Source organism: Cyprinus carpio, chromosome A3 (assembly GCF_018340385.1).
Source record: "Cyprinus carpio isolate SPL01 chromosome A3, ASM1834038v1, whole genome shotgun sequence".
Taxonomy (NCBI): domain Eukaryota; kingdom Metazoa; phylum Chordata; class Actinopteri; order Cypriniformes; family Cyprinidae; genus Cyprinus; species Cyprinus carpio.
The window spans coordinates 25,572,237-25,710,529 of record NC_056574.1 but is presented as its reverse complement, the minus strand read 5'-3'; the positions used below and the strand labels follow the sequence as shown (position 1 = coordinate 25,710,529).

Here is a 138,293-nt window from a genome sequence, read left to right as displayed (position 1 = left end):
CACCAAAATTACAGTTACATCATTATTTATTCAACTTTATAGCGTTCCCATGTGAGTTTCAAACAAAAAGATTTTGTTATTCACTGTAAGTCTCGACATCTGTGATTGTTCTCCTTGACATGTTCATAAGGTAAGTAGCAATGTCCAATTCAATCTTAAATTAATAATTTTGTCCAATTTACAAAACCCATCCGAATGATTTATTCACAAATCTGACAGGTTTGTTATTAAGTTCTGCTCACTGATTCAATCTGTTTGCAGTGGTGTAATCTTAAATATTTAGTCATTATTCATATTATACGTGAATAATGACTTACATTTTAGACTGTTGATCACACAAAGCTACTGTATGATTCCAAAAGACTCTTTTATGATACTTTTACAGTGATTTTATGTAATTTTTGAAGCTGTAAATGGAACATTACATAATTCATAATTTCTCCATATAGAGTTCCCCAGAAGAAAAGAAAGTCATATGGGTTTATAAATCAGGAACTTTCATTGTCGGGTGAACTAATCCTGTAAAGGTCAGACATAAATCAGTCAATCACTGTTTTCTCTTTATCACATTTAGAATAGCAGTACCAGCCTCTCTCAGAGTGTGATAAAAGAGCAAGCTTCCTGTACAGACCAAGCAGAGGACAGAAGGCTGGCCCTCCTGCCTGTCAGAGAACCATATTGTCGGCATTAGCTGAAATGGCCAGTTTGGCCGGGCCAAACACAGAGCTGATGAGTCAATTAACGCAATGGCAGTCGAAGGGCAGCCAGCCCTCCTGTTCATCTAAGAGAGGTTGAAACCAAACCAGGAGCTAATCATCATCATTTATGAATGAAGCCATGTGAGGTGACATTTTGTATGATACTGGAGGTGAGAATGAATGAGCGCGAGCTGAGCTGAGCTGTGAGGAGAACTGTTTACAGAGGCAGAGGGCCCGTCTGGACCCAAGGTGATGTTCAGGATGTGGGCAGACTGCGAGGCTGAACAGAGTGGCTGTGTGGACTTCAGTAAATGCTTGTAAGGAGTTGTTTTTCTGGGAGAGGTGTGTGAGTAAACAGCCTCTCGCCATCGAAGACTCAAAGACTTTGATAGTTTGTTTCAAATGGATTTTTGCCTTGAAGAAGGCATTTGTGGTCCATAGTTGTGAAAAACGTCTTAATGCAACAGGCTTCAAGGGACAGAGAACAAGAGGATGCTGTTTTATGAGCAGATCCCAACATTACAAATGCCTTCATCTCTTTTAGACACTGATTATAGTTTCCCTAAATCCTCCACTACAGATAACATGGCTGAATTGTTCTTTTAAATGGATAGTTCGCCGCGAAATGAAAATTCGGTCATCATTTACTTACTCTCATGCCATTCCAAATCTGAATGATGTTAAATGTGAAATGATGATTTTTGAGTGAACTGTCTCTTTAAGAACCCTCCACAATAAAACTTGGCACTGGTACTATAGTGCAATGAAATGGACCCTATTCACATTTTCGGGGTTCTCATAAGCAGAAGTCATTATAGCTGGGTAAACTTTTGTAGTGGACTATGACAAATCCAATTTTTGCATTCCCACTTGCTGCAATAGCAGAAAAAAAATCATTATAGTGTTTCTGTGGCTTTCAAAAAGAAGAAAAATATTGAAAAATTGATTATGGTGGTCAGAATAGAGAAAGATATCAAACTGATGTCAAGCCTCCCAAAACCTTTGTGTTAGAAACACTCACAGAGCAATGTTAATTTAAATGTGTTATAAATGTACATTACATTTTTTAACAATGAAAATGTTAAAAACCTAGAATGACGATGTTATTTATCTGTGGAATGTGTCATCACAGTCTGTGAAGAGGGTCCATATTAGCAATTTCTTGCAATAAAATCCTTTTTTTGAATGTCCGTTAATGAAAAAACTGTGTGTTGTTACTACCAGCAGGAGATAACTGGAAAATACTAACTAGCTATCCATGATTTAAAAGTGCCACACACTTTTCATGATGTCTTGACGTCCAAAGGATGCAGTTCTACAGCGTCTAGCCTGGGGGCAGTAGCGGCTTTCCTAATATCAACAGCAGTGTAACGCAAGGCCAGCTCATGCATCACTGCTCTCTAGCCGTGTTTGAAAGGCTTAAAACCCCAATTAAGATTGGTCCAGCTGATAACGGAATTAGCTTTGTAATATCGAAATGGGCCAGAGTGATTCTTGGAAGTGTTGCTCAAATGCTTTTATTATCAAACCATCTGCTGGTCTTAGATTCGGGTGATTAAATACATGTTGATTAATAAAATGTGAATCAGTTGACCCCAGGTATTTGTATTAAACGCTAGGATGTCGCTAGGAAACTGCATCATGCACTGTTTTTGCATAATTTATGGCTGAGGGTGAAATGGATCTAATAGCTGTGCAAGTGTGTAACTATAAACTTTCTGAACAATTATGTGGCTGAAAGGTAGAGCTGAGAAATAATTGTGAGGAAATGCATATGTAAGGAATAGCGTACAGTAAGCTGGTCATTATTGCAGAATTACACCAAGAAGAGGTCTTGTATCAGCCTGTAGGAGTTTATTTTGGGAAAATTACTGGTTGACATGATCCCTTTTATTATTGTAATAGTGGTGAAGAAACAGCTCTATAAAAAATAGAACTAAATTATATGGATTTTGGTGCATTTTTCTGCTCTCAGTATTTCCAAGTTAACTATACACTGGAATGGCATTGAACGAAACACAGCAACAGTGAAGTCTGATTCCTGCACAAATCACTCTTGTGATCTGGTTCTTTTTTAGGTGAATCCAAAGATCCAGTTTGTTATCAATTTATGAAGTACAGACACAGACAGACACAACACGTGAGCTTTGACTTCTGTGTGAGCAGTGCATCATACATATCTACACCATTGACAACAGACAACAAATCATTTGTGCCCAAATTTTTTTACTAATGTGACCACACTTTAAGACATACAGCACAAACAATGTAGTCCAATCCAGGAACAAATGACTACAAGCCTATTTTTAATTAATCTGAAACATACTGCATGAACAGTGTAGTCCGGTGAAAAAAATGAATAGTGTGAGCCAGTCCCTTTATAATACGTTTGATCTGATTCCCAAACTTATGACACTTATGAACTTCTATACTGTTTAGCCAGTAAAATAAACAAATAAATAATAAGCAGGCTTATTTCTCACAGAAAACCATTAATGAAATTATTTAAGAGCCAGAATCTTTAAGAGGAATTAGAATATCAGCAAGAACAGGAATCTTGCTATTCATGGCCAAAATATTTTATTATGTGAGAAGAAACAGACATGAATCTACCACAACTATCCGATTGTTAAGTCTAATGGTAATCATCACAATTGCTGTGTCCCCAAAATCCCAAAAGCAAACAACAAAAAATGCTACTATACAATCACAGTGTGCTATAGCATACTAAAAAATCACGATCATAACCTTTATCTTCATACTGATATCTCAGTTGGCCAGACAGTGATTCATCTTTTCTGAATCAATAAAATATTGGTGTCTGGGACACCGTGAGCCTGGAGACTACAGAGTACAGTTTAAGTTTATTTAAAATCTTTGCTTGAATATGTGCTATAAATGAATAATTGAGATTTATAGTATAATGTAATCTATCTATCTATCTATCTATCTATCTATCTATCTATCTATCTATCTATCTATCTATCTATCTATCTATCTATCTATCTATCTATATTGTATTCTCACTTAAAACAACGTCTTGGATCTGTAAAAAGTATACAATACGTCACAACAAAATGGATAAGGAAATCAATTACCTTAACTGTACAGTTTAGAGGTAATTATACAAAAATATTTGACAACCGAATGCGACTGACCAATCAGAAGGCATGTCATTTTTTTGTTTTTAATTTCAAATCTGTCTCATTTGAAGGTCCCCTCCAAAAATAGTCATATTCACTGTACATAATTTTCCACTCCTGCTTGCATGAGTGAAAGCTGAACGATTGAAGGGAAGAATGTGTTCACAAAGTGTCAGATGTATCTCCTGGGGGCTATTTGTGTTTTTGTGTTTATTCTCTCAGGCAGCTGCTCTGACTTCACTTCTTCTATTTCTATTTCTGCATTCAGACAGTAGAGGGACTCTAAACTATTTTAGCATCCTATGGTTTTCTATTTACATGCTAACAGTTCTGAACAGCCGATACACTGGAGATCACGTTTCACTAATGCCGTCTAAGATCCAAGTAATTAACGTAATCTAAACCCACGCTGCCAAAGGAGAGGAGTCAGTAAATATTATCTCTGAGAAAGAAGGACGCAGGGACTAAGGCAGGTTTGTGTGTGTAGGCCCAGCTCGCCTCTCATTGGTGAGTACCGTATTGACTTGATTAGTTACTAATTAAAAAGCTGACTGGCTGGCTGGGCCGAGGGAGATGACTTCATTAGCAGGGTCTCGGAGAGTGTAATTTTTCCCTGTTCATTCACACATCTCCTTGGCAGCAGGCAAACAGGAGAGAGATGGATCTCTCCAGCTGGATCAACCAAGGTCACAGAGAAAGATCAGCCTAAATGATCAGTCAGGGATGATTGATATGCTTTACCAATTTATAAGCTACTAGAATTGTATTCTTTTTTTCTGTCTCAGGAATATGTTGGTTCTTCCCCATGACCCTACCTAGGACATGAAGTTTGGAAAGTGGATGGATGGATGTTAGATTTTACTCCTTCAACAGTTACCACCACAAAACAAACGTGTTCTGAGCCGGTTTTAGCTGTCGATATGCAAACTATAAGATGGTTGAATGATTTGAATGGTTGCTAGGTGTTTACTTACTAGCCCAAGTCTAAAGAGCCCACTTCCAAATCTAGATATGGTGATTTTTTTTTTTTTTCATATTCATTTTCATTTTCTGTTATATACCAGGTGAATAGTGTAATCAGATCATTAAAAATATTATTAGCATGCCTCTTCGGTGGCCCATAGATTCACAAAATAACTAAATGTACCAATGTACCAAGCCAAAATAAATATGCACAAAAAATTAACACTAAAATTAAATGAACTAACACAATGAATATCCCCCTGACCACTAGGGACAGTTGCTCTGCTTATTAGTTCTGAGCACATAGATGCCCAAGCGAACTCCTATTTACCACTGGGAAACATGACTTGTGTAGTTTTGATGTTGGAATGGATGTGCCGGTTTAAATATGGTACAAACACTGATCTATATTGATTATATAATACATAACAGAAACATAAAGTTGTAAAACCATAAATAAATCAGTAATAGAAATGTAAATTTTCATTTTGAATACAGATCAAGTGGGTTTACTGTTTGAAATCTAATTCTTTTGCTTCGTGTATGAACTTGAATTCATGTTGTAATAAAGAATGCCGACATGAAAGTATGAAAAAGTAAAAGTAATATAATTAATTTCACTATCAATAGTGCCGCTTTCAGTTTACTGTCAATACAAATACTGAATCCACTAACTCTATTACAGACTTTCACTTTAAATGTTTACTCAACAAACCCCATAATTTGAATATCAATCATGTCTTTAGCATAAATTTGGGAGATAAGTTGTGCTGTTAAGTTTAATAATTTGGGTTATATTTTGTTGTGGCCAAATTTTGTGTATTGTGTATTCCAGTGTATTGTGAACTTCTGTTTGAGTGACCAAGAAATGTTACTCAACAAAGCCCATAATTTGAGTTTGGTTCATGTCTGTAGCACAGATTTGTGGGTTATGCTGTGAAGTTTAATACTTTGGGATTAAGGTTTTTACTCAGCAAAAGTAATAGTGATGTTTAGGAATAGTTCATTCTAATAAATATGCACAATAATATTCAATAATGTATCTGTAGAGCAATTGCGGGTAGCTTTTTAAAATTTCCGGTACTTTTAGCGCTCTTACCAAAGATACATTGCTTTTCCAAGGTCCCAGTGCCTTCACCGCATGCTGTATTCACTGGGTACCGTTCTGTGAGCATCTTTCTGCAGCACACTGAGTCCATAAGCCTGCTTGACTGCGCAGATCTGGCCTTTCTGAGAGAGAGATGAGCCCAAAGAAGGATCTGTGTTTCAGCAGCTGGTTCTGTTATCTCTGTGCTGCTGTCTCTCTCAGTGCTGCCCATGGCATCTCCACATCTCTGCAGATGACACTGCTGGGAATTGCTATCAAACCTCCCAGATGCCAGTGTGTTTATCATTAGCTTGAGTTGGGAAAGCGAGACTATTGTTGTGGAACTGTTTCACATGAGGAGGTATAAGAGCAGCTGCTGAAGGCATAGGCAGACGTGCAGCGCCCAGGCACACTCCCTTCCAGCCCATTTGTATCTATTCTAAAGCCTGAGTTTGCAGCTGGAGCCAATGATTTTAAAGTGTGTGTGTGTGTGTGTGTGTGTTTGAGGCAAATATAGGCCTTCCTCAACAAACATGTAGAAGTGCTTTTATGCTTGGATGAGCATCCTCACATATTTGACTTCCATATTGAATTTCATTTAACCTGATGAAAAAACAATCCATAAGCAAACAATGGGGTGCACTATTCAAACAGCTGGGTGGGTACACTAAGGCCTCGGAGGGGATCCTATATCATCACATTGTAGCAGGAGGGCAACCATTACGTTATTTTAGGATTGTTGGATAATTAAATTAAATTCAATTTCCATGCTAAATTTCAAAAGCTTAGAAAATGATATCAAGGTGTACAGATGGAGTAAAGAAGTTTATTTTATTCTTTATTTTTATTTTATGTTTTGATGATGAATGATTTTAGATATACAGATAAAATGATATTGTAGCAAAATCGTTAGTGTATAAACCTAACTAATATATGAAAAAAAAAAATATATATATACACTACTGTTCCAAAGTTTAGAGTCAATATTGTGAACTATCCTTCCAGTTTAAAATAGCTGTTTGTTTGAATGTATTAATGTACATGTAAAATGTAAAATTTTCATCATCATTGCAGCAGTCACATGGTCCTTCAGAAATCATTCTAATATGCTGATTTACTCCTCAAGAAACATTTCATAATATTTTAAAAACAGTTGCTTAATATTATTGTTGAAAACCATGATACATTTATTATTTTCAGGATACTATGATGAATATAACTTTAAAAAAAACAGAATTTATTTGAAATAGAAATCCTTTCTAACATTATAAATGTTTTTTTTTTTTTTCATCCTGGCTGAATTAAAAAAAATCTTACAGACCTGAAACTTGGCAATTATAGTATATATTTATATATCTATCATTTTTCAACACTGGCCCTGGCTTTAACTTTTTTCAAGCTGTCATTTTGCAATAAGAATCTGAAACCATTTCTTATCCTTATTGTCTCATCAATCAAAAGAAATATTACCCAAATATGTTATTTCATTATTTGAAGTAAAGAGCTATGACAGCCATGCTACTAATCACTTTTTGTGCAGGTCATGCCATTATGCTGTGCCCTCCTGGTCAATATTTGAGTGGTTTGCTTTAATCAAAGAAAGAAATAGCATGCTGTCTTTTAAGTAGACTTCCTTTGACCCCAGCAGTGAGATCCCATTCAGCAGGGAAGCTTTTCCTGTTGTGTTATGCTGATGTGGTGGCTTCCCTGGACTGCTGTTCACGCATTTAATGCAGGTCTGAGACTGAGTCAGTCAGAGTGACAGAGGAGTCGGTTATCTCAGCCACCTGTCTCATAACGACACTGAGGGGAGCCTCATATGAGGCCCTGGCACAGCAGCAAGTAATTATGCTGCCATTACAGGTGACTTGTAGCAGATTGCAGCAGTGATGTGCATGCATGTGCAAATCTGTACACTCTGTGGGGCAGGTGTTACAGTGGATCCTGGCTATGCTAAGCAAGTATTTTCCTTAGACACAAGTCAGAAATAACGGGACAAAGGCACCATTTTGTAACATAGCTCTCCCTGTATAATTATTTTAACATAATACCAATATAATATGGTTGGTCACAGTTAGATAACCTGTCAGATTAATACACCCTTTCAGAGAATTTAGTTTACATTTTTTCCCTCAACTTTTGATAAACATGAGATGTTTTTAGTGGTCAAGAGAAGGTGATTTTATTCTACCAAAGATTAACTGTTAGATGAATAGTCATTAAAAAATTATAAATAAGCATTAAACAACAAAAAATTAAATAAAATGCATAATTACTGAAATAAAATATATACAAATAAAAATAATAATTGCCAAAATTAATAATTACATTATAAGCAATGTAATTTAATAACTATTAAAATAAAGAATTAAGTAAGCATTACATTAAAACATACAAATATAAATTATTAAAATTAATAATTAAATACTAGTTATATAAATAAGTATTAAATGAAATGATGGAATAAATATTAACATAATTATTGAAATAAAAAAAGAAAAACAAGTATTAAAACAAATTAAATCAATTTAATTAAATATAAAAACGAAAACAATTATTCAAACAAATAAAATAAAACTTAAAACAAATAAAATTGTATAAAATAAAATAATAATAATAAAAAAAATTACAAGAAATAAATAAGCATTAAACACATAATTACTAATCACAATACATAATTACTGAAAGATATTAAAAGCAATGATTATTAAAATATTAGATGTTAAAAATAATTATTAAAATGAACAATTACGTATTTAAATATAATTAAAATAAATAATGAAATAAACATTAAATTAAAGCATAAAAATTAAAATATGGATTAAAAAAATAAATAGTAAGATCATTACTAAATGAAATAATGAAATAAACATTAAATAAAACAATTATGACAATAAAATATGAATAAAAACAAAGTATTGAAATAAAAATAAACAATTATTCAATAAAATAATTGTTTTTAAATAAAATTATTATTTTAAAAAATATTAAAAGTAATACTACAGAAATAGTTTTCTGTATAAACTGAAGTTCTGTTTAAGTTTGCTTTTTCATTGCAGTACTGCTTTGCTTATGCGCGTGTTGTAAAACAGACCTAAGAGCCAGTGGAACATAAATATGAAATCCCTTTAAGCATAATCAGTATGATTCACTTTATGAGGATTGCTATTCCTGGATCAGTTTTGCCTTCTGAAAGGCAATGTCTACAAGCAGACAGATGGAAGCTGGTCCTAAATGTCTCAGGACTCCTGCTGTCTGGCACTATGGAACTATAGGCAAGCAAAGGCCGTGATAGATTCCAGGCATGGGCTCAGCTGCTGCAGTCTGTGTTGTGTATTGACCATGGCTTTTAATGCTTCTCCATCTGCCAGGTGATGATGGAGGTCCAGAGTCAAGGAAGCCGCAGTACGAAGCTATTTCTGCTGGATCTGGGCCCACTGACGTCCCTCTCTAACCACACCAGCCATGTCCCAACATGCTCCCTTCCAAACTCACTGTGTGTGCTTTGCAAGATAGACTGCCCTTGTTCTTATTAAGGGAGTCAATGTGTTTTTGTGTGTGTGTTAGACTGCTGAGTCAATGGGATCTGTGGTTAGCCTGCGCTGCTTGATCCTGCTGTCTGGTTTGGAGAAGTGGAGAGTCACATAACCGTGTGCTGGTCATGTGGTTGGAAAACTGACTATACTGAGGATCTATTGCACAGCAATTGAAAAGCACTGTATATTCAGCTGCCTGAACTCTAACATTATTAACATCAAGGACGAGTTTAAGAATGGGGGAAGGTGTCCTGAGCTATCTTTTTCTCATTATTGTTTACATTTGAATAATAGCAACTGTCAAGGTGACTGCCTTTTCTCTGAGGAGCCTATTAAATTTTCTGATGGGCCGCCAAGATTGCAGACTGTTCAATATGCATATTCCTGCTTATAGACTAAAGGGGAACTCATGGATTTAAAAGAAAAGGCCTGGAATCGCTCCCTGGGGCCCTGCTGTGAATTGACACCTTGTCCCTTCTTTTAATGATTAATACTTGGTTAATTTAAAAGACTGTCACACCTGCCCTTCGGTGTGGTGCCACAACATATCCACCCTCCTCTGCTACCAGCAGTCAAGATTAATCAGGGGCTAGACTTGGCTGTGGAGCTAAACCCTGGATGTTTTATCTGCTTTTTATGTGTACTGCACCAGTTTTAATTGTGGTAACAATTGATTTAATATGCAATGGCTGTATTTTAACACCTCATTATGTTGCTGTTTTTATGGTTAATATTCCTAATGTATCATACATGTAATGTAAAGGCCTTTGGTGAGTAACTTAAAAACATAATTTGTTTTACCAGAATATTAGCTATTGAAATTGCATAAATCTGATTCTATACTTATACTTAGTTTCGGTAAAGAATAAGTATAAGAATAAGCACTTTGATATCAATTTGACGTCAAATATTAGTCGACCTGATAATTTCAGTTTGGACGGCAATTTCTTGCAGTGGTTATTGGGTGAAAATAGGAAGTTAATCCCAAACTGAAATTGGTTTGACGTTGTTTTTTGGCGTCAATTTTGATGTCAGTTTTATGACTTTTCAACATCAATTGCCCACTAGGTTAATTTATACTTTTATTCAGCAAGGATGCAGTAATGTGATTATGGTGAAGTCTTGTATAATGTTACAAAAGATTTTTATTTCAAATAAAGGCTGTTCTTTTGAATTTTCTGTTCATTGAAAAATCCCAAATATAGTTTTCAACATTGATAATAATAATAATAATGACTGAGGACTGATGAAAATTCAGCTTTGCCTTCACACGAATTAATTGCATTTTAAAATATTTTAAATTTAAATGAGTTGATTAAAATACCCTAGAGCAGGGGTGCCCAACCCTGCTCCTGGCGATCGACTGTCCTGCATTGTTTAGCTTCAACCCTAATCAAACACACCTGCCTTTAATTTTTAAGTGAGCCTGAAGACCTTAATTAGTTGCTTCAGGTGTGTTTGATTAGGGTTGGAGCTGAACTTTGTAGGACAGTCGATCGCCAGGAGCAGGGTTGGTCACCCCTGCCCTAGAGTAATGATGTCATGTTAAATGTATTATTACAATTTTGTGTTTTAAAACTACCAAATCTATCTATCTACAGTTCTAAGAATCAACCTGCACCTTTGTACAATGTCCAAGCCTACTTTTTACACTTCACTTAACGCTAATTTAATCAGATCACCACGTCTACCCACATTTACCAACACCACGTTTTCTTGGATTTAGCTATACTTTTCCAGTTGAGTCCATTTAAAAAAACAAAACAAGATACTAAATAGTCTTGTGCCCATGTGCTTCCTGTCTAGGTGGTCATGATACAGGCTCCACAGGCTATCAATGAGACTTCTATCAATACTGATTTAGTGCCTCAGTAATTGTGGCTGTGGATGTCCTTGGCTGCATCTCCTTGCTGTTAGGAGTTGCTCAGGAGCAGGCAGATGTCTGTACGTGGTCACGATGTCCCCTCAGTCTCAGAGGCTGATGATGGAGTGGATCCAGGTTCTGTACGAGCCCTGGGGACACCAGACTAATTCTGTGGGTCCCTCTGAATAATGACTGCGGGCACACAGGGTTGACTGAGAGGAATTGGAACATTTGCCAGTACTAGTTACATTGTACTGGGGCTGCACACCACTACAAGGAGGGTTAATTACAAGTACATAGATAAAAGCTAATAAATCCAGCAACATAATGAAAGGAGCAAGGGACCCATCCCACCCCTCATTCATCTCTTGCCATTTAAAAGAGACTCGACTCAATGCAGTGAGTGTGAGAGACCATGTAGTGGCTTTATGAGTTCAAAGGCGGGTTTGAAATAATTGTGACAGCGTGCCCAAATTCAAGGGCATATTCTGTCAATCAGCTGCAGCTTGCAATAAAATAAACTGTGGACTATGATGTTGTTTAAGCAGCAGATCAAAACTTGCATCAGGATGAATCAATAAATCCGCTGTTGTCCAGTAAATCCTTCAGCAGCTGAATTAAGGGCTGTAACATATGAATGCTTCATTCATTTAAAAAACTGTATGACACAAAGTTTTAAATATAAAGGCAGCTATATTTTAAAATGATATTTAATAAAAAAAAAACATTAGCATTCAAAAGTTTTAAAAAACAAGTGTCTTACAATGCATTAATTTTATTATTATTATTATTATTATTAAGCTTATTATTATTACACTTTAAAATAAATATATTTATTCCTGTGATGCAAAGCTGATTTTTCCGCATCATGACTCCAGTCTTCAGTGTCACATGATCCTTTAAAAATAATTCTAATATGCTGAAAATAATAAGAATTGTTTCTTGAGCACCACATCAAAGTTAAAAAGTTGTGCTGCTTAATATATATATATATATATAGTGGAAACTGTGACATTTTTTTCAGGATACTTTGAAGCATAGAAAGCATTTATATAAAATCTTTACTTTCACATTTGATCAATTTAATTGATCATTGTATAAAAGTATGACACTCCAAACACAAATTGTTAAAATGGTATCAGGATAATATTTATTTAAAAACTGTATATAGTTTTATTCCTCATTACTTTTAAAAAAATGCTGCCACCTTGACAGTCCCAGAATTACATTAGGTAAAATCGTATTTTCTTTTACATTTTCTTACAGACGCCCTAGTTTTGCAGCCCCTCCTGGGTTAGAAGATATAAGTGCCCCCCTTCCATCACAGGCCCTGATGATACAAGACACATTTACATCTCATGTCATAAACTGGAGCACTTTTCATTTTACAAGGATTTAAATTAGAAATGTATGTGGAAAATGCATTATCCAGCCATTATGCCACACAGAGACATGCCTGCAAGCTTTGCGACTCCATGGGGAGGTGAGAAACAGCAGAGATTTTCCTGTTTTTCTACTATAATGAGCATTTCTGCACTTTCACTTTTAAAGTAGCAGTTTGGCTTAAACAATCAGGCACCTAAAAATACCACTACGTCATTTTCAAACTAGTGCCACTGTGTGACAGAATGTCAGAACAAGCTGCTTTTTTAGAATATATGGGCATAGTTTGCTGCATTAACTCTTGTCTTTAGGTGCCATGTGATAAATGGAGCCATTCTGGATGTTGCTTCTCAGTGCTGGCGGAGCGAGGCATTGTGCTTAATACTTTGTTTAATATGCCAGCGTGCCAGTGTGTGCCCTGATATCACTCTAATTGATGCTGCCGTGTGATGCCACATTTGCTCTGTTGATAAATTGTTAAATAAGCAGGGCTCTCCGCTGCCCCCACCCCCCTCATCTTGGGCTTTGTTTGTGTGCCAAGTGAGCGCTCGGCTCTGACAGGCATTCTGTTGGGGGATTTGAGTTTGTGCATGGCTGGTCAACCTTATTTGTATTGTTTGTCACGAAGACACTGTTGTTCTAAGGCTCTGCAGGGAGTTTGTTCGGCCTCTATCTGCTCTCTGTGTTTTATCTCTCTATTCGCACACTTCCACAGAGCACACCGCCAGAGCTGAGATCCACTGTCTGCTGGCTCTGTGATGATATTGTTAGGGATTGTGGAATCGCGTCCTAGAGCTGTGACTTTCATCCAAACCCTAAAAAAGCAGCGTGGTGGAAACACTGAACATGAAGTACGGAGTGGATGCGGTCGCATTGCACTTGGATTTTTGGTTGAGGTGGAAAGTGTCTCATTGTGCTTTGCTTAATTGTTGGCTCGGTGAAGGGGATTATGGGGTTTCCTGACTTCCTGTTTGCCACTGAATGAAGTGAGATGATTTCTTTTCCAGCTCTCTCAGTGTCTGTGCACTTTGTTGGAATGGTACTGTAGGTTAGTCACATGATTAAGGATAGAACGAGTGACAAGAATAAAGTGCCTCAGTTTTGTGACTTTCTCTTTTGGATTTATCCTAAAGGGGCTTATATTTGGTCACATATCAGAGATTTTCAAACATTTTCATGCAAAAGACTCCTTAGTCCTTCCTAAAATATAAAGGTTGCTAAATATTTTTATGCATAAAGACTTGCTTATCCTCTGTGAGAAATAGTGTGATCCTATCAATTAATTGGCTTTTATATTCATAGTTTACTAAAGGCAAAGCAAAGAATTGAAATATTATCTGGAAAATACTGAATTTGTGTATACATTTGTGTTTATATTTTCAAACCACAATTGGAGCAATTTTAGATGCATAAACCTGAAGAGAATTTAATTTAAAAGTATTTGAATACACTTTTCATAATAAATATTGTTCCTAAGTAGTTTTAGAGTTAAGTTTTACAGCCTGAAAAACACATTTTCTAAATTAATAAATAAAATAAATAAATAAATATATAAACATGTCCCAGCCTGAAAACCATTTGTTTACATAAATATGACCATCTGAATCAGGTTTCTCCACCACTATAACTACATAGAAATTAATTAATATTGTTTATATACTAATTCATATATAATCTAATTAGTATGATTATTATGGCAAGTATGATAATATAAATACAACAAAATAATTTTTCCCTAAAACTAAATAATTGGATTTTAGATTTTAATTGTCCAGAAGGAATAAAAATAAAATTAAAATTAAATGACTGTGGAAAATATTGAATTTGTATAAAGCATTTCAATTAATTTCATTTTATTTGTAGTGTGCTTTTCACTGTAAAAATGGGTCCAATATCGCTTTGACAGTATTTTTTCTCTCAAATTTTCCATGGTCCCCAGTGTGAAAATCTGTATTCACCACACACCACATTATTTATATCCTAATTTAATTATATACAATTATATTAAGTGTGATATTATAAAAAAAAAAATCCCCTTAAATTCTTTTATATTCAGATTATTATTATTAAAGTACTTTATATTTATATTTATATTCTTGCTGTACAAATTAAGTTATTATCTGGAAAATACTCAATTTGTATTTTTATTATTTGTATTGTGCTTTTCACAGTAAAAATGGCTACAAAGCAGTTTTTGTTTTATGATTTTAAAACTACATTTGGTAAAAACAAAAATTCTCAAATTTTTCATGGGCCCCAGTGTAAAACCCCCTGGTTTAAGTGAATATGACCGTCTTTTTTAATCTGACTTACCAGCCACTACAACTACAACTACAACACTGAACTAGAGTTGAAGCCATCACTGGCTTCATGCGACCTGTATCCGGATGTTGTCCACATACACATTGAAAAGACAAGTGTAAAGGCGCTTCTCATCAGAATGTTATCTGATCATTGTGTCCTGGTCCAGAGGTAGTCGAGGACGCATTGTGATCGGATCTCATGTAAACACAATCCAGCCATCATGTATGCATTCGCAGGTCGACGTCATGCAAAACCCCGCCCCCTCTCTCCTAAACTGTCAGAAGACTTATTTAAATATTGCAGGGGAAGGAGAGAGATCCGATGTGTTATCCAGATAGAGAAGTCACTTGATGTTGCCAAGTGTAAACGCGCAGTGTTCTGATTGACTGATGATCCCATCTTCTTGATCGGATCACGGTTATCGCATGTTAATGCCAAGTGTAAACACAGCCACTGTTAGCCAGAGCCCAACTACACTTTGTGGTTGAAATGCCACAAGAAAGAAATGAGCAATATCAGCCGGCACGGGTGAGTGACCTCCCTCTGGGTATGTGTACACCTTGTTAGGACTCCCACATGATTTAAATTACGTAGGGACATATTTTAGGCTGCAAGCAGAAACCCTTACTAAACTACTTGCCCTAGACAGCAATGTTAAAAAAAAATGTATTTCACTAACTGGGGCTCCAGAGCTGCAACAACTTTTAGACCTCCATTGGATACAGACACAAACACGCTCAGGCTTGTTCTAAAAGAGATTAAAACTAAAGCTTGTTCCCCTTTACAGTCTTTCATTTAGAAGCAGCCCTGCACCTTGATTGTGGATTTTGCTGTTGTGAAACTTCACTTCAAAGTCAACAGACTGCTAGGTGATCAGAGATGTCAGGACTTCAAAGCTCCAGAATTTCTATGTAATAACGTTGTCTTTATTAAAACATCTTCTCCCAAATTTGAAACAGAGCATAACAGAGATGCTACTATTACTACAGGAGATTATTGAGACCCTTCCTTGCTTTATAAACAGAGCTGCTCCAGATGCACATTGCACTTTAGGTCAAGTAAATTTAGCAAGTGGCCCTTGCACACAGTGACGTGTGCAGTGTAAAGTGGTGTCTGCTTCCTTGTTTGAGGTTTTTGCACAGCAGGCTGAAAGCAATGGGCTCTCTGCTGAAGCAGATCCCTGAGAGCCTGTGCATTAGTGTGCTGTATTGGTGCTGCACTCAGATGACCAAGACCTAATGGAGGTCTGGGACCACGGCGGCACACGCTACAACAGGGTGTCTAGAGACAGGTCCAGCTTAGCACACACACATCAGCGCAGCTAGAGAGAAGAGCTTAGAAAGAGGGCTTGTGAGGGACACACTGGCAATCTGTTGTGCTAAGTGCCCGTGTCCTCTGTTTCCACTGTGTACAAGAGAGAATAACATCATCTCTGATTCTAGGAAGTAGTACAGATTCTCGAGTGCTTTCTGGGAAAAGTCAATTCAGTGAGCTCACTTTAGCCTTGAACTTTTGAACATATAATAAATGTGGAGAGGTATTTATCAAGCAGATGGATTAAGTATTACTACATATCTGTATAAAATGACTTTTCTCCTGGTAAGTTATGGCATTGGGCAAATTTTTAATCTAATGACTGCTAGACGGTATATTTTACCAATACCAGTGTTACTTTCATGTCTCCAGGAACCTGTAAGAGGCACAATGAGTGGAAGTTGAAGATAATCTGTTTTAATATATAATAAAAACTAATTTTTTCCTGTGATGTCAGAGCTGAATTTTCAGCATCATTACGCCGGACTTTAGAAATCATTTTAATAAGTTGATATGGTACTCAAGAAACATTTCTTATCAATGTTGAAAAAGGTTGTGCTGCTTAATATTTTTGTGGGAACCATGATTTTTTTTCAGGAATCTTTGATGAAAGAAAAAAAAAAAGTTCAAAATACCATTTATATAAAATATAAATCTTTTGTAACATTATAAATGTCTTTACTGTCACCTTTGTCAATTTAATGCGTCCTTGCTAATTATATATTATTGATTGCTTTAAAAAAAAAAAAATCGTACTGACCCCGAGCATTTGAATGGTAGTGTATATTATAACATATTAAAACTGTATCATTGATATTAATATAAACGTGTTTTAAATAATAATGCTACTAGTATTAATTGCTATTTTTATATTATTTTCATAAATAATATTATTGCAAAATAAACCCCTTCAGGATGATACCTTCCTACATCATGCCAAGGTCCTGATACCCCTGTCGGGGGTTATTTTGGGATGATTTCAACCGGTTGTACATCATCCCTCACATGCCGCATGGTCTACTTTCTTTTAGTGTTGCATTTGCGAGTGATGTAGTCCTACGTCATTGGATTATCTCAGTCTAGATTAAAAATCACACAGATTGGTTAAGAAAGTGTATGTATATTTGGCAGATGCAGGGTGAGGGTGGCAACAATTAACTACTCATATCAGTATCTATTTAGCCCTGCAGGATTACATCAGTACACACTGTCAAAGTGGTGACAGACACACTAAAAAGGGGACAGCTGTGTTTCCTTGCTTCAGGTGAGACAGGTGTGTGCCGTGTAGCTGCTAATTAGACCGCCTTTTCCAATTCAGCAAGTCAGTGGAAGCAGCACAAGATCGATGGGCTAAAAGTGGCTCTTTGATCCTGGATACAGGGATTCGGGGATACCTGAAATTAGCCTCAGGGGACCACACACAGCTTTAGGGTCCCCGTCAGCACCCGATTCTCATCTCCACCCTCGTGTCTTGTAACAGCGTTAAAGAGCAGCGCTCCACATGTCAGCTGCTTTATCTACTGCAAAGGTGACAGTCTTTAGAAGCAGAAACCTTGCAGAAGTGGTTCTCCTGCCTTGTTACTGGTGTGATATTGAAGAATTGTGTCTGATGAGGAGAAATGAGATGACAAAGGTGTTTTTTTTTTAATTCAAAAATTCAGTATGAAGAAAAGAACAGCAAAACCAAAAGAACATTGATACAGAAGGCATTTACAACAGCAGTTTTTTGGTTTCGTGGAGAAATGAAAGATACAGAGACGATATGTTTGATGCTTACAGACACAAAGGTTGGGAACAACAGCTAAGGCACAGAGGTCCCCTCCGACTTAAGAGTTTAAATAAATTGTGCAACAGTTGCTCAACAAAACATTCCAGCACAGAGAACGGCAATCTGGCATATGATTCTCTGAAAGGCAAAAATGTTCATTAAGAGCCCAAACCACAAACTCAGACTTGTACAGCCCTTCACACACCCTTCACATGAGAAATTTTGACAGTCTACATTGCCACTCAACACACTAAAACCCGACCCACTTCTTTTTAAAAACAAGGTTATTTACAACCCTTTTTGAACGTCAGTCCAATACAAAATACTTTACATTGTCATTCCTACCAAAATAGCTATAGTACAGAAGAGATGTCTGAGTGATGTGGTAATAAATATCATTTTAATGTGGTAGATTAGATATTTCTGTGAAGGTAATGTGAAAGAAAGAGGTATGTTGCTGTATTTGTAAGGTTAGATTCGCCCACTGCAGATATCTTAAAAATATTAAACTTCTGTCATCATTTATGAAGAAATTTGATCTTTATTTGCCCATACAGTGAAAGTCAGTGGGGCCAGGGTTGTTTTGAAGCCTACTGACTTTAATTGCATTGACAAAAGCAATTAACATTTTACACAGAAATCTTCTTTTGTGTCCCACAGGAGTTAGAACGACATGAAGGTGAGTAAATCATGACAGAATTTTCAGTTTTGACTGAATTATCCATTTAAAGGTGAAGTGTGTAATTTATGTAGCAACAAACAAAACTGCAAATATTATTAGATGTGTTTGACTTCATGCACAGAATGATTGGCTTCTTTCTTGAAGCAGTTAGAAAATATGTACTTTGACATATGCCAATGAAGTACTATGAGAACAATTCGAGAGCGGTCTGGCTACTCGAGCTCTGTTGATGACACAGCTGTTTCATAATGGGCTGATTCACCAATGCGAACAACGGCGTGTTTTGTGTTTATTCTGACACTTTCAGTTGTGCTAATGCTCATCAATCTGTTTTTGTAATAGTACAAACTTTCATGTTATCTTAATGTCATATTGTGCCATGTTTATTAAAATAAAACTGATAAAAAATATAGAACCCATTTCACTGGTTTAATAGTATAGGCTTATGTTGAACTTTTTTTTGTGCACAGGCTCTGTATTAAGCAGTACATAAAGTATTGAATGAAAAGCATTTCTGTTTCTGCATGAAAATGTCTAATGTCTGTATTTGAAAAGATTGCATCTAATCCACGTTATCTGTAATAAAGTACACAAACAGAGCAAGCAACACTACAGGAAGCAGAAAGTGACTGACTTGACGTCTTTGTTTTAACTCATTCCGTGACTATAAGCGGTAAATCTGTTAAATCCAGGTGAAGTCGAACATGTACTGTCTTAGACCACGCCCCATCTCTCGGCATTCATAAACAAGTAGCTCCGCCCCTAAACTCACGCCACTGGTTGAGCCGGACTGCTCAAAAAAATAAAAAGTGTTTGCACATTTATTGGGAGGAATCTGCTCACAAATCTGAGATAGGAGATTATTTGAACATGACACACTTCACCTTGAAATGGTTCTTAACATTAATATTTAACTATCCAGTGGTAAATCCTCACTTACAGCCAAGACTGTAACTCAGAAGTCAATGAGATGTATGTGAATAGATAATTTCATATATTTTCTCTTTTAAGAATATCAAATAATTTGCACTTTCACACGTACAGTACGGATGTAACACCACTTAGACAAGCATTAAACGCTCTATTAAAAAATTTGAATAACTATGCATTCCCATTTCGCACCCAGCTGGGAACATATGAATGACAAGAGGGCTTTATTGAAAATTTAAGGTCACATCCTCCATTGCATCACATGACAGCAATGACATTTCATTGTTTGCGCACCCCGGGCAGGACGCCACATCTCTGAGGACCAGATAACAATCAGATTGCATACAAAGTGATGTCTAGGCCAGGGTTACAGAGTCCCAGAGGAGAGGTGCTCCTCAAATGAGAGAGTGCAACAAGCCACACTAGCCCAGTTTAAATATGGAGTCGTACATTTGCAATGTAGAAACATAAAAGGTTTGTAAAAATGGAGAAAATGTTGGTCCAAATGCAAACTGTAGAGTCCAGCAAGCTTGCAATCTTCCTCACTAAAAATACATCTCAGTCAGATCTGAGAGGCCACCCTATCATTATTATGGATGAGTAATCCGGACGGCCCAATCTGGAAAATGTGACGTCCAAACGTGCAGAAAAAATGGCTGAGGAGACTGAGCCCAGGAACTTTAGGAACCATGTTAAAATTGCATGGATGCTACCAACCAGTCCAGCCGATGTCTGTTTTTCTTCGTTTGAGCAATATATGGCGAAAGTACCAAACACTGGCTCGTATAAAAACAGTAGAATAAAGAAAATGACAAGCAGCATGACTGGAATCTCAGTTCTTGAGGTCATTTAAGATCATTCATCCAGCTAGTTTTCCGATGAGCTCAATGTCTATGAAATGAACAGATGGACCTCAGGTGGAGGGGCAGAAAGGTCTTTACTAATGCCCGGACTAGTACCGCATCTTGTGTTTATAGTTGTAATATGTTTGGGATGATAGCCTTTGTAAATAAAGGCAGCTTGTTTACAAAAGGTATTGAATGAGCTGCAAAAACAGCATATAGACTTTAGTCATTGACTAAAAAATATCTATTTCATTTATATAAACATGAATAAATAGCCAACTTAAAACCCAACTTAGCTACTCAGTACCTCTGTTCAGGGGAAAGGAAAAAAGATAAAACAATAAAAAGGCAAAGAAATGACATTTTTTTTGTGCTGTGCCAGCACAGCTGGCACCTTCCATTTCAAGTTTCGACAGCCTGAAGGGGAACAGCATTCAGACAGAACGACACTTCAGTCAGTCTCTGACTCCAGAGCACGAAATACTCTAGACTCTCTCGCTTAAAGAATTGTGGCTCGATATCGTGCAAGTTTTGACCTCTCCACAGAATCCTAACCCTCTTGGACCCTAAAGCTAACTAACTGACTAAAATAACTTTATTGAGTACTCTATTTGATGCCTGATTACAAATGTCTTTTACACTACTGTTCAAAAAAAAAAAAAAAATGCCACAAAAATATTCAGCAGCACAAGTGTTTTCAACACCGATGATAATCAGAAATGTTTCTTGATCATCATATTAGAGTGATTTCTTAAGGATCATGTGACACTGAAGACTGGAGAATGATGCTTAAAATTCAGCTTTGACATCACGGGAATAAATTACATTTTAAAATATATTACAAAAGGTTTTTTTTTTTATTTGTTTTTACTGTATTTTTGATCAAATAAATGTAGCTTTGGTAAGAATAAGAGACTTCTTTAAAAAATAATACTGACCTCAAACTTTTGAATGGTAGTATTTATCACATTATATAACGAAAGCTAAAAATGTTCAAATTAAACATTCCCTGTTCTGTTTCCTGTTAGCTTGTAAGCTATCCGGCCCGCTAGCTTTGCATATCTCTAGCCTATAAGCCTGTTAGCATTTAGCATACCACTAAATATTTATCCTGCCAGCTTAGCATACTGATAGTTGATCAGCCTGCTAGCTTGACACACATCTAACCATCAACTATTTGTATTTTTTATTAATCGTAGCTACCAAGCTAATAGGATTCTGTGGAGGTTGGCATCTTGCATGACACTGGATCTCTTTTACTTGTCAAAAGCTCAGTTTTTATTAAAAACAGATGTTTTTCAACCAATAACTGATTAAAACTTAATATGAGACTTTATTAGGGGAGTTTGAGGGATTTAAATGCCTGTTTGAATGCATTTGATCCAGTGAAAGCCTTATTAAAATGGAAGCATTTAAAAGAAACAATGTTGTGCAATGGACAGTTATATACGATTTGAAACACTAGTTTTAATAAGGTAAAGGTCGAAAAACACTCCTATCATTTATGTTAGGTGCAAGTGTGTTTGCTTTTAAATATAGAGGTTTAGTATTCAAACATCCCTTTTGGTCTTACAACCAGTGTTAAGATCCATTCTGTGCTTAAGATCCCAATCCCAGCATTCAGCTGTAACACCCACATTAAGGCATCACCTGCTGCTTCCAGTTGACGAAGATTCAATCACAGTAATCAAAATAAATAAAATATAGAGAAGCCTGACAGCACTCACGTCAATAGAGCACTCAAGAGTTTGAGAGGGTACACATAAAAAAATAAAAAATAAAATAAAAATTCATCAAAAACTTCCCAGCGTACAGTTTTGAGGCCCTGTGTCTTGCGTTTGAAAGAGGGCCGTTTTGCTCATATTCACATGAGCGATGCTGGAAAATAAATAACAAAAAACAAAACGGCCTAAGGAATGAAAAAAGGCGGGTTCTTCAGGGCAGTGAATGCTGCTACCTGATTCGTCCGTTGGTTTTGGGTGAGCCCAGCTGGGACTTTGGGTCCGGGCTGAGAGAGCTCCATATCGTTTCCCTGCAAGTCTGCATGACCGGACAGCCACTGGGGCCCGTTGAACACACGTCCACAGCTGACCACACCTCGCCCACTAGACTGTCCACCCAGCGCTCCAGCTCGGGCCCCGTAAGCTCTGCGTTGTGTTCGGCTGCTTCGACCTGACCCAGGTGGACCGGGATGTTGAGGATGGGGTTCAAGCCATGGAAACTCTGCTCCATGTAGCTGTTCTTGGCTGGCCCGTTATGCGTTCTTAAAGCATCCTCTGTGAGGGAGAAAAAAAAAAGTTTTTTTTTTTCATGAGAACACACAAGGACTTAATGCAAGCAAAGCAAAACCAGGATTATGACTGAATTTGCTGGAAAATTTCACTTTTTTTTTAGACATAAAAAATAAAGAACAGTCTCCCTGATTTAATTTTTTGGGGAAAAAAGACAACTCAAGGACTTTTTGCATTTTCTTCATTTATGGGAGCTGTTGCTTGCGGATTTATATATGTGCAGTGAACTTTAAAGAAAAGAAAGTATGTAACATTCACATTAGCTTTAAGTTTTGTTAGTGATGAGTTTGTGTGTTCAGCTGGTGGATGGGAGGTTATTGGTCATGTAATGATGAGATTATTATATTTGTGTGGGTAAAAATCTTAATCCAATGTTATTTTAGAATTATTTTGAAGGAGCTTTTTTCAGTTTTTAAATTTAGTTTTAGTAATTCTGCTATTTGCTTTAGTTTTTTTATTAGTTTTTTTTTAATATTCCACAAAGACATTTAATTTATCAAAAGTAACAGTAAAGACATTTATTTATAATGTATCAGAAGATTTCTAAGAAAGATGATGAAAAAAGATGACGAGTCTGCATACACAGGATGCTTTATGCTTAACATTTACTGAGTAGTTTTAGTTTTAACATATTCAGTCTCTTTTTGAGGGCATGAAAAAAACTGTACAGCTGAGATTTTACAAAATCTCTATCAAAATGGCATACAATATCTATACTTTTAATTTACATATTAAACACATCTTCACACATAAACAAGATCACTAGCCTGCATCACATGATCTAACACCAGACGGCTAAAAACAGCTCATTCAGCTGTAAGGACAGACACGTCGGCCCTGGAGGTAAAGCTGTGAATTCCTGGGGCTCCTCACACTTCTCTCTCTAGCTGCCCATCACAGATCACCCTCTGTGTCTCTTCCTGACCCCCCTCTCCAGGTTCGCCCACCTCTTTTCCAGAACATGCCATTTCACAATCATAGGAAGTGCATAGATAGGCCTGGGCCGCATAAAAACACTCCATGAACTTTTATTAGCTGTGGGTGCAGAGACACGGTGCGCAAAAGGACTCGGTGCCTGCCGTAGACATTAATCACACGACAATCTGGTAAATCACGTGTGTTTATCACCCGCCCATTCCCTCGACAGGTGCACACCGAAACGCAATCACAAGCTCTCCCTCATTAGGAGCGTTTTGAGGACAGATCTGCTGTTGACCGCACACCACACTTATTTCGAAATGTCCCTAATGTGCTAGAGATACCATCGCGGCCCCTTCACAGTAATCTTTTTGAGTTTATTCCAATGAAAGGTGACCCGGCATGGTGTATTACTCATTCGTGACTGTGAGCTGGGGCTATATATAGGCAACCAAGCGGCCCAGGCACAGAGCTAGACGTGAAGGCAGAAAGTGCCTTTGAAAGTGGTGGTGGTGGTGGGGGGGTGACCTGAAAGGTTGAGGCAGTTTAATATACAGCGTACCATAGTATCAGACTATGGTCTTCAAAAAAAAAAAAAAAAATTTAGTTGGTACTGAGTATGCAATCTAGTGTATTTTAATTATATACTATTATAGCATTTATTATATATTGTGTCATATTTTATGTTATTTTGTTACATTATGTCATTTATATGAGTTTTTTTTATGTTAGATTTAAATAAAATTTTATTTTAGTATTAGTAATAATATTAGTTCTTAGTATCTTATTTTATTTCAGCTCTTGCCAAGGAAAACTTTTCATCTAATATTTATGTTATTATATTTTAGCTTTATTTCATTTGACATTTAAATTATTTTTAATAGATATTACATAGTTTATTTAGTTAATATTAAATACAATTAAACAGTTATAATATTAAATAGTTAATTTTAGTTAATTTAATAACAATAAACACGTTGTAAAGTGTAGCGTTAAAAAGTTTAATTCATTTTAGGAAACTGTTTTGTTCAAATGGTTTGTTTCAAAAAATAGATTCAATAATGATTGACTGAATTATTTGATTCTTCAGGCAGTGTATTTTTATTTTTTTTATTAAAAATGTTGTTAAATACATGGTTTATCACTATCTTTTTAATTAGGCAACATAAATTCTATCATGTCGCCCAACTCACATTTTTACCCACATTTTTAAGATTCTCACACTTTGGAATCAGTTCCACTGAATCATCAAAAAGACTGAATTATTTGATTCATCACGCAGTGTATTTTTTTTTTTTTTATTAAAAATGTCGTTAAATACATGGTTTATCACTATCTTTTTAATTAGGCAACATAAATTCTATCATGTCGCCCAACTCACATTTTTACCCACACTTTGGAATCAGTTCCACTGAATCATCAAAAAGAACCGGTTGGTGAATCATGTCATCTTCAGTCTACAGTGTAACTCTCACCTTGGCGTATAGGCAGGTGTTTGTGGTGGGTAAGGGGAGTGATGAGAAAGCGTGTCTCTGCCACAGGGCTCCAGAGGTGCAGCACACGTACGGTCCACATGCCGGGCCGCAGGGGCAGGTTCAGCGGAGGCCTGTAGTGAGTGAACTCAGCACTGGCGTCGATCAGGATGTCGTAGGTGGCAGCGATGACATTGGTGGGGTCAATCCACACCACAGTCATGGTCACATTTGACCCTTTTCCCCATTTCTGCATTCCCACAGGCTCGTCCATGGGTCCCATCAGATTCCCAAAGTTCCGGAATATCCTTTCCTTAGCATCCCAGTCTGTTCCAATCTGATGATTGAGAAAAAACAACAAAGAACAGATAATTAATAAGAAAGTCAAGAGCACTTCCCCCCAATCTTTTAGCCTAATGTACATTCACAGCCCCGTGAGTAAGGCTCAAGTACCCCTTTATTGACACAAACCAATGTTTATTAATGTATTATTATTATTGTAGAAAACAGTGCTGCTTAATATTTTTATGGAAATATGATAAATTTTTCAGGATTCTTTGATGAATATAAAGTTTAAAAGAACAGAATTTATTTAAAATATAAATTGTTTGTAACATTGTACATTATAATTTACTGTCACTTAACTGATCAATTTAATGCATCCTTGCAAAATAAAAGTCTTTTAAAAAATAGGTTTTCTTTTAATTTTCATTCTCCAGACACCACACATGCCCTCATTGCTATGGAAGCTGTACAAGCTTTCTGTATCCTTGAAATTCAGCCCCCTAAGAAACCAGAGTACTGGGAAGTCTGAGCTCTGAACATACCGGTGGCTCCCTAAGAGAGGCACATACAGCCAAATAAATTGCACAAGATCCCATCGTAAGTAAACAGATGGCATCAATTGGGACAGCCAGTACCAACTGAGATGAGCATAATTGCATCCAACGATCAGCAGTGCCCAGTGTAATGTTTCTCCCACTGTGAGGTAATTTGACTTGAGGGATGGTGGGTGCTGGTGGCTTGAAGCCGTCTAACGTTAACTAACCCTGGCCACAAAACAACAGAGTTTTGTACTGAAGGACGTGACTGACAGCTGGAGTCTCTTACAGTTGACCTGTCCCCAGGGTTCGTACAGAAACTGCAAAATTAAATTTCAGGACTTTCAAGGACTTTTCAAGCACTACTTTTTTCGTTTTCAAGGACTAAAATCAGAGATCACAATATTGTCATAATCTTTCAAATTCTAATGAATAAATTAATAAAACAAAATGGTACAAATAAAGTGCAGCACATGCAAAGCATGCAATGTCTGTGGCAACTTGAAAAGATACTATGGCAAAGTTATCGCTTTCCTTATTCAAAGTGATTTTTTATGAATATATAATTGACCTGAAGAGTAAAAGCTTCATCATACACTTGGAAAATTATGAGCTATATCATGCTTGTAGACACTAGGGGTGTGACAATACACTTAGCTCATGAGATGAGACAAAATACAGATATTTGGTTTACTAGAACGATACAATATTTTAATACTATTTTTAAGACATTTTCAATGACAAAATATGTGTCTTTTAATCACAAAAAGCAAAACAATGTAGTTGTATTTTGAAACATTTAACTAATCTAGAGCCGTAACTAATGATCATCTTGGTAATCAAGTAATCTACTGTTTATTTTTGACAACTGAGTAATCTGATATTTTTTTGTAATAAAAATAGACCTAAGTGAAAAAAAGGCTTTATATTGACCCTGGACCACAAAACTAGTCTTAAGGGTCAATTTTTCGAAATTGAGATTTACACATGATTTGAAAACTGAATGAATAAGCTTTCCATTGATGTATGGTTTATTAAGATCAGACAATATTTGGCAGAGATACAACTATTTAAAAATCTGGAATGTGAGGGTGCAAAAAAATGTAAATACTAAGAAAATAGCCTTTGAAATTGTCCAAATGAATTCTTAGCAATGCATATTACTAATCAAAAATTAAATTTTGATATATTTACAGTAGGAAATTTACAAAATATCTTCATGGAACATGATCTTTACTTAATACCCAAAGCCCCTTTCAGACTGTGATTCTGGAAAATACACAGGTAATGTGTCCCGGCAATTGTTCCCGGGTCGCTAGATTTTGCCCCTTTCACACTGGCAGTGATTTCCCGGAATATGTACATGCGTTCACACACAACATGTAAAGGTCCCATAAAGACACGTGACATCGAGATGTGACGTGTAATGTACGAGTCTGATGTATGAGGTGATTTATGTTTTGATTAAGCTGGCGAACGATCTCAGCTTCAGCGCGGATAGTGAGGAGCTAACTGATCTCTGCTTCATTACAGTTTGCACATATTTGTTTCGTTGCGAACGAAAACACCTGGTAAAAGAGTCGCATGATAATGTCTACGACATCACTACGACACACTCTTTACGGCAGTGGTTCTGGCTTTTGTTCACACAGAGCTCGTTCCGGAACTGAACCCTGCAATGTTACTAGGTCCCCAACATGGGATCGATCCCAGGATCAATCCCGGGACGTGTTTGTGTTCACACAGAAGGCGATCCTGCAATTTTCCGGGACCAACGTGCAGTGTGAAAGTGGCTCTAATGATTTTTGGCATAAAAGAAAAATTTCTAATTTTGACCCATACAATGTTGTTTTTGGCTATTGCTAAAAACATACCCCAGCGACTTAAGACTGGTTTTGTGGTCCAGGGTCACATATATTAAACTAAAGATGAGACAATAATAGTTGGTTCAAATAAAGTGTCAAAACCAAGTAATCACATGGATTTATTGAACATCACTGTTAAAATATGTAATATGATTATAAATATGAACATAACCTACTTAAGTACATTATGTATTTTTACAAATACCTGCAGATGGGCGCCAATGGCCTGGCAATGTTTCACTTTACAGCATGATTCAACGATGTTTAAATCCACGTCATTTTCTAATTTGGCTACATGCAAACTCAGAGCGAGGGTTTGAACTTTTATTTTGAAATCGCGATGTACAACAAATCACATACGGCTTAATAGAAATATGTTGATGTATTCTCCTGTGTTTGCATAGTTTTATAAATGATTTACGTTATAAATCTAGAGAGATAATACACACTGTTTTCCCAGATGAATGTTAAGCAGCCCAAACTCACAGCATATATGCCGAAGGAAGAGTTTGTTTCCCGAGCGGCTGAGATGGATGTGTGTTGTTTGCCTGTAAGTTATAACAGAGATGCTCAAATATACTCAGACTTTATTTTGTTTATTATATGAGTGCTAAACAATGAGTTTATTTGTTTTAAAAGACCGAACAATATGATGCAAGCACTATCAAAGCTTTTACCACAAAATCAGCTTTTTACTGATATCACAAGACCGCTTTTATTACATCCAGGAGTAATATCATGAGATCTCGTGAGCTGCTAAAAGTCAGGAGAAACACCTCTGCATTTATATCAGACGCGCTGCATCGTTAATTTTGCGAGAAGACAAGACGAAAACAAAAATTAACACTAATTTTATATATACTGCCTTTTAAACATTCAAGTACTTTTCAAGAACCTTTACATAAATATGGCTGTTTTTCAGGACTTAAATTTCAAAAAGTCAAATTCAAGTACTTATCTCTTCTTGGCCGTGCTCGCACCTCAGTAAAACATGGCAAATCAATTTGATCATTCTGTTGGGGAGATGCCTGAGACCCAGCTGGATTTGGTTTAAGCAATTTACAGCTCTGCTGTCTTGTCTACAGGTGTCCCCCCAACGATGGATTCTGGGAAATGAGTCCAGACAGGCTCCAAACTTTTTTCAACACAGATGAATTAAGAACATTTACTAGCCATACATTTATATACAATAATATATATATATATATATATATATATATATATATATATATATATATATATATATATATATATATATATATATATATATATATATATATATAAATGCATTATAATATATAATACATTAAAACTCAAAAGTTTGGTGTCTGTAAGATTTGTTTTAATGTTTTTGAAAGAAGTCTCTTATTCTCATAAAACCTGAATTTACTTTATCAAAATATTGTAACATTGTGAAATATTATTACAATGTATAATAACTATTTGCTATTTTATTATATTTTAAAATGCCACCATTACTCCAGCCTTCAAATGAAAAGTATACATCTGAAAAATTGCATGCATGACAAAGCAAATATTATTTATTTTTATTACTCACATTATTATTATTATTTAAAAATTAAATATTTGAATTAAAAATAGAGGAGAGCAATTGTTCACCTTTAATTTGAATTGCTTGTCTCTTTCATCAGCAAAAGTTAGTCTGTCATTTGTACCGGATATTTTAAAAACATATTAGCTATTTAGAGATGTTCACATCCAGTTTCAAGTCATCTATCCGCATCTTAACTCTTGTGTCTGAAACCGAACATGTACCCTTGGCTTCCAACAGATAAACTGAGGGCAGTTCAGCGTGAAGTCATTATTTTATCCCCATACTCATGGCAGACAAATCACCGATTACGCCAAAGGGCAAGATGACAGGTATGGCGCTGCCTGACAGCTAAATCAATGAAGAACGCCTGAATTATTGGTTGTTTAACGGAGTATGTCAAGCACAATGTGCAGCAGTGTAAGATTGCCAATAATATTCAGAGGTCAATTTTCTTAGCTATGCATACCTTCTGAGGGTACTGCGGGGGTGATTCTGCACCTATAGACTGCCAAGACATTTCTACTGCAGTGAGCCAGAAGAAAATAAGCATTGTCTTAAAACTTTTATTTATGAAAAACTGCCCGATGACAGTTTGTTCATGAATAAAAATGACAAACAGAAAATACATAAATGTGCTACCCATCATCCTATCAGAATATACAAAAACCTTTCCTCTCCAGTTTGTGTTTGTGTGTGTGTATTGTAATACCGTGAGTTTACTAACCTCTGCAAACTGCAGTCTGTTGAAGGTATTGGGTGGATTGGTGAACTTGAAGAACTGTTTAGGCATGACCCAGGTCTCCAGGGTTTCCAGTTTGCTGGTTGCCAGGTTGGTGGCATGATGCCTGACCAGGTATCCCTGGAACTCATCAGACAGGAAGTAGACATGGACAGACACAGGATGTCCCATAGCAAAATACCTAAAGGCACAAAAGAAGTCATTTAACCCTCATTTAAAAATTCACAACCCTTGCATATAGGGTGCAAAATTAACTTCTGCCACATTTGCCAATGCCGTCTTCATTAACAATGCATTAATTGATCAAAGGTTAGAGTAAAGAGATGTATAAAGTTTCAAAACAAAAAGGTTTCTCTTCTTAAAACAAAACAAAACATGATTTCCACAAAAATAATAAGCAGTGCAATTGTTTTCAAAATTGTTCTTTATGCACCACATCAGCATCAGTATATTATAATGATTTCTGAAGGATCATGTGACACTTAAGACTGAAGTAATAATTTCACAATTTTACTGTTTTTACTGTATTTTTGATAAAATAAATGCCTTGGTGAGCATAAGAGACTTATTTAAAAAAACCCAAACCCCAAAGATTTGAACGGTAGTGCATATATATATATATATATATATATTATAAATGGTTAAGACAGTTTGCACTGTAAAAACCAACACAGAACTTCCTTAAGACCAGTTATCTGACTAGTAATTGTCTTCAGTATCTTCACCCCAAACCCCCCTGAAAAAACTTCTGAGCAACCAAACCAATAATTTTGTATTCTGAGTGAAGTTTATTTTCTCTGGATGTGGGTTTGTAGAGAGGTGAGTGAAGCGCTGGGCTGTGAGACACTCAGACAGACAGACAGAAGGAGGAGCAGCAGGAGCTGATAGAGACACAGGCGATCTCCGCCTCTCATCAGTATTCCAGCACAGGCTGGAGGTGCTCCATTCCAGCACCGCTTGCCTGACAAGCAGAACAGCAAATATTTACACCGGTGCGGCACCCCCCACCTCCTCCCCCGTCCTCTGTCACTGCAGGAGGTGGGCTGCACGCAGGGACTAACAGAGCAGCTATTCAAGCGGCCCACCTCAGCCTCTCACCGCTGATGTCACAGAGGGCTGCGAAAAACAGAGTGCTGCTTCACTCGTGGACCCTGAGCGCCACCACCCAACCCCCACCAACCAGCAAAAACTGCCTCCTTGTGTTGATGAGTCCAAATACTGCAGGGTCCAAATACTGTGGCTCACTTGTCTAAATGCGCCAGCGCTCTCCTCGCACAGAAACAGCAGCGACGCCAGGCATTACTGCACTGATAAACACATAAACACAGCAGCCAGACTGACAAACTCTCTCAGCTCTGTCCGTCCGTCTCTCTCTCTTCTCTATCTCAATAATGACAGATGTTTGGACAGCTGAGGAACTTCAGATCTGCTGCAAGTGAGATCAAACAAAGCTGCACTTCCCTCGGCAGACAACACAAATGAGTGTGCACTTCTTTAGCTTTCAGAATAGCCAGAATGCCAATATACATACAGTTATAAACATAACATAATTACTATGAAAAACCCACACAAACAAAAACATGGACACATGAATATTAGAGAAACAATTCAGTTGAAATGAAATTATTTTTTAAACAATATGATTTATTTAGAGCAGTGATTGGTGGGATGCCAATCAGAAAGGATGATCTAGAGTCGCAGCATCATTACTCAAGTAAAATATTTCACAGTCCAAACATATTTATGGAGATCTTAATGAAGAAATATTAATGGGTTTTAATGGAGTACAACAGTAATAAAATCAACTAAATAAATTATTGTTAAAATAAAATTAATGGTAAATTAACCTAAATTAATAGTCAAAATGTATTAAAACATAGTGGGCTGAAAGTGCATTAAATTAAATACCAATTCTTTACTATATTTATTTAAATATATATAATCAAAATGAGGGTGTAGTATTAATATTATTGATTAAATTATCTATAATTTTAAAATGACTTTTAAAAATGGTTGAAATACCACAATATTTCACATTTTTCTTCACAAGATCAAAAGCTGTGAATCCAATCAGATTCTTTGTAAATTTTGGTGCAAATCTATCTGTCACTTGTTAGAAACTATAAACCCTATTGAAGGTAAAATAAGATAAACTACATTAAAAACAAGTTCTCTTGCAATGAGAATTAAAATATGGTTTGTGCCGACTATAATGTGCAATTATGAATTATTGATTGCAGAATATGAATTCATCATCATTAAATTACCATCAACCAATTTAAGTCGTCTCACGATTTCCAGTGTAAAATCTGGGTCCTGACGTAAACCACTGATTTTCAGAAAGGAACAAGCTGCTCTTTTCCATTCAACAAAAGCTAATGGCAAACCCCAAACAAGTCAAAACAATAGATTTAGATCACCTGAACCCAAAGAGCAAATCCTGACAACTCATTTTGCACTTCAAGGAAAAGTAAAATCTACTGTGTACTGACCTGCAGCTGTTGTCACTGGTGTCACCCTGTAATGAGTTAGCAGTCCGTGACAGACCCAATCGGGCGAAGGCATGATAGTGAGTGAGATGCGCATCGGACAGGCTGTGAATACCATCCGCTTCATCAAAAACATTCTCCCAGTAGGCCTTGAGACCCGGCGTGCCCTGGGGCATACTCCCGAACAGGAAGACGTCCAGCTGATTCACTATCTCTTGATTTACACTGGCTTCAAACTTCCTTGCGAAGAATGTGGGCCTGGTGGTTTGCTGATGGAGACAAAGACAGAGAGAGAAAGAAACAGAGAGCGTGAGTGTGAAGACAAAGAGACGCTGACAGACAAGACAGCCTGCCGAGACTGTGAGAAGCAGGAAGAGAAAGAGAGATAGTGACAGAGTGAAGCGACTGAAAACTGAAAAGCGTGGCACACCATCCAGTATGATGTGCCAGAAGGGGGGAAAAGCTAAAAGAATCAGAAACGGAAATTCTCCAGAGATAATTGACGGCAAAAAATAAAAATCAAAGTGGCATATCTCTGGTATGATACGGTGGTGTTGCTTTTTATTCACATCCACCTCACCTCCCCGCTGACTAACATATGTAACGTAAAACAGATAAGAAGAGGGACAACATCTGTGAAGAACCAAAAATATCAAAAATCTTCATGCTTGAAATAGTTTTCAGGCAACATCAGACCCCTGACAGACATCTTTCAGGAGACCGCCCTAGAAGATAAAAATGAAAATTCCCCAAAATTAAGACTCTTCATCATTTACTCATCCTCATGGCTTTCCAACCTCATATGACTTTTTTTCTTCCATGCAACACTAAAGATAAGGTTCAGAAGAACATGATCTGTGCGATTTATAAACAAATCATCATTTAAAACGGTAATAGTACGTAGCCAGGGTAGTGCCACAATTTCTGACAGGAATGAAAACAAGGCTGTGAGGGATAGAAATGCAGTGCATTCAAGAGATTGCACTGTTATTTAACAACATATCGATTGTTCAGCTGACAAAACGTCTTTCTAAAAAAAAAAAATTACACCGTGTCTACACCAGATGCGACAGTTGTCGTGTTGCGCTGCAACAGCTAAAGTCTGTCTACACTGGAAGTCACAAAGCGACAGTCGCAAATCATCTGAACTCTGTGTCAGTACGTCATAAATAGAACAAGGCATCAGTTTACTGTTGGGGATTTGTTGTGTCGCTTAGCGCCGCATCCAGTATAGACACGGTGTACTTACAGTTATCAGAAACTCCATAAAACAATGGTGAATGTTAAATTATGTGATCTAGAACAGTGGTTCTCAACCACATTCCTGGAGGACCCCCATCACTGCACATTTTGCATGTCTCCTTAATCAAACACACCTGATTCAGGTCATCTTCTCATTAGTAGATATTCACAGACTTGAAATGGGTGTGTCAGACAAAGGAGACATGCAAAATGTGCAGAGTTGGGGTCCTCCAGGAATGTGGTTGAGAACCACTGATCTAGAACATTTATACAGTGTGTGCCACACTTAAATTCCATTTAGCAGTGAACCTGACTAATGTTTACTATGAACTAAATCAAGTGATTCATTGGAAAGATCTGCTTCAAAAGACTGATTCATAAATCATTCCGACTGTTAAACTGGACTGATGTATTTATTTGGAAATTGTTCATGAATAGGACTTCGCAACTCGTGATTCTTTTTATTATTATTATTATTGCATAGAAAAGAGTGAACAGTACAATTCTTTAAAATATTTCCTTTAGTGCTCCACAAAAAAAGAGAAAGTCTTACAGGGTTGGAGTGACACAAGTGTGAGTAAATGACAGAAGTTTCATTGTTGGGTGAACTATCCCGTTAAACAGAATTCAGCTATACAGTTATAGAAGGCAAAGAACATGTGAGAAAGAGAGAAAGCATAAGAAATATAATAAAGTGATTTGGAGAGGCATGTTGAGGAAGCTCTTTATACAGTTTGGACCTCTACAGGGTGGGGGTGAGAAATGCCTGGACGAAAACTGAACTGCCATGACACATTTCAAGCCTCCCTTCCTCTCCCATTGTCCTTTTTCTTCAAAGCTGTCTGTGAGAAAGGAGGTATTGTGACAGAATAATTACTCAATACTCACTTAGGGCATGCCTTCAGTGATAATGACCCGCTAAACACTCGCAGACCCTTCCCCCAGCACAGGCCTGAATGAGTTAACCGCAGGCTCTGTGAAAGGACTCCATTATGAAGAGCAGTTGTGGCTGTAAACATTTAGCGATGCTCGAAATACACAGATGATTGTGCTGGGTTTTCAGCCCTTATTCAGAACAGGAAACACTGGCTATAAATAAAACAGGGCCAAAATAACTTAAAAATGAAATAAATTGTACTTTAATTCGAATATATGACCATCGAGATCCATCATTGTGGTTGAATGGGTAAAAACAAAAGTGGCTTCGTCAGCTGGTTGGTTTTGAAAAAAGCGAGCAAGTGGCAAAAGCTTCCTGATGTGGCAGACGGTGATGATGTCAAGGTTTGGCACACAAGCGCACAGTAGGGAGTTTATGAGAAATCGGCCTGCCGAATGTGAAACCATACCGAAAGCAACACGACATGGAGAAAAACAGGCCTAGAGAGAATATGCAAAGTTGCAGTTCGGTTGCAGCAGAATGGAAAACAAAGCACAGCCAGCTATGTGAAAATCACCAGGCTGGGAATGACAACTTTAAAACTCATTCCGACAGGGACTGTAGCTCCGTTTACAGTAGAGCGAGTGAGTCACTGGTGTCGGGCATGACCACATTAAGATTGACTCTGTGCTGGAGGCTAATGAGAGACTTCCAGACTAAAGGTAGAGAACTGGCTGCTGCGGTCAAGCTCCACAGCCTCATTTCACTACACTAGACTCAATGCCAGAATCCTTTTGATGAGAGACTGCCTCGCGATTGATCCCTCATCGTCCTTTTCTGCCGGCCAGAGTTAATTACAGATCCCCTGTGTAGGCACGAGTTAGCAAGGCTTTCCTTTAGTTGAGTCTCATTGGATTTCTAATCACGATTGAAATCGCTACTGACTGGAGAGCTGGTCTCACACTATTAGGTGTTTGTTTAAGGTAAATTAAAGCCCTATTGTGCTTATTCAGTCTAAACAGGACGTGGCGTAGGTCTCCTTCAGGCATGAGGTCAGCGCTGTCACGGAAACGGTTTTAAAAGTGTTTAACTACTGATCGGGTTCATTGAACCGTTCCTGTTAGCACCGGCTGCACTGATACAGTCAGACACAGAGAGGACGACTAAGAGTGAGAGAGCATCGCGGGAAGGGTACGAGACGCTCACCTGGAATCGGGGCAGGTCCGAGGGCTTGAAGTCGTTCGGCGAGCAGCCGCACCAGTCCACGATGTGCTTGTATTGACACTTGCAGCCCAGCTTTCGATTCCAGTTAGTGATACGAAGGTTGTTGTCCACCATGCTCTGGCAGTGCGGGCTGTTCTCCAGAACCGTGTGGAAGAACGACTGCGAAGACAGAGAGAGGATCGGGGAGGAGGATGATAAATAGGAAGGGACGGTGAGAGGTGAAGAGAAAGAGAAGAAAACAGATGACTAAGAGGTTGAAACAGAATAATGACATCTGATAAAACGAAGATGGATGTCTAACAGAATGGCCCTGTCAGGAGGTCTAGTGTGTTAAATGTCTACATCAGTGAAAAAGAGCCAATTGCCTTCTCAAGCCACACTATCCAATATCTCAACGGTGAATAACTAGACCTAGATGGAGCGAAGAATCCAATTTCGCCGCAGCACAGCAAAAAGCCCTTCATTAAAACTAACACATTGACAGAGTCATTTCAAATGAACAAATACACAGTGCAAATGAGCAAATAAAACTATGCAAATTCATCTCGCTTTTTGGAAATTTACTCAATTTATCATCGTAAACTTCAAACTCACGAATAAGTGAGAAATATTAATGAAACCCCAATCTAGTGAATTAATGTAGCAGAATCCTTGGAATATTAAGCAAAGTCATTTTCTTTATCATTATTATTGTTTTGTTTTTGTAGGAAAAAATATCTAAAAATCCTTAAAACAAGATAAATCTGATTTACAATGAAAATTGTGTAAGATAATTTTTTTTTTATATATATCTTGAATATATAATATTATCACAAATATGAGAATAATATACATCATTTTTCTTACCCCATTTTTTTTCTTATTTTAAACTTAAACCCCACTCATGAATTTATTTAGATTCGTTCAAAATAAGAAAATCCAATAATAAATGTAATGTGATATACATTCTCTAAATATCTTATTCAGGCAAGTACATTTTCATTCTTTTAAGAATATTTAGATATTTCTGCTGAAAAACAACACATTTTACTTCTTTAACATGAACTGTGCATTATTTTGGTGTCTCACCTCGGCAGGTAAGAGTGTGTATGCGTAGAAACGTTTCATGTTGGTCACAAGGTCATCTTGAGAGTTGATGACATACTCCACGAAAATTCGGTTCAACAGAAACCAGTCAGAGCCTCCATCCACGGATATGCCTTCTGGAATTTTCCTGTCTCCAAGCCGCCACATATGGGTGTCACACTCAAAGAAAAGCCGGTCCAAACCTTGTTTTCTGATGAATCTGTTGGCGATTATCAACAATGCAAATTACAAATGTATTTTTGTCTGTTATAAAAAGACACCCTTCTGTGCGACTGGCACACGTTAAGTGTCTTGGGCACCATAAGCCATCAGCGTGATCACACGTCAGCACTCACCGAGCGTTATCTCTCCCGTGGGACTTGATGAAATTCATATCTCTGTATTTGGACAGGAAGGCCACCAGCTGATCATTGGTCCTGAGGAGACATTGAAAAAATGTTGGAAGGGAAACCAGAAAACAACTGATGGAGAGAAAGAGTAACAGAGAGTTTGCTAATCAGGCTAATGAGCCACAGTGTAAATGAGCAGAGCATGAGGGATTCTGGGTGAGTCCAAGCTCACATACAGAGCCAGATTCAGCCCCTAATGCCAGCTGCCCTGTTTCACCGCCTGTCGCAATGCATTGCCTGAACGTCTGTAGCCATTTTCCCCCATACACACTTCTCTCTCAATTCTTTTTTTTTCACTGCAGGCTTCTGGTACAGAGGAAAGAATTTACACTGAAGAAATCTTTATTTATCGCAATACCAGGGAAAGTGGAATTTGAAAAATGCCTTGCTCAAAGGAACAGCAGTCGTAGCTCACATTTTTGGGGATCAAACCAGCAACGTTTTGGTTACTAGCCTTGACTATGAACAAGAATTGCAATAAAGTTTTCAAATTACTGTTAGATAGTAATTGCGAACATTCTTGCGATAAAAGTCAATGAGAGAATTCAATGTTAAAGGTGCCATACCATTATACTTTACTTTTAAATTCTTATTATAACCTTAATAATTCACTTCTTATAAAGCTTACAAATTTAACCCTTGTACTGTGGTGAACATCCTTTATCTAATTTGGATTTCCCAGTCAAAAATGACCAGTCTCTCATTATAAAACTGTAATAGCAAATAGCAAAACAAGAAATTTACAAGCAATTTTTTGTAGGCCAGTCATTTTTGACTAGGAACACCACATGTATAACAAGGTCAGGAAAAAAATAAATGAAAATTGTTTTGTATGCGCAAAATCAGTAAATATTAGTCCTATGCACTAAAATTAACTAGGATTGGTTGGTTCTGAATTAATTGAAAAAAAAAAAAAAAAAAAAAAAAAAAAAGTGAAGAAGAAAACTGACTCCTATTTTGTGTCCAAAAGAAGGCAACAAATGTTTATTTGCCACCAAACAGTTATAAATAGCTGAGGTGAATTTGTTGATGCTTGCATGTGATTTTTAGCTCCATAGTAAACGCTCTGTCATTCTGTCATCACTTGCATGATGTCGTCTACATGCCTACAGCCGCACACGTCAATCACATATCTACTCTATCTCACACGTCTCTTAAGTTTCAACAGCTTAAGATGCTATATCATCCTATGTTATACAGCCACATTAAATCTTTAACTGCTGTGGTAAAAAGATCAAAACACACAAATGCACTCAGACCTCCAGTGTCTTCCTGTTTGCCAAAGATCAGCACAGGAAACCCAGGGTGGCATGTGCTCAGTGCATGTACATCTGCCAGTCACTCCCTGCGCTGGCTAAACTCAGACCTCAGGCTATTAGAGTGCTGTATTCTGTAACCGAGCTACCAGCGAGATTTGAAATCTGACTGCAGTGCAATAATAATGAGCATCAGTCTGAGTGGGAAAGAGCAGGAGAAAGAGAGAGACAGAGGGGATGTTTACGCTTAATTTTTGAGGTCTCTTCATGGTATTAAAATTTTCTCTAGGCACTGAATACTTTGAAAGACCTGCTACAATTGCACAGAATGCAACCAGAGCACATCAAGAGGAATACTGTACACCATAATTGCAATGTGCCCAACTGGAACTGGAAGCAAATTATATCTTTTTTGAACACTTTAAAATCCGGCTGTGAAAAAAGCGAAAAATGAATGAAGAATAAAAAAATTAAAATGAAAAATAAAATAAAATGAATAATCACATACAAGTATGCAACTAAATGCAAGAAGACCAATCATAACACAATATGCAAAGTACAGTTAGACAGGAATTATGAACATTCTCAAGTATGCATACTATTTTTTTTTTTCATTTAGTAACCTGAATACACTATTTATAGTATATATTAAATACAGTATATATTGCATAGTACTTAGTAAGCTAGTATTTCATTCCGAAACGTTCTGTAGAGCTGCTCCGTTCCAGAAGAGGGTGTCATGGAGCCCATGTGACCACATGGGAAGAGAAGAACAACAGAGTCCAGACTCATTGTTTTCTCCTTTTCTCTCTTCATGAAGCGTTGACTTAAAAACAGGGCCGGAGAAAAAGAGCAAGATGGGGTGGATAAATGTAAGAAAAGAGCCCGGCGCTCACAACAAAGCCACTGTGTAACAGAGCCCTCCACCCCTGGCGTCCAGGCTCGGCTATAGAGCAGAGAGCTTTTTGTCAGCCCCTTTCACAGGCATCCATGCAGAAGGACGGACATCAGGAGGAAATTAAAGGGGAAAATAAGCAGCTAAGTCACCAGACACAGGTAACACATGTCCCTCAACACCGCAGCTACAACATGCGGAAAAAGCCTTCCGCAAAAGGGCTGTGCACAGGTCTTTAGGAAGGCCAAAACTGAAGACGTCCTCCCAGGACCTCTAACACGCACTGTCATATGCATTTAGCTGGTAATGGGAGCAGCTGTTATGAAGCTGAACGCAGTCTGCAGTGTCACTAAAGTCAACCTTCTGCAAACACATTAAAGTCATGCATGCAGTTGAACATTGTCTGTGGCTTTGTTTCTATCTCCTCAACTCGCTTACTCTGTCAAAGGCCATTGGTTGCATGAGTGAGAAAAACATTCAATGTCAGAAAGATAGCCCTTTAAGTCATTCTAGCCAAATTGTGATTTGGTCTAAAGGAGTCCAAACAGGCTTCGTCCTTTTGAACTATCTGTCTGTGCTCACTTTTGTCCAATCAGAGGAGATCTTTCACCTACAGCACCGGAGAGCAACAGTCAGGTTCTGGAAGTAAAAAAGTTGGGTTCTCCATAGGGGAATTAACAATAACTTAAGTGAAAGTGAAAAAAAAAAAGTGAAAGTCGTGACATTTGTCAAGTATGGTAACCCATACTCGAAATTGGTGCTCTGCATTTAACCCATCCAAGTGCACACACACATCAGTGAGAACTGAACACACCACCGGAGCAGTGGGCAGCTATATACAGCGCCCGGGGAGCAACTGGGGGTTCAGTGCCTTGCTCAAGGGCACTTCAGCCATGGGTATTGAGGGTGGAAGAGAGCGCTGTTCATTCACTCCCTCCCACCTACAACTCCTGCCAGCACCGAGACTTGAACCTGCGACCTTCTGGTTACAAGTCCAAATCTCTAACCATTAGGCCACAGCTGCCCCCAAACAAACCTTTACAGACAGATGTAGGGTGAGCTATAAGGCTGTTAATCGATGGTACATCAGCCTGCATTATTTCAACCTCTTTTTTAAATTATTGTGTTCAACAGCAGAAAACCCTGGCAAAATCTACATGACCCATGATTATGCAGCGAAACCGCCACCAATCAAAGAATATATAACTACGCCAAAATTTAAAACTGTAAAAATTACGCCAAAGGTGAATTATGTGAATTATGTAAAGTCAGTTTCCCTTCACTCTCAAACTATTTAAATATTTGCATGTTTAAGATGCATACTTTGCAATAAATATAAAATGTTGTATATAAATATCTAAACATCAGAGGTGTACTCCAGAAAGCAAGGTTAACTTATCATCACATATACAATGAACTCTCAGTTGATTAACCCAAACCTTGCTTACCTGAGGTAAAGGTATGCTGGTTACATGTATGGGTGTGGGTTTGGTTTAATTAGAGTATGTTCACGGTTAACACACAAGACATTCTTAACAGAGCGATGAATTGGTGAGTCATTATGGAAACTATACATTATATAACTATTTTGAATTAAATATAATATTGTGCGCAATCTGTCATGCCCACTGGTAGTGCTGAAGTAAACTAAGCCTGAAACAGAACCTACTCTGGAGCAGGTTATGTTCAGAGTAAGTTTCTATGTCTACTTGCATACTCTGAAAGTTACCTTTGGAACCGAATGCTGAGTTTATCTACTTACTTACCCTTAAACATACCCAGGTATGTCAAATAAGCTTCAAATCAAAGTTCACCTTGTAGCTGGTTGGTTTGGTTCATATAAAGACTTGAATGGTAAAAATACTTCCAGAACCATGGCCGCTAAACAAGTGGGCAGGCACTGTTGCACTCTATACACTTCAATATACTTCAGAAAGACAGAAACAGAACGATGCTTTGTGGTAGCAACCCTTGATTAAGAGTGCATGAGCAGACTTATATAAACATACTTTTTCATGTTGTGGACTTCACACTGTCTTCAACATATCTTTTGCTGAATTTATTTTCCTCACAGCTTCATCTCTGCTGACCCATGTTTCTGTTGTGATAGTGGACTGAGAAATAACTCTCCATTACTACAACCGGAGAAGCTGGATCGGACTCCTTAATGGACCGATTTTTCCTCATGTTTTAGAGAAATGGTGTTTCCTCACAGTATAATACAGATGATAGCAACTACATCACTGCACTACACACACACACACACACACCCTGACAGGCTACTTATAGCTTGCACCTGAACCCTACTCCAAGCTTGAGATGAAAATAATCATTTTATTTTTCCTTGATGTTCCATTTAAAGGGGCTTTGGCTCATAGCTAACTTTCCTCTCTGGTCTGGAGGTGTGGCGTGAGACAGAGTGATAGAGAGGCAGGATTAACCTTGAACGGCTGCGCGGGACAAGCCAGAATTCATCACATGACTGCATCGATCTCTAACACCCTGATTTCTGAGGGCTGCAGAAAATTACATGGCTGTAATATTGATTGAAGCCGGGGGAGTAGCTGGGATACTCTACCTCTCATCCTGCTCTTATTATGGACTGAAGAATTATGCATGCTAATGGCATTTATCATGGTGATAATTCAAATCTTCAGACACAGTTCGGCTTACAGACAGAACTGTCACGTTGAGTTACAGGTAATGTGATGAGATACTGGAATACTGGTGCATTTTATTATTATTTTTTTTTTAATGTGAAGAACATTTGGGAAAGAAAAATAGTGGACTTTAAAAAAAAACTCAAAAATGTAAAAAAACTGATTATGCATTTTTTTTTTCATATTATATGTTTTTATTTTAAAAAGCCCCTTTAAGTCCAATATCTTCAAGTTCCTTGTTTTTTTTTTTTTTGTTGTGGGGCTTTGTCAATATTAAATTGAGCTAATTCAGAATAAACAAGTACAATCTTCACAAGATTCGTAAATGTAATCCCTTTACAGCTCTATGAACCATCAAGCTTGTTCACACCAGATCAAACAGCCAATGGTGATCACAATTACCCATAATCCCCCGGCTAAACTAAATTGTGACATTGCTTGGAACTAATCTCCCAGCAGCCCACAGCTAAATGCTATAGTCAGGTGTTAACTCAATTGTTCTCTGTTGCAACCAATAAACTTGAATCATTCCTGAGAGAAAACAATGATAATCCAAGCAATGCAAATGATATCAACAGAATAATCAGTCAAAAGTGGAGTAATGCGAGATAATGATGACTCACCTGATTGGATAATCAGCAGCACTCAGGTTGATGAAGAAATCCCAGGACCAATCACGCATGGCCAGCAGGTCCTTCATGCTCTGCAGATACATGGTAAGCAGACTGGCACCACCCCATATCGTAGACATACGCCACGGTGTGACCCGGACGTTAGGATACTGGTGAGCTAGAGCCATCATCTGCCTGTGCAGGTAGTTGGATCGCTGCGGGGTGAAATAAGACAATTTGGAGCCTGAGAACTTTATCTGGGATCAGTCAGTCAAATGTGACCAGTGTTATTATGAGATAAACAAAGTCTGACCATCCACTAAGGGCACCTTGTGGGGAAAAACTAATTGAATGAAGTGGATGAGACTTTTTCAAACAGTCAGGTGGCACAGAGTTTCCTATAATGTGTGTACACTGCAACATTTTCTTAGTCAGTGAATTTGTCTGGTTTTCCAGGCTTTTACTTGAAAAGCAAAATTGCATAATATATTATTGGACTTGTTTTCAAAGAATTAAATCAAATTAAATTTACTTTTCTTACCCCACTGGTAAAAAGTTTTAAACAAACCTAAGAACACTTAGTAGGGATGCACATATATTAAAATTCAATCCAATAGCCAACAATTACTTTGAAATTATGACCAATAAATAGATATTATTTTGTCTAAATAAAAAATAAAACACTGAAAATTCAAATCAATAATTTTAAATGCTACAAGTGAATTTAAGCATCACTGTACAACACTGTAATATACAATATGAAAATGATATTCATTTGAAAATGTTGCTAAAGATTACACAAAACAATTAAATGATTAGTTTTTTAAAAATTACTGTTGCCATCTAAAATAATTAGTTAAAAAATTGAAAAGTTAATCTAAATACAATTAATGCACAATTAAATAACCAAAATCATTTGATACATATCCAATATGCATGTTTTGGAGAAGTTTGTGAGGATCAGTGGTGTTTTTGTACATATGGACATTAGACGCTCCAAACACAGACACGATCATGTGTTCTGACAGAGGAACTATTCACTGATGACATCGAGCCGCCTTCAGCTGAGTTTCCACACAATCAGAATGTTTTCACTTGTATTTTGGTGTGTTTAGTGATTCTGAATGGATCCTTATAGTAGTTTATATGCAGTCCTTTGTGGTCTTGTTTGAAATGGCAGGTTGCTTATTTGTCAACATTAATGTATAATTGAGCTTTATGCACTTTTCAGTTGTATAGAATATCTTACGTGACATTTTTGCAAAAAATGTTTGCAAAAAAGAAACCTGAATGTTTAAATCTATCTTGAATTTGTTTTGTTCAAAAATAATTACATGGAATTTGAAAAGTAATAACATTAGAATAAAAATGTTTTTGTGAATAGAAAATATTGGGGGGCCTTGCAGTATTGATTCGGAGAGGAGGGGGGGCTTGGAGTAAAAAGGGTTGAGATCTACTGATCTAACACAATCTTATTTCTCAAGTTTAAGGGATATTTGGATATTTTACTAGAAAACACTACAAAAATGCAAAAAAAAAAAAAAAAAAAAAAAATTTTGGCATGCGAGTGTGAAGCACTATGTTCTCCTTGAGCTATACACATCACAGACTTTGATTCCCTGTGTGTTTTGTGTGTTGTACCACCCAAACTTTAACTCCTCTCTTTTCCTCTGCCCGTTTATGGAGTCATAAAGCTTGTCTCCACGATGATGGACTGATTGAAAAGCAGCTCTTTATCCTGCTCTTTTGAAATTACAAGACAGCGTACTTACCCTACGCATTCCTGCCATAAATTCAAGTAGCTCATTAAGTGTATTTTTGTATGAGTGTAATTAAGGGAGGGGGATTGCAGCATTATGTGTGTGTGTGTGTGTGTGTGTGAACAAACAGCCTTTCATATTCACACTCTATCACTTGCCAAGCTGAGAGAGTAAATGGTGTGAAAGACACTGAAGTATGGCTCTTTAATAATCCCCCATCAGGCTTTTGAACTGAATGAATGGAGGGGCTGGAGCCCACTGTTTACCCTCTCTTCCCATCCCCCACTATTGCTCTTAGAGATGGTCAACTATTCACCCAACAACTGATTAGTTAATGAGTGAGTTTAAATAGTTTATATATTCAAATAGTTCAAATAGTTTTTATATATTCATTTTATATAAACATCTTTTAAATGTATTACATTTTGTATTTTATAGTGTTAACATACTAGCAACCCCACAACTCCTCTCCTCTCCTCTCCTCTCCTCTCCTCTCATTTCAGAATATTCTTATCATTATAGATAGGAAATATTTATAAAACTAGATGGGTGCTGAAGACATACCTGGTCCACGTGAATGTAGTAGAAATGAGATGTGTGGTATATGGCCTTGAAGAGACGCAGCACCTGGCGTGAGGCCCGTCCGTGGACCACCAACATGAAGGCTATTCGCACCGGTACCGCAGGAACAGTCTCCATAGAGTCGTCCTCCCACTGCACATTCATATTCACTTTGCCTGCACAAACACACATACACACGTACATGAGCCACAATGGACTCAAGACTAAATTAGCCACATCTAAACTTAAAACATATTGTCAGTTGCCAGAAATTAACTTAAGGTTAATATTTGCACCCTGTTGCTGGTTTTAAGGGGCATTTTTATGTTTATGAAATTATGAAATAAATAATAAATAAATAAAAAACAAAGAAGAATACTTTAATTCAGCAATGTAGCATTAAACTGATCTAAAGTGACAGTAAAAACACAATGTTACAAAAGATTAAATAAATGTTGCTCTTTCGAACCTTCTAGAACTCTAGAAATAATGCATCCGAGTTTACACACTGATAATAATAATAAATGTTTCCTGAGCACCAAATCAGCATGATAGAATGATTTCTGAAGGATCATGTGACACTGAAGACTGGAGTAATGATGCTAAAGATTCAGCTTTGCCAACACAGGAATAGATTATATATTAAAATATAATAAAATAGCATAAATAAATAAACAAACAAACAAATAAATAAATAACTATAATAATGTTTAGTCTTAGTGAATATTAGAGACATCTTTCAAAAAATCTTACCTAACCCAAACTTTTAAACGGTAATGATTTGAAAAGTTATAGTTGTCATAAATAGTCATTTTCACAGGTTTTGGTCTATATTGTTAAAATATCTAAAAACAATGCTTTCCATGTATTTAGAGTTTATTTTTTAGGTCATCACCTTTTGCAAATATGGTTATAGTCATTATTCACATCTCTAACTACAGGAATATAAAAGGGTCTTTGTTTATTGTAAGAACAGGACAGTTCGGGACAGACTCCTATCAATAAATACAGTCATCAATCTCAAAAACTAACTGTGTGACACAGTCATTGAGATGGAGAGTATCCCTCAATGGTGCAGATGAAACAGAAAAACCTTTGTAACACTTAAATCGAGTTGAGGGTACCTCAGTCCATCTGAGACACTGCTGTAATGCCGGAATCCAGAACCGCAGCGATCCACCACATGATCACTTATTGGCCTATAAGTGTTTCACTGATACCATCTCCACAATGGCTGATATAAGACACCATCCCCGCCTTCCATTGGATATACATTCAGCACTCACAAATAGCTTGGCGCAGACCACAAGGGCTGAGCCTTGGTTGTTTGTGGCTATAATAGAATAAATACGTGGCGGACTGCCTCTCTCTCCATGTCATGGTATAGCCTGCCACTTCTAAAGAAGGGCAAGCTGAGATACTCATTACAGGCAATGAGGTTAATTTTAAATGCTCATATAAAATTACACCGAAGGCACTATGTTTTGGCGCAAGGCCATGCTGACTGAAGACATGGGCCATGAGGGGTAATGACTATAATCTGAGAGCCGAGCCTATCGTTACTGTCTCAAAGTGCACCGGCCTCCCAGACCCTGTGACCCTGAACGGGGGCAGGAGAAGGCACCACTCCTGGCCCTCAGGGAGAACATGGCCATCACTGGATGGGTGGAGGTGGGGAAAGACATGAAGGTGCTTTATTAAAAGCAATTACACCATCTTAAACCCTCAGTGTCCTTTGTCTTCAAGGCCTGACCATCACCTGTCCCTGTGTTTCACTGCATTTCCTATGTGTTCTCAGTGAAACACTGGTCCTGTTATAAGAGTATGCTAACGTTTAGGAACAGAAATGGAGTTGTTTGATTTCGCCTGAAGCAGTGAGCATTTTCAAGGTTTGAGCATCTGTGTTGTCTCTCGCGCCAAGATCTTTCCGATATCACTCTATCACGAGCATGACATGGCAACAGCCCACAATGCAAGAATTCGCTGCAAGTTAAACACAATCTTAATAGACTTTGTTATAAAAATCTACTTCTGTTTAAAAGTTTGGCGTCGGTATGACTTTTTAAAAATATTTTTGAAAGATGTCTCTTATGCTTACCAAGGGTGCATTTGATCCAAAATACAGCCAATGCTGTAATATGTAAAAACTGGGATGGAAACAACTGTGCTGCTTAATACTTTTTCATGATTCTTTGATTAATAGAAACTTCAAAAGAATGGCATTTATTTGAAATAGAAATCTTCTGTAATGTTTACTGTCACTACTAATCAATTTAATGCATCCTTGCTGAATAAAAGTATGAATTTCTTAAAATCATACTGTATATATTCAGAGGAAAAAAGTGTTATTACATAACAAGGTAAATATATAATCTCACAGAGCAGAGTGGAGCAGAGTAAATATACAAACAGTTTAAGGAGTAGAAAAAGAAAATAAAAAAATAGTTAAATGAATGGGAAATACTGCAACTTTCAATATGGTATCGTAGGAATGAACATCCTACCTTTCAGTTAAAAAAGCTCAACTTCTGTTTAGAAACATTGCTTGTTTTAACTCTAGAGAATGTATCGTAATAGCTGGACTGGCCCGAATAGTATAGAGTTTTCCACAGAAGTCAGAGTTTAGAAAAGTAATCTGAGTTTAGCACTCTGAGTTCTGTAAATCTATTCTGCAGATTTCCCTCAACAGTCAACAGTGTTAAAAATGTGCAGATTCCTTGAGGGACCTCATGACCGACAGCATGGACTACATTTGAAACTCATTCATCCAACAACGTTCATTAAAAATCTGCCATTTGTTTCAAATTTAAGTTGCTTCTCTGCTAATTGCCACAACTGTGGCAAACCACTCACGTGGTGGCCATCAAAGACTTCGTCTGTTACCGCATAATGCAATTACAGTTTATAAATACATACAAACACCATCCTTGTGGCTTGTTCGGTCTACTGTTCTTGCTGGAAATAGATGCGTTCATGCCCCACCTCACCCCCTTACAACCTCCACGTGTCCCAGACTCATGTCTCTGTGGTGATGTCCCTGTCATATCTGTCAAAACCCATTCTGGCTTCCGGAAGTTTCTCCGGGCAGAGGCTCTGAGCCCTCAGAAGATCTGTCACTGTTCTATTTGAACGCATCCACAGCCCTGATTTGTGTGCAGACGACTGAGCAGTGCATAATTGCATGAATATGTTTTCTGCAGTCATCTATGGGAGATGGAGACCGGGGGGGTGGGTGGGGGGGGGTGACACAGTACAGCAATTACATCCGTCTAACCTTGTGCGGAAATGCACAATCTCATTTCCAGCCTGTCTCTGATTGTAATTACAAGTGCTGTGAATGTCTGTTACCAGCCCTGTGGCTCTTAATGTGCTACTTCCATAAACCTCCAAAGACAGGATGGCAATTAATTTGGGAACACCATCATTATTTTGAGCATTATTTATCTTAAATTCCCATAAACTCCAGCTAATGTCTCCTTTCATGCCAGTGCAGGTTGATGATTATAATCAGTCCTTATCCCAAAAGAAAACATCAGGACATTGAGTTAAAGACCTCACAAGTACAGTTTTCTCTCCTGTGGTTATGTACTTCCTATTTAAAAAGGAAGTTTGGCCAGAGAATAATATTTTTTTCTTTATATAGGCTTTAGTTGCGTCAAAGCAGTAACCCATTTGCTATTGCTAGTCAGTCGGAGGGGGCGGGTCATTTTCATTCTAGAGAGCATCTGATTGGACAAAAATCTGTGTAGTGCAGGATGAGTTATCAATATTTTTGGTCCATTTTCCAGGAAAATAAACACTTGATGTACATCCGAGTCTAATGGATTATAAAAATAAAAGAAAAAAAAACAGAGCGGAAACTGTTTCATCAATTGGTTGCCATTTGGATTTTGAAAAATGCACTCAAAAACGAATTCATGTTACAGTCAATTGTGAAGGGGTGGGGTTTCCGTGGACTAAATGAATGAAGTCCGGCATCCATCACCAGAGAGAAATCTGTCTTTTTGACTGGAATATCAAGTTTTTTCATTTTGATTAATATTGGAGATCAAAACATAATTTGAAATTAAACACATGAAACAATCATTCACAATAAGATCATTAACATGCATTTCTAAAACAGACCGCTGTAAATTTTATTTCATGTGAACTCTTCTTGTTTAATTTGTCCACTAGTGAAGGTTTCAAAGCTAATAAATGAACTAAAAGTCACAAAATTCCCATCAAGAGTCTACTCACCCTCTGCGGGGCAGTAACGGGTGACCTTCTCGGGCATGAGCTGGCGTTCTTTGTGGCGGCAGTAAACCTCTGCTATCTGCTGCCGGCACTCCTTGGTCTTGGCGCGAGAAAGGGCGGAGATCGCCTCTTTGCCACTGATCTCGCATTTGGGCGGCTGATCATACTTGATGTCGGCGGTGGGCGTGGCTGATCGCTTGGCCTGCTGAAGGTGGTGCCGGTGCTGCTGGGATTGCTGTGGACGGAGGGTGGGATCGGCCCTCCGCTGAAGCTTGGTGCGTGTCTGATTGAAGCCACCTTTATTCTGTGCATACTGAATGACCTCATTGGAGTTCTTGCCCAGACTTTGCTGCGCATGCGCCTTCTCCAGAAGGCCTTGTTTGTGCTTGCCGGGTGTGTGTCTCTGAGTCTGCGAACGCGGCCCGAAATTACTGTTGTCTATATTCTCAAAGTCTTTGGGAACGGAGTTCTCGTTGTTGCTGTCCACGCGGACTTTCTCCTTGGGCCGGTGCGAGAAGTAGCCATCCTGAAACATGAAGACAAAACGGACGAAATCAGTAGCTGCTACCACATAAAACACAACACCATCAAGTATGATACTTCAATTTCTTTTACAGGCAATCAGACATATTTTGGTTGAACAATATCATGGGTAAATACAAATCTAATAATTTTACATTGAAGGAGGAACAGAGAATATCAGAGACCTGGAGATGGGCTCTTTTGACAACCTCCTATCAACCACATAGAACACCCTTGGAACTGCATATCAACATGCTAACAGTCTCTCAGAGCACCTTAGCAACCACCCCTAGCACTTCTTACAGTTTTACAATTCAGAAAACATCTAGTTCCTTGTGCTCTAAAAAACGGCATATTCAGACAGGTGTCTGCTGGTATATGAGTAATATTATTGAGCGACAGTGAAACTATTCAGAAGAGTATGTAACCTTATCAGACTTTAACCACACAGTAATTCACAGGGAGCATGAGCTCAGGTCATTTCTGATATTTTGCAGTTTCCTAAAAGTGTCACTGTTGATGAAATATCCTTCTGGTAACAGTGTGTGCAACAGGAAGGAGGTTGCAGCCATGCCCTGAGCGCTGCTATGATTGCAGGAGACATCTCTGTACCTGTGAAAGCATTAGGAGAGGGTATGATCTCTGATATGACAGGACGACTATCTACACGGTGTTTTGCAAAAGACTGTGCTATTTTTTTTTTTTCATTTTATCTCTTTATATCTTTTGTTGATTCCATTAGCAAGTCATTCGCCCATTTCAGCTCGAAGTTAAACGCCAACTCAGTCTCATACTGAAACTGAAGATGTTTTTTTTTAAGTACACTGATATTTATTTTGTAAGTGTAAGCTATTTTTTTTTTTTATTTGAAAGAAAGTAAAACTTTTCTGCAAGCATGCATTAAATATCAAATGTGACAACTGCAGGAGCATGACTGTTTTCAACATTGACAATAATAAATGTTTCTTAAGCATAAAATCAGCATATTAGAATGATTTCTGAAGGATCATGTGACACTGAAGACTAGAGTAATGATGCTGAAAATTCAGTTGAAAATTCACAGCTGTTGCATCAGTGACTTTTTTCCCTTAATAACAGTGATTTTCAGCCATGCAAATACAACTCCTATTTACTTGAATGAGGAACGGCTGAACATAACTGTTTGCATACATTACATTTTCATAACAAATTTAAAATCAATAAAAAAAAAAAACTACATGACATGACCGATATGACCATGCACACTCTAGAGTAAACAAACACGTGACTGTTTTAACTCCAAGGCAGGTCTACATAAGGGTCAATCCATCATATTGAGAGTTTGGATGTCTCTGCCTTATAAAACTCATTTTGTCCACCATTTACTGGGACGGGCTTAAAGGATGCTGTGCATAGCAGAAGACAGCAAAAGAGACATTAATAGGAGGAAATGGAGACAAACTAAGAGAAAATCAAAGCGAAGGAAATGAGGACAGGAAGTAAGACGAGGCTCTGCTGCAACTCTCATTTCCTTACCGTTACGGTGCAATTTGTCTAAAAAGCATTTATTAAAGCTTGTTTGTGAACCCGCGGAGTGTATTATTTGTGAGGAAAAACTTTCGAAGACAAATCCCTGTCGCGTCACCTGTACTTTGGCCCTCTAAAGGCTACCGTTTAGAGCAGACTCCACTCCCATCTGCTCCTCTTCCTCCTCCTCCAGGAGCTTTCAGGAGGAAATTACAGTGCCTGGGATTAATAGCCTGAGCAACCACAGGAGGTAAGTTAGGCTGCTGGAGAAAAGACTATCGATCGCTTGCAAAAATCTGTCATTTCCCAAGGTGCTCTGGGAGCCCTGCTCTGCACCGCTGAGCACCCTGGCAGTCGCAGGCCTTCTGTATTCTCTCTCAAGGGGAGGAGGCTCCCCTCGCTCTTGCATCATCCATCACAGGAATGGTGGGAGTCGCACACTCGTTTATCAAGCACACTTTTATCGGGCTCTTTTTCCGCCTCTCTGATGGTGAAGAACATCACACAAGGCCACACACACATGAACACTAGAGCTGGGCAGTATGATAGTATATACCAGGGGTCGGCAACCTACGGCACGCGTGCCAACGGTGGCAGCACACGAAAAATAGGGAAAACTGCATAGGCCTACTCACATACAGTACATTTTGAGGTAATAACGTCTAATAGTCACACAGCCTGTTAGGAGCTATAAATAATAATAAGATAATAATAAACTTTATTTTCCATAGTGCCTTTAAATGTAGATCTCAAAGCACTTTACAAAAACAAATAAAACAAATACACTGTATAAAATAATACAACAAGCAAAAATATGAAAAGAAATACAATCAAAACGAGGACAAATAAAACAATATAAAAATAATACAAATGTTTAATTGAAAGCTACCCTAAAAAAATGAGTTTTAAGGCGAGATTTAAAAATGCTAAGAGTTTTAGCTTGCCTTATCTCAGTTGGTATAGAATTCCATAGTTTTGGAGCTAATAAAGAAAAAGCCCTATCGCCCATCAATCTTAAACGGGTTAATGGAACAGTTAAAAGACCAGTTTCAGATGAGCGAAGGTCACGTGTTGGAGTATAAGGAATTAAAAGCTCAGACAAATATTGAGGTGCCAACCCATGTAAAGCCTTGTAAGTAAGCATCAAAATGTTAAAAATCAACCCTAAAACTAACAGGGAGCCAATGTAAAGACTCCAAGGCCAGAGTAATATGATCTCACTCATCCTAGTTCTAGTAAGGATTCTAGCAGCCGAATTTTGCACTACCTGCAATTTGTTTAGGGTAGCTTTTGAAGCCCCAGCCAAGAAGGTATTACAATAATCAATCCTGGTAAACACAAAAGTGTTAATCAACCTCTAAGCAACAGGAAAAGACAGCATTGGACGTAGTCTGGTAATATTTCTAAGATGAAAAAACATTATTAATGTGTGAGAATTAACTTGCGCTAGTCTACGGATGCGCGCGTGACCGCTGCACATACTAGGCGCTTCAGATTACAGCCTCACTGTACATTCACACGGGGCGTCGACGCTTGATGGAGGGCCTTTCTGAAGCTAGGTGCTGACGCGACCATCATAGTGACAATAGCCAACCATATTAGTTTTCTGGTGTTGTATGAAAGCGATTGGTTAGCGTCTGCACCAGGCTATTTGCATAAGGCGATCTGATTGGCTGACGTCTGTGTTGGCACTTGAAAAGTTGAAAAGTTTTCAACTTTTGCCGCGAGCAACAGACCCAACGCGATGCGTCGGACAATTCATTTTGGCAACGCTTGACATCACTCCATTCAAAGTAAACGAGAGGCGTTGACACCAACGCCCCATGTGATTGGGATGTCAGCGGTCTAACAGCGCTCGTCAATGTCAAAATGACTGAGATGGCCAATCAAATCAAAGTAGGCGGGGTTTACTGTTGACAGAAGCAGAGCGCGAGGCGTCAGTTTAACGTTAAAGAGAGAGGTAAGATGAAGCTGCAAATCATTTAATATTAGTCCACTTTTGACAATATGTTTAATGATAGAAATGTTAAATGACCGACAGCTATATCCAGTGATGCAAACTACTCAAATTTTTTTCTCAAAAATGGCCATTTTGAGAGAGAGAGAGAGAGAGAGAGAGAGAGAGAGAGACGTGTAATTTGTCTGCTTATGTGTCTCTCTCTACAAATAATGAAGCTGAGTTTAGTTACTTAAAAAAAGCTTTTTTAGCCCCCTCGTTGCTGAGAAATATAATGTAGCGATTCAGCATTGATTAATAAAAGACGCATGGCAGCCCTGACAGCAAGTTTATAAATGTTACTTTTTGCACAGCGCGATCTCAGATCTCTGTATGCGAGTGGTGTGTGTGCGCGCATGCATCAATTAAAGCAGCGCATTAATATAGAACGGTGATTAAACTGAACATTTTTAATGCATTGGCCTTGTCACACACACGCATACAGTGGTGTTCAGTATGGTCACACTGCATATCTGTAAGAAAAGTTTAAAAAACAATTTATGAAAATTGCATGAAAATCAAATAGGCCTATTGTTTCTTATCGTATCATTTAAAAATGTGTATGTACTGTATAAATACAAAATGCATTAAAGGGCGGCGGGGTGGGGGTGTTGGCATAATGGTTAGTTATGACTGCTGATATTAATGACAAAATATTTGAGAGAAGATTTCCCTGCAGTCATTGGCACGGCGGTGAGGAACGGTCCGACAATGGAATGCTGCCTTGCCTGTTCTCTCAAAGCCTCATGTCAGAGACTGTTTGACAGCTATAGTTATATGTAACTGTACACCTTAATGGTTTAAATGAATGAATAAGGTTTGAGGGAGAGTACACACATGAAACGTAACACCAAACAACACTCCCTTAATCTGTCCTGATTTTCCTCCAACTTCACAGTCCAGCAGCTAATACGCGGATACTGTGGGAATAATAAAATACTACTTATGTATTTGATCTGTTCTGATCCAGGCCAACTGAATTTCTCGATCCGAGCCCTGTGGAAAGTCAAGAAACCTAAGAGCATAATTTCACCTCAAAACTTAAAGAAACAAATAATGAAATAAAGAAAATGAATAGATTTTTTTTTTTTTGTATTGTAGCAATATTTTCATGACAATTTATTACATTTACATGCAAAGTCCTGCCAAGCAGGATTCTTATCCAGTAAATCCTGAACAAAGAGGGGCCCTGGATTCAAAAAGGCTGAAAACCACATACTCTAACCTCAAGTATGAACTATAATATGGATGTTTTTCTTTTAGAATGCACCACTACTAATAATAATAATTAAAGATGCACTAAAATTCAACATGCAAAAAAAAAAAAAAATCATCCACAATTCCCACAAGTCATGTGGCAAACACCAAAATGCAGGCCATGAGTCGTCTGGATCCAAACGGCTGAATCGCATCTCAGCAGAAGCTTGTTGGACTAACAGCACTGGGACTGAATGGAAACACTGTTAGTCAACTATTAGGACAGTCATAAATACTTCAGTCCTCTGTGAAGCTGATGCAAAAAAACATCAGGAAACATTACATGACTCAGCATAAGGCTACAAGATATGAGCTTTGACTGTGCAAAAAAATATGGATGGGAAATGGATGTGTGAGCTGGTGCACATATGGATGTAGACATGAAAAGAGAGTTAATGCAAAGAAACTATAGGGCATTTCGCACCGCTTTAGTTCCAGAACTAAATGTACAGTACTAAAGTTCTGGGACGATTTTGTGCGAACTATTTCCAAGTACCATTTAAAGGGTTGCATTCGCACTGACAGTGTGTACTAGGAAGTACCGGTCGACAGCGACGTCATTTGTGCGGGGCGTTCAACAACGGAAACAAAGAAGAACGACGTTAACAACAGGAGGATTGAGGACGCTGTGATCGGAGCTGTGTCTTTGTTGTGTCTCGCGGGTTTCACAATAATGGATGGGAAATGTTGACGTATACATAAACCGATTGAAAGAACGGAAAGGAGGACTAAGAATCTCCAAGAATCTCTCTGGCAGTGCTACATTTTCTACAAGTGCCTGCACTTCAGCGTCCGTCCATCTATCGCTGTCCATCATATTTGCGAAACAAGTTGACACAATGTTTACAGTATGTTTACACAGTGTTTTAAATCATGGTGTGTGAGGACGTTTCCGTACACATTTGGCCAATCAGTGTATACTTACGTCATATGTAGTAACAGTTGTGCTGGTAAGACCCTAATTTGGTTAAATTATGAGCTAATTTGGTTCTCGAAAAAGGCAGTCCGGTACTAAAATCGCACTCAAATCGCCCGGGGGTGCGAAAACGCCAAAAAGGGGGTAGTTCCACAATTAGTTCTGGTACTATGAAAAGGTTCCTGCATTGAAAAAGGCCCTTATGTGACTATGATGCAAGACAATGGGCCAGGAACTAAAATGTCACTTACCATGAATAATCTCACAGTCTCTGACTAAATCTAAACCCCCACAGTTTGCTTTACCCAAAATTTATAACAAATTTGATAATGCAATAAGCATGCACTAGGAAATGCAGACTGCAAATCCAAAAGTCACTTCCAATCACCATTTATGCTATTTTTGACCATATGTAACACCTCACAGTTTTCTTCCCCCAGCAGAAGGTCGGCAGAGTTTACCTCACCCTGTGCCCCAGGGATGCAGGGGTCACCTTCCCAGAGGGTGCCCTCTCGCTGACCTCTCAGCCTAGGTGGCTGCGCAGGGCCGGTGTTGAATGAGTCACAGAGAGCTGGGGGTGGGGAGAGGGGCACATGTGAAGACTAGACACAGAAGGTGGGCTTGCGAGCTGAATATAGTATGCGGGATAGGCACTGGAACCCAACTCTGACCTTTCCTACACCATCAATCACTGTGACTGTCTACAAGCTACTCAATCTAAACTAAACCGATGCCAGCGATCCACGTCGAATCCTCATTCACAGAGCATGTGTCTGATTCTTAATAAAAACAGCCACAGCTGACCTGCTTGTAAAGGTCAAACTCTGGACAAGTACAAAAGAACACTAGGGCTTTGTTCTGAACAGTAGCACAGTACATGCCACAATAAACATTTCAAACAGTAGTACTCTTACTAATCCTTTCAAATAATGAACCATGAAAGTGAATTAGGGCTGATATTACTCACATGTAAATACAGTAGGGGGTCAAATCAGGCACATTACGATGTGAGATACATAAGGTCATCAAAGGTAATGTGCCATTCAGTACTGAATAGGAAAAAATGTAATTAAATTCCAATTTATTTTTTCTATTAATTTGAATTAGGCAGCAAATAGGATGCAGAACTGTAATTTGAATTTATGGAGACAGAATAAAAATGAATAAAAATTCTGAAATTCAAATGAACTGAAATTCCTTTGAACTGAAATTCCTTTGAAAAGGAAGGAACATTCATGTAACTACATGTATTTTCCTGTATTAAAAAGGTTTGTCAAGAGAATTTTTTTGTGGAAAAAAGCTTTGTCTACAGTTTAAAAAGGTGTGAAGTTTATACAGTATATTTTATTACGCATTCAGAAAATCTGCTAATTGTGCACAGTATTCAGACTATGTACTACTGAAATTATAAAGAGTAGTATGCTATTGGCCAAGCAAAGCCAAGCACTAGATGTTGGTCAATGGTATCATCCAACATTTATACAATATTCTCAAGGCGTTTATATCTTGCTGCTATCATCTTGTGCTTTCTTGCTGAAGGTGGAAGCCAAGCTAAACCAAACTGAATTAAAATTGATTCAGATAATAGGTAGATTGAGTGAAAATTGCCTCTGGGATTTCATCACCTCTCCAAACAGAACAGTTGTTCCTAACAAAGAGGCAGACATCAAGGACAGACAGAAAGAAGGAACTTGATGGTTAACCTAGCCTTTCTTTCAAACAACAGCAACCACAGAGGAAGTCGTTCATTGTTTGTCAAGCCAGCCAGACATGCAGTCCAACAAGCCTGCATGCAACCACACTTAAGAAAACATGATCTAGCAGTACAGTATTTGCATACCTAGAGATATCGCCCTCCTCTTTCCCTCTGTTACATGGTTTTACTCTGAGCAATGCTGTTGTCTGGAACCATAGTCATTCTTGCTCACAGCTCTGAGTGGGCTACTGGGAAAATAGTGAAAAACGCCTTCCACTAGAGATGACAAATAAGCCCAGCTCAGCCAAGCGGACTGTCAGAGCTACAACACCTTCTTCTACACGACCAACATGAGTCAGAGAGACCACAGCAAAGCCAGAACAAGGATTTTACATTAGAGGAGATAAAAAGCAGATGAGGCTTTTTCAAAAGGAGAAAAAGAGAGAGAAAAGGCAAGAGGAGAAGAAAAATCAAGACAGCAAAGATGACAAACCGAAACAAGCCCGCACATGTTTTTGAAACACATTTACTTCCATAATCTGACATTTTAGAGTGAAACAGTGTGGAAAATTTTGAGGTAGAACAATTCATTGCAATTGTCTGAATTATGAAAAGTGTCCATTACATAATAGAATGAAGCCAGACCAAATGAGAGTTTGGTAAAATAGTGCCCATCTCTATATTTGCTCATCGGTTAACATTATCCAATTACCCACATTCTAAAGGGATTGCAAGTTATTACGGATGGATTAAAGATTCAAGAGAAAACACTGCTATTTGGAAAAACATGCACAATCAAACATTCACAATAACCAAGAGCACACACTTAGCTCAGCTTCCATTGTATTTCCACTCTCTGTATGGTCTGTAATTTTAAGTCACTTAGCTACTTTCCACTATCCATCCAAATTCAAAACCACTCAGATAAACCCATTTATACTCCTGACAAACATTCATGATGGACAGGGAATGTAACTAGTTTAAACAGTCTTTTGATAACTAGCTATGGAACATGATCACGGGACTTCAAACGACGACACCTCTGCACAACGACTCCAGTGTTTATCTAGCTTCAGAACTTGAAAGCACATAGAGCTTTCTTTTCCAGCATGTAAAGATAGAGGCGATCATCAGTCCTTGGCTTGATCATGGCCTGCCACAACATGACTGATCATTTGTACACAGATGTAGCACAATACCTCACTATACCGAATAGTCACTGCAAAGCACCCTGACCTACTTCCTTGCTATGCTTGCTTTATTAACTCTGCAAACTGAAAAAAATTATTATGATAGCTACAGAACAGGCTTATTTTGAGATAGAGAAATGCTGTTTGGTGCTTCATTACTGACAATAATATGTTTAGTTTATGAAAAAATACAGTAATTCTATTTAAAAGCTTTGTATTTAGCTATGAAACATTTTTACAGACTTCACCATCAACAGATTAACATAACTAATACGAGGGCATGAGCTCTAATTGTTTGGGCATTAACAACAGTGCCTCAAGTATGAAGATTTGCATATGAACCTCTATCTGGTCTGTGATTTGTGCACTAAGCTGCCTTTCACAGCTGGTGGACTAAGCTCAGAATCATCAGTTTTGAATTCTCTGTGAAAAGTGCTGAGATTCCCCTTAAGCCTCCACTTGAGGCGCTTTGTGGCGTTTTTCCTATTGAACGCAGCCCCAAGCTCGCTGAGCACCTGTTGGCATGCGGCCTGATTGGCATCATCCTCTTCCCTCTGAAGCACAAGGCCCACAGCTCTCACCAGTGCAAATGAGCAAACATTAAGCCAGGCTTAGCCCGCTGCTTTAAGGTTTAAGGCCTCAGCTTTTGTATCAAGTGGTCAACAGTAATCCATTATGGTAGGGATTTCTGGCACTGTCTCAGAAAATGCTTTCCTAAGTCTGAGGGATACGGAGTCACGCAGCTCAACTAGTGAAAGCTGGCCCGTTTTAGAAGGTTTCCAGTTGCCAGCCCCACATCTCATCAGTCTTACACATTCTGTTCTTCTGTAGCAGGCTTGAGCAAAATTCTGTTCTGAAGAAATGGCTCCCTTTCAGTTCATGAGCTGGAATTTGAATAGAACTGGACAAATCTCACAGGAAGTTGAACTGGAACAACAGGAGGAGGTTTACTGAACCGTAATTCAAAGAAATTCAACACAAGCAATGCATTCTGAGAAATAAATTGTACTTCAACCCTGGTCGAAAAAGGTTAATTTATTAAAGGGCTAGTTCACTCAAAAATCTTGTCATTGCAAACCTGTATGCTTTTAAGAAAATATTTGTAAACTTTTCAAGAATTTCTCTTAAGAAATGAATTGACCTCTTTCTTAAGAAGATTTTTATGAATCCAGCCACTTAATACTATCAGAGAACAACGTCATGTTCCGCAAATATTCTATAGTTAAAGCCATTACATCAAAACAAACAAACTACCACCTTTCCGTCGACAGGAAACCGCCGTTAATGAGGGGGGTAAAGCCTTGTAGGCAGAGTGTTTAAAGAGGCATACAAAAGAGGCAGCACAGCAATTAGAGAGAATCCACAATGGATGCAGCCACTCTCGGCTAAGGATTTCTTAATGAATGCTCGAGGTGCTGCTTGTGAGACAGATTGCTCGACATGTAGCCTCCTTGCATACGAAGTGGTCTGGGACTCGGGCCCCAATACCTTTACATAACCGCCCTTTTCAGTCAGGAAGTGTGGGAGAACTAGGCTTCAGCTTTGTGTGGGCGACAGGACTGCGGGGCGTAAGTGTAAAAAGCAGGTCTGTGTAGGAAGAACGATTGCTCGTTCATTCCGCTTGTGTAAATACGCTGAAACCCACCATGCTCAGAAATACCCTTCCATGAACCATGACCGAAAACAGCCCCACCCTGGCTCGGTTCCTTCGGTTCTCTCAGCCACATGCACCACCAGTGGCACACTGGAACGGGGTGTATTTTGGGCTAATCTCTTCGCTGATTGCTAATAGTAAGGTACATGCATGGAACAACCCAGATTTGGACATAATGACAGCAGCAAGGTCAGCGCAAAAGGTGGTTTTCCAGGCCTGTTATTTGGAAGGCATCAACCAACAGTGAACTCAAATGTCCAGGCGGTTGTCTGTGGCCCATGTTTAGGAATCATTACTTGGCATAGCATTCCATCCCTCCCATCCCAATTTCAAAGACTATGGCCAATGGCACAACTCAGCAGGTCTCAATTAGATTTTTGGTAACATATTAGCATGCTGACCCACAATGAAAGGGCACGTTTGTCTGAATACAATGATCAAACTGCATTAATTTACATAGTTAGCAATGGAATAAAATATATGGCAGCTTTACTTTAATAGTTACAAATCTAGAGAAAACCAGCATGTGGGAAACTGTAGTACCTTGTAAAATCTAATTACACAACAATGGCAGTCATTGTGTTGAGTACATAAAGTATGTTTTTATACAAATCATACAAACAAACCATTTCCTAATTATTCCCCATTAAGAGCTACTTTATAAAACTGTGCATTGATACAAAAAAAGCAAACAAACAGTAAAAAAGCAGCAAACTGAAAGCCAAATTATAATTAGAAGCTGTTGCAGTCTTAAAAAAGAGAGCAGAAGGTACATCCAAATTTCTCTGCTCCTCCGCGACAAGTCACTGTAGGCCTATATCTAAAAATATTTAATGACAATTATAGACTAGATGTGCGAGGAGGGAACCAATTTAGACAAATATTGGCAGCATGCGCTCTACATCCTTTATCTGAGTGTGACGCAGAGCGGATGTCGATATGAGAAAATCAGTGGCTAGAATAGTGATGCAACAGTCTTGTTCAGCATCGTGGTGCCCTTTCACGGGCAGCAGACCACTGCAACTGCATTCAACGCCAGCAGATGCTCAAAACACTTCCCTTCTGTTCATGATTCAGTACTTTTGCTGTTTGCTCTGCTGCAACTGCAAAAGAAAACAAGCTGTTTCAATATTCACACACCTTTTAATCCGATTGAGAGTTCTGAGGTCTGTTGTTTGCCTGAGAAAAAGCCATTTTTCTTTTTTGGTTAGTCTTTTTTTCTTCAGAGCTCAATAAATCTGCATATACACCGTGAAAAAGGAACCAATCAGCTCTCTTCTCCATCTCCCCTAATAGATCCATCAGCTGATATTCAGTTCTGATAATAACCTATGACTGATGTCCATGCATTAATGTGCCCCCAGATTGGAAACCAAATAACATATTATCTACATCTGACATCCCAGTTCTGCACTGAATCCAAGCTCAGTCTGGCATTTGCTTAATTTGTCTTTTTCAGGTCTCAGCAGTTTAATTCTCAGTATTCCCTCAAGAAGCCAACTACCTCTTGGCAGGCCGTCCTTGTAATTAAGAATAAATGATCTTCCTGGTTAAAAAAAAGTTAAAGAAGCATTGTATGCTTATCAGTGCAGCATTTTTTTTTTTATCAAAATTGCAGTAAAACTGTAAAATTGTGAAATATTTCAGTTTAAAATAACTTTTTCCTATTTTAATTTATTTAATGTATTTTTATTTTTTTATTCCTGTGAAAGCATCATTCCTCCAGTCTTTAGAAATCATTTTAATATGCTGATTTGCTGCTCAAGAAACATGTGAATTATTATGTTGACAACAGCTGTGCTGCTTAATATTTTTGCAGAAATCATGATACTTTTTTCCCAGGATTCTTTGATAAATGTAAAGTTCATAAAAAAAAATAAAAATAAAGAAATCTCTTGTAACATTATGTTGTTACTGTTACTTTTGATCAATTGCATGCATCCTTGCTGAAAAAAGTATTAATTTCTAAAAAAAAAAAAAAAAAAAAAAAAAAAAAAAACTTCAGTAGTGTAATTTTTGGTTATATCAAAGCATGCATACTTTGTGAATGGGTGTCATGCATTGAAAGTGGACGCAATTCAATGTTTATGGTGTAATTGCCCAGGACCACCAGTACCAGACCAATACCCTGTAATTTACACACTCAGTTTCAACAAAAGAGCCCAACCTGGTACCCAAGTACTGTTCATTGTTCCCCACATGTCTGTTCTGCCCAGCCAGAGCTGTGCAAATGTAAAAGGTAGCTGGAGGCTCCTATATGAACCTGCCCACCACTTGCCCACGCGCACCCATCTTTCCAATATTCAGCCACAACTAATCCTGATCTCTAAAACCTTTGGCTTATTTTAAAATCTCAGTATCACCATTTGTCAGTTATTGGCTATAAAATAAAAAATAATTATCAGCAGAATATTAATTCATGTGCATCCATAGTCCCACCATCACACTCTTCAGACACAATTATCTTAAGAACTGTTTACACAGAGGTCTTCAATTTGACTGTGCAGTAAAAAAAAAAAAAAAAAAAAAAAAAATGAGATGAGAGGCTATGAAAAAACGCTGAGATGTAGGGAACTGCGCTATCTTTAAGCCCTTAATTTGAAACAATGATGGGACATGAAGTGGAGAACCCCACTTCAAAGACTCAATCCGCCCATGTGCCTATTAAAACTTGAAAAGAATCTCATAAAAGGAGGGAAAGGCCTCACGAAATTTGGAAGAATAGATTAGAACAACTCTTCACATGACACAGTCAGAGGGACTGCCAGGGTATGAGAGAAAAAAAGCAACATTTACTTCTCACAGTAAGTGTGTGTGTGTGAGAGAGAGAGAGAGAAAGAGAGAGAAAAAGGTCTGAATGCAAAGGTGACGAATGACTGTGAAGAATTCGAGCAGAAAATGGATACTCAGATTTGGGCTGAGCCTAGCCCTTTGGCCCTCATATCAGGCTTTTCCTGAGCTCTTCTGGCAGCTCTTCCACATGCTGCCAGTCTACTTCCACCCTAACACAGTCCAGCATCAGGCCAGCATCATATCAGGAGACTTATCTGTATGTGAGTGTGTGTGTGTATGATGGTTCCTACCATTGATCCTGTTACACCTGAACTTCTCTGTCTCTCTGTCTCTCCCTACAAGTTGTAGACACAGATACAGGATTCCCTGCCTGCCTGGGAGCTGTTATGAAATATTGATTTCCTTTACAGTATGTGGCTGTGGTCAGGGCTATGTGCTGAATGTGGTTGCATTGTACATCACTGTGCTTGTGGCAGAAAGGAAAAAAAGGACACTGGGGTTTATGGATGACACTGACACTGTGACTACAGATGCAATCCCACAATGCACTTTCCTGCTGGTGTGAGGGATTTGTCCCTGCGAACAAAGTACTAAAAAGCAGCAAGGTGGACACGTGCCATGGCAGTACCATGGTATGATTGGATGGCATAAAAAAATATGTTAAAGGGGTCATATGATGCGATTTCAAGTTTTCCTTTCTCTTTGGAGTGTTACAAGCTCTTGGTGAATAAAGAAGATCTGTAAAGTTGCAAAGAGTAAAGTCTCAAATCCAAAGAGATATTCTTTATCAAAGTTAAGACTCTGCCACACCCCCTAAAACAGCTCATTCAAACATGCCTCCACATGTCTACGTCACGATGTGGAAATATTTGCGTAATGCCAACCAAATATTCATGCAAAAAAAAGAAGGCGTGGTATCAGTAACCGCAGTTAGTGTTGAAGCAGTCATGTCAGGGAGATGCTGTGTGTTTCTTGGCGAAAGCAAAAGCACTTTATTTGGCCTTCTGAAAGTAGATGTATTTAGGAAGCTTCAAGATTACTTACAACAGAACAGCAACGCCTTTTATGGACGACTGTTTCGTGAACCTAAGAAAGGAGGTATTTCAGACTTTGCTACGACAATCTGGCGCTTCTGAATCAGCTACTGTAAGTATGTTTTGTTATTAGTTTAAGTATTTACTGTTGACTGTTCAAATTCAGAGTTTTGCGCATCGTGTGTGTGTGTGTGTTGAGAGAGAGACAGGGTCACACAGTGGAGTCAGCTGTCTTAACCATCAGTGGCTTTGTACTGCAAATACATACGAGCTTCATCACTGTGTCTGTCACGCGACTCTGTTTCCCTTTCGGGCTTGAACTGATGGTAAAACTAAGGACATTATTAACTGTCTTTACATTTATTTAGAAAGATGAAGCTCACAATTATGGAAAGGGGCGTTACACAATGCCCTGGGCCAGTAGGACAATCAGAGCAGACTGCACTTGTCAGAAGTAGGGACTTTGTAGATAATGACGCGTTTGAGATAGGCGGGGCATAGAGGACTACAATAATGTACAGAATTTGAAAAATAATGTGTTTTTTGAACATTAAAGCATGTCAACATATTCTGTTACACCAAATACACAAAATAATGATCTTTAAAAAAGTATCATAAGACCCCTTTAATGTTTTAGTACCATCAGGTCATTCCCACTGGGTAAATGATAAAACAGAACAGTGGCAGAAATAGGACTTTGTAATCACATTCTCATCCAATGTATCAGGAGACATATATCATGCAATTGTTGCAAGGAAGCAGACACAAACAATGAAAAATAAATATCTACAATTATTCACAAAAATATATGTTTATATGTTTTTATTTCTTACTGCTAAAATGCATTTTGCCAATTTGTGAGAAAATAAAAAGAAATGCAATTGCAAAATTTATATTGCTCATTAGTTCAACTGGACTATTTTATACGCTTTAAAATAAATTTAAATAAATTAAATACATTTGAATTAAAAATGTCTATATACTCTAGAAAACAATGCTGTTCTGTAAAAAAACAAATGTTAATAACATACTTACTAAAATATATAAAATGACTCATAATAACATGTAGATCTGCATTTGTATTTCTTAATTATGTTAATATGTATTTTGCATTTTAGGAAAAGATTAAAGGACTATTTATTAGCTGTGTAGACCTATTTTATATGTTACATAACTTTTGTAATATAAAAAACAACAACAACTATAAACCCACTTCCTAAAATATATACAATTGTTCGCAAAATTAAAGGGGTCATATGATGCGATTTCAAATTTTCCTTTCTCTTTGGAGTGTTACAAGCTCTTGGTGAATAAAGAAGATTTGTAAAGTTGCAAAGACTGAAGTCTCAAATCCAAAGAGATATTCTTTATAAAAGTTAACACTCATCGACGCCCCCCTGAAGTGGCTCGTTCTAACACGCCCCCACGTATCTACGTCAGTATGTGGGAAGATTTGCATAACGCCGCCCAGATGTTCACGCAAAGAAAGAAGGCGTACCTTTTATTCTCTTTATTGTTTTTATTCTCATTGTAGTAATGTTGTTGACGCCGCCGCCATGTCGTATAGACACTGTGTGTTTCACTGTGAAAGTGAAACTACTTTGTTTGGCCTTCCAAAAGAGAATGATATCCACTTCATCATGCCTGGAGCTGATCCGTGCTGGTCGCTGAGGAAATACATCAACTTTGCACTGTGGATCGCTGAATGGACTTTCAACATGGACAAAGCTGAGTCCAGCCCGGGGTCGTCACATGTAGTCCCTGCAAGCACAAGGTACGCTCCTTCGTAGAATCCGCCTACCGCACAGTTCTCAAGCCGCCCGCCTCTGCTCACTCAAGCCGGCCGCGGTTCACTCAAGGCCGTGGTGTGTGACGCTGTTTCGTTGAGAAAGCGAAACTACTTTGTTTTTGCCTTCCAAAAGAGGACATGACTAGAAATGTGTTTATATCACGTTTATAATGGTTTTTGTGTTTATGTCTCGTCGCTCCGGCTGGATATGTTAAGAGGCGTAACATTTCCATCACACGCTTGAGGCATTCGGCCAATCACAACGCGCTGGATAGCTGGCCAATCACAGCACACCTCGCTTTTCATAGCAATGAGCTTAGTAAAAATCGACACGTTTCAGAAGGCGGGGCATAGAGGAGAAACAATAATGTTCAGTATGTGGAAAATAATGTATTTTTTTTACCTTAAACCGCATAAACACATTTCATTACACCAAATACACAAGATAATGTTCTTTTTAGTATGTGGCATAAAAACTCTGGATAGGTTCATTTGAATTGAAACTGAATTGAAAATGACTGAAATATTCTAAAAAAAAAACCCTGCTGTTTTGTTACAACCTCACTTGCATGGGATCATCATATGAACATGCATTAAATGAAAAACCATGCACCTTGAGATAAAATTGTTTAAATTCCACAGAAGTGAACCTAATTGCTTTTAGCCAAGTGGCAAAAAGTGTGCAATGAGGCTTTCGGCATTGCTTGATGACAGTGGAGCCCAAAGGACAAAACAGAGGACCTGTAAAAGAGAAGTAGCCTCTCTCTCTTGAGCAGAAGAGCCCTGAAGTGGTGCAGCTGGAGGGGTGTGTGACCGCCATCATCAGATGATCTCTAGGGCTGTGGCCTTTTCTCTTGGCCAGAATAAGCATCCCTTCAGACCCTATGGGATCAGGTAGCCAGTGCAGTGCAATTCATCAGATGACTAAATCCTTCCCATTACAGAGTGAGAGAGAGATATATGCAGAGACAGGAATAGAAAGAGAGAGAGAGAGAGAGAGAGAGAGAGAGAGAGAGAGAGAGAGAGAGCACCAGTGGGAAAAGAATGATTAGGGAACTTTGAGGCAGCCATAGACTTTAATTACACTAACTATGCTGGTTTGGAGGGGAAGTGCTATGGAAGTTTATGGAGGTGCTCCATAAATGGCCCTAAAATGTTTCGCAGGCCGTTCTGACACAGTCAGGCAGAAGACTGTGGGCACAGTGGCAGGCTGGCACAATCCTTCCACGTCGCCTCGGTGTTGAAGAGCAATAACAGCGGGCTGAGGTAGATTAGCAGCAAGACTTACACACTCGGCGACATCTTTTATGAACAGTGCTGCCTTAATGTCATGGAGGCTGTAACCAACACTTACACTAAATCAACTTAAATAGAAACTTAAATGGCAAAGTGATTGAAAACTGATGTCAGAGAAAAAGGACGCAAAGATATGCAAATAACAGCTCTCAGGATAATTACGGTCATTTATTTGCCCCCTCCTATTGGCTCAAGGGTGGATTACAGAAGCAAAGATCGACTCTTAGAGCCAGTGCTTTGGCAGCCTTTCAGTCACCATTACTCAGTGGTGTGTCTCAATTGGATCTTTTCAGCGAGCTCAAGATCATCTGGGAGGCTCTTGCACTCACTCAAAGGCATCAGTGTTCAGGCAGATCAGCATGTGCATGATGTTCTTGGTGGTGCTTGTGCTATTACAAGGCCTGTGCAGTATGAAGCACTTATACTGCATGAAATCTCCAAAACACAATGGACAAAACTATAGCATATTCTCCAAGCTAAAACGTTTTATTACCTTGATTTTCCTGAAGCTTAAAGAGTACAACATAATGCTGACAAAATCAAGGTCCTACAGACTTTCCCTTATGGAGGGACCAGAGCCAGATCTCAATTTAGACTCTTTGCCCTGTAGTTTAATAGACTAATGGGCCAACAAAACTAAAGATCTAGCTTAAAATTGTAATTGACCATAAACTGACACCTCTCAGTTCAGTGGCCCCATCCATCCATTATCAACTATGGAGAAGAAGAGGGCACAAGCAAAGTCAGAATAAGCCAATTCCCTCTCTTCATTAGTATTCTTTTCATTCAGCTATTCAACCTTTTCAGGTTGTGAATCTGGCCTTAAATGGATACCCCATTTCTCTTCTCTGGAGTTTCTAAAAGGGCACCCCAAAGTGAAAAAGTCGAAATGAGAGCCGTGCTTCAGTGACTGGTCTGTCCCCGTACACCAGACACTTGACATTAAGCGATTCTTTTTCCACAGCTTAAAGCAAAGAAGCGGAGACTGTAATCAGAAGATTCACCTGTCCACCGAATCACACTCAGATCAAAAGACTGTCTCCCGAGAGCCGGACGCTTTACCAAGCTACCAACCATGTTACACTCGCAGCCAGACCTTCAACTAAATGGCTAAAAGTCTGGTCCACATTTTCTGTAAGAATCGCCCACCTAGAAAGGATAAGGTGTCTAAATTAATTAAAATGAAACTCTAAAATCAGTCGCTTTAAATAGCACAAGTGAATTTAGGCATCACAACATTGTAATGTACAGCATAAAAATGGATATTTATTTGGAAATTTGTTACCCATTAGTTTAAAAGTCTGGGGTCATTATTTATTTATTTATTAAATAAGAAGTCTTATGCTCAACAAGGCTACATTTATTTGATTAAAAAAAACAGTAAAAACTTTAATATTGTAAAATATTATTATAGTTTAAAGTAACTGTTTACTATTTGAATATATTCTAAAATTTAATTTATTTCTGTGATGGCAAAGCTGAATTTTCTAATCCATAAATTAATAGAAAGTTCAAAAGAACAACATTGACTTGGAATAGAAATCTTTTGTAACATAGCATTGCAAATGTCTTTAATGTCACTTTTGATCAATTTAATGCATCCTTGCTGATTAAAAGTATATTTAAATTTTTTTTACTGACCCTAAACATTATTACTATTACTATTTATCAGTGTTGAAATTAACTTGGTATTGAGCGCTAGATGGCAGCAAAGGAAATCGAAATTTAAAAACAGAGGAAATGAGCTCAATTAAATATCCAATATAGACCAAAATTCAGATAATAACCAACATGATACATTATATTATGCATACACTGTGCATCACTAACTTCAGTCATCTTATAGTTTACCAGACTGAGAAAGTTGCTTTCTGGGTTTGTATGAAATATGCATCAGACGATCTGCAAACAAACAAATCATATACCACTCATATTAGAAACTCTAGTATCAGTCGTCTGGGCAGACAAAGAGTTAATAAAGACACTCTAGCAACACACAAAGTATTCTCAAACCCTCTGGGATTGCTGAGGATTACAGGGATTTGAGTAGACACTGGATTAAGAGATTTTTTTTTCCTTTTTTTTTTTTAAGGAGAAAATACACACATAAATTGTGGTTTTCTCCTTAAACATGCAGCATGCACTTAATCACTGCTAGAGACTGAGCTTGGAAGCTTGAGACTCTTCTCTGGTTGGCCTGTGACTGTATCTTCAACAGTAGGCTTGGGGGTCTCCAGATCCCTGTCAGAAATCAATTGCAGCCTTTGCATTTGCACCCGCTGCTTGTGCAAACAGCGATCAGAGACACACAGACCAGCTGTTTAGAGGGATTCACAGAAGGTTCGTCTAAAAGAGTGCGAACGGGACCCTCTGTCCTGCCGGGATGAGTCGGGGGAATCTAACCGTGGGTGGCAGAGGGAGTTTATTAGCATAACCTAGCCTGCAGACTAAAGGACATTCAGAGGCTTGGTGGGAATTCACACCAGTGTGTGATATACTTGCATTCGCTCGCTTGCCGCTTAAAAAGAGAGTGGATGAGTCACGTGATCAGGGCTGTGAAAGAACCTGCGTCTTGGTCACATGCAGCCGACATGATTCACAAGCCCCAGCAGGCATTGCCTAGAATTATGCCCTTCCAGCAAACTTTAATTAGGTCTCCATTGCGGGATGCATATTGTACAATGGAATGGGTGAAATGGGATTTGTGGCTCGAAAAAAGGTGGCGATTTGGGAGCACCCTTTGGGTTGTAGACAAAGCTATTTGTGATTATGATATAATAAGACAATATTCTCCTCATTTACCACATTAAATTCATCGCCGACATTCACAGACAACCACAAATGATTCTCCACCACATGCAGAAATGACAAGAAGATCATCAGCTTTGGTGTCGAAGAAGCTTACAAAACAAAAATGAAATATGAGAGGTCTCTCAAAACAGAAGACGACCGCAAACGAGGCCTTGAAAATTCACGGAGTGATTTAAATTCTCTGAATTTCACACTCAAGCATAAAACAACACCAGGCCTTATTCCCTGGATGCCTCTCCCTATCTGCATAAGACAAAAACAAACAAACACAAAAACTAGTTTAAGATGCTTACCAATGGGATTTTTGTCTACTCTTGGGATTATGGATTTGAAGTATTTGTTATTGCATCTGCTAAAATCCGTGGCTGATATTAGGCCGTGTGTAATGAGGTTGTTGTAGAGTAGTGTGATTATCTGATGCTGGGTGGATTATGGTGGCTGCTCACTGACGATGGATACACAGACGAGCCAGTTTGGCCCACGTTTAGCGCAGGAATGCAGAGGACCCAGTATACACAGCGGACAGAAACAGACTGTGAGACCTATTCAGAAAGGAGACAGGAAGAGAGAGAGAGAGACGGACAGACATAACAAACTCGGAGACCTTGTGTACTGAGACCCTTCAACCTGTTTGACTACAGCTGATTTACTTTAGTTGAGTGTGTGTGTATGGCATATCTTTGAATGCCATGTGTGAGAAGATAGTTGGACGTGTGGGAGTGCTACTGAGGGGGTGTGTGTTGGTGTGGGGGAAATAGAGACAGACTAAAAGAGACTGAACACAGAGAGACAAAGAGAGAGAGATATTCAGACTATTATTCAGAGTAATTTCACTGAATATTGTCTTATTTAAACACATTCAGATATATATTCTGGTTAAAAGTCTAAAATCATTCTCAAAGAAACTGACAAAAATCTAAACATCATCATGATAAACTTTAATTCGATCTCCACAACAAACCTATACATTGATGAAAATAAATCTGAATTGAATTGTAAAAAGCCTTTCTGTGATGGTACCATGAGGCGTCGCTCACTAGCAGATCTCAGACTTCTGGAGGGGATGCAGATTCGTAGTAGTGAGTGGAAGTAAGCGGGTGCTGAGCCTGTGGCTGTTCTATATGCAAGCATCAATGTCTTGAACTTGATGCGAGCCGCAACCAGAAGCCAGTGCAAGGAGATAAAGAGAGGTGTAACATGGGCTCTTTTGGGCTTGTTAAAGACCATTCGTGCTGCTGCATTCTGAATCATCTGTAGAGGTTTGATTGTGCTCGATGGAAGTCCAGCCAGAAGAGCATTGCAGTAGTCTAGCCTAGAAATGACAAGGGCCTGGGCAAGACATTTTGCAGCATGCTCAGAAAGGGCCTGATCTTTCTGATGTTGTGCAATGCAAACCTGCAAGATCGAGCATTCTTTGCAATGTAGTCTTTGAAGGTCAGCTGGTCATCAAAGATTACACCAAGATTTCTGACCGAAGTTGATGGGGTAATTGTAGAAGAATCTAGAAGATTTAAATAAGTAAATCATAAAAAACTAAAAACTAAAATCAATCAAAAAGTAAATTTAGGCATCATGGCATTATAATGTACATAATAAACATTTTTAGATTTTAAATATTACAGAGTGTTATTAACTTACCGTTTTACATTATAAATTGTGGGAAATTGTTGTTTTTAATGAATAAATCTAACTTTATTCATACAGAACCTTTCAAACTATTCAATACAATTCATAGTATTTCAGTGTAAACAAAATGTGGGCAATAAAAATAAAAAAAACTAGATTATAATAAATCAGTAAAATAAGATGAATTAAGAATGATCCATTATGAAATGTTGATAAATCAAAATTGAATATATTTGTATATTTATTTTTTGGGATATTTTCCCTATATGCTGCTTAGCTGCAAATGCTTTGGCCATACCAATGTACAATTATTTGTCATGCTAATAAAGCACATAGACAGGGTGAGCGACAGGAAGACAGAGAGTGAGAAAGTGAGAGAGTGAGAGTGTGAGTGTGAGAGAGAGAGAGACAGAGGTAGTGTTGGGGGGTGCACTACCTGTCTGGATGGTGGTTATAAAGCAGCCGGTGAACGCCAGAGTTTATTTTCCTTCGGCCGTAACTGACTGAGCTGTAACACAAGCCTCATTCATGTGACCAACACACAGTTACCCAGTCACACTGACACACCTCGACACTCATAGTCACACACCCTGACCAACGCTTTCCACCGCTCACACTGAATGCATTCACATGAATACACAACCCCTCTCTTCATCTGCAGCGTCAACCGCTCGCCCTGATGACTCCTGCTCAACCGCCGTCTTCTTCAATCATCAATTTAACACTAAAATACTGAACTGCAACACGTACAGCATTAGTGCGTTTACTGATGTGTTTGTATTTCAGTATATTTAACCAGTTAAGCAGTATTTATGTGTATATGTATTATAGAGATATGTAATATATCAGTACAATATTGGTTCTCGGCCTTTATTACATACTGATTTAAAAAAAAAACAAATCTGGTAGTATCAGTTGATTTTGTATATGCATACTGTGCATGGCCTTATCCTTTATATTTACTGTCTTTACAATCTTTACAACTACACAAGAATCATTTATAAGAATTTAGTACATCTCCACATGAATATCCATATTTTATACTAGGGCTGCACGATTAAGACAAAAATCGTAAAAAAAAAAAAAAAAAAGTGAAAAAGTGTGACGTGTCATACAGCCAAGTATGGTGTCCCATACTCAGAATTTGTGCTCTGCATTTAACACACACACATCGTGAACCCACACCCGGAGCAGTGGGCAGCCATTTATGCTGCGGCACCCGGGGAGCAGTTGGGGGTTCAGTGCCTTGCTCAAGGACACCTCAGTCATGGTATTGCCAGCCCAAGACTCAAACCCACAACCTTAGAGTTATTAGGCCACGACTTCCCCCTATTGTTATTGTAATCTGAAGTACAGCAGATATGATAAATAACCTTTCTGAAAGTGACGCTTCAAATAAAGATGTCTCAATTACAACGTAGCGCCAGCAGGTGGAGACAAGTGCCTTAAAAACCAGATTTGTTCAAAAAAAGTTAATTCTTTCAGGAAAGTGCTTTTTCTTTAGGAGCCAGTCATTTAATCAGTTGTTTAACTTTTTTTTTTTAAACAATTTGTTTAATATTAAATATTAATTTATAAATAGATTGCAGTAATTTGAATTTTGTCAGAACCTCTAGTAAATGACATGTTATTTTGCTGTTGTCTATATTTTCAGAAACATGGTGCGAGAATCGTTATATCTATTTAAAAAAAAGGAATACAATTTAAAAATCACGTATGTGTGCTCAGCAAGACAGTTTTGTGTTTGAGCGCCCCCAAGTTGTGTTTTACTGTAACTTCAGAAGCTCCAGACACGTGTGCAAAAGCGCCATTCTCATTGGTCGTATAGTTTTTGACGCGGCGCGTCAAACCAAAAAAATGAACCCGAGGCGTTTTTTTAAAAAATGGCACTTTTACGCGTGGCGTTTTTCACGTCGGTGTGCACACTCACATTGGCGCCCTTTGTTTAGTCACGAGGCGTTAAACGTCGGTGAATATCGCGCACGAAATTCGTCCCGGTGTGAACAGGCCTTTAGGGTTAGGAGTCAAACTCTCTTACCACTAGGCCATGACTTCCCCACAAAAAACTATTCCCTTGCAATTGTAATTGTGATTATTAATCGCGATTATCACAATTTACACTGAATGTGAATGATGTTTAAACCAGCTGAAGCAACTGCATGCCATATTTTATATGAAAATTAAGAAGCTGAAAACACTCAAACTGAAAATCTTTTAATGTTTATCTATAGTATTAAGCCTCAAATGTCAACAATACATTGGATTGGTTTCTTCTTTAAATAAAGTAAAAATATTCATGGTATTATAACTAAAATTAAAACAATGGAAAAACCCTTTTAAAACATTTAAAGCACACAGAATAACAGTGTACTTCGAATGATTCATTTTCACTTTGAACGATTACACAATTGCAATCGCGATAAGAAATTAGATCATTTGTACAGCAATATTTTATACTGTACATTATAATGTTGTGATGCCTAAATGAAATTTTTTAATTCATTTAAACCTAAAATTTTATTTCATCCATAGCATGAAACTAATTATTGGCTTCAGACATAATTTTAATATCAGTTCATCCCTAATATTCTGCATAGAATTCATCGAAACATGACTGCACATGTTTAAAACAAAAAGAGTCAATACACAAACGTCACTCCATCATCCCGCCCACTACTCACAGATCATCCTTAAGCCCCGCCCTCTTCCATTTCCACACAATGAGTGATAACAAATAGATGCCAACAATGACAGGGTGAGATGGAATTAAGGGCCTGTAGCAGCATACTTAGCCAAGTATGAATAGCGACCGACCACAGTTATGTTAATGGTAGCATTACGGTGCACCAATTTGCTGTTTCTCCAATATCTGTGACAGGCCACTATTGTGCTGTCAAGCTTACATAACAATTAGCTCACTTTTTATGGACATGTTTACAAAGGACATAAAGCACTGCTAGCAAAATATTCTACCCTAACACAATAGACATTCAGCCGCTTGAAAGCATTTTCACGACGGTGGCTGCACCAGGAAAAGAAAGTCTTTATCACGGTGCTCGGTGTAAACTATAAAATCAGCCCGAGCGCTTGTTTTTTTTTTGACTAGATGAAGTCATTGGCGAGGCAACGGGACCGAGCCCGCTCATTAAGAGAGCACATCATGGAATTGTTTCTGATAACCATCAGCTTAACACAGAGAAACAGATCAATAGGTGTTGGCTCGGTTCATTACGTAACAGTCAGAGAGAGATGCAAGTGCTCTGTTTGGTCTTCTCTGCTCTTCTGGAACGAAGGTACCCTTATGAAAAACCATTTGACTTTGCCATGCAAAAACAACCTGGCTCAACTTTCCGGATTCACCGTCATCAATCTTTACAAGGTCTGAGATATACTTCCCTTTCTGTTTAAGAGCTAATGGAGGGGAGGAAATCCCAACAGGGCAGCTGTCCAAGTGAAGCTGGGGCAAACGAGCACCCTGGGGCAACTTCTGATGATCAAGCAAAACAACGACCAGCCTGGATTAAATGTTGAGAGAGAGAGGGAGGGAGAGAGAGAAGGATATGCAGAGAGAGAGAGGCAACAGAGACCAGAGAGATGGCCTGTAAGCACTTAGACATACTGACGGAGTGTGAGTCAGCACTGCACGGCGAGGAGAGGATGGAACAACTCAATAACAGGAAAAGATTGAGAGAAAGACAATGTATCCACTACAGAGTAATTTAGTTGTGTGACGGGGAATGACACAGATAGCTGGACAGAAGTGGAAAAATGTTCGTGTTTATTTTAACAGTTCTTGAAATGTATGTACTGTAATTATGAATTTAAAAATTCACTGTTCATTGTTTCTATGGCACTCCTTATAATCCTAGTTTCTGTGAATAAAAAATGTTTGAAAACAAGACACTTTGTCATCATTACAGGAGAAGAACCAGAGGAAACATGCAGGGGGCACCTACTGTAAATGAGGGGGCCTCTAAATATTGTCTTAAATAACAGGGGCCTCTCCATTAATTGATGTCATTAAAAAATGTCAAATTAGGTCACAAAATGTCCCATTATTAACAAAATATGACTCATAAGCATTAGTCTGGTGCAACTGGTCAGTTCTATTTATTAATGCCTTTTTTATTAATGATTATTATGAAAATTGCTTTATTATTGTGTTACTGATCAAAGTAATTACACTACATCATTACGGTGTATATAATGTAATTTGTACTATTTTTGCTATTTATGTCACTTTTTTTGTTTGTTGGTTTGTTTCTTTTTTTTTTTGTTAAAATGATGGACAATATTTGGAATTATCCATGAATGCTGTTAAAATTCAGTAAATGGCAAAAAAAAGTAAGTTAAAACAACTCCTGACATCTTCAGCAGGGAATGAATTTGAATAAAACAAAAATTTGATTTGACTATTTTGTGTTATTTTAACCGGACATTGTGTCATTGGGAATTAAAAAAAAAAAAAATTAAACAACAAAAACAAAACACACACACACACACACACACACATTTTAATATATATATATATATATATATATATATATATATATATATATATATATATATATATATATATATATATATATATATATAAACCCTGATATATACCTACAAGCTTGGCTGTGTGATAAGGGTGCTAGTGAGGAATATGCTTTTTTATTCCTAAGTTTTATCTGCTTAGTCAAATTATGGGTGCACTCTCTGGAGCTCTACTAGAAAAGATCACTTCACATGCTACAGTGAGTGAGAAAGAGCCTCACAGGTGTGTGTGTGTGTTTATGTGGACACTTATGTCACTGTCGGTCCCCAGAGTCCCTCCCTCTGGGAGCCCACTGCTAATTCAGGTGGCGACCGGTAGGCAGATAACGAGCACATTCATATTCAGCACACATGCTGAGCACGACATATGAGATTGATCACCATCAAACCCGACTCCCCTCGCATCAGGACCCGAGCGGTGTTTGAGCATGTGGGACCGGCTGACCTGAAGAGAATCAGAACATGCAGTAACAAGACAAATGTGGCGTTCCGCTCACCTGGTGCACAGCAGCATCTGGCTAATGAGAGCGTGTTAAAGCAAATGAAGGAAGTGCCGTTTATTGCTGCATTAACACAGGCTTCAAAACACGCCAAGCACATGCGGAATTCACTTAATCACCAACATCACAGTCCTTCACTGGTATGTTTTACCCAACCATACATCTGTCCACAGAAATCTTTCAATTAGTGAGGTTGACTAATTTATCTAGATTTTTTCTTTTACTAGAGAAAGAGGAAGAGACAAAAAAAATGTTATATGAAACTTGAAATACAAATTAAAATGTAAAAATTAATATATCTATATCTATATATCTATCTATATATATATATATATATATATATATATATATATATATATATATATATATATATAGAGAGAGAGAGAGAGATAGATTTAGTAATAATGTTTTTCTTATAAATTCTTATAAATTAATTATATTTTTCTTACAGCATTATATATATATATATATAATAACAATAATTTAATAAAAATAACAATTAAAATATTATTAATATATAATTTATATGATATTTTTTCTTATAAATTATATATAAGGCTGCATTTTATAATAAATAAATAAATATGTGTGTGTGTGTGTGTGTGTGTGTGTGTGTGTGTGTGTGTGTGTGTGTGTGTGTGTGTGTGTGTGTGTGCGCGCTTGATGTTTTATAAACAATTTTATTTGTTTATAAAACAATGTTATTTTTCTGGGTCAAGTTAATGCAAATGCAACCTAATTATACAGGCTTTCCTCATGACCAATTAGTCAACTGGTCATTAAATCGGTCCACCGACTAGATGATTTTGAAAATATCTCAATTTGGCACATCCATTTATAGTTTAATTTCAACCCAGGCTTTAATAGCTAATTTTACATTTGGGCTTGGAAATTCTTTGCTTAGGTGGTACAAAAGTATTTATGCACAAAAGTAAAATATCCCCAAAAAGTTGCAACTAAAATGGACTCAAAAAATAAAAATAAAAAATCCAATATTGCCGTTTACAGAAAATCATGAATTTTTCTGAGGTCTAATCCACTTCCTATTATGTATAGCCAACATCCCCATTTCCACAAGCAATGAAACTTCCAGTTTCAGTTTTAGGAAGGAACAAGCAAATGAAACCAAACAAGAAATCCAGAATTGGATAACCAAATAACATGCAAATGTTGGGGACCAGATGAAGTCTGCAGACTTTTCTGCGCCGATTTTTTCAAATGAGTCAAATCATGAACATATACGAGAAACAGAAGATTCTATTTTTCTTCCGCTGGCCACAGATTGCATGTGGGCTTGGGTTAATGCCATGTTTAAGCAGGCAGCGCAGTGGCCCACGATAGGTGAGAGGTCATCTGTGTCCCTCATCGCTTTAATCAAAAAGGCTGAAAAGCAGACAATTTGAGCTGACAGAGTTGTGACTGTGGTATTAAAGAGCAGTCGACAGTTACACAAAGTGCAGTACAAAAAGGGAATAGTCACTCCCCTATCTATTTTGCTCTATTTGAGTCAACACAGGCCAGGTAGAGTGCAGCACTACAGCCAAATAACCAGACAACAAAGGCTCACGCTGCTTTTTAGACAGACACAAACACCCTAGACTCTGATTATCTGCACTGACGAAAGTCAGAACAGACACAATACTTAAGGATGAAGAATCATTTCAGACAAAATCGAACCAATAGGTGTCTTTTTCCTGTCTGTGGGGAACAGCAGGTTTGAGAGCCTTCAGGGGGTTCAGAGGCATCTTCTGAAACACTCTCATGTTTCTAACTCTCGCTCCAGACTTCCCACCTCGCCGCTTCCATGCGGTCTCGGGACGAAGATCGAGATAAACAGCTGAAACAATCGCACGGCTAATGGTGCCCGCTTTAATCCTCTGCCAATCCTGTTTGCCAGAATTAACAGCCCATCGAGGCCACTAACAAATCCGAGAGCAGAACAGATACGGAAGAGCAGAGAGTGTACACAAGAGCACCTCATCAACAAAAAGGTGACCGGCACTGGGGTCAAAGCACACTCTCTTATTATTGCTACCAGCTATGTTCAAACGAATGGAGTGGTATAGGGCGCTTCATGCAGCAGAGCCGGCTTCAAGCAGGATGATGGCTCTACAGGGAGCATTTTGGAGCAGACGACACTGAAAGACGGACACACTTCACACTGCTGAGGCAGGATGGCATCGAGCCATTCTGCTGACATGCACACATTTACTGGACATTAACACTCCTGCCAAACTGCGACAACTCGAAGGCAAAACTGTTTGAGAAGCAAGACCTGCTGAGAACTCAGCCGCCGATTAGTGCTGGAAGGATTATAACGTGCACTTTAGACTGCGGGCTTAAATACGACCACAGTAGAATAGAATTATCACATTAGACACAGATAGAGCAACAAGTCTGTAGGGATATTATTATTAGCGAGAGACTAAATGAGACGGAACATCGCTCCAGGCTCGCTGTACTTTACATTACACCTGGATTAGAAAGCTAAATTAACACCCCTGCAATTAAAAAGAACCATAACACATGGAAGCCAAATGGTGATGTTAGTATTAGCCTGCAGTGAAAATCTGTTCCAGCCTCTGTATTTTTACATTATCCAGATACATGAACACAATTAGGGTGATTTTTTTCTTCAATGAGGAAAAAGCTGTTCAAACACTGCTACTGATGACAGAAAGATTTCTAATTAGATTTAGGCAAACCTATGTTTGAGAGAATTATGGTAATGAGATGATACATGATAATTAGTATCAATTAATTGTAAAAAAACGAGGCAGACTGATGAGGGAGTTTAGCGCTTTCACTGAGGTGGGGCGTTTAAGGAATTCTGTGTGAATTAATTAGAAACACTTTAATGTTTTATACACTCTGGCTGCGTATCAAAACTGAGAGAGATTGCCTACCTAAGAGGCATTCCTAGGCATGCATGTGCATCAAAAATTTTGAAAAACATAAACATCAATACTCAAAAAATGCATCCAACTAGATTTTAAGACACAATCATGATGGATACATGCTCTTAAGTGGTGTGAAAAACTGTTATTGCAAAAACATCTGATTTTTAGAAGCTGATCCTCCGTAAAAACAGAAAATGTCACTATAAAGAGCTATTTTTAACTGATCTGACCCTACTCTAACTCGTGTTACCTAATGTAGTCGGGTCATTGTCCACAACACAAGGCATGGAAGGTCTGTCAGCAAAGCCGCAGGCAAAGACTGAGAGCAGCAGCATCGTGTCCAGACAGACAGCCCAGCATTTCAAGGTACAAATTGAATGGGAATCCACAAAATCAATAATACAATATGTTGAGCTGAAACTGCCACTAAAGATTTTTTTTCCCCAAGGTGTCAGTGAGGACAAAATTCTGTAGTGCTTTTTGTGCCCCGTTTGGAAAATCTGCTCAAATCTTGTTAAATCGAAAGAGTCTTATATGATATATAAAGGTTTTTATATTCACTCACTCTATTATATAATAACATATTATGAACTACACTCATTTTTTAGAACGGATTAAAAAATAATACTTAAATGCACGGAAAAATAAACAAAATAAAATGAGCTGTCACAAATGTAAATTCATATTGCAACTTAAGTTAAAAAAAATTAAGTACATTAAGACGCAACAGGACGTTTCTGCAGAATTACCTAATCAGGTTACTTCAGTCTATATTTTGACTTCAATAACTGAGTTAATGTTACTACATACAACGCATTTTAATTTACTTGACGAAAATCTGTATAGTTTTTATTATGCAATAAGAGGAAAAGAAATGCAGCGCATTTAATAAGAAATCAAACGCATTTTAAAGATATCCGTAGATTATTGATCATGCATCCTTTCACTCTTTATAAAGATCACGAAGAGCTCATTCTGAGCGCATATCACCAACAATATGACATCACCATGATCTGAAAGCAACGCGCAAGAGCTGCGCTGCCTATTCCGCCGGTAATCTTACATTGACAGTCTCTCGTAGTGATGGAACGTGAAGGTAGTCGCGGCCATGTTTGGGGACACGCTCGTCAGCTGTCAATATATTAGTACACAGCGATAATAAATAGGAATAACAATGGACCGAACAATGAACAAGTGTAAGATTACATATAAAGAAAAACTCAAGAAGGAAGCAAAGTTGCGGTGCTTAGAAAAAATCAAGACAATCAACGAACTCGATCCGTACGAACACAAAGAATGGTCTGATGATCTTAACGAGCTGCCGCACGTAACCTTCCCCGATGTATTTTCATACCTTGTTTGTAGTGTCAGTGCGTACACATCTGATCAATTTGTATGTTGTTATTATCTAGATTCCGAATTTAAATTTACAAATGGATGGGTGCAGGACCTTCAGATTTTCCCGCGTCAACGAGCAGAAAACGCAGGAAAACGGTTGTTCGCACAAAGGTACGTTATGTAATAAAACACATTTCTATCACTCTTAACATCAGCAGCATATGTTAGTCTTGAGTTTGATTCGCTGGCTGGCTGCCCACGGGGTGTGTGTGTTAACGGGGCTGTGCAATTAATCACATGGGAATCAATCTGCAGTAATGAACGCAATAATGCCTAATTGTCAGGGAACTGTGGCTCTGTGTAGTAAATGCCGCTCCCTCTGAAAGCAGGTAATGAAGATTTACTACAAATCATGGAACCGGCTTTACTGATGAGATGCGCATGCGATTAATTGCACAGCACTGGTGGGTGTGTTCACTGTTTGTGTGTGTGTGTGTGTGTGTGTGTGTCTAGTGTGAGGCCTTATTCATATAACATGATTTGAGATATTTGTCTTGTTAATCATTCATTTTGTACTTACCTTAGTATTTTCTATATATCATAGGTTTTGCACTCTCAACGCCTTAATGAACCTCCACTCAAGCCATGGGTAATCCTCAGCTCCAGTGGCCAAGTAGAGTGTGCACACTGCACATGCATGGCTGGCATAGCAGAGTCTTGCACACATGTTGGGGCTCTCCTTTTTAAAATCGAAGCAGCAGTTCGGATACGGGGGACCAAGACTGTCACTGATGTTCCAGCTTACTGGATGATGCCCGCTAACGTTGATAAGGTCCAAGCAGAAGTGGGCCACAAGATCGACTTCACCACTGGTGCAGCTAAGAGAGTGGCACTTGACAAGTGCATCAGTGGAGAGAGAGGGAATGTCAGGGATACGTACTCATTTAGGCTCCACGAGTCATTGTGCACATGAGCCCACACTTTCAGACCTGTCACCCCTGCTTCAGATTTTGCACACTCACAGCAAGGCCGTTTGTCTTTCTGGGATGGAGGAGTATTACCATCATTATATCGACCCAGTTAAGCCACATGTAGTGCCAAAGTCCCTACAGCATCTTCGTGACCCAGGAAAGGATGGATGCGATCTACCCGTCCTGTTCCAGCATTGCAACACCCTCACACACCTGGTAGCAGTAACAGAGACACAGGCAGCTGCAATTGAAGCTCAGACGAGACTGCAACATCGATCATCTGTCTGGTACACATCAAGAGCAGGAAGAATAACAGCTTCCAATATGCATGCCGTTATGTCCACTAGTGTTGAGAAAACCAGCCACATCAACTGTGTCAATAGTGTGTTATCCCAAAAAAACAGCAACATCAGCTGCCATCAGATGGGGGATAGACAATGAAGGAACAGCAAGGCAGGTCTATGTCACAATGGCAGCACCTCACCACACAAACCTAAAAGTGGAGCAATGTGGATTTATCATAAATCCATTATTTCCTGAGGTTGGGGCATCACCTGATGGTCTCATTCACTGCACATGTTGTGGGAAAGGCTGTCTTGAAATCAAATGCACATTTAAGCACCGCAACAACTCCATCCTGCAGGCTTGTGCAGATGACAGCACTTTCTGTCTCCAGGTAACTGATGGGAAGTTACACTTGAAACAGACACACATTTACTACAGCCAAGTACAAACACAGATCTTCGTTACTGGATCACAGTTTTGTGACTTTGTTGTGTGGACAGAGAAAAGACTGTGTTGTGGTTCGGGTCTTACCAGATGCAGACTACTGGACAACACTTCTAAAGAGGGCACAGGAGTTCTTCCACAAAGTTTCTCTACCTGAGCTTGTTTCTTGTTACTATACTCAACAAGCCTCCACAAAGACACCTGTTTCAACAGAGTTACAGCCATCTCGCACAAAAAGAACAAGAACACATACATGTGAGAACGTGCAAAGACTCTGGTGCATTTGCAAAGGGCCTGAAGATCTAGATGACATGGTGGCTTGTGACAATGAGAATTGTGTAGTCCAGTGGTTCCACCTCAGCTGTGTGGGACTCAGTCAGGCACCTTCAGAAACTGAGTCATGGCTTTGTACCTCCTGTACACACTGACACATTGGAGTGTGTTTTTGTACTTATAGTTGTCTTGAATTAATTAGTTTTAATAATTGTCTATTTACCTTTTTTCCACTTATTGCATTATGTTCTTGATAATCAAAGATTATACTATTACATGTTACACCTGTTGTATTTGCACAACAGTTACACTGAACTTCTAACTTTAATTGTTTTTCTATTTAACTTTTTACTATCAATGTTCTTTATACTTTAAGGTTATACTTACATTTTACACCTGTTGTATTTGCACTACACTTGCACTGAACCTCTAAATTTAATTGTTTTCCATTTAACTTCAACTTATTGCATTATCTTTTCTTGATACTTGAAGGTTAGACTGTTGTTACACGTTACTCCTTTTGTATTAGCACTACAAGTGCACTTAATGTATAAATTAAATAATTGTTTTTCTATTTAATTTTTTACTTATTGCCTTACATGTGGTCTTGATACTTGTTTACCTAATTATCTTTTGTTTTACACTGCCCCTTTACCTGTTTTATATGCGTTACTGTAAACCAGGGTTATTCAAATCTTACCCTCGAGGGCCAGTGCACTGCAGAGTTTAGCTCCAACCCTCTCACATACCTGTGATTTTCTAACGATCCTGAAGACACTGATTAGCATGCTCAGGTGTGTTTGATCAGGGTTGGAGCTAAACTCTGCAGTGCACTGGCCCTCGAGGGTAAGATTTGAATAACCCCGCTATAAACTGTACACATTTACGTCAGTGTGTTATGATGCACAAATAAAGCGATACAAAATTAATCAATTTCACTGTTTATTATTGTAACAGGTGGTATGCAATATGCATAACACTGATAATGCAGGATATGCGTGTGTATGTATTTACATGTGTGTGTATATAGTATATACACGTTAATATTTCTTATTTATACACATGTATGCATGTGTATTTATATATACACACTTAAATATACACAGTACACAAACATTGATAAACACAAACTTTGATTTTGGATGTGATTAATTGTGGTCAAATAATTTGACAGCCATAGTTTATGGTTTCATGACGACGCTGGGGCACATATTAGTCAGGGCACTGCATACAGTCACTATCTTGTCCAGGAACGTCATGTCTTCACCTTGACATGGGAGTACCATGCTGACTGGTACAATTCCATTCAGTATGGTGTACTTTGTGCGTACACATCCAATCACCCTCTCCACATGGACCCTGAGGTGAGCTATCCGGCGTGTTTCCTCCACATCTTTTGCATCCAGCTGGCTACGTCCTCTTGTGAATGCAGGTATTTTCACTTCTGCACACACGAGTCCAACACTGTCTCTGATGTCAAATCCACGATCTGCCAACACCAAGTCTCCAGGTAATAGTTTATTAAGAAGGCCACTATTCTCAGTCACATGTTTGTCACTGACACGACCTCCCCAACCTTGGGAAATGAAAGAGATAGAGCCTTGTGGTGTAATGCCAATGAGGTACTTTAGGGTGTGATGGTGTTTGTAGTGGGAAAATGTCTGTGCTCTAGCTTTGAGATTTGATGCTCTTTCAATGCGAATTTCAAAGCAGTCCACAATAACTGCTACTCGATTGCCAAAAGCCTCTACAAACTGATGTGGCATGGTGGCCTGTAAGCAGTGTCTCTCCGGCCAGTGCACCAAGGGTTTGAGATGTCTAAACATTGTACCTATGGTATCTCTGAATGTGGTGGACACAGTCTTTCGATCCACAGAGAAGAGGTATGCAATGTGCTGAATTGGGAGATTCAGCCTGAGGCGCATAAGTGTTGAAAGGAGCATTTGAAAAGGTGAGAGTTTTCGGCCAGTCTGTGGCAGGCAGGGAAGAAGCTGTGTCAGCACACCCATCAGAAGCGCAAGACATGGAAGCCCATTGTAGTACTTCACCTTAGCATCATCATCTTTAAAAGAATCCTCATCCATTCTCTTTTGGGCGAGCTCTTCCTTCAGTCTCCTGTTCTCCTCCAACAAACGGTTAATTTCACCACGCCTGCAGCTACAAAGATGGCATTCCTGCTGTTCTGCAACGTTGTTATTTGAGCCTGTGTCGTCCATTTGTGAGGCATCATTTGCTGTTGCAGTTTCATCCATCTGGCCAGCTACATGTAGTGGTGCAGGTGCAGCATTATCCCCTGTGACAGCTTGCAGTCTCCTTATACTCCGGTTAAACCGCCCAGAGTGCGTTGCTTTAACTTCTTTGTGCCCGAGATGCAACGATGGCACCCAGTCAGGATCACACTCCAGCATTTCATAGGCTGGGTTTGCCTAAAAATAAAAGATACAATTATTTTATTGGTTATGTAGTTATTCAGCCAGTTACCAGCGATTATCAAGATTGTGGGTAAAGATGAGGGAAGGACTCAAACAGAAAGCAAAGGGCTTTATTGAATAATAAAGCAAAGCAAAGCAAAACAAATAAAACAGCAGACACGAGAACACAACCAACGAAAACGAGACAAGAGCGTATGGTGAGGAAATGAAAATTTAACACACAGAGGAGAGCGCACGCACGTTCACACAAAAACAATATACACCAGTGTCAGGGCTCTGTCACATAACCAAGAATAAACCAGACCAAAGTGACAACCCTGACAATAATAAAGTTAAGTTAATAAAGTTTGCGGTGTAACAACAACTCCATTGCTAGTGGTAAAAAAAATAAAAATACAACAACAAAAGTTAAACGTGTTTTTGTTTTATAACTTACCTTTGTGAAAATGGCGTGAACAAACAAGCGTGTTTCGGGAAATATTGTTGAAGGTGATGGTTTTCCTTCTTACTGCCGCTAACCAAGCCATGCGACGCCGCTTTGTTAACTCAGAGACCTGAGATCCAAGGTGCTGTTTCCAGGCGGGGAAGCTGAAAAATCGCACTCCGTTTGAAATTCTTTTTCCATGCCGGTCGTGAGTGCGAGTATGGCAGTTAATTACACAACAAGCTTTCACCATTGTAACCTGTTGTTTAACTGTACAAAGCAAACAAAACCGTCAATTAACAATTCAATACAGTACATTCAGCAGCGTCCGTGTCCCCAAGTCCCAAAATGCATTGCGTTGCTGACGTCACGTTCTCAGACTCTATACACGATTACAATGGCAACAACTTAATGTGAGTTTTAATGGACAGCGCTCCGTCGCACGAGATCCAACAAAACTGCGCCGCGCGCGACTGTCACATCCTTCTCAGCCGCGGAATGTAGTCATGACAACAAGAGCGAATACATTTCAGCACATCGCAAACAAAACATCCTGCCTGCGTTTGTGAGCGCAGAAACACCCCGAAACGCTGGGTCTGGGGATCAGGCATCATTTCCGAGCGAGAACGGGCCCGCTATGACGGCGCACCGTGAGGAATGAATGGAGCGCGATGAACGGGAAAATTCCGCCTTACCGGTTGCTGTTTGTGTCGAACGGACGCTTTCCCCAGCGGCGGCTGCTGATGCTGATGCCTCCTCTGGAAGCCGCTCTTCGGGTACTCGCTCCAGGCTTTGTTGATGCTGATTCGGTCCCTCTTCTCCCTGCCGTTGTCTTTTCGGTCTTCTCCCGTGTCCAGACTGCTGAAGTTCCACACGATGAGCGTTTGGACCAGCAGCACTGTCAGCGCGGCTATTAACGCTGACCGCGATCGGCGAGCCAGCTTACGGGCACACAGACTGCCGAACATCTTCACCCTGAAGCGGCGAGGTGCCACTGCCTTGCGCCGACAGTCCGCTTTGTGGCTCGGCGTCGCGAAAGAAGTGTGGAGAGGGAGAGAGGGGGCGGCTGGCAAGAGCTCCGCTGGAGGAGAGAGAGAGAGAGAGTGAGAGTGTGGATGAAATATGGCCTGCGCCCCCTCGTGGTGACACATGTAAACTACACGGGGGTCATTCCACGAAATGGGCGCCTTTTCCATTTTGAAAAGGTGATTTATATCAAATTTTATCAGATAAACAATGACTGAACTGTTGTGTTAGTTCATTAGGGGGAGACACTGCAGGCAAAAACACTGTTTTTTTTATGCACCTGTCATGTTTGAGATTTTGGGTTTTTATATAAAGTGTTTTTTTCCAGACTAGTGGAAGGAAAACTTCCAAAAGACACTTTTAAGTGTTTCATTCATAGCACTTTATCTATTTGTTTCAATAGATTTAAATTAAAATTCACATTTTTAAAGGCTGTTTTCTGAAAATGAGTCTTTTTTTTTTTTCTCCTGCACTGAGCCATAAATCTCCACTTCAGTAGCACTTACGCACACCAAACTTTACATTTTTATGCCTGTCTATATCCTGGAGGTTTTTACAGAAAGATTTGTTCATATATAATTTGCTTGATTATATACAACATTTTATTCCCCCCAAAATTGTGAAAATATAGTGTTTTCTGTCCGTTCTAAGCATTTTCTGAATTAGATGGAGTGACAAAAATGAGATACCCAAAATTCCCTCTGTAAAAACTTTTGACTCTAATACGTCAAAAAATTACATATCAATGTAATCAATCAGCTGAGTAAGGCGATAACTATTAGTTTTTTTTTTCTTTTCACCTGCAGTGTCTCACCTTAAGACATTTTGATATTTGTTGAGATATAGCTGTGCCTTTAAAAAAGCAACAGGGTGACAAATTTAGTTAATTACCAGGCATGCTCAAGGCAAGGTCATAATACTACAAGGTGCTTATTAGAAAGATAATTTATATATTTATTCCTTTATATATAGCCTACTATATCTTACTATATCTTGTATATATCTTATATTATTATTATTATTATTATTTAAATTGCATATTTGTGTTTTTTTATAATTGTAATTTTTTCTCTCAACCAACCACAGGAAACACTCTATAATAATAACAGGCTATAATAATAAGACCCTTCAAAGACCTTAATAAGACCCTTCTTTCTAGTTTAAGTATATTATTTTATGTTCTGTAATACCTGCCACCAAATAAGGTTGTAGATAATCTCTCTTATGTTGCATGAAAAAATAAAGGTCAATTTAATGCTGATATTTTAACAAATATCTTGTTTCCAATGGTTTGCTGTTTTCAACAATGATAACTTATCTTCATCTATAGACAACCATAAGAAAATGTTTTTTTTTTTATGGTGTTGTTCATTATTTTAAAAAGAGAGAAAATTATGATGATAACAGTGTTGACACTTTAAATGCATGTTAATTGGGTGTTTTTATTAAAATGTGTCTACTAATATATATATATATACAGAGCTGGGTAGTAACGGATTACATGTAATCTGGATTACGTAATCAGATTCCAAATCTCAAGTACTTGTAATTAGAGTAAACTACTTTTTAAAATACTCGTAATCAGACTACAGTTACTTTTTTTATGGATTACATGATTACATATTATTTACACAATGGTAATAAGTTGTTCAAAATTAATTGATTCTCCTAAATTTCCTTTTTTAACGTTTATATTTTTTTTCCTAATAAACCTGCTGCTTATATACGTTCGTGATTCTTCAAGTTGGGGGAGGGGTGTCAGAATCGCGCTCAGAAGAAATCAGCAACAAGATAATGGGAAATAGCGGGTAAAGCAGCCTTTAATCACTGGGTGTACAGACATGATTTAATTTTTAAAGAAAGTCACGGGGAAAATGTCACTGTTCAGTGTAAGATCTGCCTACCACGGATTTATTTGCTGTCCACAGAAATCTTTGACCAAGCAAAGTTATTGCTGAGAATTTCATGTTCTTTTAATACATTTTTTGTAATGTTGATTTTTCTTAATTGTTACTACCTTATTCACTTCAAGGCCCCGTCCACACGGAGACGCATTTCGCTGTATATGCATACATTTTGTATCGTATAGGTGTTACGTCCACACGGATCTGGCGTTTTGGGAGAGTGAAACCGATATTTTTTAAACCGGGTCCGAGAGTGGATAAATTTGAAAATGCCGCCTTTGCGTTTTCGTGTGGACAACAAATCCGTATATTTTCTGAAACGATGACGTCATCAGCCCACGTCTCGCCCCTAGTCAAACACTGCTACGTCACGTAAGAGCAACAAAAACATGAACAAAAACTAATTGTCTTATTAATTAACATTAACACAAATTAATAAATGTATTGTTCCATGTTTGTTTGTATACCAAGCGCAAGGTTTATGGGCATAGTCCATGTCTTCTCCATTCTTAGTGTATCTCTGTGGCAGAATTTCAGTGCCACATGCTGGTCTGGCATGTATACTACATCGTTTTGTGTCTTTTCCTCATTAGTACTATGCACTTAAAATGTTTTGAGATGGATAGAAATGTCACTGCTGTGTGAATTTAGTCTTTTTCAGAATTCATGTTTGCAAAGTTATGGAAGCCCGTTTCCGCCACTGAATAAAAAATTAAAAAAAGATTATTGCGACTTTCTATCTCACAATTCTGACTTTTTTTCTCACAGTTGCGTCATACAAACTCGAAATTGCGAGTTATAAAGTCAGAATTGCGAGACATAAACTCGCAGTTCTGAGAAATAAAGTCAGAATTTTTAGATAAAAAGTCGCAATTGCGAGTTATAAAGTCAGAATTTTTAGATAAAAAGTCGCAATTGCGAGTTATAAAGTCAGAATTGTGAGATAAAAAGTCGCAATTGCGAGTTATAAAGTCAGAATTTTTAGATATAAAAAGTCGCAATTGCGAGTTATAAAGTCAGAATTTTGAGATAAAAAGTCGCAATTGCGAGTTATAAAGTCAGAATTGTGAGAGTCAGAATTGCGAGATACAACTAGTTTCCTGGTACTGAGATTGACCTTGGAGTGTCAATGACAGCAGGATTGCATATTCTATAGCCTAAAAATGGAAAATATTATAGGGGATTATTTTCGGCGCGGTTTCACTAATAGAGAAATCATAATTTTATTGGAGGAATCACACAACATAAAGCTTAGTTTCCGGACTCTTGAAAGAACGTTGTGCAGGAATCAGTTGTGGCGGAGACGCAATAAAACAGATGAGGCTGAAGTGGCACGTTTTATACACCAGCAGCTACAGACATCGGGACGACAACATGGCTATCGCTGGATGCACCAGAAATGTTGGCTGTCCGGCATTATTACAGACAGAGAAACTGTCCGTCAGTTGATGCGACTGTTAGATGGACAAGGAGTTGATCTGCGTGCTCGCGGTCGTCTACGGCGACGCATGTATAACAGTCGCGGGGCAAACTATGTTTGGCATATTGACGGATATGATAAGTTAAAACCTTACGGAATATGCATAAACGGATGCATTGATGGTTTTTCCAGAAAAATTATCTGGCTTGAAGCATACAAAACGAACAATGACCCACGAGTAATTGCAGGTTATTTCCTACAAGCTGTTGCTGAGAATAACGGATTTCCACAAAGAATTCGCATTGACCATGGAACTGAAAATACGCATTTAGCAGATATGCAGACATTCTTCAGAGACACTGCGAGTTCAGAATGTGTCACTCTTGGTCCAAGCACTGGGAACCAGAGAATTGAACGATGGTGGTCCACTTTGAGAAGCCAGTGCATACAATTTTGGCTGGATCATTTTGAACAGCTAAAAGAAGATGGACACTTTGTTGATACTTTCACTGACAAATGTCTCATCCAGTTTTGCTTCCAACATTTTATACAGGTAATAAATTTTGTTCACTATCAGAGTTAATTTTATCATTAAAGAGAGTATTGAAGTTTGATTATAACTTAATATTATATTTATTTACATAACCTACAATGTGCAGTTTTATTAATTCATTTGCAAGACAATGTAGAATATATGTTCCATTTCTTTTTTTTTCATGAAGGAAGAGCTTGATGAAATAGTCAGTGCATGGAATTGCCACAGGATACGGCCAACTCACAACCCACGTGCTCCCAGTGGTCGACCTTCAATAATGTTTGCTGTTCCCAGTTTATATGGAGTGCAGAATTTCTTGCATCCAGTTGAACAAACAAAACTGAGCATTTGGCAAGAGGAGTGTTTATTTAAAGACTACCCTTGTGATGAGGATGTCTTTCAAACTGTGTGTAGAACTCATGGCTGAGCATAACCTTGTCATGTCAGATGATGTTTATGAAATTACGGACCTTTACCTTCAACTTCGTGAACTGATCCTTCAAGGACTGGATTTGGAGGAATAGATTCACCATTCTAATCTAATCTACAACATTCACTATAAGCTAAAGGTATTGTTTAAATTGTTTTAGTATTTCAGATTGCCAAAATTGGTATAAAAGTAATATTTCCTTAAGTGAATTTTATATCTGTGTCTGTAGATGTTGAACTGCAGCCTTACTCTCCCTACCCAAGCAACCTTGGACCACTGGATGGAATCGCAAAGCTTTTGGCATCACATGCCAGTGTGTTTTTAATCCAATCATAGGTAAGAAGGACTACATTTGCAGAGTTCTGCAAGGAAAACACTTCCCACAAACTGGCTGGCCATGCTAATTAAGAAGCAAGTCTCCATAATTATAGTTCACATTTTTAAAAACTACCATCTGGCCATAAAGATTTCATCTAACCATAAAGATTTTTGCATTTGTCTTTTGTTACACTGACACTCAAGAATGATATTTAAAATTGTCCCTTACATGTTTAAAGGAAAGATGTTGTTGTTTTTCCCATATTATTATAGGTCACAACAATTCACAAGGCAATTTTTTTTTATACAAAATTTTACTTTTTGTCTGAATATTATTTGTATTTGTTTTTATTTGTTCTTTTTTCATGAAATGGCAAATCAAGTCTCAAAACAAGTTTCTGAGTTCAAAGGCTCTGCAATCCCCATCCTTACTTCCATTGTGCTATCTCTATCTCTATCAAGATTAAGGGTGAGCAGAAGTTATATTTCACTTTATGGTCATTTGTATTTAAACATGCTTATGTTCAGGGAATTCATTTTTTTTTTTTTTTTTTTTTTTTTACAATTATGGGCCAGATCCTTTATTGTAATAAACTTTCAAGTCTTTGCTGAACCTTATGGTGAACCCTAAATTATGCATATTGCTTATTGCTGACAGATTTAACCATTATCCACTGTATGAAGCCCTGCAACCTCTAAAGCACCCAGGTGAGAAAAGCCAAGAAAAGCACTGATGATACAATAGGCAGCTTAATGTGTACTGAATGAATGAATGAATCAGTAGGTGCATACGTATTCATATGCTTATGCCATTATATGCCATTATAAACATTGTGTTCACACTTAAAAATTCCAACACAGTATTTTGGACACTTCATATACTCAGTCATTGCACCTTTAATTATGTAAGTGATGACAAGCAAGTTGTCTAAATGCCATACACTAGACACACAGTGCATAATTTAAGAGTGTACAATGTAATTTGTGACAGCTACTGACATGTCATATTTCTACATTAAAATTTCAATAATTAAAACATTAACCTCATAACATTATTGATGCAATTGCAATTGTATTGCAATTTACAACTGTACTGTAAATGCAATTATGCTACCAATGAGCTGCATTTAACAGACTAAGTGCATAAATACAACTTCTGATGCAGCTTATGTGCCACCCATGCAATTCAAAGATGGAGTTTTGTTGATACTGATTGCATTTGATTGCTAACAACCCTATTGTGTCATGTAGGCTCAGGCTCCATGAGCCTACTCTGAGGATCCAGATGGAAAAATCATTTACATCCCATCATTATATACACCCCTCAGGATCACCTTGTCTATTAGACACATTACTCAAGGTACAGTAAATAATCTCCATTATAAATCAGTGCATGATGATATAAAATCACAGTGATGTTGCTTTGTGTTTTCAGAGGGCAGAAATAATTTGTTCCATACCATCCTCATATCTATCCTCATGTGCAAAGGAGGCCAGCATAATGTCAAATCAAGATCTTATTTGTGATCTGTTTGTTTTCAGTCTTATAGCATGGCAAAAGCACAACCCTCAGAATTAAAGGGGAAAATGCACAAGCATCTAGATGTAGGGGGACTGGGGAAGTCGTGGCCTAATGGTTAGAGAGTCGGACTCCCAATCAAAGGGTTGTGAGTTCGAGTCTCGGGCCGGCAGGAGTCTCGGGCCGGCAGGAATTGTGGGTGGGGGGAGTGAATGTACAGCGCTCTCTCCACCCTCAATACCACGACTTAGGTGCCCTTGAGCAAGGCACTGAACCCCAACTGCTCCCCGGGCGCCGCAGCATAAATGGCTGCCCACTGCTCCGGGTGTGTGTTCACAGTGTGTGTGTGTTCACTGCTCTGTGTGTGTGCACTTCGGATGGGTTAAATGCAGAGCACAAATTCTGAGTATGGGTCACCATACTTGGCTGAATGTCACGTCACTTTCACTTTCACTTTCATGTAATGAATACTAAAAAAAAGACTATTTTTTAATGTATAAACTAAGTTTTTCCAACTACAGTAATGTAAATTTTTTTGCATGATTTCAAACATTTTTGTGATACACTATCATTACTTTCAGGCCTAACCTGAATACAAATGAAGCACAGCAAACCTGTTTTAGATGTACAAGACAATGTTTTGAACCTCAAAACTAAAGTATTTATGTGTTGAAAATGATCAAAATGTATAGATTTTCCCCTCTGTTTAAAGGGCAGGTGATTGAAAATAATATGAACAAAATGGCTATATAGGTATTATAATGTATTTTGCATTATGCCTGAAATAAAATTTTGATCGAAACTGAATTTTTTTTTATCGTATTTTGTTTATTAATTATGCAGCCTTGTTGTGGTACCATATTTTGCTCCAAACAAAACCTAAAATTATTATAAGTATTATCTATGTAGTCCTATAAATCATTTAACAGGCTTGATGAACCTGAATGGTTGTAATAATTTTACATGGTACATTGGCTGTCAGGTTTTGTGTGCCGCTACAGCTGAAATAGAATTTAAAACTTCAGAATATTCTTTTAAAAAAAGTCAGACTTTGATGTGCATTATTTATTGGCTTTTGGTACTCACTCCATCTTCAATGCAAAAAAAAAAAAAAAAAAAAAAAACCTTGGCACCATATATGCAGGTTGTGTTGTGTTTAATACATGAGTGGTTAACCAAACATTACAATGTGGAACAAGTAAGAATAAAACAAACCATATTAATATGATTTCAATAAAACAATCTTATAAAACTGTTCAAATGTTTTACCTATGGCATGTGTGAAAGGGGTTCACAATAATGCAACACCCAACTGTATACAAGCACAAACAAGAACACATTAAGAACACATTATAATGATTCAAAGCCATCATCTCACTGAAGCGGTAACATGTAGAATTTGTACAATTTAATGTAAACAGTAGTTTGTACCTAAACAATGAAGAGCACTTTCACTATTGAAAGTCATAAATAAGGTTGTTCAACATTCAACATAAACAGCAATAACTAAGTCAACAAATTAAAGTGACTGTTTTACTTTATGTATATGTGTAAAATAATTGTACAGTATGTAAATGTATGAAGAATGAACCATTAAAACATTTTAACATTTCAATGCCTATTTGAATGAACAGTTGACATGAACAACTTGTACAATTTAATGTAAACACTCGGTTGCACCTAAACAAATGGAGATGGTTCACTATTGAAATGTAAATCTTCAAAAACAAAAAAGGTTGTTTAATATTCAACATAACCAGAAATAACTAAGTTGACAAATTAAAGTGAATGTTCTACTTTCTATACATGTGTAAAATAATTGTAAGTGTATGAAGAATGACCCAAGACAAATAGCTAGCATATGAGCCGGCCATAACTCATATCTGCCAATATTTCATTGTGGTACCACTAAACTATGTCCATGACCCAGACATTGCTTTCAAGAATTTTGTTCATTTCAGACCTGAAATCTGGGTAGTTGTCATAGTGCACTGAAAGCCTCAGGAAACAGCCACAGGTGTGTGCCACCGGTCTTCTCTCAAACCCTTTAAGGTCTGTGAAATCAACTGTTATAGTTTTGCCTATAAACAAATCTGATCCTGTACAGAATCTAAGAAACAGAGACTGTCGTTTTGCATCACACTCCCTCAAGTAAGTTGTCAAGTGCTTTGAAATGTCCTTTTGGTGTATATTCATTGTTTCAGGAAATTTGAGAGATCGCACAATTTTCCTCACCGTTGGTTGTAATGCACAATACACATCTTCAATTTCCTCAAGGTCCTTGCTCAGAGGTCCAAGTATGCCTGCCCACTGTTCAAGAACATAAGCAGGCTCTTGAATGAGAGTTTTATGTGCCAGTTCTTGCAAAATTTGCTTGAAGTTTTCTTCTGTTGGAATTCTCCGACAACTGTAGTTGTCTAAGATCTCAAGCAATTCCTCTTGGTCTGCATTACAGAAGTCTGTTCTGCAGCTTTCTAACACAGCACACTCATTTTCTGAGACATATTTCAAACAAGTTCTCAATCAGATCACTTTTTACAGATCCTTTTATTGCTTGCTGCAAGATTGCAGGTGCAAGTTTTATTGGGAGATATTTCTCTTTATTCCAGCCGAACAGAATTATCCGGGCTACACTTTCCCACTTTTCTTTGCCAAAATCATGTCGAAGAAAGGGAACTTTAAAATTGTTCCCCAGCGTGCATTGATCATAGAATTCCTGCCAAAACTCTGATAGGCAATCCCTGAACACTCCACCAACATCATGGCCCATCTCAAACTGTCCATTTGGGAGGAGCAACTTCACTTCTACTTCACTCTGTGTATGTGGAAGGGTTTCATCACAGAAATGTGCAATAAGTTCAGAAAATATCTGTCCGCGATGAACAACAAGAATTTTTTTGTGTGGAACAATGGGTTCTGGGCTCAGAGGCAAAGTGTCATCTAAGTTTTGTCCATCTATCCCAGTGATGTCACCAGTGAATACTGTCACTACATCGCTTGTATCTGAGTAATCTGGTAAGGTCATTGAAGAACTTTGAAAAGGAACATTCAGATCATCATCTGCAACATTCAGATCCTCGGTGGAATGCAAGAGAGATACAGCATCATTGCCTGGACTTTCCACAAAAATTACATCCGTGTCTGAAGCTTGAAAGAAGTCATTCATTCTGCTAAAAGTGGGAAGACTTTGATCCTGGTTATTACTGTGTAAGTCGTCCATTGTGTCTGATATTTCCACTTCACTTTCTGTTTCCTCTTCCCTCTCCACCTTTTTTGTTGTCAGGTAGAACCTCATCATTGTGAGCTTGGATGCATTATACATTTCCCCCACTGTACTTTCTTTATCTAGTGACACTTCCTGATAATTTGTTAGATCCAATTCAAACTCAGAAATACTCCCATGAGAATTTTTTCCATTTGGGAAAAACAAACGAATTGCCTCCTCCATCAGTTCGTCCCTTTTCCAGTCTTTTGGCACACTCAACTTCCTTGTTCCCCCTCCTTTTTTTGCTCTCATTTGAACAAAGCCCTGCCCATCATAGTGCATCCACCCAATCTCAACTTTTCTTACAGTACGCTGAGAATTGTTTTTTCTAGTTGTTTGGGTTTCAGTTTGTGAACTGTCAGTTTTTTGTCTTTTGCTCAATTTTGATTTGAGGCGCTCAAACAGCTTTGACTTCCTGCAAGTTGGCTCACTTTCTTGCCTCCTGCAAAACCCCATCACTGCGAGTCTGTCTCCATATGAAGGAAAATAGCTTCTCATCTGGTCATCAGTCATTAGCAGTAGGACACTGACATCAATCTGCAAAAAAATATATTTTTTTCAGTATTATGCAATACTTAAACCAAAAATGGATTATAGTCATACAATTGACCATAGGCACAGTTACTTCCTGGTTTTAGATAAGCCGGCTCAGTCATTTCCGGTCAACTGTAAAAATCAGCTACGGAGTGCCCTTTGCGCAGTTTCTGTACATAATCCATTCACAATTTGAAGAAATTTAGAATGTTTTTCTAAGAGGACCAAACGGCCACCTATACTGTTTCGAGAATGACAAACGCAAGTGTAAAAAATAAATTGTTCCGGGGCTAATTGCTATGACTGACAGTGATAATGGAATGAAATATCTGATGATTCAAAGTCAAAAATAGAGCTGTGCATTAAGTGAGTCAGACTAAATTTAGAGTAACAAAACTACAGCAGTAACAAGTCTGTGTTGGCTGAAAATATTTAGCAGCTTTTACAGTTAAAGATAAAACTTAAATATAGTTGTTAAATTAAATCTAAAAATATTTCAAAATATGTAATGCATTATTTAATTGTTATACCATTAATAATTAACTTAATTTGTATATAACTAGTTAAGTATTTAAATAAATATACTTATGCTATACTTTATATTTCAATACAGTAAAAGTACTAAACTAAAATGTTATTAATAAATTATTATTTACTGATAATTTCTCATACATCTGAGGTGTAGCAGTTTGAATGCATTGTATAATACAAGTGTTTGCTTGTGTAAATTTATTAAATGTGTTCATCTTTCCCACAGGAATACTCATTATATGTTTAATCTAAGTATGGCTCTGCTGTTAGTAACTTAATCACACTTTAGTTTGGGGACCAATTCTCACTATTAACTTAATATAAACAATGACTTTTGCCTCAATAAACTCCTAATTTGCTTCTTAAGTTTTGGTATGGGGTTTAAGATTAAGGGATCTAAAATATGGTCATGCAGAATAAGGCATTAATATGTGTTTTATAAGTACTAATAAACAGCCAATATCCTAATACTATGCATGTAGTTAATATTAATATGCATAAGCAACTAGTTAATATTGAGAATTGGTCGCTAAACTAAAGCGTCTAGTTATTTAAGCTCTACAAAAACAGTCTGTGATGCTGCTTGATACTGAAAATTGGTACTTACTATTATTTTAATCAACTGTCATAATCATAAACATACTGGTTTCTAGCGAAAATAGTTTTACCATTTACTGCACTTTGTTATTCTTCTAGATATAGCGGCTAATGAATTGGAACCCTCACACATTCATAGAAAATATCTTACATGCACATTACAAAATCAAGTAAATATTTCTTCACAAGAGTTCTCTCTCATCCTACTCATCAGTCTTAACATTTCTGTGCTTGCATGATACCTGGCTCCACTTGCTGAAATGACATTCTTATTTTGAAAGGTGGCAGTAAAAAATACATGACATGACTGATGGAATGTTATCAGGGAAAATGATTCTCAAATCAGTAAACTGTGATATCCATCATCAGACAATTATTTATCATTAATATTTTACTGGACCACAGCGGTACTTCCATGGGGCTGGGCAGCACATCAACAGAACACTTCCTTGATTTGCATGTTAAGGGGCATGCAGAGGAAAATTTTTATATCACGAATGGGGTGGTATCAAATTCTGGCTTTTCAAAAAGGTGCAAAACACAAAATTCATATTTCAAACTGAGATGTGAACTTTTGAGGTATAAAACCTGCAGAATATTTTAATTGAATAGCATCCTCTATACAGATTTTTATTTTCCATTTCATGACCCCTTTAAAACATATATTTTATAAAATAAACTCTAAATAATTCTTATAAGAAATAAAACTGTAAGTAGACTTAAATCAAATGTGGGCTTAAATTGGTCATTTCCTTTAATTTATGACTATTGTTATTTTTAGGTGAACTGTCCTCTTAATTTATTCAGTGGGTTAAATTGTTTGTTTCAATATTACCTTGTCGTCCTCCAGCCTTTTTATGGTGGTTTCTGGAATATTCCTTTCCCTCAGAAAAAAGATTAATTCGTCCATCCTGCAATGATAGTTTAATGGAAATTAATAACATAAGCAGAGTGAGGCTGGTAGGCCAATATTAAACCATAGACCGAGTATGTAAGCCAGAAAACCGAAATGGTTTTCTGGCTTATGGTTAATATGTGCCGTGCGTATCAAAGCAAGCCCTGTATGCAAACCTTATTTCACTCAGTTTTTATGCAATGATAGAAAACTACTTAATTTTCCATAAAACCAACAATTAACATCCAACATTAAACTAACGTTACATGAGCTAGTATACCATAGTACGCGCTAGTTACCAAACATTCAGATTTTATACTTGCCCAGAGTCTTCTATAATAACATACGTAAATCGTAAAAGATTATCATACCAAAGAGTAAATATGACCATACCTTGTCGTCGGTTAATGGCATATAAAGCTCTGTTTACGATAAAAAGGTAAGGAAACTGCCGCGTTCTGTCTCTGTTCTACTGTTCAATCTCGTGGTTTCCTATAGTGCTTTGCGAGAAAGTGTGGCTATTCAAGAGAAAAAAAGTCAGAATTGTGAGATATAAACTCACAATTGCGAGAAAAAAAAGTCAGAATTCTGACTTTATAACTCGCAATTGCGACTTTTAATCTCACAATTCTGACTTTATTTCTCGTAATTGTGAGTTTATATCAGGCAATTCTGACTTTATTTCTCGTAATTGTGAGTTTATATCAGGCAATTCTGACTTTATTTCTCGTAATTGTGAGTTTATATCAGGCAATTCTGACTTTATTTCTCGTAATTGTGAGTTTATATCTCGCAATTCTGACTTTATAACTCGCGGTGTAATTGCGACTTTTTATCTCACTGACTTTTTTCTCAGAATTGCGTGATACAAACTCGAAATTGCGAGTTATAAAGTCAGAATTGCGAGATATAAACTCGCAATTGTGAGAAATAAAGTCAGAATTGTGAGATAAAAAGTAGCAATAACCTTTTTAATTTTTTATTCAGTGGCGGAAACGGGCTTCCATACAATGTAGCTATTGTTTGATGTTTTTCATTGATAGAGTCATATACACTTCGTGTTTTATTATTTTATTATTATTTTTTTTTTTTATATTTGACCTAGCAGGGATATTGCTGTTAATTTCATGTTTTTCAATATTGTTTTTTGTAATGTAGCTGTTTTCTAAATTTACTTAATTCTAAGTAAATATGCTTTAAAATCATAAGATGTGATTTTGTTTTATTCAGTGTTACTAGCAAACACTTACAGAAAGGTGCATTAGTGTTATTATTTTTTAAGTATTAACTTTCCATACATTGCACTTGAAAAAGAAGCTATTGTGGCTCTTGTTGGTGAATTAAATATATTTTTTGGAATATATATATATATATATATATTTTTATTTATATATATATTTTATCTTTGGATATATGAAAGTTTTAGGGTAGTTCATTATTTTTGATATTGTTTTGGGGTTTTATCTGTCAAAATTTAAATGTAATCCAAAAGTAATCAGATTACGTTACCATAACTAAAGTATAGTTTACTAAACAACTCAGCATAACTAAAGTTTGTCATGTAATCTGTAATCAATAACTGATTACAATTCATAAGTAATCTACCCAGCTCTGTATATATATATATATATATATATATATATATATATATATATATATATATATATATAGAGAGAGAGAGAGAGAGAGAGAGAGAGAGAGAGAAACATATATGGAGAAAATAAAAATACTAGCTTCTTATTTCCATTTTTTGTTTAAAATAAAATTTCAATTGCTAATACAGCATGGAGAAAGAAAGACATGAGTGGGGAAATCTTCTCAGAAAGAAAGAAGATATTAAATCATATAAAAAATAAAGTTACTGGATTTTTGTAGAAGTGTTATGAAAAATGCTTAATACAATAAAAGAATGGCATCAGATATATATATATAAAATATGTTATAATAAATATATATTATATCAGATATCTTACTGGTATCAGATATTCATTAAAAGTCTGTTTTTACTCATATGTTAGGGAGGGACACAAAAAGCACCCTTTTAGTGGAATGACCCATGTGAAGTTTTCAGAAGGGACCAGAAAAACTTTGATTGCTCAAGAATAAATATTGGCGAGACTATAAAAAATGTAAATCAACATAAAACTATATATTAAAAAAAATTTAAAAAAAACCCACAAAATACTGTAATGTCCATGTGAAACGTTAGCAAGTTTCAAAACTGAGAGGTTCCCCTTTCTACTGAGTCGTTTCACATTGTTGTGTGTGCAGCTGTATGAGCGAGTATAGCCTCAGGGGTGAAGGTGAATGGCTACATCATCTTTCAACCAGCCTTTATTATTGTTCACCCGATCAATGGCTGCTAATTGATAGTGTTAACCTGTCAGATTTAGAAAAAGAGAGATAACCCTGGGGAGCCATCAAGATAACTTCCCAATACAATGGACCCAGGTGAAGCATTGCCTACAGTTTTTTTAATCAAGACTGAGACCACCTTTCATCCCTCATAGCACAGCACAGAATCGCACGGCAAGGAGACACGGTTTCCATGGGAATACCCTCTGTGTCCCTCTTCTATTCCACTACAAGTTCAGGAGACAGAGAAATAAAGAGAGAGATATGTGAGAATGCGATTCTGCTTAGACATCTCAGAGCTACGCGAGCACTGCTGTTTGTTCACAGCATTCTTGACATCATTAAAGTTGAATTAGCTCCTGCTCTATAATTCACCACTCTCTCATTGAGATGGAGATCACAAGGCTTTGATGAATTTGAAAGAAAGCACGGGGCACAGTCACACTTCATTCCCCTCGCAGACTGGCTGTAGAAACGGCAGAAACTCTCTTGGGCAGCAGACGCTGAGGTGTGTAGATACAAAGGGGCTACGCATGTCGACATTTGCTGTCAGTATAAGCATGTATGGGTCGTTAGATCTAGCAGAAGGGGCGCTGGAGTAAGAAGTCAGGGAACATGTGCCCTCGGGCAGACATTCTCTCCATATGCCTCCTCTGCCAGAACTTCTCATAGTCTCTGCATCAATCTTCTCTGCTTCTCTGCTGAGCAAACTGATGGAAACAGATTGCATGGCTTTTTAAATTGAAATATCTTGAGTGAACATAAAATGTCAGTGGATAAAATTTGTCATCTTTGTAACATTTACCTATTTAGATTATAGTACGCTTTTAAAGTTTGGGCTCGGTAAGATTTTTTATTTTTATGTTTTTGAAAGAAGTCTCTTATGATAACCAAGGCTGCATTTATTTGATCAAAAATACAGTAAAAATAATATTTTGAAATATAGTTTAATTTAAAATGTTTTCTACTGTTCCTGTGATTTCATTACCCCCAACTTTTTGAAGTAAATAAAAAAAGTAATGTAAAAATGTAAAACTTTCAGCTAACAATAATCTATTTAAATTATGTACACCTGTAAGAAGATTTCTTAAGAATCAATTTAAAAGGAAATTTATTTGCATTCCCTTTAACTGTTATATATATACGTGTTTCATTACACATATAGTACTGCAGAGCAAAGTGTTTGCAGTCTTAAACAACATCACAAGAATATTCATCACAAGACTTTTACACAACAAGTTTAACATTTACCTGATCATTAAGAGTAGAGGATCAAACTCATTCTGAAATCACGAGACAACAAGTTACTAAATGTGACAGCAAGATCAAAAACATAGTAAATAGAACTAGCAAACAGGCAAACAATACACCATTTTAATTATTCATATCCTAGCGCATACTGGGAAGAGGGCAAATGGGACTGGATATTTTTCAGTGTAACTCCAAAAATGCATTAATTCAAATAATCTGCTATTTTTGTTTGACCTCTGAGTATATTGTAACAGAAAAACAGCATTTAAATGCTGTATTTCTGTTCCTGAAAGTAAATAAACAAAAAACTATTATAATTAGGTAAATCTTTGACTATTTTTGCATTATTTGCTTGATCTAAAAATAATTTTTAAAGAAATTATCTAATTTTTTTGTCCGGCTTTCTGTCGATAGTGACAAACACATCCTCCTTGTATTGACAGGCTGATCATCTGGGCCTGCTGGGTGGTAAAGCACATCTGTTTCAGTTTCACCAGCGGTTACTGAAGCATCTCCTGAACTCTCTGAGCTCTGAGAGACTGCAGTACATATATAGTTAGCGCACATCCTCAGACCACCACTTCATTCACTCTTTTAAGACCGTTGAGGGCATTCGAATTGGTCACGCCGATAAGAACTCCGCTGTGAATAAATCCATGGATCAGTGAATCCCTCACTGAAGAGGACATCAACAGTTATGCATGCTAAATCAATCACATTTAATTTTCACCACCATCATCAGAAAAAAAACATAAAGAGCAAAAGATCTAAGATTCAAGTACAGCTAGATAACGGAAATCTCCAAGTGAGCACTACTGGGTTTTGTTTCGCACTCTTCTTGTTCTATCTCTCTGTCATGTATGACATCTTTGAATCCTCCTGCTATGGTTTAGCCTCGGCTGACTCATTCACAGTTTTAATTCCGTACATCAGATCTGCCACTGAGCCACATCAGGACGAGCCGAGGTGAGTGACGCATCATCAGGTTGAACCTCTGACCCCTTGCATAGTCCCAAGGGAAAGAAACAGTGACACTCATCGATCATGAAACACTCAAGCATTTCTAAGAATGACATTCACTCAGATTGGAGTTAAATTACTGTATTATGCAAAAATCAAGAGTAAATTAATTTCTCATGGGAAAAGCTCTATTGCAGCCCGTTCTGCCTTTTGTTTTTGCACTTTCCTCTCATGCAGGCCTTGATTTATGGTATTGCTCATTAAAAGTGGGAGACTGAAGTCATAGAGCACTTCCCATCACAGCCCCACCACTGACCTTGACCTCAGACACCGCCGGGCTCTCATCTGTCACAGCGCTCGCATCTGTCAGTATCCAGGCTGCTGATATGGATCCTGTGCTTATAGACAGGGATCTTTTTTTATCCCGATTCATCGATTCGCTAAATAATTTATCATTGTTAATTTTCCCTGACAAATTGTTTCCTCTCTTGCTCATGTTTCCTGTGACGGCTAGGCCTGAGTTCATTCTGTTTTTGTTTGCATTTGCTCTGACATTGTGGGTTATGAGGCAGGTTTTATTGGACATCATGAAAGATGTTTTGTCATCATGTGAACCATATGGGTCAAAATGTTTGTAAAAAAGTTTTTTTTTTTTTTTTATTAATTTTTTTAATTTTATTTACATATTTCTCAATACCTGGGTCAGTTTTTCAAAACTCTTCCCACAGTTCTCAATTTTTAGCTTGGCATTGGTACTTTAACATCCAAAATGCATTAAAACTACCAAAACACATTGTACATGTCTTAAATCAATTATTTCTTCCATAATACTAGCAAAGGCTATGACCCAACAAACACTTATAAAACAATGACCTAAAAACACAACGGGTTGCATTTTACAGTTAATTTATTTATTTTATATTTTAATGAATCATCCTTCTGTACTGTTAGAATTCATTTTACTGTATATGTAACATGGTCCCTGTTTGCACTGCAGTACAAAATTATTAAGTTATCCGCTTTTGTTTAGATGAATGGAAAACATACTTGGGTTTGGTGTTATAAAACCACTTTTATAAGTTTTTTCTATGCTTTCATTATTCTTATATAGCTCCTCCTAGTTTGTACTATTCTGAACAATGTTTGAAAATGTGTATTGCTAGCACTTCTCATGTTATTGCCACTTTATGATAAATTGCTTGTTTTACTCTTCGTTTGAAAGTTGAGGATAGACTGATAGAACACATAGACTGCTGTTGTTTTCACTGTGTGAAGTGTTTTGAAAAGGTGTCCTAAGTATTGAAAATGGGTCCTAACAATTGTTTTTAAACAGTTTTAACCATTTTAACAGATGAGTGTCACTCAGTCTCTTTCCACTGTGAGCCACCGGTGTCTCCTCACGCTTCTTTGACCTTCCACAGCTGCCACTAGTCCTTGGGGCGACACCCCTCATGCTCCACAGGGGGCTCTAGCCATGACGAGGCCATCCATTTCCCACAATGCACCTGCAGCTCTCCTGCACACCCTGCCTGGAACCTTGTTAGAGCAATAAAAATAGTAGCATGAAACAGAATGGATGGCAAATAGAATAGGGACAAAAACCTAGCACGCCAGCCAAGATACTCTCATAGGTCTGCCACAGTTCAGCAAAGCAGGTTAGACCAATTAAACAAGCGTCAGCTGCTTTCGCTGATTAGCATTCACACCTCACACTGTGCGGAAGAGAGAGAGAAAGAGAAAAAGATGATTTCATATGGAGCGGCTTCTTAGGCTCAAACATGAGCTAATTTATTGAGCCAGTTAAGCAAAGCAACCAGGTATAGATGGTGGGTCAGAGAGTGAGTATTATGTGGCGATGTTATGGCTTGTTGCACAAAGTTTAATCAGGGTTGGACATCCCCGCACACATTCATCTGTGGGATTACACCTCTGACAGGAAGACGATGCTTCACGTAATGATAAGAGTTTGCTTTTGTTTTTCCCCCATCGTCATCACAGCTCTGTTGCTCTTCACTGCACGCGGCCATCTAATTCTCCCCAGGTGGAGGTCATTACATTTCCTATCTAAGCAAGAGTATTTGGGCTACACAGATCGATGGTCTTGGTAAATGCCAGTTGAGACTGTGTGTTGGGTCCATTTCGAGACTAGTCAATTGCGGCATGCGCAGGATTTAGTCGGCCAGATTTACAGGACATGCTCGACAGAGGTGATTGTGGAAGGAGATCAATGTCTCCAATGGCTTGCCTTTGTCACTCAGGGAGCATTTGCAGCATTTCCCTCCAAAAACATACAAAACATCTTACCATTGTCTTGACTTGTTTTATATATATATATATATATATATATATATATATATATTTATATATATATATATATATATATATATATATATATATACACACACTACCGTTCGAAAGTTTGTAAGACTTGTTTTTTAAAGAAGTCTCTTCTGCTCATCAAGGCTGAATTTATTTGATCCAAAATACAGAAATAAAACGGTAATCTTGCTAAATGTTATTACAATATAAAAAAATGGTTTCTATTTTAGTATACTTTAAAATATAATTTATTTCTGTGATGCAAAACTGAATTTCCATCATCATTACTCCAGTATAAAGAGTCACGTGATCCTTCAGAAATCATTCTAATATGCTGATTTATTATTAGAATTATCAACAATTGTGCTGCCAAATATTTTTTTGAAACTGTGATACTTTTTTCAGGATTCTTTGATGAATAAAAAGTTAAATGGAACAGTATTTGTTCTTAATGTGAATTTTTTTTGATGATGTAAATCTTTGCTATCACTTCTTAACAATTTAACACATCCTTGCTGAATAAAAGGTTTAATTTCTTTCAAAAAAGAAAATAGAAATTTATCAACCCCAAACATTTGAACAGTAGTGTATATTCTTAGAAAAGATTTCTATTTTAAATAAATGCTGTTCTTTTTAACCTTTTATTCATCAAAGAGTCCTGAAAAAAAAAGCTTCCACACAACTTCCAAAAAAATATTTGGCTGTTGCCAACATTGCTAATTCTAATAATAAATCAGCATATTAGAATGATTTCTGAAGGATCATGTGACACCTTATACTGGAGTCATGATGATGGAAATTCAGCTTTGCATCACAGATATAAATTATATTTTAAAGGATATTTAAATAGAAACCATTATTTTATATTCTAATAACATTTTGCAAGATTACAGTTTTTTTTGCATTTTTGATCAAATAAATGCAGCCTTGATGAGCAGAAGAGACTTCTTTAAAAAAACATTACAAGTCTTACTGATCCCAAACTTTTGATATATATATATATATATATATATATAAAACAAGTCAAGACAATGGTAAGATGTTTTGTATTGACATTTTTTTCATCAAAATTAAGTACAGTTGCCCCCAGTTCTGATTATGGTAAAGGCAGATTTTAAATATTAAAAAGTATTTAAATAATTTTAAATATGTAAATATTTAAATAAATATTTTTGTTAATAAAATAATATATTAAAATGATATAAAATATGAACAAACATGAAAAACATGAACAATGCATTTATAAATGACATTTCCTGACCAGGCACCGAGTGCTGTCGATCACAACACACACTGGCCCAGCGAACCAATCACAGCACATTTCGTATTTCAGAAGGTGGCCTTCATTTGATACAGGAACTATTCAAGCTGTTCACGCCAGACTGGGGAGAGAGGTGTTGTAATAATTATGTGAAAAATTATGTGTTTTTCGAACAACCTATGAGAGCCTATTCTAGTACACCCCCAAAACAAAATCAAGACTTTGTAGAAGAGCATAATAGGACCCCGTTAAAAAATGTAGTTTAGGAAAATATAATTCCTTATTTCTTTATTTTTGGGGGGTGAAATGAGTGTAGTAACCTATGAAATCCAGTATTAAATTTTGCTTTTTGTACTGGAAACTCTATTAGTGACTAAGTAGGTTAACAATCAAGAATTATTCAACTGAGATGATTCAGTTTCAAGCAGACGACTCAGAGCTGAATCACATATCTCCTGCAGTTCAACATACGAGAAGACAAAGATTGCTAAATCTTTTATTTCACTTTAAATCTGACACATCAGAGGAGAGTTTGTGGAATTGCCTGTTCCATTATGTGGTTAGTCTAAATAATGTAAAAGTGGATGTCTCTCTCTCAGTCTCTCTCTTTCAGCTGAAAAGAGAAACAGCAGTGGAAGCCCCAGGCAGTTTGAGAACTGGATTGGAGGAAGCAAGTATTGCAGCCTATAAGATTCCTCCTTCAACTTTGTGTAACTGTAGTGTGACAGGTATGTGCATGATCTTCACCTTCTCTGTGTCTGACCCCCCATGAGGCTCTCTTGGACTCCTTCTCTTTTTCTTCTCTCTCTCTCTCTCTCTCTCTCTCTCTCTCTCTCTCTCTCTCTCTCTCTCTCTCTCTTTCTCTCCTCTTCAAAACCTGTATGAGTTCTGTTACAAAAACCAGAGATGCCTACAGAGTCAGCATAGTAGGCATTCTCATGAATATTTTAAATCAAAGGCAACTGAATTATGACACCTTCAGGCCTTTAAGACAGCAAAACATATATCCCACAATGCACTGTGATGAGCTTTCGGCTCAGTAAAAAATATTCCAAGAAGGTGAACAAAAGAAGTATTATAAACAAACTTGGATTTCATTCAATATTTTTACTGACAAAATTCTTTAGACAACCCAGGCTCATTATAAAAAATATCTGCAGAATGATATCATATAGCTTTTTGCAGGTTTAGCAACACAAGTGAAGTGCTGGTAAGTGGCCCTAAAACTGCCTCCAGTTTTATTTGAATTTGAGTTTTATTACTTGAATCTGGCGATGTTTCATTATGTTCAGAAAAGAAACATCTAGTAAGTGCCTCTAATAGGTTAATGCTCTATCGTGTTTGAAAATAACGTTACACACTTATCCATATATTAAACCTGATAATGTGAGAAAAGCAAACATAAGGTAAAAATGCATTTACTGAAGCAACCATTACATTTTAGCTTGCATCTGCAATTCTTTGAGCTCTTTTATCGTGACTTGTGTTTCACTGGACTCTGCTTTTCAAGTGCAACACTGTACCAGGTGAGAAACTGGGCAAGTTTACTGTGTTAGAAAAGACATAAATAGAGCTGGATATGTGATGTGAACATTAAAATGTATTAGTTTGAAAATCATGCACTAAGGTAAAAGTGCTTTGAGGTGATAACAGTATTGTGCAAGGAACTGCATGAAAGTCTTCAGAAAGTTCTTAACCAGTTTGAGTGGGAGACATTTATTAATGTCTTGTCATCTTAATTTTATGTTGTTACTTTATATATATATAATATATATATATATATATATATATATATATATATATATATATATATATATATATATATCTTTCATGTTACACATGAAGTGTATTCAGTAAAAAAAATAAAAAAAATAAAATAAAATCCTTGTCAAGTGCGAGTGTCCGCTTGTCCACAAGTCCACCTGAGTGTGTTGGAATCCAAGTTCAAATACCCCAACTCTAACTGCCAATTGTGTTAATTTCTTTTGGAATCTGCTGTGAATTTTGCAATTTTAGAGTTTTGAGTCATTAAAAAGTGGCTATTTCACACTTATTTTATATGGTTTGAATGCTTACTAGAGTATTGTGCCATTATAGCCATATGCTTGCATCTCTCATAAAGCTTGCCCTTTGTGTGGTACTCACATATGCTATTTAGTGTATGTAGTGTTCCCAGTTGATCACTTATGAAGTGTCATGATGGTTAGGATCCCAACTAACAGGCAATGTTATCAGAACGTTCTGGCAATGTTCTTTCAAATTTATGGACATTCTTCTGGTAACATTAATAAAATGTTCATTAAGAGTTACCTGCTCTTTAATGTCTTCAGAATATCAGCACAAAAACAATATTTTATGCATGGTTCATGGGATATTTATTTTTTCTTTTTCTGAAATGTTTAAGTTGGATGTTTGTCCATTTTTTAAATGTTACTACTAGTTTCAGAAAGTTCAGAGAACATTCAAAAGTAACCTTCTTATAATGTTTATAAAACTATAAATGGAATGTTTCCTTCATTCCTTCAACATTCACATAGCCAAGAAAAAACATTTTTAAAACATAAAAATAAATAAACTGGACATTTGAAGGTTCAGAGAACATTCAGAGATAACATGAATTTTCATAATGTGAACTTTAGCTAAATGTTCTTAAAACATATTTTTGTAAGCTGATTAGCTTAGAAGGTAGCAGCCTATATGTAGGCAGCAAGGTTTTTGACCAGCGATAGAAATTCCTACCTCTGCAATAATGTAAACTTGTATCAAAGCATCTTTCTTTAGATATAGAAATATTCAAGCACTTAGCTGGGTTAAGCGGCTCCTCAGCATCTGTTTGGGTGATTCAGATGGCCCTGTGGGATCTGCACAGTGGGTCCGTCTTGTCCATTGCAGTGCATTTTTCATTGACACTGTCTGTGGTTATTTGCAAAGGCCATATATTTTCTGCCCCATGTAGAACTGTTTAATATGCTTATTATGCAGTGTGTCCAAAGCTATGTCACAGTAAGAAAGGTGAATAAAGCTCCTCAAAGAGCAATCTTAAATTAGAGGAAGCCTAGCGAGAGGTCGCTCAGGGCAACACTCATTCCAGCCCGGGGCAGCTGCTCTGTCCAATCCGCTTCAGCACTCAGATACTCTACAATGACAGACTTCTCCTAGAATCCCAACAACTTCAGCAGGCCCAATAGCAAACATAAGAAAACAATAAGACAAGGCACGTCCTCCGGTCTAATAGAGGAGAGAGCGCGCACATCAGAACATTTACAAGTAATGTGAGTTTGATTACTCCACTGGAAAATGCGTTATCAAAAAGGGATGAAAGTAAATTTATAATTTGTGATCACATAGATACAATTTTTGAGATGTGTCAGTGTGTGGTGTGCCATATATTATGGCTTATCAGATAGCAAAATTGGTGTAAAATAAGGAAAAGGGGTCATAAGTGTGCTGTGGTGGAGACCGTCACGAAGGCCTAATTGATTATGTACTGTAGGTAGAACATCATCAGCAGTCAGCATTTTATATTGGGTGGAAATGCTTTCCACTCATCATCGAACCACAAGCTCTCTGGATTTTGTGTGTTTCTCAGGCACAAATCAGCTAGGCTCTGGTCAGAGCTTTAAATGTCATTTGTAGGACTGAAGAATTTCAAGTGAAAGGAACTATTAATGTTCTTTTATTTCACAAATCAGCTGTACCTAAATATGGTTTCTGTTTATGAAGCATTATTTCCATGCACCATAAAACCTTTCCTCTATACGTCCCTGGAGGCACTGGCATTATATTTGAGTCCCTTTGCCTTGTTCCTAGTGGTGTACCAACCGTTATAACTCGTAGGAGAATTACTGAGAAATATTGATGGTTGTTGCAACAATATTTCAGGCCTCATTTCCTAACTTGCAAAATGCTAGCATGACTGATGTATTTGTAAAGTTCAGTTTTTAAACTAAACAAATGTTCAACTTAGCAACCTTTTTAAAGAGCAGGTCATATGGTATTTTAAAGTGTCCTAATATTGTGTTGGAGTGCCCTACAACAGGTTTAAATGCATCTAAGGTCAGAAAACATTGTAATTTTCTCAGAATATACATTTATTTTTAGAGTCATTTGCCAATGATTAGGAAATGATTTGTTCCAAGCGAGTTCAGCGCAAACCCCTCCCTTCCTCAAGCCTACTCTGCTCTGATTGGTTAGCTGTACAAGCCTTTTGTGATTGGCACAGAGAGGAGTCACTGAGCCAGTTAGCCAGTGGTACCATTGACAAAGCACCTTTACATAAAACAGTAATATAGTGCTCCAATTCTTATAATAATGACATAAAATACAAAAACACTTATGCAAGCGAATCGTGCCCACAGCTAAAGTTTAACTGCTAAACTGTAAACACTTGGTGGATACATTAGCCGAGTGCTAACATGACTAACTGATGAAACAATACAGTTTGTAAACCAAAATGTGTCTCCTGTAATGTTTGAAAAACGACAGAAAAAAGACGCTTGGTCTTAACTTTTAATCAGAACGCAGAGCAGCTGTATCACAGGAACAGCAGCCTGATAACTCGCTCGTTAGAAGATTAGAAGCCAACGAAGATAAAAGCCAAGATTAGAGAAGCAGTCCTTGGTAAAATGACATGCACACAACAATAGGTTCGAATTGCATTTCTGTGGTATCCTTGAACACAGCGTCTTCTCAACATCATCTAAACACACTAATAGCGGAAGTGTTTGTGGGCAGGTCAGACTCTGTTCGTATTTCACGGGCAGGCGGGGATTATGCAAATGTGTTACCCAATGACGTATTCCCGTAACAGGCAAAAGATTCGAAAATATAACGACTCGTTAAGGCGATTCAGAACCGACTCTCTCTTTTGAGAGACAATATCTTTATTTATCATGCACTTTTTTGATTAATAACTTTGCAGATTGTTTTCATTTAATGATAGCTACATTATAAACTGCAAAAGATATATTTTTCAAAACCCCATATAACCTGCTCTTTAAGATCACTCATAAGCCCCAAATTTTAGCCATTATAAAAAGTGAATGTTGTCGGAACAGTGTCCCATGTAAATGTTTGCATGTGATACCCAATGACACAGATTTATACCTCTGCTTATCGTATTTTGTGACAGGGTCAGATGTTCATGCCCTCAGTACAGCTTATGAACTCATTTGACTGTCACTACAACCATTAGAGTACAAGCTATGTGGCAGAGATCCTGTGAGCTCAACTAAGATAAAATTCATTCCAGTCCTGATATATATTTGGGTCTACCAAGGTCCCCGTGTCCTTAGTCTAATGCCACTAGATATCCCCCAGCCCAGCTGTCTGAGCAGATTAATATTGTTATCTGTACAGATTTCCTCCAGCTAGTCCATGACTACACACCGTGTTCAGCAGAAGAGTTCAAAGCAGCTAGGCAGCTCCTGCCACAGATGCTCCTACAATCTAAGCCGCCGTTCAGGGCCAAGGTATCACGTCATTGTCCTAGTAAGACCTGATGCAGTTTTACTGAGAATGTGTCTCGGCTGGTTATTGTCAGTTTAAGAGGTGTGTCGGGTTAAAGACAAAAACAGCATTCCATTATAGACAGCGGCACCTGGGCAAAACAAAGTGTCCTCAGAGACACAAAGGAAGACAAAAGGAATAGTAGCAAGGGAAAAGACACAAATAGACTGACTAAATAAACAATACAAACATCATACGCATGCTAACTTTGTGCTTAACTTGGTTATTAGTCAGTTGGCAGATGATTTCTTATCCAATTTCTAAGCAATGTTTAGTTAATTTACAAACAGGATCAGTTTCCTAGAGTAACTGGAGGTCATGGGCCCAATGGTAATTGGGTAATCCAGTAATTCTGCAGTTCCATGGATTGAACTTTGACCTTTGACAGCCCAACACTTCCAACATCACCTGCAACAGGACCTGAACATTTATATATTATCAGTTATGCACATAAGGGTTTTATGATACATCTAATGTTGTTAAATGTTTATTGCATTATTTTAGTGTCAAATGTGTTACCACCATGATGTTTAGTATTTGTGTTAATTACCTTTTATGTATTAGTTTTTACTTCCTCAGCTTGTGGAAAAGCTGTTTCTAATGAACTTTGATTCATCACGTGTCTTTCTCATCCCCACCTGTTTTTGGTAGTTGTCAGTGTATTACAATGGTACAAAACAGATATTAGCACTTCAATAATTGGTATATATCATTATGTTAGTTAATGAAATACAGTTTTTTACTGTCAATTTAAGCTAAATCTGTTAAAACATAAAATGTTGCTACCATATTTTTTTACAGTATGTTCTGCCTTCCATATATGGCTTTCTTGTTTACAGGAACCACAATAACAGGATATAGTATAGTCTTTATGCATTTCAGGAGTTTAAAAATATACAGGCATCATGGATAGCTCTCACATCCCATCCCATCCCATCCACTCAACCTGTTTAACAGATGTTAATGCTTTAGTTATGGAGGAAAGACATAGAATGAGTGTGAATGAAAGTGAGAATAGAGGGGGTCTCACAAACTGGCCCCCGCAGACTGGCAAAAGCAGCAGCAATAATAGTGTACACCATTGTTATTGTACTGATCAGATCATTGAATTACATATCAGCAAAAGGACAGAACAGCCCATCAGGGGAGATGCTGCTATCATCTGGGCCATGTTAAAGAGTGATGCCTCCCTATTGTTTCGAAATTACCATTTAATAGAGAAAGTTGTGATTCCAGCTCCATCGCCTCCACTGGCCATGACTGTTGTCCAAGTGCTGTCTTCGCTGAAGGAGGTCAGCGGAGGGTCTGGACTACTTTGAATCCACTAGTGAGCGGACACACTAGATACCCAGGAAAGGGTCAATTTAGAAAGAGCACACATAATTAGACACATAATATGTCCATTGTTTGTTAATCCATATAAACAATGGTGTTGATTATACAAATGGCATAAGTAATCAGTCACAAACAACCAATGCAAAAGTAATGCTAAGTCTCATATAGTAATTTGGGTTTATGTGAGGACCAGCTGGGTAATTTTAGTAATTTTAGTTTGGTGAGTCTTGAGTCTGTTTTTATATATTTATTTAATTATACCATCCAAACATTTCCTACCTAAAGTATGTAGTCTCTTTTTCACCCACAATGTAAATATAAAAATAAATATATGTTATTTACATGACACTCTCCAATTAAAAGTTTGGGGTTGGTAAGAATTTGTTTTTGTTTTTGAAAGAAGAAAGAAGGCTGCATTTATTTGATCCAATACACAGTAAAAATTTTAATATTGTGAAACATTATAACAATTTAAAATAACTGTGTAACAGTTCGTAGATCGGGAAGAAGGAGGCGGGAACCAGTGAATATTTAAACAAAACTTTAATAATTAAATAAATAAACACAAAATGAAAGTAAAAGCGGCTGTCCCTCATAGACGGCTGCCACATAAAACAACAACAACATAAATAGTCCAGGCCTGGTCCTCTCTCGTCCTTCACTGTTGTACTCCTCGTTTTATCCTTCCGGAGCTCCTCTTGTGGGACTCGAGACCGGTGAGTGTTGCAGGTGTCACTCATTATCATTTACTTCACCGTCCTTGCTCCACACCCACGACTCGCATCCTCGCCCCACTCATCACAAACTGTTTTCTATTTGAATATATCTTAAAGTGTAATTTATTCCTGTTATGACAAAGCTGAATTTTCGGCATCATTAGTGTCACATGATCCTTCAGAAATTATTCTGATATGCTGATTTGGTGCTCAAGAAACATTACTTATTTAAGGTTGAAAACAGTTGTGCTGCTTAGTATTTATGTGGAAACAAACATTCAGAATCATTTGAGGAATAGAAAGTTCACGAGAACAGCATTTATTTGAAATAGAAATCTTTTAACATTATAAATATCACTTTTAATCAAACTGAATTCAACCTTGCTGAATAAAAATATTTCTATCATGAGAATGCTCTGAAAATCTTAGCATGGTAAAGGATACGACAATGTTACTGCATTTGGTCTTGGCAGAATAGATCTGCTACGCTGCTGTTGGTTATTGCTGTATTTGTAAATTATTGCTGCTGCTGCTTGCAACTGCCAATACTTAAGCCGATATGGTGCTGTGAGTTTTTAAGACATACTGCTGCTGCTCAAATAGCATATAAAATAACCCGTATCCGATCTATACAGGTGGAGCTGGGGAAGGTGGAGGGCAGTACTGCAATGCTCAAGCTAATGCTAATCAGCCATTTAAATGTAAAGCAGCAAGCTCATTGGCTGCGTTTGCAACATGAACCAATCAGCTTGTGACAAGTTATTTAATGCTAAGATTATCATCAGTGACATTAAGGACCCATCAACCTGTGCCATTTAGAGTTTCATGACAGAACTTTGTATTAATGTCACAATGATATTCAGTTCAGTTTGGTTTTCTGTCCTTGTGTTCATTTCCTGTCTGCATGCCAGGGTTTTGATTTGATTGTATCATCATGTTCAGCTGTGTTCTTCTCATCATGTGTATATTAGTTCCTCAGTTGGAATCCTCATTTGTTTGGTATCGTCAGTGTTATGTGGTTGTTCTTTGCCTGCCTGCCTTTTTGAGTTTGTTCTGGTAATCTGTACTATTAAAGTTATTTAGAATATTCATCTTTGGATGAGTTGTGACAATTAATTTTTTCTTTTTTTTTTTCTTTTCAATTTACTGACCCCAAAGGTTTTTAATGGTAGTATATATAATTTGTCACACCTTCACAATGTTTAGACTTTGTTTTCATTTTGAGTTTGTTGTCATGGTTTGTGATTTGAGTTCATCATTATGTTAAAGTGTATCTAGTTAATTGTCAAGGTCTGTGTTTTAACCTCCTGTGTTTTCAGATCTAGTTTGTCCGGTCTTGTCAGAATTCAAACTCATAATACTTTTTGGTAACACTTTATTTAGATAGTCCACTTTAGACATTCTACTAACAGTTAGTAACTTTGCAACTACATGTCAGCTAGCAGTTAGTAGAGTATTAGTAGACTGTCTGCTTAATATCATGTAACACTTTCTTTGTCAACTTACTGTCAACTTATACTAACCCTAAACCTACCCTAACAGTCTACTATGAGAGTTAGTAGACATGTAGTTGCAAATTAATGAGAATTAGTTGGCATGTAGAAAATATTTTGATTTAATTTGAAAACAAGATTTTATTTTATAGGTTTTATTAAGAAATAAAACTGAAATCAATCCAAATATAGGGGGAGTTATAACTGTTTAAGAGCTCCATAGGCTGGGATGACTGGTCTAAATGATCACAGACAGTGGAGGTACTGTACTGAATAAAAGCGAAATAGCAAACACCCATGAGGCTCATCAAAACCCATTTAGACACTAAGACCTTTTATACCTCTCAAGAAAAACTATTCTAGTGTGGCTAGTTAAGGTACCAGGGTCACAATAAATGGCAAAAGGAACACTATAATCTCTTCATTATACTTTTGTATCGACATCATTTGCCACATTTTTGCAGAGGTGTGAAAAGCAGGTGGTCATTCTCCTTTCTGCCCACAAAAAACCTTCTGATTACAAAGGCAATAATTGTGGCTTTTAACACGATCGCAAACAGTGTGGTTAAGTACGAAAAACAAAGGTCTAGCCGATCTCGAGTCGAGCATGGTTTCACTAACCTGTCACTGCGGAGCAGCAGGCTTGCGATTGGCTGTCATGGCAACTGATTTCAGACAGTAGCATACAGAGGCAGACACACCAGTAGCCTCAAATTCACTTGACACAGATGAGGTCTCCAGCCTTTCAAATGCTTAACTGAATTCAGAATGCCCCCCTGAGAAGGTGTTCAACCAACAGTGCCACTTTTACCTAACATGATCCACACTGAGATGCATGATGTGAGACAGTGTGAAGGAATGTGACACAATTCAGAAATGTCCAGGTGTGAGCCCACAGGACAGAAAAATCTCCAGATAGATCAGCTGTTTATCAAAGACAATTCATTTAAATACACAGAATACTGATAAAAAACAACAACAACAACAACAAAAAAAACTTACTCCTTTATTTAATTCCAATATTATTTTTATATATAAAATACACACCAGTGTTTTAGTATCATTGAGATGCTCATAGTTTTTATTAATATTTCAAATTAATTTTTATTTGTATACTTTGTTTTCATTTAAATTGTATTTAGTGTTTTAGTCATTTTTAGTGTTTTTATTTCATTATTATTATTTAAAAATAAAACCTGCTGTAGAGTATTTTGTCAAAAACTGATGATATTTATTAAGAAACTTTTCAACCAAAGATTTGAAAAGATATCTGAGAGCTCCATTATGTCCCCTGACCTATGAAAGACCATCTTTGAGCATTCCTTTAGGGGGTTACACAAATACATACATTAAATGTACAATTGCATATGGTGCATAGCCATATTTAAGCGACACTGTATTGTACAGTACATCAAATCTTATGCATTTTGTGTGCAGAAGACAGAGCTTTCAATCAGATTTAATGAGTGCAGCAGTAAAGCTGGCTAAAAGGTCTTCACAGTGCTGTAGATTCTGCAGCCACATTAAGAGCAGAACAAATTGTGTTTGTGAGGAACGGCCTATCACTGCTGCGCCGGGTGACACATAGAGGCCAAACTTAAATGGCTCCTTAGAAGTTCAGTGACAGATTACCTGTTAACACCTCAAGAATGTTTAATCAAGCCTGGCCTAACGGTGTCTGTGTCTTGTGTGATATTAAGACAGCTGGAGGTAGACATTTAGAAACATCAGTGGAAGCCTCCCTTGAGCTCACAAGGATGGTGAGTTACTCTGCATGGCCTTAAAGACTACAAGTGTCTCACTGAGAGCTGGGAATATAGAGCAGAATCACATTTTAACCACACTGATGGCTTTTAACTTTTGGTTTGGAAATTTTGTTTGGGTGTAAATAAAACAGAATACCCTGTAACCCCACTTCACCTCTAGGACTGAGTATTAGGGAGCTATTAGGGAGCATCTAATTTAGTTTTTTTTTTTTTATGCTTACACTGTTTTTGAAACTATGGCTCCATTTATCAAATCTCTACACAAAAAAACATCACACGTATCTTGCAAAAGCAAACACTTCTTTTAAAATTATTTTAACTCTTCCAAAAACTTTATTTTTGCATAGCAACTCTACACACAACCATAATATAATTAGCCACATACACACCAAACTACACAATGATGTGAAAAATGTAAAACTACTCTGGGTCTTTTGCTTGTTCAGAGTGCAGTGGAGTGCACAGAAGTTTGTCATACCACTCACACATACATTTATGTACACAAATACACTGTATATACAGTATGTATGCATGTTCAGTATATATGTTCACTATAAACAGAAATGTGTGTGGGGGGGGATAAATATTTTATTCTCAAAACATTGTATTTTCATTTTATTTGACTAAGGGATCAACAGACAAAACAAATACATTTGAAGACTGTAAATAAATAGGCTTGTTACTGTAATGCAGGGGTCTCCAACCCTGCTCCTGGAGTGCTACTGTCCTGCAGATTTCAACTCCAACCCCTGGTGTTTAGGTCTACTTGATAATTACAACGAGGTGTGTTGGAGCAGAGTTGGAACTGAAGTCTACAGGATGGTAGCTCTCCAGGAGCAGGGTTGGAGATCCCTGCTGTAATGTTTAAAAAAAAAAATAAAATAAAATAAAAAAAATAGTTTGCATTCTATTTGGGTCTGGCCACAAAACCTCATCAACATCACAAGCAATGTTCTCTCTAGCTAAACAGCAGGAGAAGTAGTGTCTGGAGTGGCATATCTATCCCTGACATGCCCCCTTGTCTGTGTCGCCACAGGCTGATTGCTGAGTGTGGATAAACTGACCTCATTTATGTTACTGAATGTTCTGCTGTCAGTGATGATGCGTTGTTGCAGTTATCATAAAACATATGCTTTTGTTTGCTATGACCATGTGTGACCCTGGAGCACAAAACCAGTCTTATGTCGCTGGGGTATATTTGTAGCAATAGCCAAAAATACATTGAATGGGTCAAAATTATTGATTTTTTTTTTATGCCAAAAATCATAAGGATATTAAGCAAAGATCATGTTCCATGAAGATATTTTGTAAATTTCCTTCTGTAAATATACTAAAACTTTATTTTTGATTAGTAATATGCATTTCTAAGGACTTCATTTGGACAACTTTAAAGGTGATTTTCTCAATATTTGTTGCACCCTCACATTCCAGATTTTCAAATAGTTGTATCTCAGCCAAATATATATCCTAACAAACCATACATCAATAGAAAGCCTATTTATTCAGCTTTCAGATGATGTATAAATCTTAATTTAGAAAAATTGACCCTTATGACTGGTTTTGTGGTCCAAGGACATGTCACACATATTCACTATGTGTTGTTCCTGCTCTGCTGTGAACGTCCATTTTCTTCCTCCGATGAAGGGTCACCCATCAGTTCTGCAAAAAACATGAAGTGAATGGTTAGGGTACAAGGTTTCTTTCATTATGCAATGAAAAGTAGTGCTGTAAGTACAGAAGCGTTTTATAGAGAGTAGGTTTACTTACCTGTTCACATTTCAAAACCTCCAGATGACACTTGCTACAGTGTAGTGGTTTAAGTTAGGCTGGACCCTCTGCCCAGCCTCCCTAAAACTGGTCAACCAAAGTTGCCCAGATCTCATTCCTAATTGTTCTCTTCTGTCTTCTTTCCTCCTCAGTCTTCTTCACCCACCTCTTACTCTCACTCCTCTTCCTCTAACTCTCTCTCCAAAATTGGTTTGCATTGTTGTCCAAGAAAGCCACCCTAAAGCCTATTTATAGTGCTCAAGCTCTGATTTCTAAGTGAACAAATTAGCTATAAGTGTCTTCACATGTAAGCACTTGGTGTATGTAATCAGTAAATGAGTGAGCTGTTTTCCCAATGAAACAGTTCATAAATATGAAGTTCAAGAGAACAGCATTTATTTGAAATCAAAATCTTTCATAACATTATAAATGCATTTACTGTCAATTTTGTAAATTTACTGTCATTTAATGCGTCTTTGCTAAATAAAAGCATAAATTACTTTCTTATACTGAAAGGCTGTATATATTATAGTAATAAGAAGCAAAAACTATTTTCAATATGGATAATAATATGAAATGTTTACTGTACACCAAATCAGCATTATTTAGAATTATTTCATTATTACAATGATTTCTGAAGGATCATGTGACACTAAAGAGTGGAGTAATGAAAATTCAGCTGAGAATTCAGCTTTGAAATCATAAAAATAAATTACATTTTATATTACAAAAGAAAAAGCTTATTTTAAATCGTAAAATTATTTGATATTATTAGTGTTTTTGCTGTATTTTGGTCAAATATATGCAGACTTGGTGAGCATAAGAGACTTCTGTCGAAAACATACAAAAAATCTTAATCATCCCAAACTTTTGACCGGTAAAATGCAAAGATCTAGATCCTCTCTGGGTATGTGATAAATACTGACCAGATTGTAAAAACTGCTAAAAAATAAATTGTGTAAAAATAGCTTCAGTGTAGTTATGCTAATAACTTGTAGTGTAGTTAACAACATTAAAATAGAGCAGCTTTAGTCTCACAACTTTAAAATATGAATAGCTTGTAACTTGATAAGCTTGAGCTTCCAAATCACTACTAGGACTGCGGTCCTGAAGGTGAGCGAGAGGCACGTGGTATTTATGAAATGGGGTGTTTATGTCCCAGAGTTTCAAAATAACCAAGGCCCCGCAGCAGGGTAGAGCATTAGAGCAGAAAAACAAACCAAAGTTTACCATCCTTACACCTCCAACTTTCTCGTTGCTTCTGTTTTCCAGGGGTCTATTTGTGCAGTCTATGGGCCACTGCTTTTCCTGTTTGTCTTTACCAACTTTAAATAAGAATAGCATAGACACACACACACACACACACACACACACACACACACACACACACACACACACACACACACACATATATATATATATATATATACACTAAGGGGTTTGAAGGGTTATGGGATGAGAAAAAAGGTTAGACTTAGTCCTATCAGACTTGAAGGTCAGAGCGAGTTGGGGGAGCAGTCTGGATCAGACACCTCGAATGGCAATTGCTCTGCCAACTTTCAGGGCAATTGAACAGCTCTTTCTGTAAAATGAACTTACTTTTTTTCTCACCCTCTTTGTCTCTTTTGATCTCTTCTCCTTTTTGTTGCCACTCCCCATCTATTCGTTCTCTATAATCATTACATTCAAATTCATACATTTTATGTGACACCAGCCTTGGATTTTGCCTCACACGTGACAGTCTGCCATCATGTACTCTTTGCTGAAAGGCCACGAGAACGTACATCTCTGACCAGTTCTATATAATAAGAAACCAAAACATCTTAAAGTAGACTGTGAAAAATCATTTCTTCTCAGTTCCTCCCTCTATATCCACTATACTGACCAGAAAGATTCAGTTCATAAGGGAGACATAATGAGAACCTCGGCTTGGTGGATCAAAGCAGAAACCCTTGAGGCTTTTCTCAAAAAAACCTACCATCAATCAACAGGGACGGTACCAATTTGGGCTTTGACAGGCACCAGAGAGGAACTTTAAAAGAATCTGAAAATTTAAGAAAGCTGAAATCAGTGACATTTACAGACATCTGTACAAATTCATTCAACTGCTGCCCTTTATTGAACGAGAAACCTTTGATTTCTTTTAATACAGCAAGTCAAGCATAATCACGTTCATTGGAATGAAGGGCTGAGTTTACTGCAGCTGTCGCATGAATCGCACCTCTTTATCAGATGTGAATACTCCATGCACATGTTGGCATCCCCAAACAAACACAGCGGGGTAATCAGAAACACCTGGACCTCATTACCTATCAACAAAGTAGTAAGGTAAGCAAAATTCAAATTCAGAAGTGTGAATTTGAAACAAATTTCCACTCCCCAAAGAAGTTAATCTATCTATCTATCTATCTATCTATCTATCTATCTATCTATCTATCTATCTATCTATCTATCTATCTATCTATCTATCTATCTATCTATCTATCTATCTATCTATCTATCTATCTATGTCAATTCCTCTTTCTGTCTATGTTTGCCTATGAATTTCTTTAAACTTCCTCACATTACCATTTGAATTGCAATTCTGCATCCTGTTTGTTACCTCAATTTAAAGACAAGAATTGAATTGAAATTCAAAAGGCATTTTCAAGTCTAAAGCAATATGGCCGCTGATTGGATTGTACTTCAGAACCCATGTTTACGTCATCATCACTTCACTTCCCCATTTTCAAGTACAAATAATAACCTCTTTGAAGTAAATTCCCTTAGTATTTAATTCAGCTTCGACATGCCTCACCAAAGAATTAAACTCTAGTTCATGTTATGGATCCCTTAGTTTTTCAAGGAGCATTGTCTCTGAAGTGGTCAATTCAAGTCTACAGTATCTCTAAAATCAGAATGTTTTAAAACGAATATGTGCTGGGAAGGATTATCTTGGTCTTCCATTATATTTTTTCAAAACAGGCCCTCAGAGATGAGGCGAAAAGGTGAGTAGCTTTGAAAGTATATCTCTCTTATTTGTGTGGTATTGGCTCTACAGGCTCCAATTTACACACACCCCCAGCTGGTTTATTGTCGACCTTGTCTTTCAATATGGCCTCTGCGGCTGAATTTATAGAGCATTATAAAATCATACAAACAGAAAGCGAGGGAGAGAGAGAGTGAGAGAGAGAAAGAAGCCGTAGATGTGTGTCCTCACTGAGTTCACAGAAAACAAGGCCAATGCCCTCCTCCTTTAACAGAGCTGGAATGAGAAGAGGGCATTTCATAACAGATGAAAGCCAAAATAAACATTGTGATCTCATTGGGCAGTGAAAAGACTGTCTGGAACCAATAAGAGGCCATCGCAGAGATGAGGGTTGGGTTGTTCTTTCCAGCCAACATGACAACATCACACCCAAACATGCCTGATGTCTAGCAACAGAAGCCAGTGAGTTTGGCGGGTTTGTACGACCCTGTTGGCCCCTGGTAGATGCTGTAACTACATCATCTCAAGGGTTCTGTGCCAGTCAAACAACTGCAACTGAGATTACTGGTAATGCTAACAGATAGCTATTTTCGACCTCCATGATAGAAACTATCCAATGTCCCACAGCAGGTCTGAATCGCAGTAGGAGTGATCCATGAACTTTAGCAAGGCATTTAGTCCCAAGTTACTCCATTAGGGTCGTTCCTACAATGAATTTTGTGGATAAACATCTGAACATTACCATAATCATCAGTCTGCCCAATCAGAAGTAATGTTACTTTGCACTTTGATGCTGGGCCAGGGTTCTTGAATTTAACTTGGTTGTATGAGAGAATATACATTTACATTTATGAATAAGAAATGTATTAATAATGTGAACAGAGAACAATGTATATTTAAATAAGTCACATTAAGTGGTGTAAAGGTAAATATTTAACTCTAGACCCAAATTTATGAAGAAACAACTCAATATAGCCCTGTTTTACCCGGAGCTACACATATTTTAAGTAGTAGTGGAATTGACCTAGAATGAGGCTTATCCTCTGTTACCCACAATCAATCACAGTGGTTTATACTGCCATAAAACCCACCTAAAGTCTTTTGTCTTTTTTTTATTTATTTATTTTTTAATATTATTTACTTTTTTCTGCAACATAAAACATAAACACACACATACATACAGTGGGTATAGAAAGAATCCCCCCCACCTCCACCCAAAATAATCACATTTAGGGTACCCCCAGACTTGATAAACAGACACAATTTCTAAATAACCTAAACATTCCCAAAATTTCAGAAAATGTAAGTAAAGCATAAGATGGAGAAATTAACAGAAATAGAAATCGCAGAAGCAATTAACTGTATGCAAGCTGGAAAAAAACGGCTCGGCCAGATGGCATACCTATAGATATTTATAAAAAAATTCAGTCCAAATTAATTTGACCCCTTTTGGAAATGATCCAGGAGTCTTTCAGGAATGGTTTTCATCCATCTCCCTACATCCATGAGGAGTGCCCTTATAACCGGGAAAACCAAATACAAAATGTGAAAACACGCACCCAATTAGCCTTTTAAATTCAGATACAAAAATACCTAGCAGAATTTTTGCAAGAAGATTTGAGGGCTTACTCCCTCGGGTGGTGGGAGAGGACCAAAATGGATTTATTCAAGGAAGACAGGGCTTAATATTTTACATAGCCAGAGATGGGCGAAAGACACGGCTTTACTCTCTCTTGATGCAGAGAAGGCCTTCAACCGCATTGAATGGCACTACCTATTTGAGGTGCTCACACGCTTTGGCTTTGGTGATACATTTTGTAAATGGGTTAGATTACTTTGTACTGGGCTCACCGCAAAAGTTTTGACCAATAATATGGTCTCTAAATCTTTTAGTATCTCTAGGAGTTGCCCACAAGGGAGACCTCTTTCACCTTTATTATTTATCCTTGCAATATAACTTCGCCATTGCAGTGAGGGTGCATAATGATATTTATGGAATCCGAGAGAGACATCTGGATCATAAATTGCCATTATTTGCAGACGACATTATTTTGTTCCTGAAAAATCTAAGTAGCTCTGTCCCCACACTCCTGGATCTCATTGAAACTTTTGGAAAAATATCTGGACATAAAGTTAATCACTCCAAATCATCTATAATGTTACTTAATGAATCAGAGAGGAAAAATAACCAAGATTATGCTTCTACTGTATCTTCGATTCAACAGATAATTTTACATATCTGGGTATAAAAATACTTCAATAGGTGAATAAGATTGCTCAGACAAATAATGACCCAATTTTGGAAGCAACTACCTGAACGCTGGACATTTTTACCTACAGTGTCTCAATGATTGGCAGGATAAATATTCTGAAAATGAATATACTCCCCAAATTTTTCTATTTGTTCCAAAATATCCCCCTACCCCCTCCCTCATCTTTGTTTACTAACTTTATTTGGCAAAATAAACGTCCCAGACTATCTCTACCTTTATTATACCTATCATTTGATCGAGGAGGACTTAAATGTCCAAACATCCAGTGGTATTACTGGGCAGCCCAACTGCGTGCAATCATGTTTCGTTTTTCATCTGAAAGCGCTCCTTCTTGGATGGATTTGGAATCATGTTCTATTACACCAAGATTACCATTGCACTTATACCTGTATTCAGCAGATCACAAAAAACACACACAACCCTATTGTATTGAACAAGATTAATATTTGGTTTGATTCTTGTAAATATTTGAACATAAACCTCTCCTGGTCACGTTTCAGTCCTATTTGGGGTAATGTTCATTTTAAACCAGGGAAACGTGATGCAGGAGTTCAGATATGGACTGAAAAAGGGTTAAGGAAAGTGCAAGACTTGTACTTGTCCTTTGCAGAAATATCAACCAAATATGGCATTCCAAAGACCCATTTTTTTCAAATATCTACAACTTAGAAGCTTTATATCCTCATCTCAAAATCATTCATTAGCTATCCCTGTCATCTCCCCATTAGAGGCAGCAATTATAGGTCACTGTTATGATAAAGGTTTAATTTCCTCTTTGTATGAATTGTTTCTATCTGGGTCTAATGAATCGTCAGAATCTAAACTAAGATTATGGAAAGAAGATATTAATGATGAAATATCTCTAGAGGATTGGAATGAGGCATGCAAGAAGGCTCCGATACAGACAGTCAACAGTACTTCTGAGGCAGGTGAGACTAAAATTGAATTATTTGGCCTCGACAACACCAAACAATATGTCTAGCAGTAATCCAATACAGCTCACCATCCAAATAACAACATTCCTATGGAGGTGGTAATGTCCTGTTCTGGGTGTTTCTCTGCAGCAGGTACTGGAGCACTTGTCAGGACAGAAGGAAAAGTGGATGGGGCAAAATACAGTCAAATTCTTGAGGAAAATCTGCTGGCCTCTGCCAGAAAGTTGTCAATGAGAAGAAAGTTTCCCTTCCAACAAGACAACGACTCAAAGCACACAGCAAAACTCAGCACACAGTGGTTGAAGGAGAAAAAGGTGAATGTCTTTGCATGGCCCAGTCAGAGCCCAGACTTAAACCCCACTGAAAATCTGTGGAGTGACTTGAAGACTGCAGTCCACAAACAGTCACCATCAAATTTACCTGAACTTGAGCAGTTCTGCAAAGAAGAGTGGGCTAATACTAGACATGTTGATGTTATATCTTTCATTTATATGAAAGATGTTATAGGTTGTACTGAGTAAATACAGCTGGATAACACAAAAACTGTGTCCATCTTCATTTCAGGCTGCAAAGCAACAAAATGTGATTATTTGTATAAAAAAAAAATCAATCAATAACCATATATATAGAAACCTTAACACCTCTAAAAAGAAAAGCCCTGTGCCAAAATAAATATCACAATATCCTTATCAAAAATGATGATCAGTGTTCTCACAAAAATCTTTGCCAATAAAAAATGAAAGATTTATGTGCCTTTATAGGAATTGCCTCCAATGGCTTTCTAAAAGAATGGGGCTGAAACCCAGAATCCTGCACAGAGAGCGGGCCTGCACAAGTGAGAGAAGAAGAGATGTAAAATATGTGCCTAATAAGAGGTGAAGGTGGCACGTTGCAAACCAGCTGCCAGGGCACTGACGCGGCACAAATAACTGCAGGGGAAAGTCAAATAAATGGATAGAGTCATCGCCCAGAGCGCAGGAGAATAGAGAGTGAGATGGGTGTGGATGCTTCAGACCAGAGCTGTAGTCTGGTGCACAGCGGCGTCGGCCTCTCAGGTTAGAGGTCACATTAATGCTCTCTGACAACACATTCCCTTTGGTATCAGCCTGTTTGTACAGTCAGTGATGCCAGGAATGTCAGAAGAACAGGTAGAACACAGGGAGCCCTGCTGGAAAGTGAAGAAAAACGTGTATTCTGTCGGCTATTTAGAAACAGAAAAAAATGACTATAAATTCGCTTGAATCAGGAGCTAATGACTATAATTTCTTTTCAATGAATCGATTGAATTGGTCAAGAAAAACATGACAATATACCAACAATAAACATTTACAGTAATATCCATCGACTGTTTAGAATCAGAACAAATTATGCGCGAATAAGAAATGAATAACTCTTTTGAATCGGTTCTTTTAAATGAATTGGTTGAGTCAAGAAAGCAAAACCATTAAAATTTTCTTTAAATTTCAATAAATAAAGATGTGTTTACAGTATTTTCTATCAGCTATTTGGATTTAACACAACAGTGCTTGAATCAAGAAAGAGTGACTCAGTCATCTGAATCATTTGGGCAGTACATCTTCTGTACTTTCTCTAAAGGGTAGCTTTCAGCTTACCTTAGCTAATATTTCTACAGAGTATTCTAGCTTAGCAAGCTACATTTCATCATGTTGTCTGAATGCCAAAACATGGCAAAGGATTATAAATGTTGCCTTACCTCATTTTGCAAGTGATGAATCTGCATTCACTGGTTCCTTTAAGACAAGGTGGAGCCCATTTGGTGATTTAAAGGTGTAGTTTTAGAGGACTATAGCGCCCGCCATCCATCCCATGAGTCTCCAACGAGGCAAATTAGAAAAAAAAAGCACAAGACAGAAGAGACGCTAGGGGCACAGGGTCAGTAAAAAAATTGCCCAGACGTGTAAGAGGCAGGGATGTTCATGAGCAGACTGCATTGATTAAGGTTAACATTCTGTCCTAGTGACACACAGATTCAATCCGCCTACAGGTGTTTGCAGGGCTCGCAAAATCACTAGCCAGACGTCCCGGAGCTACCAAAATGTATCACTGCCCTGCCTGACAGGCTATCTTGAATAGTGATATTAAATTCCTTCCTTGATTCGTGTTGTTCAAACTGATCATAGTTGATCATTTGCAGTCGTTTCTAAGGGTGTATTCACACCTGTCTTGTTTGGTTAGATTGAATCTAACTCAAATTTGTTTCCCCCGTTGGTGCAGATCTTTTGGGCAGGTGTGAATACAGCAAACGCACTCGGGTGCAGACCAAACAACTGCACTGAGACCCAGCTGAAGAGGTGGTCTTGGTCTGGTTCCAAATGAACTCTGGTATGCTTGAGAATTTCTGTCCAATGAATGGATGACCTTTAGCACACGTGTGATTTTGTTTACAACTTCTGGTTGACTTGAAAAAAGAGCAGTGTGAAAGCAAACCACACCAAACCAAAAAATCAACATTGTATTTGGTCCGGACCAAAGCAATGAACTAGCGGACTTTCCTGGTGTGAATACACCCTAAGGGTGTGTTCATACTTGTCATGTTTGGTACGATTAAAACGAACCCTGGTGCGATTGCTCTGTTTTTGTGAACGCTGCCATCCGAACCCTAGTGCGCACCAAACGAACTCTGGTGCAGTTCCACGGAAATATGAGCACTACATGGACCAAATACTTCTAAACGAACCAAAAGCAGGAAGTAATGACAAGATGCAACGCTATGCGACATAATTTGATGACGCTGAATGAACGATGTATCCAAAACAAAAAAAAAAGAGGGCAAATGTGGTGCAACAAGGAAGTAAAGTACCTTTTATGAGCTCTTCATGAGTTTGCAGGTGGTGAAAATAAAATCATAATTGCATGCAGCAATGAGAGTGCTTATAGTCCAGCAGACGGCATTAGATGTATTCGACTTAGAGAGGCAAAGAGCAGACTGATCGGTGAATAGGTACTTTGATATCATACCATTTGGTCTGTGAAGCGCCGCTTTAAGTCGAATACAGCTTTTGTTTAGGGTCAAAGCCCCTAGAAGGCAAGCCTGACTGAAATTCAATGACGTCAAGGCTGTAATGTGATCGGTTATTAAGACACACATTTTCAAAGTTGACCGTTACGCTTTCTCCAATAGTAAGTAATACAGACCCTCTCCTCTCCTTATAGTTAGACAATCTCTGCTCTCATCTCCTTATATTAAGACGATCTCTGTTAGGGTGTTCGGTGAGTTCCGTCACGAAATATACGTCATTCAACCCGACCAATCAGGTTGTGAACGTATCACTTATGCCTTTAGGTTCGGTATCTTTAGGTTTGCTGTCAAAAATGCCAGTGTGAACACTCAGCGGACAAGGACCTAATGTATCGTTTTCTTTTTTGGTCTGAACCAAACGAACGAAGAGAACTGAACTACAAGTGTGAACGCAATCTAAGTCTTGCCAATTTAAACATCCAAGCGTTTGAAACCGTTCAAGTACTTGAAGAAGCTAAAGAGAATCTAATTCAGTACTCGCGTGCTGTTTCCACGTTTCAGACAGCACACAAACACAGAATTGATTCCTCTTTCACATATCCTTGTGTATGAATGGACACATACACACAAAATTATCACAAAATAACTATCTCTGCAGGTATTCTTGTAAACACAGTCATTTATGCTTTAACTGAATATAAACAGTGGAGAAAGAAATCTCATATGCATCATTATATTGGATCCGTGCATTCGGTCTTAAAGGGGCAGCAGCCTATAAATAACTGCTGTTCCATAAGCACCATCTGCTGTCAGAGAGTGACATCCGTGTCTCATTCAGAGCTTCTGCTGTTTTTGTTTTGTTCAGTTTTATTTTATGTAGTATAGTTTCACAAATCTAAAGTCAGACAATTCTGTTTTTGCTTCAAATTGAGAAATTATGCAATCTAATTACAATCTAAATAACATGTACTGTATTTAGATTTGGGTTTTGTTTTAAAATTTCAAGTTAGTTTTTATTATTTTTTATTATTATTATTTGACATATTTCAATTTCACAAAGAAATATGCAGCACTTTGTCTCAGAAATAATAAAAGCACACCTTTTCATTTATAATTTGTCTTTAATCTCATTTTGTTAAAAAACAAATAGTGAGAAAATTATTGTGAAATCGGTATCGTGAATCGTATGGCATTGTGTGTTGAGTGAATCGTTACATCCCATTAGCTAGTTTTTGCTGTGGTATCAAAGTAAAGTGTTCTTTAAATAATATGTTATTTAAATAATAACGAACCTTTTTTTCTTTTGCTCATCCAAATAAATATGCAATCTGCCACTCAAAATCTGTAATATGATCCGAGCCGTGAATTTTGTGATCCGTTGCATGCCTAGGCTACTTGTTATTTGTTATCACTTAAACTTTTGATCATGCTGATTTGTCCACAGTTAAGTTCAGCCGATGTTTTTTTTTATTCGGGCGAGTTAAATTCATTTTGGGCTACCAAAATCTGAAGAATGCCTACTCGAAGGGCTACCAGGAATTTTAGCAAGTCCTGTTTTTGTCTTTGTGACTTCTCTTTGCTAGCAAGTATGCTAGGCCTAATGGCCCTTTTTTTCTTCCCGCGAGCTGCACACCGGCAACCACAAGCAAAACAAAAGCTTGCACACTCCAATGACATACTCCAATAGTCCCGTAGTTAGATGGATGGTTTTTACAGTCCTACTCAGAAAAAGGAGGCAAAAGCACGCAACACACATCAATCTAAACTGGGTGCTGGACCAAAAAACAATACTCAAACAAAAACAAAATACTCATACAATCTGGTTGCGAAAATGAGGAGACGTAATTTATGAATATGAGCAAAGCATTTTGTGAATGTGTAGGTGTGCATGCACTTGTGTCTGCTCGTGTGGTGTCAGTGAGCAACGCCGTCACAGATTCTTCAGCTGGCAGCATGCCACCGGTGCGTGAGCTGCCATCGGTGCTCTGACTCAGCCCCGTCAGGAAGACAGAGAAAAAAAAAAACTTCAGGCCATCTGCAAGCCCGTCGGGAGGCCAGCAGGTCCCTATGAAGCCATTTAGCCACTGCTGAAGCTCCAGCCTGGGCTGGCACACGCCGCTAATGCTGCCCTCGATACCACTGTCATCTTGGTGGGTGGAGTCAGCTGTTACTTTAGTTGGTATCTCATAATTACACATTAATTTCTGTGGAATCGATCCCAGGCTTCGAGGTGACCTAGTGGATAGAATTAAAGAGACCTAAAGAGAAAAAAAAAAAGTTTAATTACATACCTGCTTCTTAGTCAAACAGCATCAAGCAGTAGGCTACTAATTCATTATATGTGATAATTATTCAGTGAAAACTGATTTTTTTTTCAGTTTTATTTCACATTTTATTACTTCTCAATTTCAGAATGCTTAATTGAATACTTTGAATAAAATATTTATTTGTTTTAAATATATTATTATTCATTAAATATACTATTTTTTATAATATACAGAACCATTTAAAGGTTTGGGGTCAGTAAGATTTTTGAAAGAAGTCTCTAATGCTCACCAAGGCTGCATTTATTATAAAAACAGTAATATTGTGAATTATTACTACAATTTAAAATAACTGTTTTCCATTTAAATATATTTAAATTTTATTCCTGTGATGGTAAAGCTGAACTTTCAACATCATTACTCCAGTCTTCATTGTCACATGATCCTTCAGAAATCATTTTTCGATATACTGATTTGATGCTCAAGAAACATTTCTTATTATTATCAATATTGAAAACAGTTATGCTGCTTAATATTTTTGTGTAAACTGGGATCATTTTTTTCAGGATTTTTTGAATAATGTAAAGTTCAAAAGAACAACATTTGTTTGAAATAGAAATCTTTTGTAACATTGTAAATGTCAGTCAGTTTTGATCAATTTAATGTATCCTTGCTGAACAAAAGTATTTATTTCTTTAAAAAAAAAAAAACCTTGGTGTTTTGAACAACACATTAGTAAATGCCAAAGTTTTAAAATTAAACACATTTTGTACCTTTATTTATTTATCTAATAACTGACAACTATTACTATGGATCATTTCTGAGTGAAACAATGAGTACTTTTACCTGGTTGTTGCCCATGGTTGTTCAAATTGCTCAGGATTTATGGTCGCGGTGGTGTAACATGTCTTTCCACTTCTTAATCTGGTGACATCTTTGTTTGGGAGCTTTCATTTCTGCACCTGTAAAGAGCAAATAATATGCAAGTATTGTTAAAGGTCTAACGTAATGCGTCAATGTGAACTACTTTAAATGTATGTTGTAGCAATGTACCTGTTATTTGACAGACTATTTACAGCACTGACTGCAATGACAGCACAATAAGTAGCTGTGCACAGCATGATTAATATTTAGTGTGTAACTTGCTAATTAAAGAGAGTTCACCCAAAAAATGAAAATCATTTAATGGCAGTCCCCTTCATACTGTCCATACCTGACAAACTTGTTGGTTTTGATTACCAGCATTCTTCAAAGTATCTTCTTTTGTGTTCTGCAGAGAAACGTAAATGACAGAATTCTGGCTAACTATACATTGAAGTAAATGAATAAACACTTTCACCAGTCATTGCTATGCAGAAATATAACATTGAACGCTGCAATGTAAAATGCTTGAAAAATACACATTAAGTAGATTCAAAGCTTGCTGTTGATCAGGTGTCTTCAGTTATTATCCTCCGCAGTTACTGCAGAAAATAACATGGTGAAATGGTCAGTGCAGACATTTTACTTGAACTTACTTTCTCATTGTCTCTAATGCTCCTTGCTAGTTCAGTCAGAAGTATAATAAAGATGATTTGTCTTGGACTGCAACCACTGTTCAGTGTTGAGTAGCATCTGCCAGTCCTTCAGTGATGACACTTCTCTTGGTTACTACAAAACAGAAATATTAAAAGAAATGTGTAGCATGTTAAGAGAAATAATCAGTTATTCCTGTGTGTCTCTACATCCTGAGTGAAGGTTGCGTTAAGTAAAATACTAAAAATAAATGCTCAACGATGCTTACCAGAAGTGTTTTATCGAAATGAGTCCATACATCCATATCTCTTGGTAAATAATCCGATAAATAATATGATTTGTTTGCATCCAACCTGCACAAACATGGTGGACAGCACTCATGAGCACGGGTACTAAACTCCACCCACGCTGCACGAGTTGAAGGTGAATGAATCACCTGAGAGCGCAATGAAGCGTGCTCAAAATACATACAAGCAAGCGTATATAAGAATGACCTGCTGTGTTGTGTAGCGAATCAGTGATTTATAAAGGGTACCAATGTCATACCCTCAGGACTTGAGTGCGCCAATGAGGAATGGTAGCTTTGGAGGGAAGGTTTATGACCTTTTGTCCTCAGGCATATGGTCTTTGATTGGATGTTGATGAAGAAACTATTAAAGATTCTGGTAAGACTAACACCTTCCATAGGTACCAACATATAATATAAATGGACATTTAGATCATTAAAAATGCAGCCGAAAGATACCAAACATGGCATACCTGTGACCTCTGTTAGCAATAGTATGCAATTCTACAATGTTACAGGTAATTTAAAAGAATTTGTATCAATACATAAGCGAAACAATATAAGAGGAAAAATAATGAGATGGGGAAAATTGGGTACATGTTCCAACATTTCTCAAGTGTTTATATCTAGAGGGAGATAGAATTAGGATGGACTGTATAGTACAAGGGTACATTTGTCTGTTTCAAAGTGAATTTAGAGTGAAAACTCTACATTCCTTGGAGTTGTAAAACAATCTTATCATGATGTGTGTCTTTGTTACCATGGTAACCAGAGGCCTGGTTTTCTCTACCACATGTTTTGCATTTTGGGGAGGGGTATTGTCCACTATTTGTTAAATATAACAAATACTCATGTGTCTGATCCACCTCATTCATTACAGTTGCATAAATATAGATTTGCTATTGTTATAAATATTAGAGAATGTTCTGTCCTATAAAGCACTTTTAATACTGTTTTTTGTTTGTTTTTAAATTTTATTAGATATTTTGTTTTTGACAAATTCACGACATTAAATGCGTAATTAACATTATAAGATCCTGTAAATGTGTTAAGTCAAGTTTAAAACAAGTTTATGTTAATTATTGCTATATTAATGCATCTATGACTGAACCGAGCCGAGTCATTGCCAGAAGTGGCCGAGTCTGAGCCGAGGGCGACCGATTACTACATGCTATCTGGGTATTGATTCTCCCTTGCCCAACCTCCAAAATCTTTACACCTCCAGAGTGATTAAAAGGGCTAAGAAAATCACTTTGGGCCCCTCACACCCAGCCCACTCTCTCTTTCAACTGTTGCTCTCTTGTCAGCGCTAAAGAGCACCATCCACCAGAACAGCCAGGTACAAGAACATTTTTTTTCCCCTGCAAGTTATATTCAGCCTGAACTCTTACAACTTTCATAACTATACATTGTCCATCATAACTGACACATTTATTAATAGCTTCTCAAAACTGTACATTTGTAAACTACATAAACTGTACACTTGTAAATAACATATCTACATTCATTTAAACAATTATGTTTTTTTCTCCGTTTCTACTTCTGTATTATATTACATTTTTTATTTTCCTGTTTTTCTTATATTAGTGTTATATTTCTTCTCTACTGTGTAATTCCTATGTATGTCTGCACTAGCACTATGTCTGTACTTTCTTCTGCACTGGAAGCTCCTGTCCCCAAGACAAATTTCTTGTGTGTGTAAACGTAATTGGCAATAAAGCTTTTTCTGACTTCTGAAATGAGATGGACAGCTACCCTATATTACGAGTTGTTAACAGACATCAGCACGTGGCTACAAGGCTAGAATTTGCTTTCAGTGGGTTTGGAGTGGCTATTTCTTGCTCAGGTGCAGCATTGCCATGGTTACCATGGTGCATTTCATAGGAGACAGCAGGCAAATATTAAAGAATGTGTGGAGGAGAACTCATGGACAAGACGAAAGGCATGAGACTGAGACAAACAGAAGCAAATTAGATGCTCAGAACATGAGTTATTATAAAATGTGACTATAAACATGTGTGACCTCAATTACAGCACATGCACATGAAAACAGATACATCATCCACCCACATACTCACACACACACACACACATGCTGATGTATAGGCCTGAGTGCTGAACTGTAAAGTCTAGTGGATGATCTACTGCAGCATCTGTGCTAACCTCCTCACCGCCCGGCGCTCCATCACTCAGCCCAGATGAGGAGCTATAGAAGATGGCTTTGCCTCCCTGTACGGCCCTGCTGTCGGAGCTGCAGATAAGATGAGAGGCCCTCCAGAGAGTCATACAATAACAGCAGAGAGGACAAGAGGAAAATTGTGAGTGCTGATCGTTACCCTGGGCTACTCTGCAGGCAACGCGTCCACTTTCATCGGATTCCAGGAGAAATGACAGCCATTTGGAGTCTCATCACCCTAGCAAGCAATCTCATTTTCCCCATACAAACACAGAAAGAAGTCTGTGAAGAATGCAAAAAATTCTTCTTCTCAGCCCAGACACCTTTCTTGCGAGCTGACAGCCCATCTCACAACAGACTCCCTCCCATGTGATGCTGGAGGCCTTTAAAAGTGGGATTAAAATGAGAAATATCACCTTATTAGCTGTGCCTCATGGAGACAGTGTGAATATAATGCTTTGATGACACCTATGTCATATTAAAGTGACATGCTAATGTTGTGATTAAGTCCAAATATACCACATTAAAGTATACATAAAGGATATTTTAGTGTGCCGAATTGCAGCCAGAGATGGTTGGGTTAGCTTAGTCCAGAGCATGAAATACAGCCATGAATTAAGGCACTATCGTCGTTCCAATCCTTTCCATGCTTTAAATCAGTTTGATTAAAGCAGATGGATTTTATGAGCTCATCAGTAACTTAAATTAATTTACGATGTAATTCAATCAGCTGTTGTTTCAAATATCTGATTAAAACCGATTTAGCAAGAGCCCTTGGTTACGTCCTGGAATTGAGTAACAAGAAGAAAGTGCTGAATTGTTAAAAGACTCGAAACATTAAGTGGTAGGAAATTACCAATCAAAAACTTTGCCATCAAAGTTGGTCATAATTAAGACTCATTTTATATAGATTGCATACTTGTCCTGTAATTCTGTCAAATTTGAAAACTGTGAAAATGTTATTTAATATTGCATATTTAGGATATATAAAATGCAAGCAAAATAATCCTTAGTATATAATATTTTTTTCCCCTAAATGTTTAAATGTAAATTCCACCACTGTCATTTCCATCAAAGACTGGTAAGAAATGCCATTAAAATCCACAACTTCAGAAGCAAAGACTATCATGCGAGTTTCCATGGAGCCCCACTATCTTTAGATATTACAGTAGCATATATACTCAAAGCAGACATGCAATGGGAGATGGCGTCTCCTGCCTCTAACAGCTTCTATTCAACACTTCCAAACCCAGCGAGACAAACAGTGAGAGCTCAAGAGCATCTCAATGAGTTTGGAATTGAGCGAATGAGGAATAAAAAAACACCCTAGAAATTACTTTTCATTTTATCAGTGATTTTAAATGTATGAATTAGCTCTATTGAACAAGAGCTTTCACACAGGGGAACTTTCTGAGGCATGAGAGTTTTGCGAGATTACAAAACATAGCTCATGAGGGACATAAATGGCTTCAGGTTATCAATATAATGAATTTAGGGACTTGAGCACCGCCTTTTTCATGCACTTAAAGTAATCTTGGTCGCAGATAGCCAGTGATATGTTTTAGCTTTCTTGTTTGTATGTGATGCAATATCATTCACATTCAACAACATTCACACCTGAGGGTTCAGAATTAAACATTCTAGTCAGACCACATCAGAGGCCGTTGGGGTTGTAGTATCTATGTGAATTCAATGCTCAGCCTCACATTAAACATGACACACACACACACACACACACACACACACACACACACACACACACACACACACACACACACACACACACACACACACACACACACACACACACACACACACACACACACACACACACACTCTTCCTGGCCTTGTAGAGTAAACAGGGGGAGGTCAGTCAGGGATCGGATTGCCTCAGGCTGCAGTCAAACTCTCATGTTGACAACTTGGTATCATCTAACTGAGTTTGACTTCTGTCATTCGCGTGGCATATCACTAATGGATATGGGGCGTAAAATTACCGCCTCCCATCTGGGACCCTGGCAAGAAACAACAAAAGCCAGTGTCCCAACGTCCTCCACCAACCGGCTACCGGAGACACATAGAAGCTAATTAGCAGATCAACCCACAGCTCATCTATCATGTATTAGTGGAGGGAAGGTGAAGGAATGTTGAAAAGTAGGACGAAAATCCTGTGTTTGCAGTTTTCCGCCCTAGTTCGAGCAGAGGTGCACATGGAGGGATTTTTTGATGCTTTGTTATAAATTCACATCAAAATAAAAGCCAACAGAAACTAGAAATGCACAACATTTTTGTATCATATTTGTTATTGCCAAATATTAGCATTTTTTAAATTATCAGTATAGGTACATATTATATACAGAATATATTAACTAATATTGCATATTTAATTATTTAAATATCCACCTATTTTCACAAATTTTTTACATCTAGATGACAATTTCTGGCATTACATGCTCATTCAAAATTAAGTTATTTTATTAAAAATATACAAATCTTTTTTGAAAATATGACTTAATTTCAATCATAATGTTTTGATGTTAAATTCACTAATATTCAGTAATAAATGTAAAAAAATCCAAACAAATACTTGAAATTCTATTCCAAAAAAAAGAAAAACATTAAAAATGTCATTTTCACCATAATAATTTTCACCATATAATTTTAAATGTGATGGAATTGAAACTGGTAAATTCAAAATGTTGATAGTAATTGCACATTTTTTAAAATTGTTTTATTATAATTATTATTACTATATTTGTTTTTATAAATGATTCTAAGTTAATTATTTATTAAATATAATAATTATCTCGTTTCTTCTAAAAATAGTATAAAATTATGCTGCCATTATATCTGCCAATTTGGTTATCAGCCATTAAATCCATTACTGATATTAATCATGTCATTTTAAATACTGAATATGAAATGAAAAATTACTAACTGAATATTAATAACAATAAATAATAAAAGACTGATTGATGTGGAATCCACTATATCTATTTTCTAAATGCATGTTATTGATCTGATTGTGAACAATTCATACAAGCAAAGGTTACTTTTTTTCTATTTTGACCTTGCAATTTTTAATTAAAATATCAATCCCCCAGTAAAATGACAGACTTCTATGTGATGACGTGCAGTATGGCAGACTTTTATTTATTCCCCTTCAAACCCTCTCCTTTCTTACAATTGGCAGCATTCTGATCTGCCTCCAACTAATCAACAACCGACAGCCAGAGCCTATGGGGAAGTCCCTGCCCTACTTTTTTTTTTCCATTTTGCTAATCCATATCACTCAGATATATATGAAGACATGGAAGTAAAGACCTGTTGTTACTTCAGTTATATCTCAACTTTAAAGAGATAGTATGAAAATTGACGGTAACCGTGGATGGTAGCCATTGACTTCCAAAATATGGGGGAGAAAAATCACTATGGAAGTCAGTGGCAACTATTTGGTTACCAGCATTATTCAAAATATCTTATTTTGCGCTCAACAGAAGAAAGAAACTCAAACAGGTTTGTAACAACATGA

General features: G+C 37.6%; 2 protein-coding genes and 2 long non-coding RNA genes across 4 annotated transcripts; 1 reads left to right on the top strand and 3 right to left on the bottom strand.

The window, feature by feature from the left end:
• Window positions 1-21,371: 21,371 nt before the first annotated feature.
• Window positions 21,372-86,739, bottom strand: xylt1 (xylosyltransferase I). The gene is made up of 11 exons (XM_042726105.1): window positions 86,355-86,739; window positions 49,468-49,990; window positions 45,232-45,404; window positions 42,920-43,122; window positions 37,432-37,512; window positions 37,079-37,295; window positions 35,993-36,169; window positions 32,671-32,936; window positions 30,164-30,359; window positions 25,202-25,535; window positions 21,372-22,793 (listed from the first exon to the last, which is right to left on the bottom strand). Exons 1-11 carry the CDS (start codon window positions 86,625-86,627, stop codon window positions 22,471-22,473), a joined length of 2,766 nt encoding a protein of 921 aa, XP_042582039.1. The 5' UTR covers window positions 86,628-86,739; the 3' UTR covers window positions 21,372-22,470.
• Window positions 86,740-90,960: 4,221 nt separating this feature from the next.
• Window positions 90,961-92,585, top strand: LOC122135500. The gene is made up of 5 exons (XR_006153547.1): window positions 90,961-91,113; window positions 91,204-91,310; window positions 91,676-91,761; window positions 91,951-92,000; window positions 92,544-92,585. It is a non-coding gene; the product is annotated as an uncharacterized LOC122135500 (long non-coding RNA).
• A 2,714-nt stretch (window positions 92,586-95,299) lies between these two features.
• LOC122138753 lies at window positions 95,300-99,141 on the bottom strand. The gene is made up of 3 exons (XM_042733071.1): window positions 99,027-99,141; window positions 98,574-98,649; window positions 95,300-96,613 (listed from the first exon to the last, which is right to left on the bottom strand). The coding sequence occupies exons 2-3, from the start codon at window positions 98,646-98,648 to the stop codon at window positions 95,300-95,302; spliced, it is 1,389 nt and encodes a 462-aa protein (XP_042589005.1). The 5' UTR covers window position 98,649; window positions 99,027-99,141.
• Window positions 99,142-129,702: 30,561 nt separating this feature from the next.
• LOC109048537 lies at window positions 129,703-132,781 on the bottom strand. The gene is made up of 5 exons (XR_002010947.2): window positions 132,568-132,781; window positions 132,302-132,434; window positions 131,998-132,054; window positions 131,631-131,746; window positions 129,703-130,778 (listed from the first exon to the last, which is right to left on the bottom strand). It is a non-coding gene; the product is annotated as an uncharacterized LOC109048537 (long non-coding RNA).
• Window positions 132,782-138,293: the final 5,512 nt, after the last annotated feature.

Bases quoted from the DNA above. Each gene is read 5' to 3' on its own strand.
- xylt1 (XM_042726105.1), bottom strand. From the start codon at position 86,627: ATGTTCGGCAGTCTGTGTGCCCGTAAGCTGGCTCGCCGATCGCGGTCA. The intron at 37,296-37,431 runs GTGAGTGCTGAC...AATCGCCAACAG, and splicing joins CACGGGAGAGATAACGCTCG to ATTCATCAGAAAACAAGGTT. The intron at 36,170-37,078 runs GTGAGACACCAA...CTGTCTTCGCAG, and splicing joins ACACACTCTTACCTGCCGAG to TCGTTCTTCCACACGGTTCT.
- LOC122138753 (XM_042733071.1), bottom strand. From the start codon at position 98,648: ATGGACGAATTAATCTTTTTTCTGAGGGAAAGGAATATTCCAGAAACC. The intron at 96,614-98,573 runs GTAATATTGAAA...ATTTTTTTGCAG, and splicing joins AAAGGCTGGAGGACGACAAG to ATTGATGTCAGTGTCCTACT.